Source organism: Cyclopterus lumpus, chromosome 4 (genome assembly GCF_009769545.1).
Source record: "Cyclopterus lumpus isolate fCycLum1 chromosome 4, fCycLum1.pri, whole genome shotgun sequence".
NCBI classification, from domain to species: domain Eukaryota; kingdom Metazoa; phylum Chordata; class Actinopteri; order Perciformes; family Cyclopteridae; genus Cyclopterus; species Cyclopterus lumpus.
In genome coordinates this window covers 10,096,689-10,239,331 of record NC_046969.1, presented here as the reverse complement: position 1 = coordinate 10,239,331, position 142,643 = coordinate 10,096,689, and the positions used below count along the sequence as shown (strand labels likewise).

Here is a 142,643-nt window from a genome sequence, read left to right as displayed (position 1 = left end):
TCTTACTTTAAGATCCATCCAAACGTAACTCATCTTTCACAGAGAGAGACCCTTTGTGTCCAGCTTGTGTATTTTTAGCCTTTCATAACTTCTCTTCATATGCTCAGACGCCTTGTTGGAAAGCTGCGTCCTCGAGTTTAATTACTGTAACAAGTGAGGTTCACCTTCCTAACTGGAGCAAAGGATCAAGGATTTGAGCTAACATCTGAACTCTGACCAGTGCTAACAGCTGGGGATGTAAACATTCCTGAAGAGATAGATACATGTTCTGATGTCCACCATCGACCGTGAGTCTTAAACAAATAGGATAATAAGTAAATAAATCAAGTAAAGACTCTTTAATACTTTAAAACTTGATAAAGATAGTAATCTTAAGGACTGTATTCTGGACTTTGCTTTCGAACATTTTTTTCAACTTTTTAAACATGGCAGACATGACACATCTGGCCTCAGGGAGAACACACATGTTGTTTTTGCAGGCCCATTTACAAGGGCCACACTTTTGTCTTTTTTTTGACTACAGAGGGACATCACAGATTAATATTTTTAATGAAACAACGGAAAGCTGTGGGATCAAACGTATTCTCGGTTCAAACATGCTCTGTGCCCGTTTGTTGTGGTTGGGTAGATCGATGGATGGTTTACATGCATATATTAAAGATCGGTAAACTGGAGATGGCTGGATTTGCCCCACAGTGGGCATATACACATTCATTATCAGACTGTACAACTATAATTAAGCTTTTTATCTAGATGTTGAAATTAGGGCTATCCTCAACCAAAGAAATACCCAGTTGGTTAACACTCAAATGAGTTTGTTGACTGAAGAGAGAGACAACAGCATGTAGAGGAGCGAATGGGCCTTTCTACCCCTGAGTACAGAGGTCAACCACCAAAGTGACGTCAGGATATCAAATTCAACAATATTTACAATGAGAAAATTGCTCTTTTTACAATGGAAAATATAGCTGAATGTTTCAGTGCATTCTTCCTTCATAACACACCCAGCCAGCAGCTTCACAGTCCCGCCCTCCCATCCCTTTCACAGCACAGGTTTCAGTTGGCTTGAGTCCCTGGAAACACAAAAGGAAAGAGTCTGTTATTATCCCCGGTGCTCTGTATAACAGTAGGGGTTATCAATAATGATACTGTGGTGCCTCTCAGTGGGGAATAGTTGCCCTTCACAGAGTGCAACATGACTCAGCCAATGAGGAGGCATTTCTTTCAGACAGACCGATCTGGAGGTCTTTTAGCAGCTTACATGACACCCCACTGTCGAAAGACTAACACGTGAGGGTGTTTAAGGTTTCTTGCCAGAGCTGCAAACTCACTAAAGAAGCCTTGAAGCAGACGTCACAAGGCCTCAAATGTTTGTCCACCATTGGCCGCTGCCTTATAGGCCCCGTTCACAGCAGCCATTTGACATGTCATAGCAGGGTACAACAGCTACTGTCGGGCTCCAAACACAAACAGTGAGGTCTGATGCACAAACTACCACGGTGACGAGGACAATGATCTGGCAACGACTGGGAGGAAAGCCAGGCTTGATTTACTGTGGAGCTGATGAGGACATTCGCTGACAGGTGTGTGCAGAGCAGGGAGAGGCGATGAGCTGATTGATGGCAGGTGTGTTGTCAGATGTCACGGTACAGTCACACACATATCTGTACGCATGTATGCCTTTTTCAGATTTATTTCCAGGAAAACAGATTTTAAACTATGACAGGTACAAATAATTTTGACATAAAAGGATATCAATCAAACCAAACCTTGATCCATTAATGCTCCAGTTTCCAAATCTGGTTTTATCCTGCTTTTAACATATGACTGCATATGGCTTATGGAGAATGTGTCACCTGACCTGACCCCATGCCATCATGGTGCACAGTGTAATGTGTAATCCAATCAAATTCTATTTATCTGTCAAAGGGATGTGAACATTTCTTGTGAATATTATTTTCAAAAAATAAAATGCTTTTTTGAGTTTCATTTTAAAGAAATTATCATCTCAATGGAGTGAGGCAGGACTTTGATGCTTAATGGATGAATGATAATGAGCTTGTCAGCTGGCCCGTCCCATTCCAGCTAATTTTAGCCTCTTGTTCTGAGGAGTTAATTCTGGTAACTCTTCAACCAAAAATCCAGACTTTTGTCCTTCTTCATTTGAAAACATTCAGACATGAAGCTCAATATTCATGTAAAGTCTGGACTGTCTCTATATTTATTAATTTGTATATATATATAACAAATATTTTGCAAATGTATTTGCATCTGCGTCCAAATACAATCATGAGATAAAGTGGTATACAATTTACACACCACTGTATAATCTGTAGAAACAAATGTACTTTTGACAGACAACATTCACATCAATAACTGATCTGTGGTTCAATTGAGCTGCACGTTAGTATCAAATAGATTTAAAATAACAAATTCACAGTATTAATACAGTAAGCATGGAAGCATGGAAACTTGCAAATAATTATAGACTACACGCTGGCTACATTTGTTTTAAAATGTTAAATTTGATAGATTGCTTCATACTGAATGTCAATGGTTATGTATTATACAGTTGTGAAGCTGATTCAACCCACTTTGAACAAAGACATTTTAACATGCAGAACACCACATCAGGCAACAATATATTTATTTAATTTATTGTATGTGAACCTAATTGAACACCTGGCCTATATATTTCTATTTATAATAACGCTTCAGAGGAGTCAGCAGCGAGACACAAGCTCAGCAGCTGTGTGACTTAAATGACTTGAGACATTTTCAGGAAGTTGCATCATAAGATGCTCAATATCTGTGACCTGTAACATTGTCTACTACAGAACAATATCTCCGCCACATAGAAATACAATGAAATATCAAGGTGTTCACATCACTTGTCCCTTTTCACCGCGCTTCAAAATTGCTCTTTTGTTTATGCAGGGCAGCTCAAGTTTCCTGGCATGCTCTTGGCCCGTATTCGCTTTCCTGTTGACTTCCTTTTTCCTAACACGTGACGAGGAGCTAGAGGTGACAGACCTTTATTCCCGTATGATAAAAGATTATTTTCAGCCCAGCATGTAGCCTCCATGATGCCAGCTTAGGGATTAGTCTATCGATGAGCAAATTAACTTCATTTTTCAGTGAAATCTAACACCTTCAAACCCTCTAAAGCTAACAGATTAAGTATTAACAGTTCCAAACATTACATGTTTTGTACGTACATCCCATTTAGACGGAGTCCCAATTCCCAACTTTGCATTCTTGACTACGGTTTCAATGGCATTTGTCTCCTTGGCGCAGGCGGCCCCTCCCAAGCTTTTATCTCTTTGCTTCAGCTCATTCACTGTGTCCTCATGTATTGTTACACGGATGAAAAAAACAAACAGTTGACACAGAAACATATGCGTGCCTTCAGATTAGGGATATTTACAATAAGTCGGATGCATGTGGGAGAAAGAAACATAATGTGGTCCTGTGACAAAAACAGAGAAAGACAAATGAGAAACGAGGACATAAATAATGTTCGTCAGGCACCTGAACAGCTGGAACTGCAGTTTAAAGTGGATCGGCTCATTATTTGTTTCCTTTGGGTCCTTTGTTGTTGTCTTCGGTGCTGTTACATTTATTGATCAATAAAACTCACGTTCAATACACAGTTTAGATCAAACTAAAGTCTGGTTTAATATGTCACATGAGTTTTTCCATTTTCTCTGTGAGGAATGTTCAATGTGTTATGGTTCATCGTGAATTGTAACCCGACCAGTAAATTATTGTAAATTCAATGCCAAAAATATTTACAGATCAGAATGATGAATGTTTATATCAGCAGACGTTAAACTGCAACCCTGCAAATGCGAGAATTGGATTCCAAAATGTGGACTCTATTTCCAGACTGTCCAGAGAGAGGTTTTATAACTGAAGATGGCTGAAAACTCGAGAAAACGTGTGTAAGTGGTAAGTAAACTTCAGTTGTGGAAGAACCCTCCCCTTGTGCTTTGTTGTCATTGGCTTTACTCATTATTTTAGCCGTATGTTTAAAGATAATAATAATTGCCAAATAACAATATACATTTTCTTTTGACCTTCTTAAATCCAATATATAGAAAAGTACATTTGATGAAGTTGACAAAACACAGAAATGAACAAAAAATACTGTTATTGCACCAAATAAGGAAATCATTCACCTAATGTTATTTGGGCTACACGTGAGTAAGAAGATATGCCATTAGTTTGCCAAAAATGTATTCGCAGACAAATAAATGTTATCATGTAAGGTGATGTTCTTATGTTTGGGTCAACTGGAGCCCAACAGGGAGTTACACGTCTTATAAATTGACTGTTAATAATAATAATAATAATTACACATTTTTGAAATAAATGCAACACGGAAACAGTGCAGACTAATCAGTTATGAGATAAATTGCTTTGATGGAGGTTATGCAAACTGATAGATGCGTGAGAAGCAGAGAGAGAGAGAGAAAAAGAGAGAGAGACACACACACATTCTTCTCATCCTTGACTTCAGGTAACTTCACCAAACCCTCATCCATCCCTCCATCCCTTCATCCCTCCCTCCTGACTGGCTGGGGCCGTTTGGGGCCAGCTGATTGGTTCCCACACACGCTGGGCTGAAGCTCAAAAGAATCCAGAACACCTTTTGTATTCGACTCCCTTGAATACTAAACTAATTGTTCTCCAGCACTCAATGTCAAAGATGGGATTGTTGGGAGCTGTAGGCTTTTCTTTAGCATTGGTATCTCTGACTCAGGTAAATATATTCAACAATATGGATATTATTTAGTGTTAAAATATATATACGGCACGCTATTATTCAATTATTATTATTTTTTCATTTACAGATACCTTATAGTGCAGAAGGTAAGTAAACCAAGACGTTTAGTGTAAATACTATTTTAGAGTTTGGAAGTATCATATTATCAATATTTATAACTCAGAACTCAAAAGATATCACATACAACATTCATGATGTTGTATATTTCTGGTATTGTTTATTGTTCAGTGACCTTCAATCATAACCTTTTTGTCTGTAGCCCAGCTCGTCTTCTCAGTGCCGTGTATTTCCATCTCTTACAGGGTGCACAATCTTGTCAGCGAAGTCTTCAGGCCCCTCATCGATTCTGGTAACATGGGACAAATATACTGGAGCAACAAACTATTTTTTGGACCTTCGGGTGAAAAACAATACTCAATTTGCACCGATTGTGTTGACCTTGCCAGCGACCTCGAGAGAAAGGGACGTGTTTGGTCTGAGACCAGGAACCGAGTATAGTGTGACTCTCAAAGTCTTTCAATTCTACTTTGTGGTGTGTATGACTACAGCTGTGGCGACCACAGGTAAAAGAAGAAGACAATGAATACCACATTTACATAGAATAGTTGTAACATCTTAAAATGAGATAGAGTTGTGAATACATGTTATTTTTGTTTGGGCAGCATATGCCATTCGCCCTCGGGGGTCAAATTGTGACATACAGTTATAAATACATATTAAGCAAATTGTACATATAGGAGTATACAAATGCATACCAAACAACCTCCAAAAGAAGAAAAGAATGATGTGCTGTATCAAATTAGTCAATTCAAACTGCGTCTTTACATGCAAAAATGGTACGCACGAAAATTACGCACGTGTGCAAAGCATGCAGCATCTAAACGACGGCGTCTCTTCCCCCTCAGTGCCCGCCACATCGCAGATAGTCGACGGCAGAGCACTGTCGAGTACTTCAGTGGTGGTGAAGTGGACTGAGGTGTCCTCGGCGGCGCACTACGACCTGCTGATGACCTCTCAGGCCACCGGACAGATGACCACGCTGACCTCCACCAACACCTCCGCTGTGGTGGAAAACCTGCAGCCCTCCACCAACTACGACTTCTACATCGTCACAGCTAACAAGGCCGGCCAGGGAAGCAGAAGCAAAGTGCGGACCATCACGACCTGTAAGCGTTCGCTGTCTTTTGGTTTAAAGGAACGATGCGTGTTAGAGTATCAGTTGATCTGAAGACATGCCTCTGCATGGACAAACGCAGAACCTCTAAACCGTGTTCACGTAATGTGCAAATAATGACCAAGAGACGACTTTATCAAGTATTTTCTTTATTTTTTATTAATACTGGAAAAGCCAGATGTAGTCTACTGTCAAACTAGTGTATATCAAGTTATCATGGTTTACTGACTCGACCAGGGCATCCCCAGATCAAACAGGTAATAAAAGTGACCAAAACATATACGTTGCTATTACTGTTACAACCTTCCTTAAAATGTGGGTCTACGTCTCCAGGATCAGCATAAGTATAGGGTCAATTCATGTCAACTTTATTCATATAGCCCAAAATCACAAATATGTGTTTACAGTCTGTACACGCCCCCCTGTTCATAGCTCAAAAAGCTGAGTGTCTGTTTGTTACTATAGGAAAGTTACATGATAATTCATCACGCAAATAACAAAAAACAAGTTTTTCTCTTACATTGAGTTGTACATTTTTTTAAGATATCTGGCTAAAGTTTTTGCGCTCACCTCAATTGTTTGTAGTTCCGAGTTCTGACATTAAGTATATCAAACAATTCCAACTTTTCCAAGAACTATTGTCCAATTGATAGTTCAAACACACATTTTATTAAAGAAGAGATAATTGGTGCAAAAACACCACACTGTGTGTAGTATTAGTAATTGGGAAAATGTTTATGTGAAGACCAGGTGCTGTTGAGTTTTTAAAATGTAATCATTCAATTCGTTGAGCTGCTTAAACAATAAATTTCATTCAACTAGGCAGACAAATAAATTGCTTTGACTAAATTAAGACTATATGTATTTTTTGTAATTGACGTGAACTGACCCTTTAACGGGGCTGAACTTGTCGTGGCTGTAATTGCAGAAAATAATTCCTAAATTGAAAAGGTGAAGCTTTTTAGTTTCAAATGAATGCATCAGAAATAACTCCTACATATACATTATCAGATTGATTAATATCCCCTCTAACTAAGTGCTTATGGTTCTAGTGGTTCAGCCTCCGGTGGACATCTCAGCGACACAGATTGGCCGGGACACGGCGAGGGTGACGTGGCAGCCGGTGGAGAGCGTCCTGCGATACAAAGTCTCCATCCAGGACATGGATGACCCCACCAGCCCGCCGTCTGTGTACGACATCTCTGACACCGAGCTGGAGGTTCAAGGCATCTCACCGTGTTCCACCTATCGGATATCAGTGTCCTCATACAGCAAGTTTCTGGTGGCTAGCGAGCCCACAGATTACAGCTACACCACCAACAGTGAGTCGGCACGGCCATACCGATATCAATAACTTGGTGATTTTGATCTAGGTCAGCTATTCTCTCTGGGGCGTTCCTTTCAAACATGCTGAATATGATCCTCAGGGGAAAAAGGGATTCAGATGCCCTGACAACCCACTTGTTGTTGAGGTTGTCACGTAAACATGAACCTAAGAAAAAAAACTGAAAATCAGGTGATTTTTACTTTTTCTTTTAAAACTGATTTTTACTTTTACTTTTAAAACTGAAAATCAGGTGATTTTTATTTTTACACATATTTAATATACTTACCAGAGCAGTTACTGATATACAACAATATATAATATAATATAATATATTGAATGTCAATCCACCACGTATAACTTCCTGTTTTCTCCCGTACAATAAAACAAAGACGCTGATCCTGTGTTACTTGCAGAGCTGAGACCAGTGTCATCAGTTTCGGTGGACTACACCTGCACCACTCACTCGGCCACGGTTGCCTGGTCCACCGTGTTCGGGGCCGACTCCTACGAGGCCACGGCGATGGGCGAAAATGGCACGCAGCTGACGTGCACCAGCCAGAGCGCCAGCTGTCAGATCATCGGACTGAGCTGCGGCCAGAGCTACGTGGTGCACGTGACGCCAATATCCGAGAACTGCAAGAACACGATGAACAGCACCTCGGCCTCTTTCCAGACCGGTGAGACGCAACAGTCACAAAGAAGGAAACAAGGATCCCTTAATCTGACATGCAGAGAAACACACATGCAACAACGAAGACACACTTACTGACATCTTCTCCAAAGTCCTTTTTGACATGACCACCCACCTGGGTCATTGTTGCAGCCCTTTGATTTCAGCCTGTATTGTTCAGCATTGTTGAAATAGAGCAGCAACCAGTTAGCGGACGGTGGGTGTTTGAAGGAGCTTCACCCGCACTTGGTGGAACACCAAAGGAGAATAGAGAAAGAACAAACAGTACATGACAACAAAACACAGTTACGAGTCTCATACGGAGCTGAAATACATGTAGGTGAATAAAAAGAAAGTCGGGGAAACATCATACATAACTGTTTTCACAGGCAAAACTCCTCATTACAAGTGTGGCCCTTTAAATATGAGGTTAGCGCACTGCAAGCCTGAACTCTGGTCCATATAGTGAGTAAATGTGGTCAAATAGCCGGCTACCTTTGACAAAGAGGCCAAGAAAACCAAACTTAAAACCCAAACTTTGGATTTGGTCATTATAGCCCATAATTAACTCACTGAATGGCTCTGTGTCCATAACGTTGTTGTCCGATGAACGTTCTTACTGCTCCACCCTTCTATCTATTTTGTTGGAGGCACTTAATCCTTTCATCTCACATATCACTCTCTTCTGTTTGAGAGATATTCTGTCCAACCCCACCCCTGGTGCCACATTGTGCACCGCTAAGCCGCCGTGACTTGGACAATGCTGAGTAATTGTTTCAATATTACTTTAATAACTTAATCTGGTGAATTAATACCCTTTTTTGAAAAAGCCTAAAAGACACAAGAAAAAGGGAACAGCATCCTCTTGAGATGATTTTGACTTGATGAGGACTTTTGGGAATAGCTGTTTATAACTCCCGCCTCCTAGTTTTGTTTGGTATCTACATTCACGCGTTTATTTGAGTGCATCACTGGGTGTCTCCCTTGAAAACCCGTTGTGTACTCATATTGTGTTGTGTTCAGACAATAAGAATGAGCCTGTGTTTGTGTTAAACCTGAAACCTCATCCAGTGAAAAGCAAAGTGTAATATCTATCAGGGCGTTTTGACCTGAAACGGGATCTGAGACGCTCGTCTTTGATTTTTTACCTAATTGGTCCTTTATAATGTTATCCATCCATCCTTCCATCACAAGATGGTTCATAATAAGGTGGATTAAATAATTATATAAATATCTATTTCCTTTTAGTTTCCTGTCCTCCCAAGTACCTGGAGTTGTTGCGAGATTGTTCCAGTGAGGTCATCGTCTTTTCCTGGGAACGCACAAACAGTACAGACCACTACTTGGCCCAGTCAGTGGACTCTCAGGTACCGCGTTCTGGGAAAAGAAGATATTTGCAGCAGGAATCGTCTTAGTAAAATGTATTTCTATGCAAGACTAAAAAACGAGTTGCCTTCTTATGTTACATATTAAGCTACAGCCAGCAGTCAGTTAGCTTAGCTTAGCACAAAGGCTGAAAATCAGCTCCCCCCAGCTTTGGTCTTTGTGCTAAGCTAACCAGCTGATCGCTGTAGCTTCATATTTAGCAAATAAGCATGTGATCCAACATGCTGAACTATATCTTTGAAGAGTAATTGAGTGTCCATGTTATGAAAGCACTTTGTGATTCCTCTGTAGGGAGTGGTCCAGGAGTGTTTGACTGAGAACAACTTCTGTTATTTCACACACACGGTGTGTGGACGACTCTATCAATTCACAGTCCACTCCATCGCAGGGCAGTGCAGAAGCCAGACAAGCTCTACTGTGGACATTCGGACAGGTATGACTACATCATGCACACATACAGATATCATTTGGCATAACAAAACTTAACTTTGTGTAAATAATTTTTCTAATAATGTAGAGAGTTAGTTAGTCACTGTATCACCGTCATTCAATTAAAACAAGCAGAGAGAGAGAAATCATTCTTTTTCTAAATAGTGCAACTAGTGATGAAGGGTGTCAATGTATACGGCAATTGAATGTCCATAAATTGAAGTTGCTGCACAACTCAATTAAAAACTATTTAGTGGGTCAATGAACTGTGATCTGGGACGTGTGTCCATTCTCATGTGATCGCCCTCTGGTGGATTATTTTAAAACATGATCTATAACTCCTGCCATAGTTCAGAATGGACATATTATTTTAACTCTTTTTAGCTCACAGTGTTTGGTTATAAACGTTTAGAAATTGAAAATATAAACTAAAACACAAGTAAAATAATATCACCTGTCTCCAGCACCGTGTATTCCCCAGAACCTGCAAACCTTAGCCGACTGCAACTCGGATGTTCTGCTGAGCAAGTGGGATCTCTCCGAGGGGGCCCTTGGTTACACCGTGGAGGCCTTCGGCAACAGGGAACACAGCCGCTATCACAACTGCAGCTCACAGTCCAACAGCTGCGCTATGCAGGGCATCCAGTGTGGAGAGTTATTCACCACCTACATCACAGCTTTTGACGAAGAGTGTGCCAGCCCAAGGGTGCTGGGGCCTGTGGCTGAGACAAGTGAGGAGGAGCTGTGCCTGTTTAGTAGATGGTGGAAGAAGTACTGAGATTATGTACTTGCATATAACAAATAATCCAAGTATACGTTTTGTATACAACTTCTTACAGTAAACGTACTTTTGCTATGAAAGGAGACACTGTAATATCAGCAACATGTACTCAGTTTACCTTGCAATGACTCCTGTCATATAGTATTATACATTTAATGTATTATTGCTAATACATTAATGTGTAAGCAGCATTTTGACAAGGTGGAGTTCATTTTAACTGTGTTTGATTATTGCTTTAGCTCCCCGTCCTTCTTAATAAACTGACCATATGTTTTGATGTACAATATTAGCCTGTACCTACCTGTACAGTACTTAATACCTATGCACTCAGCATTTTTATGGGATTTCTTTATAGCTGAATCAATTAGTCGATTCATCAAATAGTAAATAGACAGAAAATGAATCAGCAACTATTTTAATAATTTTGGCCTGTGATAAAACATCTACTTTGAAGACCTCACACTGGGGTCTGGAAAATGTGGTTATTGTTTTATGATTGTTTCACAGATAAAATCAGTATTTCAATAATTAAGAATATAATGAATCAATAATTAACATACATTTTTTGATTGGCAACCTCGACTCTGATCACCTGTAAAGGTGGAATTCATTCTTACGTAAATGTGTCCCCTTTCCTCCAGTGCCATGCGCTCCTCAGAACGTGTCCGCAGTGCGTGACTGTGGATCCGACTCCATCACAATGACCTGGTTAATGTCCGGCAGCACAATATTCTACGTCGCCGTGGCGATGGACAGTCATGGCGTCATTCACAGCTGCAACTCCATGGACTTGACGTGTAAGATCGAGGGCTTGAAGTGCAGCACCAACTACACAGCATACGTCATTGCAACCAACTTCATGTGCAACAGCTCCAACAGCGAGATGGTCACCATGGAGACAGGTACTGTGAGGCTGCTTGCTTCTCTTATTCTGGGTTGTTACACCGTGAAGCTGCTTGGGTGTGCTTTGAAATGAACAAAAGTGGGAAAGGATGGATCTGCATTTTCCAGTACAAGATTTAAATAATGTTGTCTGAAAGGACTACACAAACTTGTATCTACTATATATCTAATGACTTAGTCCCATCAGAAGGATATATTGATGTTCTTTACATACATCTTCTGAGTTATTTGCCAGTTAAACCAGACTGACAGACAGCACCAAGCTGTATTTTTAATATCTGCCTTTTCTAAAATCAGAATCTTAATCTGCTGATTTTTATAATACATACAAATCTTGTCTACTTAACTGTCCCTTTGCCTCATTTCAGGCGCTTGCCCACCGCATCGCGTCACTGCCTCACTGGACTGTGTCGCCAATGACGCTCTGATCACGTGGCGTGGCCAGCCAAAAATAAACTCCTACACCGCCACCATCGTGGATGAAGATCAAGGACTTCTCAGCTGCAGCTCCACTAACACCAGCTGCAGGGTGCCCAACCTGAAATGTGGCCAGCTCTACACCGTCACTGTCAGCCACCACGATGGCGTGTGCCCCAGCATGCCCTCCGAGGCCATCTACATGGAGTCTGGTAAAGGAACAACAATGTGTGACCCTTCATGTCACTATATCTCTAATCTCCTCAGTAAAGCTTTGACACATGTTAGCTGCACAAATAGGTTATTTTATGTTAACTTTATATTACCGTCTCTGAAGTTCCCCTCAGCTACAGAGGGCTTCAGCGTCTTTCTGCTCATTGACTTTTTTTTTTTTGTCTCTCATCAAACCTCTGATAAGCTACCTACTCGGCTCTTAACAGCAGACAGACACAGTTAGTGACCAGCTGGTGACACAGGGGAATGTTCGGCACCTAACGAGCCAGACATTTCCCTCAGCAGCCGGATCAGAACAAGTGGGTGGTCAAATTGGACTTAATTTGTCAGATGGACAGAAATATGAAATATGCCACATTGCTCCGTGCTGCTGGGTGTGAGACTTTTCCAACGTCAACTCCACTGTAAGGGGACACTGTATGAGATGTTGTGTGTACAGCGTGCATTGATGACCACAAGTGGCCAAGAAAAATCAATAAATGCATGTTTAAGTACAGTAGAGGCTTCTTATATTGCCTATATCTATATCAGTGATTTTCAAAGTAAGTCACGTGGAAGGTTTTCAGTTCTAAACATTTGTATCTCTCTTTTTTGTTTTTACGCTTTCAAAGTTCAACAACTATTATAATTATTAAAATCTCTAATAGTTCTTAGATTACTTTTTAAATCGAACAAATCTGTAGCTTTTATAATCTGCAAATATGTTTAATTCATGTATAATATCTTTCCAACAGATTTCTCGTGTCTTGTTCTTCCACATAATTAAGACTATATAAGTGTAAAAAAGAGACATACGTTAGGGGGTCCGCAGCAGTCTATATCCTCTCATTTGTAAAGAGTTCTTGGCTGAATAAAAATGTAGAACCTTTAGTCTATATAGTCTGTGAAGTCATAACATGGCCACTGTCTTGAGGATTTCAATTCAATTCAATTCAGTTTATTTTGTATAGCCCAATATCACAAGGATAAACCCTTTACAAACAGGGCTCTGGTGCCACCATCAAGCCAAACCTTGACAATTTGCCCAACTCGCAGAGAGGAGCTACAGTAAGAATCGTACAGCTGTCCTTTTTGTTTATCCACCCCACATTTGTTTTCTGGTGTGTTATGTGCATTACAGCCTGGCATGTAGTCTTGGTCTCAATGTAACCACCTGCATATTAGCATCTATACTTTAAAATCTCTTTTTCCCTTTTCCCTAAACACAGACTCTAGAATCCTCCTGCATGTAGAAGCTCTGAGAGGAACATACCTCACCTTTCTTTCTTCTCTCTGTCCAGTTCCTTGTGGGCCCCACGTGAAAGCCAACTTAGACTGCTGGTCACAAGTACTGACCCTCAGCTGGAACGCCACGAGTAACGCAGAAGGTTACACAACTGTGGTCTCCAATGGCAAAAAGGAAACGTCCCACATCACCACGACGCCCGTGCTGACGCTCCCCACACTGGAGTGTGGATTCGATTACACACTCACAGTGATGTCCTTCAACAGCACCTGTGTCAGCCGACCCTCAAAGTTATCGATAAGGGAAAGTAAGGGGAACCGGTGACAAATGTGATATGTCAAAATAAATGAAAATAAATAAATAATGCATTGGTACGTTTCACCTGATATGAATGGGCCTTTTTGTATTGAGAAAATATGTCTTCTGACACGTAAGCAACTTTCTAGTACTCTAATTTGAAGACAATTCCTTAAAATGCACAGAGCTGACGTGAGGCGTTTCTCCCTCAGCACCATGTGTGCCCACTAAGGTGATGGTGACAAGAAACTGTGGCCAGACGTTTGTGCACGTGTCTTGGAATGCGAGCCGCGGCGCCCTGCGCTACCAAGCGGCTGCCGTAGATGAAGACGGCAACCGCTTGATGTGCTCGTCCAATGAGACGTCGTGCATGTTGGAGGGCCTCGCGTGCAGCCAGGTTTACAGTGTCGGGGTGTCCGCCATGGACGACACCTGCTCCGGCAATGAGAGCTCTGCAAAGACACTCCGGGCAGGTAGAAACGAGCAAGATTCAGTCTCTCAAATGTGCGTATCCTTCTCACAGTCCAACCCATGTCATTCATATGTTCTGTGCCCTTCCTCTAAAGCGCCCTGCCCTCCCTCTCAGCTCGACGTCTCTGTCCACTGTGCCAATAGCTCCGTCATGTTAAACTGGAGCAGCAGCCCCAATGCAGTCTCCTACAATGGCAAAGCAGTGGGCGCAAACGGACACAATGTGACCTGTGACGCAGGAATGGAGCTCGCTTGCCAACTGGATGGGCTGCACTGTGGCATGAAGTACACCTTCACTGTGTCAGCCTCAGATGGCGACTGTCAAAGTCCTGACAGCGAGCCTGTCGTCCAAACAACTGGTGAGAGGGAGTCGCATCTCTGCTTTCTTCCTGTGTCGTCTTACTCCCTTCATAAACCCTTTCTTACAAAAATGGCTTTGTTGTGCAAAACTGACTATTTTCTAAGAATGTATTTTCTATCTGAACAAAAAAACACTCTATCTTCTGTGTTTTCTGTGCTGTTGGAAAGAGATAAAAGAAGACAAATATTTCATGGCAATTTAAGTGATAACTACATTATTTTCTTACATTTGTAATCAAACTACTACCAAGTCTCACTCGTTGCCTCCCATCAGCCCCATGTGCTGTGAAGAGTGTGCTCAACACCCTGAACTGTAGCACCAACACACTGACCGTCAGCTGGGCGCCTGGATCCATGCCGTTAAACTACAGCGTCACCGCCCTGGCCGGAGACGCCGCTGCACTTCGCTGCTTAACAGAGGATTCAAGTTGCACGCTGACTAAACTACAGTGTGGACGGAGCTACAACGTGACGATCAGCGCCATCAGCAGCACGTGTGAAGGACACAGCAGTGTCCCTGGAATAGTCAACTCTGGTACGTTTTGTCGGTTGAGCCAAAATATAGAGAAAGTGGAAAGTGCAGCAAACTAAAGGACATGATGCTTCTCTCCTTCCTCCTCACGAGCCTATTTGTCCACCAACATCCTTTCTCCCATAGTGCCTTGTGTTCCTGAGAGCCTCCAAGGCGTTGTGGAGTGCTCCACCAACACAGTGACGGCGTCCTGGGATGCCGCCGCCGGCGCAGCCTCCTACATCTCCACATTGGAGGGAGCGGGAGGGTTCTCATCTTCCTGCCCGACTGCAGACACAAGTTGCCTCTTTCCAGATCTGCAGTGCGCTCAGACGTTCATGCTCAGTGTGGTGGCCACGAACGACATGTGCAACAGCTCTGAGAGTGCCGAGATCTCAGCGAGAACCGGTAACTGCACATTCTTTGATTTAAAAGAAATCGGAGCCTTTTATTTCGGGCAAACAGCGTGAAAGCTATTACTGTATAACGTCTTTTTTTGTGTGGACTTCCTGTTGAGGATGTTTGAGTGTCTGGAGGCACTTGGACGAACATTTGATGAATGATTTGTTTTATGAGATGACAACTGTCAGGATTTGGCTCGAAGCTCAGCTATCATAGTGATGGTGAATCATTCAAGTGAAACACCTCTTTCTATCGGTCATACTATACACACAGTCATAATAGTCTTCTTCCCCTCCCTCCTCCAGCACCCTGTGATCCTACAAATGTGGCCTCTGCTCTGCACTGCCTGTCTGGTGTGGTGACGGTGACATGGGGGGCCGGCGCTGGAGCAATTTATTACTCAGTCCTCGCCGAGAGCAACGGACACATCGACTACTGTAATTCCAACAGCACTTCCTGTGAGCTGAGCCAGCTGCATTGTGGGAAGGACTACGCTGTGACTGTGCTTGCAGGGGACGGGAGCTGCAACAGCTCCATACTCGCCAAAGCCAACGTGACAACAGGTAAAGAAAGACACAATAGGGGTTAGGAACCGTTGTTGTTTAATTTTACCTGGAAACCATTGTTTTGACAGCTATCAGTGAATACAGACGAGCAAAGCTGGTGCTTATGAGCAGGGCCTTTGACAGGAAATTAGAAAAACTGATGTCACAAGTGTCTCCAAATAAAGCCCGTACGACTTTCAGAAACTAGAACTATGTAGAAGTCCACTCCCTTTAATGTCTTCAATGGGAGCCAAGACCCTCCTTATGTGATATAGTCCTGTCTTTGTCATGTTGAGAAACCACTCATATTCCGATGAAGGTCTTCGGCTTGATGAACTCATAACCAATTCTTGAATGCAAAATCTTCCCCATTTTAATTGTGAAGCCTCCTTAAAGATGGATAGAAATTAAGGGAAATGACAGAGATTTGATATGGGACCAGCAATTACCACTGAACTCTTAGAGAGCCAAAAGATTCCTCTGAAAGACAAAGTTGAAATGTATGACAATCTCTTGCCCAGCCCTCTGCGCTCCAGTGATCCAGGATCACTCCCTGGACTGTGTCTCCAACCACACCGCGGTCACCTGGGTTGAGGATGAGGATGCCATCAGCGTCACGGTCAACGCAACCTCCAGCCAGGGTCACTCTACGTCCTGCAGCTCCTCCGCCAACAGCAGCTGTGTGCTGGATGACCTGCAGTGCGGACACACCTACACCGTCCAGGCTGTTGCACAGGGAGCCCAGTGTTTGAGCAAACCCAGCTCTTCTTTTCAGATTGTCACAGGTAAGTTATCATTTAGACTTCTTCGTGTTGAGGCTATTGCATTCGGGGGGGCCACTTGATGTTGGCGGGGTCTGATGGCGTATTCAAGTATGAGGTGTTTGGGATGTGACTGTATACTCCACTCTCACCCAGCGCCCTGTACCCCTGCAAATGTGGAGTACACATACTCCTGTGAGACTGGCATCGCCTTTCTGAGCTGGGACGAGACTTTGGGAAGGAAGAGCTTCTACGCCGACGTCTATTCTGAAGGCGACATGGCCTCCTGCGGCACCAGCCAGACCGACTGCTCCCTCCCCTCTCTACTCTGTGGTCGCATGTATGATGTGGTCGTGATAGCGGTGGCTGACCACTGCAACAGCAGCGTGCCAGGTGTCACGCAAATACAGACAGGTAGGAGACAGGGTGTGTGTGTGTGTGTGTGTGTGTGTGTGTGGAGGGTTTAAAATGACAGGTTACCTGATTTTCTGTGGGTGTAATCTCCACTCAGGGTGCAACTATGAACTGAAAATCTGTTTAAAAATGAGACTGGATTTTCTGCATTTTTTCAAAAAGACTCACATTGGGACAGATAAAATATCTCCTGTCTTCCCAGGTGAAATCTAGAATAGTTTTACTCCCAAAATGAAGTAATTGATTAGTGCTTCCGCATAAAGACTCAACTGTGTTTTTTTCATCAGCCCCTTGTGCTCCCATAAACACGAGTGCCTCCCTGGTGTGTGACAACAACACAGCGGCGGTGAGCTGGCAACAGAGCCCCGGTGCCGTTTCCTACAAAGTGACGGCACAGGGCAGAGACGGCGACGCCAAACACTGCACGACAAACGACACAGGTTGTCTCCTACCCAACATGCACTGCGCCCAGACCTACGTGATCACGGTCACCCCCTTCTCTAAGCGCTGCAAGGGCTTCGACAGCTACCCTCACACTTATATTGCAGGTGAAGTGGGGAAAGAAAGAAAAAAGCACTTTGTCATACTTTGATGTGATATGGATATTTGTCTTCATTCAAACTTATTAAAAAAGTACTACACTAGATTAATACTACACAAATTGATCAACACAAACATTCTGATGTATCAGTTAAAATACAAATTTAGCAACATAGTATTATGTTAATTAACAAATAATTTGAATTTAATAATTACTCTAAAATGTTTTAAAGTCTTTTACTTCAGTTAAAAAATGTTTAATGCAGGACTTTTACTTAATGTTTTGGGGGATATATTGCTACTTTTACTTAAGCAGAATATCTGAGTACTTCTTTCTGGCTTCAAGACAACTATCGGCTACTGGATCTTAATTGTTAATTTCACTTCTTATTGTATAATGTGTGTCTTGGTGGTGATTGTGACAATCATATTGAATATAGTGTAATCACCTATATTATTTTAATTAATATATAACATATTAAGTATGTTTGCTACATGCCAAAGTTATCATAGTCCTTAAAATATGTTCTAAATATTAAACAAGTTTCTGCGCATGCTCACTCCACTTTAACTTCTCCTCTGTCTTCAGGCCCCTGCCCTCCCACCAACGTCGATGTGTCCCTGCAGTGTGTTGGTAATGTAGGTCACGTGACCTGGGCCGCTGCCCTACGAGCAGATCTCTATGTGGCCACAGCGGTGCCGTCTGCTGCGGACCAACAAAACCACAACTGCACCTCCAACGGAACAAGCTGCTCCCTCACAGACCTCAACTGTGGCGAGACGGCTGTCGTCACCGTGGTCACCGTCCAGAGGGGCTGCACGAGCGAGCCCAGCATGCCGTTTACTTTCCAGTCAGGTCAGAGACTGTGTGCACAGACATTAAAGGAACAGTTCGACATTCTTGTCCCAACTTGTTTTTTGCTTTCTTGCTGAGAGTTGAGAGAGTATGAGAAGATTTGTCAAAATGTCAATCTATTCTTTTAAGTCTGTATATAATGTTTTTCAAAGCAGTGTAAACATATTAATATCTTTTCTTTAAGGCTTTACATATAATTTGATATTTTTTTTGATCTAATAGTTAGACTTTAATCAGTGTATAAATATAATTAATTAAATTCATGATTATTATTCTACATATTTATATATATATTTTATATATTAAGTATTGAACAATTATAAATCTTATATTCTACAAGTGTCACAATCATATAAACTATTATATGATTGGTTTTAATTTGCAAAAATGTATATTTGAATCAGATAATTAATTAAGATTTTCTCTCTCTCTCTCTCTCTTGTTCTCAGTCCTTTGCCCACCGACCGGTGTGACTGGAGTGACAACTTGTAGCAGCAATGACATCGCGGTAAGCTGGAACCCGAGCTCGGAAAGTGGCGTTAACTACGACATCCACTCTCAAGAAGATGGCGGGGCCAGTGCCAACTTCTCCACGACCCAGACATCCCAGGTGCTCACCGGGCTGCAGTGTGGCGAGTTGTATTCACTGACGGTCGCTGCCAGGGACAACGAGTGCACCAGTGTCCTCAGCAGGCCTCTACTAACTGAAACAGGTCCATATGTTGATAACTTGGTGGCTACAATAATGCAGAGAATGATTTCTTCCTAAATCTTTCTTTCAATCATTTTATTTTAAGTTTATACAAGTTACACATTACCTCAAACTAGACACCATTTCTAAATCTATTTCCTGCCAGCTCCGTGTCCTCCGACCAACCTGACGGCCAGAGCCAGGTGTGGAACCAACTTGGGGACGCTGACCTGGGCGCCAAGTATCCACGCCATCTCCTACACAGCGACGGTGACTGGTGTCCACGGCCACGCAGCTTCCTGTTCATCAAACGCCACAACCTGCTCAGTGAGGTTGGATTGTGGACGCCAGTACTCAGCGGTTGTGGTCGCTTCCAGCGCGACATGCAACAGCAGCACGGGAGCACCCTTAACCTTTGACTCAGGTAAATGACACGTGCAGCTGTCTGGGTTGCACTTTCACTGTTTCCAAGCTTACAACCAACAATTGAATGATTAATAAAAATCGATCATCTTCACACAGCTCACTGTCTGCCTGACAATGTGGTAGCAGAGCTGGACTGCAATGTCAACTCCTTTGCGGTTCAGTGGAGTGCGAGCGTCAGCGACGCCGGCTCCTATACTGCGATCGCCATTGGCAGCGACGGCTCCCGTGCAACCTGTGACTCCCCGAACACAAACTGCACCCTCCAGAACCTAAAATGTGGCCTCAACTACAGTGTTGTGGTCACTACACCGTCAGTCGACTGTGGCACCATCGAGGGATCCGACTACAGAATGCAGTCAGGTAGCAAAGGATCCTCACTCTTAATCGCATCCCTTCTTATCGTGAATCACTGTGTTCTCACAGCTCTCGTATTCATCCACCTCTTCCCCCTTAGCCGCTTGTAAACCCGAAGGGGTGCTGGTGGATCTGCAGTGCAGCACTAACATGGCGTCGGTGACCTGGGGAAACTCGGGGCTGGACCAGACCCAGGTGGTGTCAGCTGTGGACAGCAGAGGAATGACCACCACCTGCAGCTCCAGCAGCTCCAACTGCACCCTCGACCAGCTGACCTGCGGGGAGAGCTACGCCCTCAGTGTGGTCGGCCACACAGACTCATGCAGCAGTGAACCAGCTGTTGCAGGAACGCTCAACGCAGGTACGAATAATTTAGCAAATAATAATGTACAGCGAGCATTACATGGTCGACACACCCTGAAGCAGGACTGAAACCAGAAGAACATGAAGAAATAATCACGAGCAGAGATTCTAGGTATGTATGAATTGCTTAGATTAGAAAAATGAATCATGGTAAGATGTAAACGTAACATTCTGCTGTGAATAATGTACTATGAAGGCACAAGGAAGGTGGACAATGTTTTTTTACTTTAATATGAACAGACATGACCTTAAAGATATTTAATGTTTTAGAACCATCAAGATCCAAAGGTTTGTAATCAAGGAATTATTATATTATTATATATATTATTATAATTTGTTTTAGCAAACTGACTTTGACTTGCCCGTCAAAACCAGGAAAGCAACAGCGGTTCAAAGTTTTGCCTAAGTATATTATTATTATTATTTTATGAATGTTAATGTGTGTGGGCTGCATGTTCATGTTGTAGTTAGTGGAGGTGTAGCAAATTAAACTGTCGCATAATTTAATCTGCAACAGAACATTTTATTTATAATAATCTGTTAAGTAACCATCTAAACATCCATCCTCTAAAACTTCATTTAAATATTCTATTTTATATTACATTATACTTTACTACAAGTGCCTCAAAATAGGCCCTTTTTGACACATCCCAATTTGAAAAGCAAAAGTGCAAATAATATGGTGGTTGAATTCATGCACCAAATGGCTGGCGGTCTTTGCGATAACAAAGCGCCGAGAAACTTGCAGGAATACTTGTAATTAAATGCTCCGGAGGACTAAACTAAAAGTGACCACATATCTACCTCTCTTTCTTCCCACCAGCTCCGTGTGTTCCCACCCACCTCACAGCACAAGTGGACTGCCAGACTGGGATCACCGGGGTTACATGGGACTCAGCACGCGGTGCCACGTCTTACACCGTCTATGCTCGAGGGGATCTCGGCTACGCTGAATGTAACAGCACTGACACCAACTGTAACTTCCTTAACCTGGCGTGTGGGCAGGACTATGGCATCACAGTGGTGGCCCGCCATGACTCCTGCATCAGTTCGGTCAGCCAGTCCATCAACGCCACCACAGGTAATAACACGAGAGCAGATCAGCTGATTAACAGTGAGGTACTGGAGCGCGTTGCATCCAGCCATGTCCTGCAAAATCAAAGTGCTCTACTGCATCTTAAAGAGTGCAATAATTAACATCTCACCTTGAACTTCTCATCAGAAGCTACAGAATGCACTTGACATCGGGTGCGTTTCAATACCCATACTACCACAGGAAAAGATTTGCTATAGTAAAATGTCAGAATACGCCATGCAACAATAATGACTTTGTAATGGCAACTGCAGCATGCACTAAAAGTACAAATACAAAGTATGTGGTTTGAAGCAGCCCTATTATCAAAACCTGAAGAAAATAAGTTGGCATCACATTTCTTGGACAGGGAAGTAGTCTCTGATCCACCATAGTTAACATCAACCACATGTATTCCTGCTACCCTACGAGTGGTTTGACACCACGTCTCCGTTTCCTTTTTATTGTTGTTTTACAATCAGTTACCTATAATAAGTTTCAACAACCTTAACACGTTGAGGCTTGTGCAAGAAGACACACTTCTCATTTCTGTTGTGTCCTATGGTCGCAACAATGTGTGAATAAAAGAGCAGTGTTTTATGGGAAGTGTCAGAGGCATGAACAATTCTCAAAACACCCATTTAGAATCAACAGAAGCAAATGGACTTGACAGAAATCACAGTTTTAGTTTACACAATACATACCCACACAACCCTGAGCCTCTACACACCTCTCTGTCCAGCTCCTTGTCCCCACAGCGGTCTGCAGAAGACCCTGGACTGTGACACCAACACGGCTCTGGTGTCCTGGACGCCCGGCAGAGGCATCCGCTCCTATAACGCCTCGGCAAAAGCCTTTATCCCCGTGCACCAGCAGACCTGCTCCACCAGCGGCTCCTCCTGCAACATCAGCTCTCTGCACTGCGGGACGAGCTACAGGGTGAGCGTCAGCGGACTGGGACAGAACTGCCCCAGTCCGGCACAGAACTGGCACCAAATCAACACAGGTGACTTTTTATACTTCATAGAGTTTAGCTGCCAACTACTTTGAGCTGACAGTTTCAACAGTTCATCCATTGCTTTCAACTGGCTCATCATTTCAACTCCATATCCACGTTGAGCTATTGAGCTACTTTTACTACTGTTTATTCTTCATTTTTCTACCAGAACATTTGTCGCTATTTATCAATTACTTTCAGCTTATCGTTTCAACAGTTTTTCAGTCACTTTTAGCTCATTATTTCAACTGTTGATAAATTACTTCTTATCTAATCATTTTAAAGTATTTATCCATTACATTTAGCCTTCACCCTCATATCCATGTTACACACTCTCTCACACACACACACACAGACACACACACACACACACACACACACACACACACACACACACACTTAGATGCATGTAGATGCATAATATAAATCAGGGGTCACCAACCTTTTTGAAACTGAGCTACTGTAAGGGTACAAAATAATACGAAGGGCTACTTGTTTGATATAAACTTCCTGAATAACACATTTGCACAGATCCCCTTTAACTAATAATAATAATAATATATGTGAAGTGGGATCACATATCAATATTAATTATTACTCACAATAGATGGTAGGAAATGCAGATATATTTAAACATGCAACATTTATTTCTGTTAATCTGCTTCAACATTTGAAAGTCAGAGGTATGAAAGGATTTGAAACGAATGAAACACGTGGCTCAAGTTGATCAAAGTCACAAAACCTGTTGTCAAACTCTGGCCCTAGTCTGTTTATGACTTCAGAGAACTTTTCCACAGCTTTGTCCCTTGGTCTGAGTGGCTTTGAAACAAGTTTAGCAGACTCTGTGTGTCAGTGGGCTTTCCTTCACTGTCTGTATGTCAGTGGGCTTTCCTTCACTGTCTGTATGTCAGTGGGCTTTCCTTCACTGTCTGTGTGTCAGTGGGCTTTCCCTCACTGTCTGTATGTCAGTGGGCTTTCCTTCACTGTCTGTGTCTCAGTGGGCTTTCCTTCACTCTGTGTGTCAGTGGGCTTTCCTTCACTGTCTGTATGTCAGTGGGCTTTCCTTCACTGTCTGTGTGTCAGTGGGCTTTCCTTCACTGTCTGTATGTCAGTGGGCTTTCCTTCACTGTCTGTGTGTCAGTGGGCTTTCCTTCACTGTCTGTATGTCAGTGGGCTTTCCTTCACTGTCTGTGTGTCAGTGGGCTTTCCTTCACTCTGTGTGTCAGTGGGCTTTCCTTCACTGTCTGTATGTCAGCGGGCTTTCCTTCACTGTCTGTATGTCAGTGGGCTTTCCTTCACTGTCTGTGTGTCAGTGGGCTTTCCTTCACTGTCTGTATGTCAGTGGGCTTTCCTGCACTGTCTGTGTGTCAGTGGGCTTTCCTTCACTGTCTGTATGTCAGTGGGCTTTCCTTCACTGTCTGTGTGTCAGTGGGCTTTCCTTCACTCTGTGTGTCAGTGGGCTTTCCTTCACTGTCTGTGTGTCAGTGGGCTTTCCTTCACTCTGTGTGTCAGTGGGCTTTCCTTCACTGTCTGTGTGTCAGTGGGCTTTCCTTCACTGTCTGTATGTCAGTGGGCTTTCCTTCACTGTCTGTGTGTCAGTGGGCTTTCCTTCACTGTCTGTATGTGAGTGGGCTTTCCTTCACTGTCTGTGTCAGTGGGCTTTCCTTCACTGTCTATATGTCAGTGGGCTTTCCTTCACTGTCTGTGTGTCAGTGGGCTTTCCTTCACTCTGTGTGTCAGTGGGCTTTCCTTCACTGTCTGTATGTCAGTGGGCTTTCCTTCACTGTCTGTGTGTCAGTGGGCTTTCCTTCACTCTGTGTGTCAGTGGGCTTTCCTTCACTGTCTGTATGTCAGTGGGCTTTCCTTCACTGTCTGTGTCAGTGGGCTTTCCTTCACTGTCTGTATGTCAGTGGGCTTTCCTTCACTGTCTGTGTGTCAGTGGGCTTTCCTTCACTCTGTGTGTCAGTGGGCTTTCCTTCACTGTCTGTGTGTCAGTGGGCTTTCCTTCACTCTGTGTGTCAGTGGGCTTTCCTTCACTGTCTGTATGTCAGTGGGCTTTCCTTCACTGTCTGTGTCAGTGGGCTTTCCTTCACTGTCTGTGTGTCAGTGGGCTTTCCTTCACTGTCTGTATGTCAGTGGGCTTTCCTTCACTGTCTGTATGTCAGTGGGCTTTCCTTCACTGTCTGTATGTCAGTGGGCTTTCCTTCACTGTCTGTATGTCAGTGGGCTTTCCTTCACTGTTTGTGTGTCAGTGGGCTTTCCTTCACTCTGTATGTCAGTGGGCTTTCCTTCACTGTCTGTATGTCAGTGGGCTTTCCTTCACTATCTGTATGTCAGTGGGCTTTCCTTCACTGTTTGTGTGTCAGTGGGCTTTCCTTCACTCTGTGTGTCAGTGGGCTTTCCTTCACTGTCTGTATGTCAGTGGGCTTTCGTTCACTGTCTGCAATGTAGACAAAGTACTTACACCTTTCACTTCTGGCATCTTTTTTTCCATAAAACTGAGGACGGTCGGCAAAAGCTCCGGCACATGATGCCATGTTGTCTCTCCAGCGATCACTCGCAGCCCCGCCCCCTTGCGTGCAGACAGCATGACAAGGAGCGGAGCAGTGAGTGCCTTCTGATCGCGCGCTATTTTAATGACGTATCGATACTAAAAATGTGCAAAATCGTATCGTTTGTTACATTACAACTGCATCTGCATCGTTGCAGATGGCTGACATTCAGTGTTAAGATGTCTACAGCATCTTAACACTGATGTCTAGAGCATCTTAACACTGATTGGCCAATACGCGAAACGTCAAATCAAAGATGTTTTATTGCGAAGATCACAACATCTCCGCTGACCGTATCGATATTGTTTTTTTGTTTTTTTGACGGAGCCCAATGTTGACTTGTTCTATTTTTGGAACATGCCTTGCGGGCGACTCACGTGGTCCCTGCGGGCGACCAGGAGCCCGCGGGCACCGTGTTGGCTACCTCTGATATAAATGATCTCTCATTCCCTCAGCTCCCTGTCCTCCCACCCAGCTGAGGGTCGACTCTTTATGTGAATCAAACAACATCTCGGTGTCATGGCAGGCCTCGCAGGGCTCCGCCTCCTACATGGCGGTGGTTAAGAATGCACAGGGCGGCCGGTGGTCCTGTGACACCAACAGCACCACCTGCCAGGTATCTGGTCTGCTCTGTGGACAGCAGTACCAGGTCTACGTTGCTGGTGTTGATAAGACGTGCGTTGGAGCCAAGAGTGATGTCAAAGTAATTCATACAGGTATTTAAACCCAAGTCATATTTGGTTTGTCTTTGGTCACCTGGAACTCCATTTACTGTGTGAATTGTGACTGATTTTAGCATTTTAATAAGAATGATTTTACATTTGCTGTGTATGGGTAACATACATTTAACAGGTTTTGTCTTCAGGTTTTAAATATCTAACTCCCCACAAAAAAAAAGAAAATGTGGTGTTTGAAATTGAAATCTTTTGCTGCTCCAAGTGGTGGTACTTAAAAAGAAAAAGAAACATGTAAAGGAGGGGAAGGAATTTGATTAACTTAAAAAAGTAAGACTAACTATACAGTCAGCACATACAGTAAATAACTAAAGTAATAATATTAACAAAAATGTAACGTTTTCAAGGTTTCAACATTTATTGCAGAGCCACTCAACTCATCATCTCTTAGGCATGGCCTGTTCAAAAAAGACTAGTATTATGTTTTTTCTGTTTACAGTTCCACCTCTATTCCTTCTCTGTGCTCTTTCTGTTCAGCCCCGTGTGTGCCTCAGAACATACAGAACAACCTCGACTGTTTGTCCGCTGGCCTTAACGTTACCTGGCAGTCGACGGGTGACGTTTCTCAGTTCCGCGCCTCCGTGGCGAGCAGCAAAGGTCACGTCAGCTTCTGCCAGACAAATAAGCTTCACTGCGTAGTGCACAACATGCAGTGCGGTCTGACTTACAACGTTACAGTGGTGGCCCAAGATGAGGCCTGCAACAGCTCCCATAGCCCCAAAAAGCAGGTCCTTACAGGTGGGTCAAGCTGCAGTTGATTGTTACAGCACATCTGAGTCCACAAATGTCTCTTTTTCTCCGTGCTATTTGAATGTTGCAAATAATTCATCTTTCCAAGTACAAAAAACTGTATGTTTCTCGACCACAGTGCATTTTTGTATTTATCCAATCAGATCTGTAAATGATTCAAGAGACTAAAGGACAAAGAGTTTGTCAATCTTAAAAGCAGCTAAACATGCAACATTGAGTCACGATGCTTTTCAAATGGCACTTCCATATCAAGAACATATTCAGTCCATGAGAACGATACATTTTTATGTCTTTGTTCATCCTCACCTCACCTTCTCCTCTTCCTCTCAGCTCCCTGTCCTCCCCCGACCTTCCTCCCTACTGTCAACTGTACCACCGGTGTTGTATCTGTAACCTGGAACAACAGTGTGGCGGGGGTCGTGCACACGGTGTCTGCGGTTGACGCCACAGGTCACCGACACAACTGCAGCAGCACAAACGCCGGCTGTAATCTTATGCTGGAGTGCGGGACAGAGTACACCGTCACCATCACGCCATCCAGAAACGGGTGTGTGGGCAGAGACAGCCCCACACAACTGATCAAGACAGGTAAGGATCAATATTTTAGTTTTGCTTGAATAAAGGAGGCAGCTGGACACTTTTATTTGAGCTTATAGTCTGCTATTTGATGTGACTCTTTTTAAAATCATATTTGTGTCTTTGTTTCTTGTATAGTCTCTATAGTCAATGTCAGGGTTTTAAGCATAATATGCGTCATAAAACAAGTCATGCTCTGACCTGTTCCTGGTTACCTCCAGTTCCCTGCGTACCTCGCCTGTCTGGTGTGGAGATCGACTGCCTGGTGAACTCAGCCTGGGTGATGCATGAGGAGTCTCCAGGGGCTGAGGAGTACATCGTCATGGCGACGGACAGCCAGGGTGACATCCAGACATTTGAGTGCAACTCCACGTCAGACGGGGTGTGTGCTGTGCCGCCGCTGACTTGCAGCCAAAACTTCACCTTCACCGTGGCGGCCCGAGACCAGCAGTGTCCCAGTGCACCAAGCAATGCTGTCTCGACTGAGACTGGTAGATTACACACTAAATTAATTAAACTATATACATAGATGAATATTAAAAACAGTAGTTATAATTTGAAAACAAGAAGTCACTTAAATTGTTTCATTACACAGAGCTATTGAGCTGTAACTGTTGGCTTAAATCTTAAATTAAAAGTTCTGCACTCAAACAACAGAAAGACAGGAAAGAAAAGAGGAAATACAGAACCTGATCTGTATTAAAATATAGCTCTATTCACTTATTTGCTTTATTTGTATTTCTTTAAAACATGATGTTTCAGATCTCCAGACCAAGTTTTTCAACTCCTTTTTTATCTCTTGAAATTATAAAATAATTTGAATGCCATTAGAATAGCTTGAAAGATACAACATTAAATAGAAATAGCTTTAATGTTAGAAATGAAGACATTAGCTACTCTAGTAATGACTGAATGATGAAGTGCCATTTCTTTTACATAGTAGTTAACACATCTAGCCTCTAATAGTAGCTTCATGCTGCTTTTGTACCTCTTTCTGAGTCATGTGCCTTGGCTGTAAGGTGACGTACTTAGAATCTTGTTTTTTGTAGTGGAAGTATAGATCCGCGGTTCATCAGGAGGTTGTTTTTTTTAAATTGTACCTCACAGTGCTTCTCCTTCCCCAGCTCCCTGTCCTCCTGAGAAGGTAGAAAAATCCGTGGGCTGCGACAATCGCACGATCAGCATCGCCTGGCCAGCCATTCCTGGTGCGGTAACGTACACGGCCTCGCTGGAGCAGATAACCGGAGGCCGATTCTGCTGCACCACGTCGGACATCGGCTGCGACATCGACGATCTGCCATGCGGAGAAATGTACATTCTGGTTGTCGTGGCCGAGGGACGGACGTGCAACAGCTCCCAGAGCGAAGGGGACATCACCAGGACAGGTGTGATATATACGCATTCACACATCATGGAAAGAATTAGGTTCAGTTATTAAAATACCTACAGCTACAGAGCCCAGGATTTGTGAATAGTCCATTAAAAAAAGTGAGCATAAATACATGCCTATGCTGAACTCTCCCCCCTCAGTGCCATGCGTTCCTCAGAACCTCGAAGCCAGTCTGAGCTGCAGCGACAACGTGGCCTCCATGTCGTGGAACCACAGCAGGGGAGGACAGCTTTACAGAGTGAGGGCTGTGGGCACCGATGGCCACATGGACGAGTGCAGCTCCAACACCAACCAGTGTGACCTGACGGGTCTGCGCTGTGGACAGTATTACACAGCTACTGTGATGGCAGAGGACCGAGACTGCCAGAGCAAACGGAGCGACGGCGTGACGATCAAGACCGGTGTGTTGAGCCGAAGTTCTCTCACCAACGTTATCCAGAGCCGCATACAACAAATTACATTTCTGCATGTAGTAATTGTTTCTTTTCATCTATAACCTATAACCATGTAGCCTCATACAGCTCATGCTATTTATCTTTTTGTTGTTGTTGTTTTCACAAATGTTGTGACGTGATTCTTTAGGTTTTTTCTTTTGGGAAATAAGCTTATACCACTTGCATGTTTGTATGGTAAATATACAGCTGTGTTTTGCCAACATTTGTGATTGACAGACTCCAGGAAGTCACTGTGCATGCCCACAAAACAGTCAGGTTTACAAGCCCCCTTAAAACCAATAATTGTGTTTTTTATATTCCATCGGAGAGAGCCAGGCTAGCCGTTTCCAGTCTATATGCTAAGCAAAGCTGCTGCTGCTTGTAGCTTCACAATTAGCACACAGACATGACAGGGACATCCAATATGTATGTATTATGTATAATACTTTCTTTAACTCTGGTGACCCACGGTTAAACGAAAACTTAAAGCCCCGCACCAAATCTTCTTTATCTCTTCTCACTAGTGCCGTGCACACCTGCAAACGTCTCCTCTGCGGTGGACTGTGAGGGCAACAGTCTGACGGCGTCCTGGTCTGAGAGCTCAGGAGCCGACTCCTACATCGCCACAGTGCAGGACAGTAACGGTCGGAGCACAACCTGCCAGGGCACAACCGAGGGCTCCTGCAACGTGACGGGACTCGGCTGCGGTCAGATGTACCTCGTCTCCGTGGTGTCCTCAGATGGATACTGCAACAGCCCGTCCACCCCAGTGGTTGAAACACCTTCAGGTACAGAGAGTCAAGAGACAGACACACATCTTACTCGTCCGTCCTCGTTCTTTTTAGACATCAGAGCGATGTCGTTATATAAATAAAGTTAAAGCAAACTAAAGGCATGACTGTCATAACTGTGTTACCTGTCCTCTCAGTTCCCTGTGAGTCGAGACGTATTGAGGCAGTGATGGACTGCGATATGCAGATGGCCATGGTGACGTGGTACCCAGGTGATGGGGCTTTGTCTTACATGGTAATGGCCACCACCGCGTCGGGCCTCAGCGTCTCCTGTGAGGCCAACAGCACCCACTGTGATCTGGATGGGCTGCTTTGCGGCCAGAGCTACTCCGTCTCGGTGGAAGCTGTGGGACAGACCTGCAGCAGCATCGCTCGCATGACAGGACAGCTGGTCACCGGTGAGCCGAGGGCACACGCGCTTAACAAAGCTGCACACATGCTGAGAGTCCCCGACCATTCAGTAATGTTTCAATTATTGTCCCCTCACCTGGATGTTGGGCCTTCACTGTGCAAAATGAGTCTCATTCGCTCATTAACACGTTTCCTCTGTGTTCCAGAGCCGTGCATCCCGGATCACATCGTCACTCAGTACAGCATGACGATCGGCCAGGTGCTGTGGGACGTGGCCGCCGGTGCTGATTACTATACAGTTCAAGGGGTAACCGAGCAGGGCCTGACAGTCTCCTGCATCACCAACGACACCAACTGTGCCATGTACAGCCTGGACTGCGGCCAGATGTACACCGTTAACGTCACTGCAAACAATCCTGTGTGTCAAGGCGTGTCCACCTCGACCGAATCCGTTGCAATTACGACGGGTGAGGAAACGCCCTGAGAACTGCACTCGCTAGGTTCTCAGGAGTCAGTGGACTTTCTTTGATGTCGTCAGCACGGCGGTAGTGTCAGTGTTGAGAGGAAGAGCGTTGGGATTTGAGAGCTTGATAACTTCTTATTAATTGATACATTTTTGACAGTCAATTGTCAAGTATAAATACAAAACTTTCCATTATTTCAACTTCTCAACTGTGAAGATGTGCTGGTTTTATTCTTGTCCTACAGAATATGACGGTAAACTAAATATCTATACGTTTTTTTATCTATACGAGTAATAAGTAAATAATAACGAGTAAATAATCAGCAGATTAATTGATAAGCGAAACAATAAATAGTTGTAGCCTTCGAAACGTGTGTAATTTAGGCTTAACATGACACTTGATATTTTCAGTATCTCTTGATGTGAATCGTACAATTAAACATACAAAGATTTGCAGATAAAGTAGCGTATTGGTGTTTTTTTAATATGCAGTATATATTAAACATAATATCTGCATGCTTCTTTTTCTTCCTTCAGAGCCTTGCCCGCCCAACAACGTGCAGACCAACGTGCAGTGTCACAACGACATGGGAATCGTGTCGTGGGGGGCCAGTTTTGGGGCAGTCGGCTATGAGGCCCGTCTCGCCGGGCGAGATGGCCACTTCCTGTCCTGTTACACAAACAACACCTTCTGTAACATAGAAGGCCTTCACTGTGGAATCGTCTACTACACAACTGTCATTGCTATCGGAGAAATACTCAACAGCAGCATCTCCAATACTGTCCTGCTGGTCTCAGGTATGGTGTATTCGTGGCTTCTGAGGTCAGTGTTTTCATGGGTTTCATGATATTCCACTGATGGACAGATGTCGGAAATGCTCCAAGAAATTTAGCGATGTGCTTGCAAAATGCAGCAAGCTAGCGAGCAAACAAGAATATATACAATGCAGGTTTCAAATATAATTTGTTTGTTGCCACACATGCAAATGTGTGGCTCCGGGGCAATACGTAATGAAACAAAACGTGGATTATTTAGAGGAAAATTCCTGAGGAGGAAGCATTCCTGAGGAGGAAGCACCTCTTTTTAAAAAGATATTACATTGTGTATGGATACGTATACACCCACCCAAGGAAGTCAACCTGAAGAGCAAAACACAGTATATTAAACAGCAGTGAGCAAAACAAGTCGCAGCAAGAAAAGCATTTAATGTTGCCAACAAAACAACTTTCTCGCTAGCTTTGGCCATTTTTCAAATTTTTCATGACCTCGAGAGCCTTTAGCGTGATTATTATAATTGCATTTTGCTTTCGTCTGAAGCTCCCTGTGCAGCTGGAAATGTGGCGGCGGATTCGGATTGCTACAACGACACGGCCGAAGTGTCGTGGAGCCTGGCCAATGGAGGGAACGCCTACAGGGCGACTGCAGCAGGAGAGGACGGCCACCGGGCTTCATGCGAGACTGATGAGCAGCAGTGTGATTTGACCGAGCTGCGGTGTGGTCAGACGTACAACGTCAGCCTCACGACCATCAGCGATCACTGCCAGACGGAAACACTCACTAATGTCACCTTCAGCACGCGTGAGTTGAGCAACATCTCAATCAGGAGTTGGGAATCACTGAAACGCATCTCAACTCGTCGTGTCGTTCAGGGCCCTGTAAACCTCTGCGTGTCGGAGTGGACCTGCAGTGTGGGACGAGAACGGCCGACGTGTTCTGGGAGCAAAGAGAGGGAGTGGAGCTCTACATGGCGACTGCCACCTGCAGCGTGGGAACGACTCTGCAGTGCAACTCCACCAAGTCCACCTGTCAGTTCTCCGACTTGTACTGCGGGGAAACCTACAACTTCTCTGTAACTGCATTCAGTGACATGTGCGACAGTGAAACCAGCAGCACTGTGGAGATCCAGACAGGTAGAGCATTACCTGGTTAGGTGACTGATTGAGAGATTGGGCTTTAAGCTGCATAACAATGGAGATTAAAATATCCTGATCACAGTTTAACAAAATATTGTCAGTGCGAGAGATGTTCTTATTAATATTATTTATTGATCGTTTCAAAAAAAAAAAACTATCATTTTGTATATTAAGTTGCTGTTTTTCACCCAACTTTATGCAGTAGGAAAATGTATTAAATTAATGTATTTCATTTTTTTGGTTTAATTAATTAATCGATATGTCAAATGATCGACAACTCAGCTACTATTTTAATAATTAATGAATTATTTTAAGTACAAATACAACAAATTCCCTTGATCCAGCTTTTTAAAATATAATTATTTGTTTGTTTAAGACGTTCGAATATGACAACCTGGGCTTTGGACATTATGATAGGCCCTTTTCACTATTTTATGAAATTGTAGCAAATAAATGACAAACTGATCAAAATAAATTGTTAGTTGGAGCAAGAACTGGAGCGATATTGAAACAAGCATGTCAGAAGTGGGGAAAGCAAAGATCACATCTGAACTAAAATACAATTTCACGAAGGACATTGTTTTCTTTTCCAGGGCCCTGCCAGCCAACTGGCCTCACGACCAGTGGGTCATGTGACAATGAGACGGTAGTGTTGGATTGGTCGGCAGCTGAAGGAGCATCAGTCTACGTGGTGTCAGCCACAGGAGACCTGGGATACGTCACATCTTTCCAAACTGAGGAGACAACAGTGGAGGCTGAGCTGCCCTGCGGACAGCTATTTACCTTCACTGTACAAGCTCAGGCTGATCAATGTGACAGCGCTGTGAGCATGCCTGAATCATTCAAGACAGGTGTGTGTTTCATTCACAGTTCGCTCTAATGGAGTGCACAGCATAATACGTTTATCACGTTGACACAATTCCCCCTCACCTCAGGTCCCTGCGTGCCCGAGCATGTACAGAGCTTCATACAGTGTGAGAACAACCTGGGAGTGATCAGCTGGGCGGAGAGCGACGGGGCGGAGTCCTACTTAGCCATCGCAGTGGGACAGGACAGCCACACCCACGTGTGCACCACAAACACCACCAGCTGCACCTGGGACGACCTGCACTGTGGCGAGCAGTACACCGTTCATGTCATTGCCAACGACTACCTCTGCAGCAGCAAGCCGAGCAACAGCGCGTCCATACGAATGGGTAAACGTGCTTACTTTATGTACTGTGCACAACGAGATATCTAAAAAGAAGGAATCACAACTAACTAACCTTCTTTTGTCTTTAGCACCCTGTATTCCTCAGAACTTCACATCATCTCTGAACTGCACTATGAAGGTGAATATTGGACTTTTACAAAAAGCTTCCTCCTCAGGAATTATTAAACTGTTGCATCTTTCTGCTCTGTGAAGCTCTTTTGTTTTGATAGAGGCTATACAAATCACATTTTATTAAACAAACTGAACATAAAACAATATATCGCAATCCATTTCTAAGGTGGGATCGCTGGCCTGGAATGCCAGTGACGGTGCTGAGTTTTACATCGTGACCGCAGAGACCAACAGCGGCCACAAAGAGCAGCTCAGCACCAACGAAACCTGGACCTTCATTTCTGAGTTCTTCTGTGGCCACAAGTACTTCCTGTCAATTCAGGCAGTTGACTCCGTGTGCACGAGCCTCCCCAGTCAGCCATTAATGCTCGAGTCAGGTAGTTTACTATTCCATCCACCCTTGTTTTCAAACAAAGACTATATCACAGTGTGCAGATGTATGTATGTATATATGTATATGTATATATGTATATATATATATATATGTGTGTGTGTGTGTGTGTGTGTGTGTGTGTGTGTGTGTGTATATATATATATATATATATATATATATATATATATATATATATATTTTACAGCTTTCACTAACCATTGGTCCTTCCTTCCCACAGAGCCCTGCCCGCCCACCGGCGTCTCCAGCTTCATGAACTGCCTCTCCAACATTGCGGTAGTCTCGTGGACCGGTTCGGTCGGGGCCGAGTTCTATACCGCTACGGTGACGCAAGAAGACGGCCAATCGCGAAGCTGCTGGTCTGACAGCACAGAGTGTGGCATGCCCGGCGTCCAATGTGGGCAGAACTACACGGTGACGGTCGTCGCCTCCAACGAGAAGTGTAACTCTGACCCCAGTGAGGCCGACACAATGCAGTCAGGTGAGACATTTCAAACCATTTCATCCCGAAACGTTGTTTTCTCTATCGTTCTTTCATGCATTTTTATTTCTGTAAACAGGTGGGTAAATACATTTGGTAAGTTAATTTGATGCTTTAAAAAAAATGAAGGCTTGTTAAGATGATCTCAAATTTGTTGTCACTCCACAATTAAATAATTAAACTTAATACAATCTCCTCCTGCCTTTCTCCAGAGCCTTGTGTTCCTACTGATGTGGCCGTGACGATAGACTGCTCTAAAAACCAGGCTCTCGTGTCCTGGAGTGCCAGCGAGGGGGCTTCGTCCTACAAAGTGACGGCTCGGAGTCCCCAGGGAGCCATGTCCACCTGCGAGAGTGCAAACCTAATGTGCACCCTGACCAACCTGACCTGTGGGCAGGCCTTCTCTGTCCAGGTGGTGGCGCAGGATGAGATTTGCTCAAGTTTACCAAGCCCAGCTACAAAGTTCAAATCAGGTAGAACAACTGGATCACCGTTGGATGTGAATGTGTGTCACTGACTTGTTGCTGTTAACGTGGCGTTACTCCAGTCCTCCCTTTCTTCCGTCCCTCTCTCAGTTCCCTGCACACCAAGCATTGGCTCGCTGGTTCTCGACTGCTTCACCAACTCCGTCCTCTTGGACTGGGTCTATGCCGAAGGCGCCCTGAACTACACGGCAACAGCTCGGTCCTCTAGCGGCCATGTTTCCACCTGCACCCACAACTTCACCAACTGCGAGCTGAAAGACCTGCAGTGTGGTCAGACCTATGATGTGGTCACTGTGGCCTCAAATGAGGAGTGCAGCAGCCCACCAAGCACCCAGTTGCAGATGGAGTCAGGTGAGCTCTAAAAGACAGAAGCATATTTAAAATTGTAGTTATGGGGTAAGTTTTAAATGCAGTTTTTGGGGAATTTATCACCAACTGAAATCTAGTTGATCTGATGTGTAAAGGCTCACATAACGACCTTGCAACAGTGACAGTGTGGGGTGTCAGTACTTGATATCCTTACCTTATATCTAAGATTGTTGTTGTTAGATGTGATTTAAGACCAGAATTATATAGTCTACAATAATAATGCATTTTATTTGTAATGCACTTTTCATTCAAAATAATCTCACTACAGAGCCAGTAGCCAACGAAAAAATAGCTGGCAGTGATTCAAGTCAAAAACACCTTGCTGAATAAAAGGTTTTTTTATACAGTTGAGGAGGTAAACATGGAGGAAGTAAAACCTACGGTGATCAGATTCGTCACTTTTATGACTCGTACTCATTTCATTCCTTAGTGAATTAAATAGTGAAAATAAACTACGACCTATTTTTCTGGGGACTCCCTGAAACTCCCCTAACTAGTGACTAACATTGATCAAAACCTCATTCGTGATTCACTTCCCTCTTCCAGTGCCTTGTCCTCCTGAGAGTGTTGTGGCTGCAGTGGACTGCTCTACGAACACGGCCCGTGTGGCGTGGCAGGCCGGCAGAGGGGCCGACTCCTACATTGTCCAAGCCGTCGGCGTGGAGGAAGATGAATCTCACTGCGAGACGGACTCACAGTCCTGCGTTCTCACAGACCTCATGTGTGGCTTCACCTACAACATCACTGCGATCGCTGTCAACAGCGCGTGCAACGTCTCACAGAGCGACATCACACAGCTGCATGCAGGTTAGAATCAACACACTGAGGCCTCGCCAGCGCGATAGATAGGCACATTGAATTGTGCCAACTGTGATTTTCTAGTAATATTTCAACACCTTTTGAATTGTTGTGAAGTTTCTGTTGCTGAGTCAGGGTACAAGAAAAGCATGCATGCATGTGTCACACAAAAGGGAGAACTAATGCTACTGTATTTCCTTAAGTCTTTGTGATTTGACATACTACTAATTACAATACAATATTTTTCCACAAAACTAATTTCGTCAAAATAGTGTTGGGTTTTCTCTGGTAGCGTTGATATTGCTAATACTGGATGGTTATTGGACCTCGTGTCTCTGTCTGTGCCTCTGCAGTGCCCTGTGTACCACAGCAGGTGGAGGCCCGGGTAGTTTGTGAGTCTGGTGCCGTGGCGGTCTCCTGGGAGCCCAGCAAAGGGGCGTCATCATACACCACAGTTGCCCAGGGCAACGCCGGCTACACGTCTACGCGCAACAGCAATGAGACAACCTGCCTGTTCAATGACTTGCTGTGCGGCCTCAACTACTCCATCACTGTTAGTGCTTCAGATGAGACGTGTAGCAGCGCTGGAAGCTCTGCCGTGGAGCTCAACACAGGTAGAATCACTTGTGAGGCATATTGAACGTCATACTGGAGCTGTATTTCTACCTATGTTCATTCATACCTGTCTGTCTGCCGGCTGGTCTTTAGTGCCGTGCATACCACAGAAAGGAACAGCGGAGATGGTGTGCAGTAATGACACGGGAGTTGTGTCGTGGGAAGAGGAGGAGGGTGTGTCCTCCTACATGGTGCGAGCTTTTGGGCCCGATGGTCACAAGATTCAGTGTAACAGCACCGCAACCAGTTGCCAGCTACCCAACATGCATTGCGGTCAGCTCTACAACCTGACATTGACAGCTGTGGATGGAGAATGTGACAACAGCAACGCCGACCTCAACCTGCAGTCAGGTACGTTTTTCTGTGTGTCGGGAGTCATTTTCCATGAGTTCAATCGTAAAACATAGAGCAAAACATAAATGCAATTTAAAATGCCATATAAAGGCACCACTGTCCACTGATGCAGTCGGAAAAAAGGCTGAAATGGAACTAAAAGCCAGAGACCTCAAGGGTTTGATTGCACTTCCATCAGTCCTGTATTGCATTTACTTAATGCCGTATCCCTGCAAAATCCCTTCTTGAACGACAAATTGTCAATAACAAATAAGCCAAAATATTCATATTTAAAGAGCTAAAAGATAAAATGCATATTACTTAATAAAAAAAGAAGAGATAATACAGCGGCACACTGCAAGTACGTTCTTAAAATCAATCCCATGTATACGAGTAGCTTTGTATTACATTAAGAAAATAAATGCCTGCATCCAACAAAATAACAAAGCAGGTCTCTCTTTCTGTAAGTGCTCTCTAGTCTTTGCCTGAGTTACCTGAACAAACTGTATTATGTTGGGTGTTTATTTTCGTCATCTGTACATCTTCCGGGCGGATAACATTAATAAAATCTAATAAAAATGTAAAGCTTTGGCTTTACAGTAAAAACACCCGTGTGACAGCTGACATACATGCTCAATACAGCCAAAACTGATCAGTTAAGAAAATGCCTCGATCTTCTTAAGCTTGATCGAGAAATTCCTACTTGCTGATATGTGAACTTTCTGATCTTAGCAACAGTAACTAGTGTGTGTCCTCTCTCTCTCTCTCTCTCTCCTAGTGCCTTGCAGGCCGACCAACGTCAAGGCTTCCCTACGGTGCCACTCAAACTCTGCTGCTGTGACATGGGAGCGAGCGAGCGGAGCGCTCTCCTATCTCGCGGTGGGTGTCACAGCAGATGGAAGCGACAAGACTGAATGTAACGGCACCATGACCCACTGTGATCTGAGCAACCTGCAGTGTGGACAGACCTACAGCGTGAGCGTGGTCGGCCGGGATGAGTCCTGTTCCAGTGTGGAGAGCCACCAGGCATACCTGCGAACAGGTACTGCAAACACGGGGGAGGGGGTGAACTCATTAAGGCTTCTTGTGATAAATATTCTTGTGATAAATATGTATTATTATTATGGTGGTGGGTCCAAAAGTATTTTTCTCCTCAGCATAATAGCAGTGAAACAAAATAATACCAAGCTGCCCTCTCTGCTCCGCCTCTCCCCCTCAGCCCCCTGTGCACCCCAGGATGTGGCTGTTGATGCACAGTGTGATGATGGCGCCATGGCCGTGTCCTGGTCCCCCAACCCAGATGCCCAGTACTTCCACGTGGCGGCAGTGAGCAACACCAGGGCGAGACTCTACTGTAACTCCAGCGCCACTGCATGCACCATCGGCGATCTCCCGTGTGGACGTCACTACAACGTCACCGTGCTGTCTGTGAGAGATGGCTGCGAGAGCATGCCGAGCGCTGCGGTCGAGACCTCCACAAGTATGCTTCAAGCACACATCCTCTTCCTCAAATGCTGCATGTACACACAGACGCGTATTGATGACATGATTTGCAGCTCCGAAATTCATTCACTTAAACACACGCTGAGCAGGTTCCAGATCCTCCACGAGGATCAGTCCCGTTCTAAACTGAAAAACCGGTGTGAGGAAAGAAAGGAAATAGCTGCTCCAAATTTAACACTCGCACCAACTGCAGGCAATGCGTGTTTTAATAGCAGTTTTTAAATATAGCTGTGTGTTTGTGCATGCTTCATATGTGTGTTTTATAGTTAAAGGGATTAATTCAATATTTTGGGACATATACACACACTTTCATGAAATGAGAAGTTAAATAACACAGTTTGTGTGTGTGACTAAGTACGGAGCTGGTGGCAGGACGCCAAGTATCCAGTAGTAAGTTGCGTGACTACGTGTTGCATGTACCTCGTTTGTTTAATTCACACATACATTGGGGGGAGTTACAGGCTGTAACTATCTCTGTTTTCTGATAAAGATGGTTAATATGTGCATTTCTTTTACTACCCGATTGAAAACAAATAATTGATAAACATGTAAATGGCTTGAAGATGGCGCACATTGGCATGTCTTCATAAACTAATGCTGTTGCTGATGCTCCCCCATGAAACAGGTTGTCTGCTAATGACATAATACATGCCATGTGTGTCTGACACCCCTCTGCTCCTGGAGAACGAGAAATAAGATATCCAATTCTGAATTCCCTCCATAGCTCCATGTGTGCCCAGAAATGCTCAGGGCCGCCTGGACTGCATCTCAAACTCTGCCTGGGTGACGTGGGACGTCTCAGAAGGAGCCCTCGGCTACGATGTGATGGCCCGAGAGGTCGGAGGTCACAACACCAGCTGCACAACCACCTCTTCTCCCTGTAATATCCCAGATCTGAAATGTGGGACCCATTACGACTTCCATGTCACTGCTGTCAACAAACACTGCCGCAGTAATCACAGCACCTTTGAGCTTGAGACAGGTACTCACCAAGACTCTCTACTCTCAGTGCACCCGTTTCTAAGTAAAGTGCTGAAATGTTGTCTATGAAATTATCTAGTAAACATTGTACAATATGATGCATTACCAAACACTAAATTAAACGCTATAACGATCTTGTCTGCCACAAAAGTGCTGACAACTACGGATCAGTGGCTACAAACACTTTTGGCTTGTGAGCCCTTAAAATGAACACTTGTTCATCAAACAGTGACTTTTCTTTCCATTTGATTGCTACTGGCAAAAAAAACTATTCGATGTTTCCCAAAAGAAGAAAATATTTGAGTAATAACAACTATCTATTTTTATCAATTGGGAAAGCAAAACAATATTTTTTTCTTCTTTTCCATCCCAGTAATCATCTTGTTACCCCCTTAAATTCATCGTACGACCCATCGGAGGGGTCCTAATGCCAAGGTTGGGAACAGAGTTAAAACTCTGCTCTTCGTCAGAAAACAGGATCTACTCTGTGCTTAATTTTACAACCACCCTTTAAAGAGTTTAATGCTATTCAGCTTCAATTAAGTCTTTTAATAAGAACAAATTAAGAAATGTTATAATATTATGTTTTCCTAAATTTACTTAACCATGACAGCTTTTTAATTTCATACGACGAGTGTTTTCTAAAGCTATTGTTTAATTCCCGTCCTGCTCTGTAGGTCCTTGTGCTCTCACATCCATTACTGCAGTGACACAATGCAACAGCGACACAATCCTGGCTGAATGGGAGATGAAGGAGAACACTCCGCTCTACCTGGTGACCGCCGAGGGCCACGACCAAACCCTCATTTCCTGTAACAGCTCCTCCAACTCCTGCGTTCTCCCGGATATCAGCTGTGGCATGCATTACAGCATCATAGTATCGACGTCTTCTGATAAGTGCAGCAGCCTCAGAAGCCCACCGAAGAAGATCAAAACTGGTATTTATAACAAACTCAATTCAACGTAAAGTCATCAGACATATCACAAATGAGAATCGTGTATCTAGTTTTAAAACTGTTATTGAAATTTGTGTTTTATGTCGTCTGTGAGGTTTACTGTATTTTTCTGGTATTTGTCATGGATTTTGTGTTATTGTGAGATCTTTAGACTGTGAAACTAATTATTGTGTAAACCCCAGGAAGAATTGCAGGTGCTAAATAGACAAACAAACAAATACACTTACGGGCTAGTTTGTTCTCTTTAGCTCCCTGTGTCCCAGACAATGTGACAGTGGAGGCAACATGCGAGGAGAATGGGGCCGCGGTGACGTGGGGCCGCTCCCCGGTGGCCACATCCTACCAACTGACAGCGACAGGGAAGGATGGACATGTAGCGAGCTGCAACTCCTCAGTAAACAACTGCACCCTGGGGGATCTGCACTGCGGGCAGACGTACAACTTAAGCATCACCGCCAGTGGAGACAACTGCACCAGCAAGCCCAATACTTCATCCTTCAGAACAGGTACACAAACGTATTGTATAGAAAACAATAAGTGAACTGACACATCTTTAAAATTGTTACTTGCAGCCCAAAATAGTCACATTTTTTTCAGAAGAGAATAGGAAGCTAGCGCATTTGGAGCTGAGAGCTCTAATGATACTGCAGTTTATTCAAAAATAAATGTCTGGTGTTGAAAAAGTAGTTTTTCCCAGTATGTACAATCTAGCTGCTACTTTTTAAATGTTGTTTCTACGTTAAGTTAATCTGACACACTGAACCGGATGTTCTCTCTGTCGTCGCAGTGCCCTGTGAGCCCTCTGGTCTCGCAGTGGATATTGATTGTGAGACCCACTCTGCCATGCTGTCTTGGGGTGCCAGTGAGGGCGCCGTGGAGTATTTTGGCTGCGCCCGATCTACGGATGGGGACGCGCTCTACTGCGACAGCACAGTCACCTCCTGCAAAATCGAAGGCCTGGGATGTGGTGACATTTACAATTTCTCTGTCGAAGCCTCAAACGGTGTCTGCAACAGCTCGTTTAGTGCACCACTGTGGGCGGGAGCAGGTACATATTAAAACATTTGCAGTTCACCATAATTAACAATGCTCCAATTAGTTAATTGAGCATGCATTCATTTTTTATATGGATAACAAAATACATGAAAAAACAAGTGTTTAAGTGTAATCTCTGGTCCTATGTATTTGTAAGAATTCTATTTATTTTACTGAAAAACATTCTTTGTTAAATATAGAACGTAGATGCTACAAATCTTTAGTCTTGCTCAGGTAACATACAGTAATGTAACAACCAATCAATAAACTTATGTTGCGTCCGTAGTACAGCTAGTGGTAAATATATTGTAAAAATCAGTATGTCCTTCCAAGAAGTCAAAAGCGGAAGTGTTTTTATTCTTTAAAATGAACTCAATTGGTAAACTACACCTGAAGAACAAGTGCTAAAAATGTATCTGGGCCACTTCCATTGGTAACATATGAATTTAACCTCTCATCTCTTTTGTCCTCAGCCCCATGCGCTCCGACTGTTCTTAATGTCCGAATGCAAAGGATAGGCCAAGCTCACTGGGCCATGATGTCATGGGACAATGTCAATTGTTCTGATGTTGAGTACCTAATGGAGACAACCGGTCGGATCCAAAACAACCCACAGACCCTGATGCAGGTCTCTTCTTACTGGTTGCCCAGGGCCTACTTTGAGTTCCCAATACCTTGCAGCACAGCTTATAACTTCACTGTACGCTCCAGAAACTCAGCCGGCGCCAGCGAGCCATCCGGTGCTTTTACTGGAGTCACAGGTGAGTTTGCACTGCATCCACCCGGAACTTTATACGGAAGGTTAGGAGGGATCTTAGTGGCCTTTAGAGCAATATCTCTACGAGGCAAATCACACCAAAACAATCTAAATTGCACTAAAAGTAAGAAGATTCAAACCGTAAAGTAGAGGCTGCTGTATAAACAGAAAATAAATGACGATATCATTATCATATCATAATTGTATAAACTTTCTTCATAGGATGTTAGAATTGTTGACAAATGATCAAAATCAATCAGCTTTCAACTACATGTGGTACATGTGTTGTAAACCATGTATTGTATGTTTATAAATATTAAATAGGCAGATTTAAGAATAGAGCTTAACTATATAATTTTCAATATTAGAGGGAATAACAAGTTTTACAGCATTATTCTTATTTTTGTAGTAAAACATTCAAATGATTATGGTGTAATTTGTGCAGGGGTCTGTAACAAACAAAGATGTTTCACAAGTGTATAGAATATTAGATGTATACCAGGGCATCTCTGCAGCACGACAATATTTAGGATAAAAATGCATTTTGACACACATTTTGCCGATAACAAATATTGTTCCATTTGAAAATTGCAGTAAGCCATATTGCGATTTTGATAACATTTCAATTAATTGTCCAACCCTACCTAAAAATGATGATGCATGATTTAAATACAACATCCCCGCAGTCCTTGTGTTCACTGCATTGCCACTGTTTCTTTCCCAGTGCCGTGTGCGCCACAGCATGTGAAATACACTGGTGACAGCGTGTCTGCTGTGCTTTCCTGGGATGCATCAGTGTTCGCTGTAAGGTACGCCGTCTACAACGTGTCCGGGGAAGCCCGTGTCGAGCTTTGCAACACCACCGGACTCTCCTGCCAGATGACCAGCTTTGACCCTAACGCCACTGAAGTGACAGCCAGCAATGCAGAGGGAGAAAGCATCCCTAACCGAGATATAACAGGTCATATATACGCACAACGCAGAAGCACCATCACAGTTTCTGACTGGCCTGACAGAACTGCTGACAAATCCTGCCAATGTATTTTATATTATGTCATCACTATTTCTTCTATATTACCATTTTTAAATTCAGTTTCTGACATTTGTCACCATTATTTCTCAACTTCCTCAGGTCCAGTAGGAGCTCGCAGAAGAAGAGATTTGCAGGCCAGTGGAATCTATGCCCACTCGGATAACAGTAAGTGTGGTGTTGTAACAAAACCAAGAGCTAGTGTGATACATCGTCATGACTCTGAAATCATCATAGGCCATAGGCCTGTACTATGAAAGAAGTGTTCATGTATCACCCATCTCTCCCTCAGATCTGGAAATCCCAAAAGTGCTGAATGTAACAGTAAGTGGAGTTTCCTTGTATGTGAAGTGGATGACGGTGAAGAATGCCACTGAGTACACGGTCGTAATTGTGGAGAAGCAGCAGACCAACCAGCCACCAAGAATGAGAACCGTGGAAGGTCATTTCTTCAATGAGACTGACCTCAAGCCGTGGACCACCTACTGCTTCAGGCTGGCAGCCCAAAATACCATCAGCCAAAGCACCTACTCCAGGCCAATGTGTAGAATCACTGGGGCCTCCCAATGAAACACCACCGACACACCGATTACACTTCACACTGGACTCAGCAGAAGCTCCATTGTAAGGGCTGCTGGTTTTCTTCACTCTGTAGCATCCACAACACAACTGTAACTGTCCAATACCTCAGAACTTTAGAAGGACACTTAAAAAGAAAGTAATTACAACTACAAAGCCACAACATTCTTCGGTTTGGGGTACTTCTTGCATGTCACAAATAAATGATGATCAAACCTGAGGAGAACCTTTAGATTTGAATGCTTATGAATCTTTGTTAGCAATAGCGTATATACATTTCATTAAATTGGGCTGGTATCATAGCAGCATTGTGGTATTAATGCTGTCTCTCAAAGTATTGCTGAAATTCTATTTATCAAAAATGGTTTTATTTTCAAGATGGTTATTATATTCTCTGGATGATTGTTTAAACTAAAAAGTAGTGTAAACTAAAACTGATATTTTTTCAAGCAATATTTTTTAAAACCACGCAGAATATTTTCTTTATGATGTACTATGTAACTTCTCATTTTGTGAACACTTTGACAATCGCAGAAATTAAAGAATAACAAATAATCTGTGAACCATTAAAAAACATCCCTCTGTATGAACACGAGTGTTGAAAACCTTCCTTGGAAAAAAACAAACAAACACGCTTTTATGTGTGTCTCTCTACCTGTGAATAATGATTTCAGCCCTAAATAGACACACAAGTACCTGTGCAACACATCAGTAACTTACAATGTTAACAACATTTAATGTTGGCATTCACTCCGTTTGGCCATTTATTGGATTCATACCTCATAATGTAGTAGTTTGTTTTTTCTATTAATTCTTTGCAATGCCAAGGCTTCACCTGAACCTCAATTTTATGGGTGACTGTTACGTTTTAAATAGCAATAATGTTAAACACACGGATAGGATACCTTGAGGAAATAACTAAATGGCTTTTCTAAACTAAGTGTTAAAACTCCATTGATGGTAAAAGGTAGTCTCAAAAACATAGTGGTTTACATCCTAAATGTGTCTTTTCGCGGTGAAAGAAAATACATCTGTATATCACAACATTGTTCTTTCACTGTGTTCAAATTTACTTCATCATCTAGATTAGACCGGCTTCAACTTCATAAACTAAATCTGCTTCATATACAGTATATTGTTATCTCTACGTGACCTTGGCCTCATGGGAAACTGGCTGTCGTATCTGAAAATGACCTGAAGAAAAAGGGATATACTGTATATATCGGAGGAATACAACTGGAGTTACACGAGCCAAAGTTGGGATGACAATCAGACCCTCATATTCAGTGCAAATGATCTTAGATCACAGCAAGATAATTTGAGAATACTGACAGAATATGTTAGAGTTTACTTTTAGAGACCCAGCAATAGGAACATGTTGAATAGAAGCTCTATAATATAAATGCGCTCCACATAATTTAAACATAGTTTGGCAATAGTTTAAGTAGATGTTGATCAGGATCCCAGACTACTATAATGACACATTTATACAGAAACACGTATTTCAGTTACAAGACAGTTTTTCTGTCTTGATTTTGCTGACAGTCCTTGTAAAAAAACAACAACAAAACGCGTCATCACTATAATAGCAGCGCCCTCTGGGGTCTCGTGGGGCCGTTGACGTTTAACAGTTAACGTAAGTTACCGTAACTAACGGAAGACAACGTCAAGATGGAGCCGATCTTCAGTCCGCCGCTTCACAGACAAAGACATCAATTTGTCATCGATTTTGTCAAGAGGATCAAACCCCAGAAGGTACCTTCTTCACGGGAAACACACTTTACACGTTAGCTTCAGAGAAAACGTCTGTTCGTGTAATGTTTGTTAACGATACGTCAAAAGCTAGCCGCTCTCGCTAACGCCGTGGAGCCAACGGCAGCTGACATAAATCCAGTTTTTGATTTAAATAAATAACATTGTAACTCCAGAAGATTATTATTATTATTATTATTATTATCACTCCAACGCTGTCTTTCATTTAGATTTGATGCCCAGTAGCTTTGAAGGGAGCTTTTTTAAATTACATTTCATAGGTCTCAATGTCTTTCTTTTTGGTGGAATGACGTTCCTCTTCGGCTAACCACTCAAAAAATATCAAAGTTCACATAAACATGTTTGGTAACTATGAAGCTTGAAATGACAACTAACGGCCGCGCAAAATCGACCTGTTATTTTGAGTGCGCACTGATATGGAACAGCTGCACCGGACTTTATGGCTGAATAAAGTACGCCCCGTGACTCACTCTCAACCAATCAGAATGCTTGATTTCATCTACCCGTATTATAACTGCAATTAACTGCTGTCGCTGGAACGTGCACTTGTTGATGTTTTGTGGTAACGTTAAATGGAACGAGGACGGATCGGCGAAGCAAGCGCGAGACAACTAGCGGTGTTTCCGGTTTTCAAAGTAAGGTATTAACACATGTAATACAAACTACATGTGGAAATATGATCAGTTGGATTAACCTATGTCACAGGAATTAGCACATTACCTGTGTCCCCTTTTTATATAAAAAATAAATCCTACTAAATTGTGATATAAATTACTTGATTTAACGTTATATCAAGGACAACTTTGGACAAGCATTTTGATATAGCTTAGATATAAAGAGTTCAAATTAAAATGTTGCATTATGTACTTTGATATGCCCTCCTTTCTGAAACTTGTGGTGCTGTAAAAACAGCTGGCAATTTGATACATTTGTGTTATTGCTAATCACAGAGACAGATGATAGATATTTACATTTGCAGTACAACGTTAAAATGTTGTTGTCAGAATTTAGAATAACACAAACTCCATCACAATTGTTTTTAAATACCTTTCAGCACGTTTAATTAAATGCATTAAAGAACATTTCAACATTGATCGTTCTAGGCTGACTTATTTGCATGTAAGGGAAGGAGCATTGCATTTTTTAGCAATATCTGCTGGTTCTTCAGTGTTGACAGGCTGTTCCTTCTGACACAGAACATCCTTACTCCCTGATCCTTTGAGCAGGCCCGGACATCGACAGATGTATATTTGTCCTCAGACCTGAGATTGGCTGTGGGCCTTTTCAAATCATAAGGATAAGGATGCATTGATAACAATATCAGCTATCGGGCTGCTATCGACTCAAATAGCTGAATCGAATATCTGTGACTATGAGTCGGATCAATTTAATTACATTTTTATTATATACTATATACACAAAATACCGGAATAACATTTTTTGTTTTACGCGTTGACCCATTTGCTGCTGCATTAAAAAGCTTTACACTTAAATTGTAATTCCTGTTCATTTTGTGGATTTCTTTCCCCGACTGGTCGGCTGGGTTGACCCCGTTTGCACCAATGTGACAGAGGTGAATCAAGTTATTAGCATAAGTTGTTCTTCATAATGGTTTGGGCTCTTTAGCGTGATAAGCTTCACATAAGATTGGACTTCTCCCTCTAGCCAAGAGTTACTTTGCGCACACAATTATTTCTCCCTTCTCCTCAGGTGCTGGACTTGGGGTGCGCTGAGTGCAGCCTTCTCAAACAACTGAAGTTTCACCATGAAATTGAACTGCTGGTTGGAATGGACATCGACGGTGCCAAACTGAAAAGAAAGATGTATGTATTTTTATAAAATCGAAGGTGTGAAATAAAATGTTCATCACACAAGGCTGGGCACGTGGTTGAGATCACAGAGAGTTTGATGGCAGTTGAATGCAGAATTGAAAAAAATTAATTGATTAATCAGTGAGTTCATCAACAGAAACATAATCAATATATCATGTCAGTTGTAAGGTCATAAGGTAAAAATTCAAAATATTTCTGCTCGTTGTAGATTTTTAAATGTGAATACTTAAAAAAAATATATATATATTTATATATTTATTTATTTGGCGTTTGGATAAATTATTAATGGATTAATAATAAAAAAATATTAATCAATAGTAGCCTGTGTAAACTCACCTAAAATAGTCAAATTAATGATCAATGACGTTAACCTTTCCGTCACAATGTATTTCACCATATCCATATCAAGCAACTCAAACTTAGCCAACTCAAACTTAGATTCATATTTTCTTTAAATACAGTTGGCTTGCAATCATTCATTTGGACAATCTCTAATTTTGTAAAGCAAGAACACAATATGGTCATATATTGAAGGTTTAGTGACTTATCGCCCAGCCCTTTTCGCATTAATAATTGAACGGCTAGTCTGGATCTGTGCACCACATGGGAAACCTCTCAAAAAACATTAATGGGTCACATCTCATAATAAATAGTGATTACTGTACTCAACATGTATGTCATTGTCAATCTTAAAAAGCGTATTCATTTCTACATGTGGTAGTAAAGGGGGGAAAAAGCCCGTTGCATTACAGCTTGACCTTTGACTCCTGGACCACCCTGTGCTTTTGGTTGCTGTACTACTGTGTGGATGGATAACGTGTGCGCTCTGCTTGTCTGTTCCTTCAGGTATGAATTAGCTCCGATGATAACTGACTATCTGCAACCAAGTAATGATCAGCTGCGCATCGAGCTGTACCAGGGCTCCGTCACACAGCGGGACGCCCGCCTCAGAGGATTTGACCTGGTGACCAGTATAGAGCTGTAAGAGACTGTATGGCTGTTGGGATGCAGTGTCTTCATGCTTTGGCGGCTACCAGTGTGAAATATACTGGTTATTATTGTCTCGTTCTTTTGTTTATCAGGTCAGGTCTCTCTATTGGTTTGGTTTTCATCTTTCTGCTTCTCCGGGCCCCTCTGTGCCATTATTTATCGCCATGTTTTCCTGGCTTTCTGCAGCATAGAGCACCTCACGCTTGCTGATGTGGACCGTTTCTCTGAGGTGGTCTTTGGCTACATGACTCCAGTGGATGTTATCGTCAGTACCCCAAACTTTGAGTTCAACCCCCTTTTCCCTGGAAATGCGGGTTTTAGGCACCATGACCACAAGTTCGAGTGGAGCAGAGCCGAGTTCAAGTCCTGGTATGTTCTTGTCACAGAGAATGTTAATAAATTAATCCACCCTAAAACACTTATGAATATCTCTCCATGAAGATTTAAACATACTTTTTCTACCATTGCATCCCTCCTCAGGGCTCTGAAGGTGTGTTTGGATTACGGCTATGAGGTGGAGTTCACTGGTGTTGGACAGGCACCTCCGGGCCAGCAGGAGAGCGTCGGCTTCTGCTCCCAGATTGGTGTGTTTCACCGGCTCGGGGGAAGAGAGGCCTACAACATGTTGTTTTGTGATGGTGCTGAGAATATGTTTTCATACACTCTGGTGAGGAACCTTGTTTATAGATCAGTGATTTCTGAGTCGGGCATCATGTTGGCCCAGTCTTCAAAGACTGTGAATATGAGGGGTTTTATTTCCCCGCTTTATTCAGCAAATGTTTTCAGGTGTCTGAAGTTGTTTAGTTTCCTTGTATTCTGTCAGTTTTTAGATCACCATAGATGCTGAATATATGTTCAGATATTTGAGTCATGCCACTGTTTTCTGTTTATTATATACCTAACAGAAAAATATTTATTGATAAACAAATGGACAAATCACCTACAAGTTCTGATTATTATGAGAGATTGAAGATGTGAACAGTTTAGTCATTAGTTAACCTAATTAATTCAGTATTCAGCTAGCAATATCAATTTGACAATAAAGATTTGGTTGGTAACACTAATTCATAAGCCCCAGAAAACAGGGAGGACAGTGGGGAGTTTTAAAAGTGACATCTTTGTCGGCCTCTGCTGGTGAGCATCAGCCACTACAACATTGGTGTCTTGGTAGTCTGCATGTCTACTGTAAGCCTGAGGCACAGCACTGCTATTACAAATAGAAACTTGTAACTAACAAAAAGTCAAAAACTACAAACTACTTTTTAATTATAGATGACTCTAGCTTGTCAGTCAAGATTTTAGAAAAGTATGTTTTTAAAGCCAGATATTTCTACAACTGGCTGAGTAATATTTGACTTACTGTTATGGATCAGCTATCAGTAGTAGTAAAGTTTTATATTAGGACTGGGCGATGTGGCCAAAATCTTCTGTCCCGATGTAGGTCATATAATATCACAATATAGCATGTTTTCTTGTAATTTTAATAAATAAATAGTCTATATAAAATAACCACATGGTTTTGTATACTTCTGTGTGAATTACATACTTGATAAATAAAAAAACAATATGATTACATTGAAAGACGCTAAATGTCTACCACTATGAAAGTCCAATATTGTGATCCGTCTTTTATTTTTATTCTTTAATCCCGTTTCTATATTAGCTGTATAGTAAGAACTACCCCAGCCTGCAGGACAACAACATCTTGAGTAGGGTCCTGGTGACGGAGGTGTTGTCCGGGGCCGAAGAGCTGAGGAGAAGATGGGAGGAGAAGACCGGCAAACGGGATGCTGAGGGGGATGGGGAGGAACACCACAGAGCGTCAGAGCAACACCTGGAGATGGAAGAGAAGCAGACAGGTGAACATCGCGTCAGGTGTTGGACCCAAAATCCAATGACCATAAAAATGTGATGTGATGAACATCACAGATTTCAAAAGTGTTCAAAGAAGGCTCTGTACTGAAACGCCTACGTGTGTGTGTTCTGTTTGATAAGATGGAAAGTATAAGTGAGAGTAATAGGGCCAGCAACATTGAATTTGTGTGTAGAGGTTTCTCCACGATATCAATGTATTTTATACTGCCAGGTATTTTTTTTTAATGTAAAGATGTAACAGTGAAAACCAACTTTTTTTTAAACATACCTCCCAGCTGCATGTGGAGAAGCAATAAGGATCCTGGTGCAGTATCAGGAAGTTGAGGATGGAGAGCTGTTTTTGACAGATGGCCAAGGACACCAGGAGTCTGGCAAAGTTCGCAGGTTTGTTTCCTTGAGGAAGATGAGGAGGAACAGTTCTGCCACTTTGCATACTGTACGTTTGACCGTCTGTTGTCTTCCAAACTGCTAAATTCCTAAATGGAGCTGCTGGTAAAAAGCAACTCTCACCAATCTCAATACGGACCTTTCCTCTGAAAAATATTTCCAAAAGTTTGGCATCTCATGGCTCCCATGAGGGTTTCATGTCATAACGTCATCTTTTGTGCGCGCTGCCAGGTGTGTGTGTGTACCTCTGGCTGCGCTGTGGTCCCGCTACCCCAAAGTCCGTGCCCTGGCCGGAAGTCTCAGTAACCTCCGGCAGCTCCTGAAGGATCACCCTGACGTCGCACTGAGCCAGGATGGCTCGGCTGTGCTCCTAAATGACCAGGAGCAGGGTACTTGTAACGTTCCATCAGATCTTTTGTGCAGAACGTCAATATGTGTATTGCATGCGTTTGTCAATCTGCCACAAGCAGCGCTGTAGACGGTTTAAAAGTGGTCCCTTTTACAATACAACACTTAGTGAGCAAAACGGCAGCAACACCACTTTCATCTGATGTCCAATTCAAATGCAATACCCAGGTTGGCCAGCAGGTCATTTCTTACTGTGTCCAGTGTGTCAAAGCCATGAACTATTTGCACCAATGGTTCACGAAGCTTAGTTTCCCCAACTGAGCCCATTGCACCTATACAAACAGTGCATCAACAGCAGACGTTGCAATATTTCCTGCTCTGCTTCTTCTTCTATGATTTTGATAACTGATGGTTTCTGTGGTTGTGACACTGCTGCTTCATTTGTGTTTTATACTCCTAGAAGAGAAGGAGGAGCCTGATGATTTGGAGGACAGTGGGTATGCCGAGGCCAGACAGTGCTCCCACAGTGTTGAGCCAGAGGAAGACTGGGATGCAAATGTTGGATCTGAAACATACGGCTTCATGTCGGGACAAGTCGGTGACGTGTTTGGTTAGCATGTGGGTTCCCTTGGTGACAGCCGGACGGCTCGGTTGCATTAACAATTCCCAAATGCACCGCTGAAACTTTGACTTTTGGATTCATTAGAGGGCTTTTTTGGACTGTCTGTGTTGTATGTAAATACCCATTGGCCTCTTAAATAGGAGTGTAAGACACCTGACATGTAAATGGTATAATACAACTCAATGAGAGAACATGTTAACATTGTGATTGCGGTGCTTTTTACGCAGGTTGAAGCGCATTCTCATACGTGCTCAAGGTTTTCAGATCGTTTTATTCAACAGTGCAAGGTACACATTTGAAGCATCCAGCACACTTGTTCAGAAAGAAAATGTTGGCCGAGAGGACAAGTCTGTAATGGGAAACACTGGACAGCGTCAGAACATCACTTTACAGAAGAATACATTTTACAGTTTAATATACAGATTTATAACGGCTTCACAGAAGAGAAGAGACCATGTTTGTAACAACATGTTAAGTACCAAGATAATCATACCTGTGTCACACAGGTAAAACGGATGATTTCTATCCACACAAAACTCCAATAGTTGATACATGTTGGCCATAAAATCATACACTTAACACTGTCTTAACTATGTAGTGACACTTTTCTCTTAACAATAAAATATTTAGCAAAAATATGGCACAATACCAGCAATGACAGATTCAAAAACAAAGACGACGATATCATTAAAGATGAGATTTTCAACAGACATTTAAACTATGCCAAAAATGAAAAAAAACAATGAGAACACAGTTACATTAAACACAAATATCTGCTTTTAACACGGAAGTGATGAGAACAGCATGTTTTCCTACATGCAAAAACGTTCCTTCGATGTGGTAATATTCAAATTAAAAGATGGCACAACATATCAAATGAGGAAAAAGAGGTGTCACGGTCTGCAAGCTAACAAAAGGACGTCTTCATCATGCTGAACACAGACATAAAACAGAACAGTGACGTATAGTTAAAACACCATACACGGATGACACTTGTGCAGATATTGATATAACACATACAGAGTGTATCTAGAAGAAGAGGTATCCTACCTCTACTATGGCTTATGACAGGAGACAGATTACAGATACTGTACAGTCTGTTTTCAATAGTTAGAATGCGTCTAATATTTTCTGGATATGCATAGGCCTGACGGCGTCCCAGGTAATAACAGTGTGTTGTGTACTTTGGCAAATGTGCTAATACACTGAATAAATGGTCCTCAATTTGACTGGAAAGGCAAATAGTCAACGTGCACGATACTATCAGGCTTTCAGAACTCTCATCACATCAATTTTGTTTCAGATTAGACTCAATAATCGTTGCTTGGATCGTGTTGGTTAATTTTAGTGGTTTTAAGACTAAATCTTAGTTAAGTCGTTATAGATACAAACACAAAACTATTACTCTGGGTCTTTCTTTCTTTCTTTTTTTTTTTTTTTAAAACAGGTGCTGTTGAGTATTTTCTTCATGGCAGTGGATTACTTAACTAGTCCTTCTCTGTACAATCATTAAGTGAAACAAATGACATTATGCAACATTAATACAACTGTTAGTCCGCCACAGGATGTCAGCTTCCTGGTCAACAGGCCAGCTCGGAAAGATGTAGTCGAGTTGCAAAGCATAGGTGAACATTAGATACATAGCTGAAACGCTGGGCATGAGATATATGCCCTTATGCAGTAAGATTTATCATAGAAGCCCCTTTTTATATTCTGTATTTACTGCTCTACTAAGGCAGACAGTAGTAAATTAATGTGTACATTTTAGGCTGAGTTGTTAACCCAAAAGAATAATAGAGGAAAGAAAAGCAGATACTGCACACTGCGTTTGGGTAATCTTTGGCGAATTTGATGGGAGAATATGTGTATTTACCCACAAAATTGTGTTCTCAGCTTTCTTGTCTTTTAAAACTAGTTGGTTTACGAAAATAAACTTTATTTTGATTATTTATTGTCGTGGGATTACAGGAACTAAATGTATTGGTTTTTCTGGGTGTCTTTACATCTAGTGGGTAATAGAACTATAGTAAAATGAATATGATAATTTACAATTTAATACATTTGGGATTTGAAGGTAGCTTAATCACACCAAAGCACATGTATGTCACTAGAGTCAAAAGAAAAGAGGGCGGTTACTGAGATCTGTGAAGATATCGAATAAACTGGATTACCAAGATGTCAGTTCATGTCAAAAAGTTAGATTTGAAAACTCAGTTTTGAACAAATGTGTTTCATTTTGCCTTTTGTAAGGCAGAATAGTACAGCAGGGTTTTATAAACTGCTCGGCAAACAAATGAGATCGAGGGCGTCACATTCTCCCACTTTAACTTTGCAAGTAGCAATAACGCATTCCTCACAAGAGAACAATCACATCCCTCCACTCATCCAGGATAACGGTTACTACTGCTTCAAGTGGTCTACGCGGGCGCACACACACACACACACACACACACACACACACACACACACACACACACACACACACACACACACACACACACACACACACACACACACACACACACACACACACACACACACACACACACACACACACACACACACACACACACACACAGCTCAGGTCTGAGGCCTCGTCTTTGTAGTAAAACACTCAACTTCAAAACGCCAACAGTTGTCACAGTGCCAACAACTACAATGTGTTTAGCAGCTTAGAGGCGAATATTAAAAAGAACATCCCTAATTGAAAAAGAAGTCCAAAACAAACACTGGGAGACTAAAGGAATGTATTGAAAGCGCGTTGCATACTCTTCTTCGGTGTAGATTTCAGTGCGTTCTGATGGCACACACACACACACACACACAGTGCCAGTGTCCTCCATTAGAGAGAAAGAGTCGTTGTTTTCTTTCATTTCCCAACAGTTGGCTTGGATGCTGGGTGATAACGTTGACCTCAAACAGATGAGGCTAATCTACACCCAGAAAATGAGGAGTGGACCGTTTCAGTTCCATACATGTTAATATTTTTGAACAATCTGTATGTTTCCCCAGAGATAATAACGGTTTGCCTCTCTATCAGGGTGCTACAGTGTCCTTGAGGACGTTTGAACACAGGAGGGCACTGTTGTCCGGTCAGACCGGGTGCTGATCAGGTAATGTGTGTGCTGTAGGAATGCAGATTGAAATCGACACAGCCTCGCCTCCAGTTCTTTGATGGAAGCAGTCAGTCCACCTCCGAGAGGCTGTCAGTCTAACGCTTTATCACCACCTGCTCGTACGCTCCAGCACCCACCCTGGGATAGCGAGAAAAGACAGTATTAGCAACCCAATGTAATATCTGGTACACAACTTACGATGCATCATCATTGAATCAATCGTTCCCTCTTTCAACTACAGTATCACAAGGCCCCGCAGTGGGTATCGGGCCGTGCCGTTTAATCTACTGGGCACCCTGACAGGCGACACATTCTCTTTAACCCAGCCTTTAACTTCCACCCAAACAAAGAGCAGATACGCGCCATCTAATATCTTATTGTGTCTGCAGACGCTAAACTTGTGTGTCTGGTTCGATAGGCGGCCTCTTCTTAACGGCAGTAGTGCAGCTGTTATCCCTACGTATCCTTGTCTAACAAATACTTTACTGGTTGTACATCAGTACACGTCTCACACTACTCTCCGACCTTGTGTACCTTTTTAAAGTGGCCTTGTATCCTTTTCTCCCCCGAGCAAACAGCAGATACTCTGCAGCATGACACAGCTTTATATCACATTGTGAGACGTTGAACACAAACCACCAACGTCAACCTCATGGTGGTGCTAGAGGGAAGGTTTATTATAAGAAATATCATGGCAATCCATCTCCTAGTTGTTGTGTTGGACCAACCCTGAGACATGTATTGACATCCCTATTCCCATTTGGAAATAGAAGCTGAAACGGCAAAGTAAAAAGTCTCAGAGACAGCAGTTTTTGTGCTGTTCTCTAGAGAAGGTTGAAAGCGCCGATAATAGTTGAATCTTTGACTAAAGATCTCCATCTTCTGTGAGAAACAAATCATTGAATATGAGCTAAGTGCAGTGAACATCCCATGCTCACCTGGTGGGAAGGTGATGGCTTCCAAGGGCCGTGCTTCCCCCGGGGCCAACGAACAGACGCAAGCCTTCCTCTGGAACAGACAGCGGTGTAGTAACATTTGGTCAGTACAGAGACTTCCCACATCCTCCTGTATAATTCTTGTCATGAGAAGCAGCCAGTTGCTAAGCAATCTAAAAATAATCATGTATTGACAGCAGCTTTCTTTTCCTAGATTTGCGCTGGATGAGACCTTGGAAAGAAAAACAAAGCCCTACTCCTCAAAGTACACAGACTGACAAGTTCATTTTTGTGTTCTGCAAAGTAGCTGTGAATTTAACGCACGCAATCGGAAAGATTTGTTTGTGCTTCATTATAGCAGAAACAAATCATTCTAGTATTTGATTAGGATAATTGATTTTGTGTTTGAGTACATTTTATGTGCTGAGCTTCCAAAATATAAACATTTTCTGTTGTTATTTATTTATTTGACATTTTATAGACAATTAATAGAACAAGGCAATAATTAGCAGACACAGAAATGATGTAAATGATTGTTAGATGCAGCCCTAGTTAATTTGTTTTAGAATTCATAGTATATATATATATTATACACACACACACACACACACAAAATGCAATTCTAAATGTTAATCCTAATTTACCAGAGCACAGGTAAACATCTTCAACAGTCCAAATTATTCACAATTAACACAAACGCGGAAAGTCTTTCAAATTGAAGGAGCTGGAACCAGCAAATGTGTGGCTTTTTTAAAAATAAATTACTTTCCTTGAAGAGTCAATGCAAGACGGAGAGACCCATCGGCATGGGATCACACTTAGTCACCCAAAATAATTCAAACATGCAGATATTGCGTTTCCGATAGACTATAAAAACACTATTATTTCTCTGGATGTGGAGCTTACCTTCAGCACTGGAGTCCAGTAGGCTGGGTGTGAAGTCTTGACTCTGGAGAATCTTTTCTACCACATCGTCCGCATCCACCCGCGTGTCGTCCATTCTCTTTAGCTGAGACTCGATGGAGTCCTGCTTCACAGGGTGTCTTAGGAGAGGATAAAGCAGTCACTTTGTGTCTATTTGATCAACAATGGCTTCCACTGCAAAATGAAAATTCTCTTTTATCATACTGAATCTACATTTCATTTAGTGCCAAGAAGGGATGTGGTCAACCAGTGAGCCGAGTTTCCATCTAAGCAGAAGGAAATGATGTCGGTTTTTAGTAGAATAGAGTTCTCTCACTGTGGGCGATGGGGGCTGCCAAATGACACATTTTATACAATTTGTTTGATCCAAACAAGAACACGGGTTTAACACCAACATGTGGTTTTACAAGGAGACATGAGGCGTGCTAGTTGACTATTATCTGACGCAGTAACTTCCTGGACTCTTTTTGTCTCTGAGGTGTGTAGTTTACTATTTACATGTACAAATATGAGAGTGGTATGCTTTTTCTCAGCAAAAAGGCAGATTTACCAAAAACAAATATAAATATCTGAATAAAGTAAAACATGCCACAATTTCTAAAGGTAATAATCACATAAGAAATACGTGACTAAATGCTGGTCTTCAAAGAAGTCGGCTAAATAGAAAGTGCACTTTAAACCAAGTACTTAAACCCATCCCTGGTCTTGAGTTCGAGAAGCTACTCTGAGTTGTGGTTTTGTGGACATTTTCAGATTCTACAAATGCATGACTAACATTTTAATGAATTCAAAGGGCCCCTGTTGACGCCACATAATGAAACCAGAGACTCTTCTGCTGCTCTGCATCGCTGCTTTCTACTGCATGCCAGCTGCTTCCTGAAATGTGTCTCAGGTGTGATTAAACTTCCTTTAAAGAAAACTGCTACTCTGTTTTGTGCTCATCGCCTACAATAAAGAGATTACCACAACGTGCTGCTTCCTCTATGACTATGACTGATTATTATCTGGATGTACTTTTCATGAAATACATTTCTCTACTTGACAAATAACTGAAAGAGACTCACCTGTTGAGTCGTTCACAGGACGAAGCGCTCCTTACTGGTGTACCAGTTGGGTTGCTAGTGGTGGTGTTGGGTACTGGGTGTTCAGGTAGAGCAGGACAGGGTCTGGACTCTCGGTCCCGGTCCTCGCTGGGTTCCGGGATGCTGCCGATGCCCGTTGAGGCGCTGCCAACTGAATGGTTTCTCCGGTGGCTGAACTCTGACATGCTGGAGGAGCGGGAGTGACCTGTGCTGTATCCTGAGATGGGTGACAAAGAATGTAAAAATCTTTGACCAGAATCTCTGTATATTGGATATAATGAGAAGCAAATTGTAAAGCACTTTGGATAAAAGCGCGTTATAAAAGAAGCCATTTCCCATTTCACTGGGTTAACGAACCGATTCGACAGTAATGTTACGTAACTGTATGCCCTGCAAACAATTATTATAGTATTCAAAATATTGCAAACACCAGCAAACAAGATATATTAAATTACGCATTCTGTATTCAAACATGACTTAAAGGGGATCATTTTGGTATATGCACATAAAAGTCCAATCATATCTTTACTTATTTACAACACGCGTAGAAGATGATACAAAACTAATCTCTTTAAAAATGCATTTTAGTGTAAAGCGTTTTTCTATAATATTGTTTGGGTATTTTAGTTTTTTATTATTTTAATTGTCCGATTTTATTTGCCTCAATGTTTTAATCCTGGTTAAACCATGTAAATCATTTAGTGTCTAAAAAATGCATTTTTTGCAGAAGATGTGTGTGAATGCTGGCAGCTTAAAATATTTACAAAAGCACAGCTAAAAATATAGAAATCTTGAAGCACAAATGCACTCCTGAAAAATGGAATTGTAAATGAGTTTAAAGCTGAACTGCATTATATAAAGCAGCTGAACTGTAATACGGTCAGGTGGAGTCACTGAAATACTTGTTTCTGTTTTAAAGTTTCATTCAACACAAAACTACTTTGTGTCTCACAACTTGAAGGTTTACTCAACTAAAATGCTTCTTTCTGGCCAAGTAATTAGTTTTAAAAAAGGTAATTCTACCCAAATATTGTTTTTTGTCTGATGACATACTTTTAAAGATTTGTTCCACCAAAATACTACTTCCTTCCCAACAAGATAATGCATGTAATCTTCCACAGTATTACAGTTCAGCTTCTATCTTTTCTAGCAATGCATATCAGCTCTTTGCTTCTTTATGTAAAGCTCAGCTTTTGAATCTGACAGTTTTTTCAGGAGTGCTTTTGTGCTTTAAGGTGTCTGTATTTACAGCAATGCTTTGCAATTCATTTTAGCTGTCAGCCTTTCTACATTTTATTATTATCATCATCATCATCATCATCATTATCTTGGCATCAGTTCATTACAGCCATTGAAGGGCATACTTCCCACACACAAATATGAGGCAGGAAATGCATCTTTAAATACAAAAGTTGGAGGGCCATTAGAGCTGCGCTCAGTGCATCTTTCTACTTCCTCTGATCTTTTATTATCATTATTATGTCATCTGATCTGCCTGTAATGGATACTCAAGCATTAGGTTTCAACTGCTCTGCTGGAGGGTCAAAGGAACATAATTGTACCACTTTAGTCAAAAGTGTTTCATGCATTATGTCGTTGAGGCTGGAAACAACACGTTTTAATTCTGTCACTCACCAATCCAGCTTTGACAGCCACAGACATTATATTACATATACATCCTAAAAAACGGTCTCAATGATTGTCTGCCATCAATAACAGGTCAACAACAGTAAATATATATGATATGATATATGATATTGTGCCCGTACCTGAGAGTTTGGACTGTTGGCTGGCGTAGCTGGATGTTCGGGAGTGGCCGCACCCCCCAAGTTCATCAGAAACAACCGGACACTTCCCTTCTCGACTCTCTGGTACATTAAAGAACAGAAGACAAGACAAACGGGATGACAAAGGGCAGGAAAGCATTAGAAGTGTGTGTTCTATTGAACTGCCATCATTTAAGTACGAAAGGGTTTACTTATGCCTCCTCACATAGCCCGAAAGAAACTGTGGCCAAAGAAGCCCGAAAAGGCCCACGCTTTGTACTTATTTAATACCATAGCTCATTATCGGCTCAACACACCAGATTTGTGGCTCTGTTTGTGAATGAAGGAAGTAAGAAAATAATTCAATGTGAACTTCTGAAATGAAAATGTGTGTTTATATGCGCACAACCAAAATTAAAACAGGAACACAGAAAAACGTCTCATAATGCAACACCACAGGTTCCTCTCGTAAATGCCCTCGATACTTTATAAAGAGACAACAGACATAAAGTCAGTTTCCGTCTTGTTACATGTAGACTCAGTTATTTATTTCTGTACAACCTGGATTGTGTTACTAGCTGTTGATTTGTTGCTTATTTCAACCAACAGGAAACCGTTACACCAACAGAAAAAGAAAATGTCCCTCTTCCTCCCACACCTGCCTTACGTTACTTTAGCATCTCTGAATTAATGAGCGACTGACCACAGTTGGTAAGTATCTGAACACAGCAGTAGGTCTGTCTGTAGCAAAAATAAACACATTTAAGGGGATTATTATTCAATACTCGGCAACACAACAGAAATAACGACACCATTTCAAGAGACATTAACCATGAGTTGCGTAGGTGGGTTTTCCCCCCAATATTTCACCATGTCGCACACGCACAGCCAAGATGATGCCGATACAAAGAGCATTGTCTTCAGCAGACATATTGTGCAAATGCAAACACACAAACCCCGAGACAGACTTGCACACAGTCCTATTTTTAACCATGCAAGAGCCTACAGGATGGAGCAGATTGTAGCTAATGTCAAAGAGAGCTAGTTTAAATTATACATGAAAGAGCTGCGCTACATTCTGAACACTGCAATGTGTTCACACATGGAGAAACACACACAGAACAAGAGCGATGCGCATGAAACACAGAAGAGAAATGTAGCAGATAGAGGCAGCTGGAAAATAAACATGTTCATAGTGCTGCATGGGAGATGAATAGCAGTTACATAAAGTATGAGTGCATCGTGCTGTAGACATGCAAAACTAAATCGCTGTGCATTTTTACTGCTGATGAAGTTGCTCAACTTTGTGACAAATAAGGCTTTCTCTCGTGTCGCTCCTTCACAATAAAAGCCATTCGTTTACCAGTGTGGAAACTTTTAATAATGTAAGCAACACGCAATGGTCGGTTTGCATTAGCAGCAACTGCTAGGTGTGATTTCAAAGTTGTTACTGTAGGGAGTGGGGGTTGGTAGAGCATGTCACGCAGGCATTGGAATCAAAGGTTATGCCACAGTTAAATCTGTTGGCAATATTATTCATTTCCTTAATTATTGTAAACTGCCAAGGATGATACTAAGCAATTACTTATTCAATAGAACAGGATTATATCAGATGGTACTGCTTACAATTAGTATTCCCTCCCCTAAATTGGATTTAGCCACTAAACTTGGATTACAACCTAATCCTAGAAGTGTAACCAAATAGTTGTTATCGTTGTTGGTTCAATCTGATAGCCACATATGATAGAAATTGACACAACAACAACAACAACAAGCGCTGAGGTGATGTTAAGCAACTCTCCTCATTCGCAGTGAGTTTACACAGCTAAACTGAAAATAAGTTTTGCCGTGGTCAAGATGTTAGGAGGAATATTTCAGCTTCCATGTCTTTCCAATGTACATCTACATACATTATTAGCAGCTTAATATAGCAAAGGAAAGCAGAGAGGTAACAATCTCTGTTAAATAATTAAAAAAATCATAAATGTGGTGGTGTTCGTTTGTGAAGATTATTTTGCTGAACAAAACTTGACAGTATCTTAAACCTGCAACGCCAACCTCCGGGTTGGCCTACAAAAAGACATCATCCCTGACTCACTCCACGTGTGCTCCATCAGGTAAATGTTTGGAAAGGCCAATGGGATGACGAAGCAGGGCCCTGTTCCTCGTACGTGGTTCAACTAAGTCGATCAAACATCCTATTATCCATCTTCAATTAACAAGATGATTGACATCAGGCTATCTCGGTTTCTCAAAGGCTGATCTGCGCTCAAACAATCTCGTTAATTTGAGCCAGACGTCAGTTCTATAGTTATGCTTCAAAAGGGGGAAGCGTCGATCACCAAAACCATGATTTTCTAACAGCACAATGGCAAATAAACTCAAAGGAGGAGACTCTTTTTTTTCTCCGCTGACGAGCAGGAGATGATCATGATGTGAGGAATTCCAGACCATAATCATGGAACAGCTAACACCGCCACCACTGTGAGGGCTAGACAAGTCAGACATGTCAGACAAGTTAAATGCGTAATGCTGCTTTCACATCAATATTCGCAACGCTTTACTCGCATAAGTTTACTCGACTATTTGTGGTTCATTCATTCACTTCACTCGTGCTGGAGAGGGGGCGTGGCTTATCTCGGTGGAAACAGTTATAATTTCCGCCATCCACCATGGAAGAAATAACCACTATATACTTGTTGTGGAAATTCCACAAACGTCGGAAAATCAAACGCCCTCGTGTTTGGGTTCATAACATTAATATCACATATATATATTTATACATAACATCAGCCGTAGGCTCACACAGCTCGGAAACTTTCACAGACTGCGTCTGAATAACTGGATGAAATTTATTCTAATCCATTCCCGTCTGTGCATTGACTTTCATGGAATCTACTCGCAACGCTTTTGGTGTGAACGCAGCATAAGTGTTGGGAAAATGTATTGGCTAATTTTAAGTGCCTCATCACCCCAATCCATCCGATTATATTTCTTTAAATGTGCCTGCTGGCAGTCGGCTTAATGTAATGCATCATCCAATGAGATCTAAAATAACTATCTCAACTCTTTCAGAACAAGTAGATAATATATATATGTGTATATACATATGTATGTGCAGATGACCATATAGAACTTTTATTGCATTTACACATGGCCAGCGAACGTAATGAACACATCCATGAGTTTCACCAAAACCATGGCATACAGTGGCTTTCCCGATGTTCTGCATCGCCGATAATGTACCACAATGTACCACAATGTACCACAACGCTCTGCATACAGTCCGTGAGACAGTCAATGCCCGGCTTTGGCGTGTGGTGTTCAATGTACGGCTCGAGAAGGTCTGTAAATAAATGATTCCTTGTGGGCAGAATTGATAGTGCTCGTATAGGAAGTCATCATCACGTGATAAGAACTCTCTCCCTATGAAACGCTAATCTAACTAATATCGCTCCTTCATAATTGGGATCTCTGAGGAAGGGAGCTGCCATTTTCTTCTGGGGGTGTGGCCAGCTTATCCAGCTAATTTAAGTTAGCCTGCGCTGGAGCAGGTTCAAATTGTTGATGTGTTGCTATGGTGATTTTGCCAAACTTGCTTTGAGGAACCGAAAAGCCTCACTTATGTAATCTTATCCTGAAAATTATCCAGCAAACTACGTTAGCCAGGTACGAGAAATAGGGCCCAGGCCAGGTAACCGATGTGGCGTGATTGGTCTTACCAGAACAGCCTTTCTGTGAGTCCCCTCCCCTCCTCTCCTCCAGCAGGCTCTCTCCATCCCCCTGGATCCCGATCACTGTGGCCGTGGAGGGCGGCCTGGTGACATAGGGAAGACAATCAGGCTTTTACTCCCGTCTTGTTTTTCAATGTGTTAATTGTTTATGAATACAAAGCAAGGTGAGAGGGAGGGAGGACTAACACATTAGGTTAGGTTACAAAGTGAATATACTGAAGACACTCAATATTTAAATGCATGCTGCAATAAAAGATGATGCAGCTTTTGGCATTTACATACAGGCTACAGAATAATTTCTAGGTCAAATTGTGCCTTTGGGTGAAGCAGCTTTTTCCTCTCTGTACTGACACACTTTTACTGAAATCATGTTTATAATAGTATAACAACTTACAGTTTATCCCATGCAGGATGAAAGGAATCAGGGCTTTTGACATGTGAAAGTCTGATTAGCCAACAGGTCTTTAGTCTTGCGTATATCTGTGTCATTTGATCCCCATGAAACGTTCCCAAGTACCACAGTAATTGCAGCATTCTTGGATCATTTTCAAAACAAATGCAATCAGCAGGAGGTTTGACATCATAACTTTGGCACATCATATAAATACTTTCTTGCTAAGGCTCTAGCAGTATTTTATAGTGGTAGTAGAGACACAGACAGGAAAGAGAGGGGGGTTCGGATAGAGAAAAGGAAAACTCTATTTTAAATTACAGTCCGGTCCAGGTCAGTTACATCTCAATCTTGGCACACTCATAGTCGAGCACAGGACGATTTAAAAATAGTTTAATTCTCCAGCTTTGTTAGACCAAAGCTTCTGCAATGAAATGGCGTTACAATTGAAATTGTATGGTTAAGAATCCTAAATGACTAAACTACAGTCAGCTGGCATCGTTCCTGACACACCTAGTGCAGACTATGAACTGCAGACCAAAGCAGATTTTCCACCATACTAAAGTGGAAAGTTATCACTTTCACTTACGTTTTAAAACAGGGATCCCCTGACATGAGCTGTGTACTGATGATGACCTAGGAAGAGAAAAAGAGACGTGTTAATTGATTCAGGTTTGCTTTGCACTCAAGGTTTCTATCAGCCCGGATTCCTGGTTTAAAGAAAGAAAAAGAAAGGTGCCTTTGGTCCATGCATAATTTACAATAACCGAGAAATAAACTCAAAAGGTCACTGGAGAACTTTAAATGAACCATCTCATCTTTCAAAAAACCACAACATGGGGTCAGGGGATAATGATCTTTGTTTGCCTTTATGTCCATTAGCTTTTTCACAAATTAGAAACCGTTATTCACGATATAGAGCAATAATATATACAATACAGTAATTTCTGGCTACAATCTAATGGACTAACAAACCAAAAGCCATTGTTGTTCCAAGCTATCCTTAAAGTTGATGCAAAAAACAGTTTTCTCACCGACCTCCTAGTTTTAAAACACTAAGAGTTCCTCCCGAAAAAGTCAAATGAGACTGGTGTGAATGCGTTGCCGTCGCTTCAACGTTACCTTGAGAATGGAGTTATCCTGGCGGGTATTTTTGGTATCGTAGCCTTCCAGCAGACATCTGCGAGTTGTATTCCCTGAGCCGGCAAACTCTGCTAAATTCAAGTCTGCAAAACCAAGCTGAAGGAGAAAAATGACACAGGGTGAACTTTGTTTTCTCTAAGGTGTTTTTGACCAGTCAGCATTATTACAATCTCTAGATGTGAAATGACAGCAGAGAGGAAATGAGAGCAACTCAACAAAAAACTCTTTTTTTTCCTTCGATGACAAGCAGGTAATATGAAGCGTGAAAATGGCTTCTTATCTCGTCTAGAAAGTCTACAAGAAGAAATGTAGCATGCTCAGTAAATAATTACTACTAAAACAGTGAAAGAGAGACCAAATGACGTGATGAGCCAACCTGCAGGCAGTGAAGGCCATCTGTGTGCTACGGGCTCACATAACTATCTGCATAAATATGGCCGATTAATGTAAATCTAGGTGACCTGGAGGTTGGGTTAAGAGATGGGGGTTGGATGACGCAATAATGTGAGGAATACCTTTGCATATGCCTTCCCACCTTTCAGCTCCTGGAAAAGAGAAGCATAAACTTCTAAATTAAACATCTGAATTCTTGCTTCATTCAAACATGATTAGGTTTTAAACAAAATAAGTGATCACCATCTATCTCCACTTCAAATGTGTTTGAAATGTATTTGAGTTCCAAAATACTGGGACGGGAAAAGGAAGTTTAATTGAATGTTTTAGCTCCGTACAAATGCAGAGATTGATTTACACGATCTAGTCCTAACATGTCCTGAGACGTGTTATTTACCTTTTAAGACTAAAAACATACAAATGCATTACTGGTCTGGTTAAACGCTAACAATATTGCAAATGTGCTACTTTGCATCAGAAGAGAAATCAAAGCATAACTACATTTTTGATAATGGGTTCAAATTGTAGCAATAGGTAACGGCTTGACATTTTAAAGTTCAAAACCAAAATACTGGGAAAGGGAGCCACTAGTGAAGGCCAAATGACATTTCTCTGGGTACTTGACACGCTCCGTGTTCTAAGACAAAGACGGCAGGGCTCACCACAAATAGCTTGCAGCTACGATGTGGAAACACAAGAGGCAGTTTCACCAGGAAGGCTTATTCAGGTTCATCCATTCCCTTGGTTTTACTGCTGTTTTTTTGTTGTTTTTTTTAACCTCATATCCTAAAAACTATGTGACATGACATGATTAAACAGAGGACAGAAAAGGACAAAGATTTCACTGTGATGAGTGTTTTCTTTGAAATGCTGTTCTTGCTGACTGCGTTTTAGAGTTCATATTTCACTCTCAAGTTACAATTTGCTGCATAAAAGTGAACGTAACCAATAGCAGAATTTAACCCGGGTACAGCAATTCTGTTAGAAAGGTTGAGACACTTCCTTGTCTTTACAACGACATGAACAATAGCCTTCTTTTTTTTGCATAAACTGACGTGTCTTTAACCTAAGCCGCGTCATCCACATGCAAAGCATCACATTATGGATCAACGACACTATGTAAGTGTATCGATATCTGAAACGTGGAACGCAGAGGCTTCATACTGTACCTTTCTGACAGACACGCGGCACACACAAGGGTCCAGAACCCCGGTCCCTGCATTGGCGCTCATCTTGCAGGGGAAAGAGAGCCGCTTCCTCCATCGGACACAGTTGGCCTGCACCGGCTCCCTGTGAGGGCAAATCACGCAAACTTAGTCCATCTTTCGGCCCTCTGTTGGGTCAGATATCATGAATTTCTTCTGCATAAGAACATATCGGGGTTCAAAAGGATAATTTACAATTTTGATGTTAGACATTTTGAGTCGAGGTTGGTGCAAAAACTGTCAGGGTTTGAGATGTCTCTGAACAACTTAAAAACGGGCTCATTTCCATTCACATTATAACCTCTCACGGTTTGGCTCTGTACCAGAATTATAATGCATCATATATTATACATGAAAAGCATGTTTATTAGAATAAAACCGAACAAAATGAAAAAGGCTGGCATTGATTAGCTGAACTGTTGCTGTAGTACTTATTCCACCAAGCTTTATTGTATTATTTTCAGGAGAGGTTTTTGCGTGGCGGCTCCAACATGTGAGAACGTTGGCTCTTTTTGTAAAATGACAGAATGGTTAAGAAAGTTCAGAATAAAAGTATTTTTAGCAAAGAAAATATTTTTATTATGAATACCAATCGTTCGCAGCCTTGTTGCTTGTTTTTGCAGCTCTGATAACATTTGTTTACTGGGAAAGCACAATTTAATTTCACGAAGTTTAATATCATTATTACATACCAATGAAAGCCACTTAGGTTGATTAACGAGTGGATTAACAATCCTCCTGTCTCTTCCCATCTTCAGGCTAAATTGCCAATGTAAGTTTTTGTGCTTGGCCTTTTTCTGGACACTGAATAAACAAGCAAATTAAATCACAGCCCTGTTTTCCCCTGTGGTTTATTTGACTGCTGAACCCAAAAGGTTGCGGCGGCAGGTGTAGCTCGTTTTGGCACAAGAGTACAAAAGAAACGCATGCACACACATCGCCTGCCAACAACTACGGTAACATAAAGAGAGTGAGGTCTAGGCTACTCTCAGTGAGAAGATGAGATGAAGTGAAACAGAAAAGAGCGCGTATGCGTGGGCAGCATCACGATACCCCAGATGGCCTCTCTTTCACTGGCATCCTCTCCTCTCCTCTCCTCTCCTCTCCTCTCCTCTCCTCTCCTCTCCTCTCCTCTCCTCTCCTATCCTCTCCTCTCCTCTCCTCTCCTCTCCTCTCCTCTCCTCTCCTCTCCTCTCCTCCCTTCTGTCAAGACAGCCCACATGCCATTCATTTAGATCAGCTTTGCTGGATTTAAATAGAAGCAGAGCTGCTGGTTTTCTTCTCAAATACAGTATCAATTACTACGATGCAACATGTCAAAACATTTGACAACAGTTTGCATCTGAAATAGTGACAAAAAGAGAGAGAGAGAGAAACCAGGGATACAAACAGAGATGTCAGTGCCAGGCGTGTCGACAACAAGACTAAAATGATTACCAGGGTGCGCTGATCCCCGTTAAGACAGTTAAGGCTGACTGAACATAGAGGCCCGCGTTGTGCACTGCATCCCTGCCTCACGATGCATAAAAAAGCACCAGATGCGTGACTAATGTTTTACAAATGCTGACTTCATCCTGGGGTTGATACATTTCACAGAGTGAACTCCCAGAGACGGAGAGGAAACCTCCAGCCAGCTGGACACAGCACGCTTTGAGTATTCCGGCTCGATTGCATGTAACTCACAGCCCTTCTCAGCACAGCACAATCCTATTAGCGAGTGTGAGTAAGTCGAGTTTTAGATGCAGAGGTTGTCTCTCTGATCTCTATATATGGGTCAGATGTCTTGCTAAACTACAGCTGCTCTCCTTTTAAAAAGGCAGATGTGGCCAGGCTTCAGGCATAACCTCTCTCACTATTAAACACACAGAAAATCAATCTTATTTGATATGACTTTGGTGCAGAGTCTTCCAATGTCGAGCTGCAATGAAATGCTAAAAGAAAACTGAATTTGTCCCAAACAATGTGATACTTGTGTAACAAGAAAAACTTGTTTTGGGCAGAAACAATGTTATAGCCACGCCAAAGGAAAAGAAAGACTCCTCATTTCCTTTCACACTCACAGTTGGGATGACTCAAACGAGACGCCAGAGGGACCATTGAAGTTCGCAGGTCAAACACAACTGCCAAAGAAACATTGTATTTAACGACACTCAAGACTCGTGACTACAAATCCTTCGAGCTAGAACATCTCAAGAGCCAGAACAGGATGTTTTAATTAGAATCTCAACCATATGAGATCCATTTTTGTCTGGGTTGAGAGATTAAAGAACCATTTCAGAGCGTTTCTTCCATTTCATTTAGCTGCTCACATATGACATTTAAAATGTACAAAGAAAATGGGAGCTACATTAAAATTACCTCAATGTCACAACCTTAGAAGTCTCCCGACTAACAAAGTGTGACACATTGGGTCTTTCTATCCAGCCCTTTTATGAGAGCTACTTACTGTAGAGCAAACAGGGCGTGTTATATAATCTGGGTGAAGCCATCTAATCCTTCACCTTCCATTAAAATGCTTTCCCCTTTGTCCAATGGCAGAGGCCAGTCAACTTATCAGTGTGAACCTAAAACAAGTTCCAGAAAGACGTGACCGTCTCTGCTTGCGTTATAGTTAATTCAAATATATATATTGGTTTTAGATTGTTTGTTGAAAAAAAAAGAAGCAATATAAGGACATCACTTTGGGGTTGTTTTAAAATGACAATCACTTATTTGAAAGGATAATTCAGCATTAACAAATGATGAAAATAATAATAATGAAAAAAGGCACACATTGATAAAAAGCCTCTTTAAGTGAACTAAAAAGCACAGAACAGGTTTTCTGGAGGGGATGAAGGTATTTGCGTGTCTCAACTTGACAGCAAAAATGTCTTTAGCATGACACGTCAGTGTGTCTCCAGGGTGAAGGAAGGGTCCGGGGTCCTTTTCTGTCAAGCCAAACGAGTTAGTAGTCACTAGGTCAACAATAATAACACTGATGCACGGTTTCAGTTGCCCGAGTGACACACATACACACGCACACGCACACGCACACACACACACACATATGGTGTCACACTCATTTACACAGGAAGATATGTCCAAGAATGAGAAAGAAACGATTTGGGACAGCAGTCTTGCAGAATATGCCTTTTGGATGTAAAACAATGCACTGTGCTAATCAATAAGGGCTTGATAAAGTAAGACTTCAGTGGCACGTCTGTGACCCATCACATTAATGACACTATTGATTCAACGTATTTAGCTGTGTGACAAGTCAGCTGACTCCTTATAGCACAGTAAGTTAGCCTCCTCGCCCGGTGAAACGGAACCCGGTGTCCCGTGGAGCACGACCGGGGGGGACGGACGGTAGTTTACGCGAGGGGATATTTAGGAGCACGAATTGTCACTCGTGCTTGAGTACGTTTCCCTTCAGGTCGGTTTTAAACGCGTCGGTTACAGTCCTGCCTCCGTCGGTAGCTTCGACTGGAAGGTTACGAGTCATTTGAACACCGTTACAGCCGCAGACAGCTGACCCGCGGTCAGCTAACTAGTTTCTCACGGCGCGCAGCTCGCCGCGTATCGTCGCGTGCTGTGAAGCTCCTCCGCTCGAAGGACACCCCACGATAAAGAGAGCCGTTACCGTGACACACGCGCTGTGTTTCACGAGCCCGTGAACACCCGGCAGCCTCACCGTGAAGACTCCTCGGAGAACCCGCCGTCCAGCAGCCGGACTTTACAGAAAAGGACACCGTTGACAAAGGGGACCGACGAGAGCTCGTCCAGCTCGAAATCCACCTTAAACTTGAATTTCTTCTTCTTCATCATCATTAAATCCATACACCGATTCAGTACTCTCGAGAAGGCGCTCTTATCCCGCTCGCCGCTGACATTACAGCCCCATTGTGTTGTTGTGCTGTGGGAGGATGGCGGAGGCGCTGGTGACAACAGTCAAATCAAAGACTAGCTGAGGCGACCTGGAAGAGCTGCTTCCGCTTGTGGAGTTTCAAAATAAAAGAGTATGCCGTGAAACGCTAATACTTCTTGAAAAATGAATACCAGTGGTGGAGGAAGTATTCAGGTATTTTAGTTAAGTAAAAGTAGCAATACTACAGTATATAAATAGTTTAAGTAAATGGACTTAAGTATTATCATTAACCCAACTATTACGGGTAAATAGTAAAAACTTTAATTATATGTCGTGCTAAAGCTATAAAATAAAAGTAGTGGAATGAAAAGTTCACCATTTAGCTCTTGAAATGCAGTGAAGTAGAGGTAGAAAGTAGCATAACATGGTAGTACCTCCACACAATACAATATGTAATATATCTTATTCCTATATATGATCTACGCCAGTTCAAAACCGTTAGTAAATAATTAATGTACAACTCTCCCAAATGTATAAAGTGCTAAAACTCAAATTTACGTTTTTAAAGTCTAAAATTTAAATTGATTGAAACTTAGTATTCCTCTGGGTGCTGAGAGCACCCAGAGGAATACTAAGTTTAAGGGGACATTTTCTGTATCATCTGAGAACACTGCAATACATTTAAGTTAATTTGAGTTTAGAAAAGAAAGCAAATAGTTTGTGGGTTAACTAAATCAGTCTTCCATTAGGTACAAATACCTCCAATTTGTATTTAAGTAAAGTACTTGAGAAAATGCACTAAGATACTTTCTAACAATGGAATCATGTCATTTTGACTGAAAGGCGTTCTTATCCCTCTCTTTTATTTTGAAATACATCAGGATTAAACGGATGTACAGTATTGACAAATGACTTGAAGTAAGTATATTAAAACCCGCCTCCTCCCCCCGTCGTCCCCTTGCGGTCAAGGAAAGCAACAGCAGCGCCGGATAAACAAATTACAACAACAAAGTGGAACCAGCTGCTGTTATGCAAAATTGTGTCGCCATCTTGTGGTAGAATCTGGGCAGAGCTGAACCTCGATGACTCACAAGAAAGACTACTGAGTGTTTCCAAACATTGGGGTCTCCATTAGGATTTCTAAAAAGTGAGTTGGTGCACAACATGAACATTTGTAACATCGATGCAAACCGAGAATTTAAGAGGCCGAGTTAACCTGCAGTACTGCAGATCAGGTATGCAAGTCTTTCTAAAGTAGCCGCGGAACAACCATCGTCTCCCCCCCCCCCTCTCAATATTCATCTCTGTGCCTCTTTCGTCTTTGAAGACTCAACCACAAAGTTTGGGGATATATGTTGGCTGGATTCCTGCTGCCAGATTCCTGTGGGTATGACTCACTAAACTGAATCAGACTGCAGGAGCGCACTCGGATTGGGACTATAGGCTATTCTGGTAGACCACTACACGCATATGCATATATGCATGTGCGGGTGCAAACTCATAAGAAAAAATAACTTTGGATAGGAAAAGCAGGAAGTAAAATCATGCCAATGAATAATCAAGGAAACTTTTTGAAAAAGATGTGTGTGTAGTTTCTCGTATGAAAATTCGCCAGGAAATAGTCGCAGTCTTGTTCCGGCTGAAGGGTGTGTGTGTGTGTGCGTGTGTGTGTGTGTGCGTGTCTGCCTGTGCGCAGGAAAAGAGGAGGTCTTCAGGCAAATTAAACCAAGTGGCCCCACCCTTCTGCTCAACGCTGTCAACCTCATCCTTCTTTAAAACAGCGTCGAACCCCAAAACACCGGATTCGTCCCCACGTCAACTAACGAGGACTAACTCCTGCGACTTCGTCTCCAAGCTGCACTGCGGACATTCCTTTGAAATCACACGAGGACGATCCCGTCGTTTCAAAACCAGAAGTGCCAGCCACAGGCATCGGGTCGTGTGTGTGTGTGTGTGTGTGTGTGTGTGTGTGTGTGTGTTTTTCCACAGCGGTGTAAGACTTCTTGTCTTGTTTTCATTCTCAGTCCAACATGTATCAAGTAGTCAGGAAGCTGTTTTTTACGGACTGCCGCTGCGCGGAAGACGCGTCCAACGTGTACGATGAACTGTTCGCCAAGCTGGACACCAACAAGGATGGAAAAGTGGATGTGGCCGAGCTGAAGGCAGGCCTGGCTGCGATGGGCATCGCGACCGGGAAAGGAGCCGCTCAGGTAGAGACCTGGATACAGTAAACAGCCGCGTAGGGAGGGACCGTGTATGTGCTACTGCATTCCTGAAGGAAGGAACTGGACTGGCGCACATTTTAATTACTCTGCATTGACTCGAGGTAACCCGAACCATCAAGTACAGGCCTGGAGGGGAGGAAGGGAGGGGGGAGGGGGGGGTCTAAGTCCTGTCTAAGTCCTGTCCCAGAGGACCGTTTTGAGATGGTACTTTTATTGTGTGTTTAACGTTGCGTCTGTGGATAAAAAAAACATGTTTATTATGGTTAATCTTTTGATTATGCTTTAGTTTTAAGTGATTCGTCCTATCGGCGATTATCTTTTGAAGTTGTTGTGATCTGATTCCAATACCTCTCACGAGAGACACCCCCCCCCCCCCCCCCCCCCCCACAACAAATGACAACAGTGTAAGGCTGGTAAAGAGCAAATGAAGAAAAGGTGCACCAGAATGAATGAAACGGTCTCAATTCAAACTTCAGATGCAGGTGAGCTTTTATTGTGGGCTGCAACTTAAAGAGGAAGTTCCCACCTTTCCTGATCCAATACTCTCACATTGCTCTCGCTTATCACAACGTGAGTGTGATAGCCTTTAAAGTATGAGTCAGGAAGGAAAAAACTCGAGGAGGGGTCACTGATTCCAGGTGTTGTAAGAAAAAAAAGGGTGCGTTCCATATCTGTGCATTTCTGTGATAATGATAGAGCTAATAAACATGCGCACTGGTGCACGTGGCACCACTGAGGTCCAGGTTTCCATCATACAGCATGCATACAGCGTAACAACAATAGTCTTTATTGACAAACTCAAATGTAACTGAATAAAATCAAAGCCGGCAACATGGCTGTATTATTCTACCTCAAACTGTCAGAATCAAGCAGCTGCTGTATGAAAACGAGAGGTTTACCCTCTCGCACCGCTCAGTGAGGGGGTCAGACCACCAACAGCCAATCGTACTCCATGACGTGAGGAGAGTGGATTCCTAATATTCTGTGTTTTTTCTTTAGAAAATAATTTCCTCTGGAGACAAGGACAAAGATGACGGGCTCGACTTCAACGAGTTCTCCAAGTATCTGAGGGAACATGAAAAGAAGTTACGACTTACCTTCAAGAGCTTGGACAAAAACAATGATGGTATGCTGTCATCATCGTATCGCAGAATGCCTAATCTACCTAAATAGTCAAACTAAATGCGGAGATTTCTACTCTTATTCAATATTTTCCAACAGGTCGAGTGGACTTTATGGAGATAAAGCAGTCGCTTGCCGATCTGGGACTGGACATCAGCCAAGAGGAGGCGAAGAAGATCCTTCAAAGGTACGTCTTCTTATTTCTGGAGCTGCTATCCATTGAGGAACACCGCTCTGCGGTACTTGAAGAAGAGTTGGCTGAGAAAAAGGCTCATAAAAAGATCCTGTTCCTGCAAGCAAAACCCTCATGAACCTTTAACTAAAAGTGAAAGAGATATGTTATGGGAGGGGGGACCAGTGTGAGGGACTGATAACCAGATCGGTCTGTAACTTGGCCCACGTGATAAATAGCTGAAGGCGTCTGACTGTGTTGGAGAATGCATCCCAACATGTAGGAATAAGACGATTACTCCCGGGTCTGAGCCTAACTCCGCCCACTGCATTATTTAGAAGAAGAAAAAATGTAGTTGGTGGAGTAAAAGGAATTAATACAATAAATATAAACGTCATGGCATCGATCAGTCCGGTCCCCCCTGAGTCAGCATTGCAAGTTGAGGGCTGATTTTAAAACGGCAGATGATGCATTTTCAACCCAACAAGAACCTTCAATAACCACCAGTGTTGTTGTGCGTCGTCACAGTACAGTCATATCATTTAGTTTACAGCTCGAAATACAGCAACCATGTTGTAAGTGTGCAGTGAGTTTTCTCCAAGGTTTAATTCAATCAAAGCTAAATGGTGTCTGTTAGCTTGGTGACTTGGGTTGACAATCATGTTAATTAAAAGTAATGTTGATACTCGCAGTTCATCTGGTTATCATTGCCTTTTTAAAAAATGTGTTTCTGATGCAATTGCGGTTGTTGTACTTCTAATATTTAATTCCCTACTGTTTGTACTTGACTAACATGTCAACAGCTGTCAAGACATGTTAGTACTTTAGTTGTGAAATAACTACCAACTTTGAATTATGCACATTAGGAAATCTTCATTTTAATTAGCACTTTTACCAAGATGCAGTGGGTCAGACATGTTCGACACAAATATTGATAGTTTAATTACCAAATAACAATAATAATGGGGAAAAAAATGTCATTCTTTCTTTGTATGCAGAGCTGTCAATATCAATATTTTTGTAATCACATATTGCTTTGTGTTAACCACTTGCACATAATGCTCTGGCCTACTTGTGTTAGTGATGAGCTTAAAGTCTTTCAGAGAAGTGATTAAAACTTGCAATGTTTTGGTTATTAAATACAGACCTCTAATAATTAATCATTTCAGTCAGTTCAATTTATAAAACGAGATTAAAAACGTTATATTCCCACAAACAATATCCGTTATCGGTACCACCAAAAGTGGAAGAAGTTCAGGGGCAGTCTCTTTTATTAAAGTGTACAAGACAGCACACGGCATTAACATTCAGGCTAATGTTCTTCCACGTCCTTGAAGAGAATATGTACAGTAAAGTATTTAAAGTGTACTCAAAGTTCTGTCATCACTTCAACCTAATAGAAACACGTAGTAATGTGGAGCAGCTCCGAACTGTTCCTGTCGGTGTATTACACATCTTTGGTTCCCTGCTTTTGCTCCGAGATCATAAATGCTGATTGAGCTACCTGACGCTAAATTAATAATATGAAGTGGAATAATTAATTTGTCATCATTCCACTTGGTACACTGCAACATGTGTCTTACAGGCTACATTAGTAAGTCAAAGCTCTGGGATCTACCGTGAAGGCCTCTGTGTTTTAATATCTGTCATCACATCATACCAAAACAGACTAATACATGTAATGGGGTGACTTTAAGTAAGCAAAGCCTGAAAATACGAGAGAAAATACTATTTTACCACTCCTGAAGAAACACATTTGACATTAATAATTCACAACACCTTGTGTTGTTGTTTGCTCTGCTAGTCCGACCAGAGCAGTGAACCTGGTCGGACTAGCAGAGCAAACAATAACGCAAGCTCCACGGCTTGTTGTGTATTTGCATAAACAAAGTTGGAAGCAGTGTACATAGTGAGACCTAGAAAGAGAACTAAAAGCAGGATGTGCAAGGCCGGGAATCAGGTTTGTTTGAGAACCACAGAGAGTAATTGATGAGTGTGTCGAGAAGGAAGGAAATGAGTGGAAGATGTACATTTAGAGCGACTGAGAGGAGACACGTGGTTTCCTCATTTTCATGAATTGGTTTCAGAGTATACAAAAAAATTGTGACTTATCTAATCTTCTCAAATATGAAACATCAAAATGTGTATTCTTGCCTGATATTTCATGTATTGTGTTCTTTGGTTGTGCCGATTTAATTACGACCCGTTACAGATTCTGGAAAGCAGATTAATCTGTTGCTTCAACTTCTGGTTACACGTCGCTGTCCATTATTATGTTGTTCATTGAAAATTGCGAGATTTGTCTTGATGCCTTGCAGTTGCAGTCACTGACCCCACATCTCTGTCTGTCTGTTTCTGTCTGTCTGTCTGTCTGTGTGTGTGTTCCTGTCAGCTCTCTCCTACACTTTATTTCATAAAATAGGCCAAACTCATTTTGGAATCAGTACATTTTGTCCCACCCTTGTTCTCCCTCCAAAACTGAAATAGAAAAATGGCAAGTCCTTTTTGCACATATGAGCCAATAAGTGGGCCCAGTTACATGAGTCTAAATTTGACCGTTTATTATTATTAATATTATTCATCCGCTGTCTTTCCTTGTACAGTATCGATGTGGACGGCACCATGACTTTAGACTGGAACGAATGGAGGCAGCATTTCCTGTTCAACACCGCCACCAACCTGCAGGAGATCGTCCGCTACTGGAAGCACTCCACGGTAAGGTGTGTGTGTGTGTGTGTGTGCGAGAACAGAGATGTTACTGGTGTCGAGACCAAAAATAACTACAAACTAAAAATAAAGCACTAGTTAGAGATTGTATTTTAATAAAAAAATGGAAGAGACGTCCTTTGGTTGTCCCAAACGTCACTTTTAAGAACCAGTGTGCTAAAAGGGAAAGGTTATCAATCTATCTATCTATCTATCTATAACAACTTTCCCTTTTAGCATAATTATATTCAGCATATATATATATGAATGAATGAATGAATAAATAAATTAAGAGCCGAATATTAATGGTTCAACTCTGTTGCATTGAGGTACTGATATGTTGCCAAAGTCTGGCTCATTAATTCCCAGAGTGAGTGAGGTGGAGACTTAACCTGATGATTACCTTTTGTCTGGAAGTGGCACAAAAACAATATATTAAGTGAGATCCTTCTGTTCCCGTTCTAGAAATTCTATTAAAAATTGTTGACGAACAATTAATATCAAACACAATATAATCTAACCTAACCTACACGGTTTACAACAAATAATATTAAAATCCCAGTGTGTAAACTGAAATGTCACATGTAGTCAGTTGGCTTTATAGAAATATACTTGTCTATGGTTGCATGACAGAGACACAGATAAACTCCAATCATGGCTAATCTCTGACTTCCTCCGTTCACTGGTGCAACCTCAGAGGTCAAATAGACCGGTGGCGGCTAAAGTGAGCTGGACGTAAGCTAATTTCAGGGGGATTAGTTTGTCAGTGGGACGTAGACGGGTCACTGACGAAGGAAGTGGCTCTAGAGGACAGGACAGGAGCGAGCTCTCTGCCTGAAGCAGTGCTTGGCAACTTCTATGGAAGTGATCGCTTCCCACCATCGCCAGTATTCACGTCGATGGTTACTGGCCACTCTGGATTCAGTGTTTCTCCACTCGCTCTGGATTGGATCCGCAGACCCTTGACATCTGACTGGCCTCTTATGTCAGGGATCCTGATCTGTCTGAGAAATAGAGTTTAGGAGGGAGCTCGTACAGCACTGGGACTGCATTGCACTGGATCGCCGGCTTAATCAAAGGCCTGAGATAGCCATGGCTCTGCTGCACCCTCAGCAGCAGCAGCAGCAGGGAAACTGGTTTTTCATCGACTTGGAAGATGATGGGGGGAGCTATGAGGTGGAGGTGGACATGGTGGGTTTGGGTTTTTATCCTCACAGTCCAGGTTGTTGTCTGGTCATAAATGAAAACTTGGTTTTATGCTTCTACTTTTTTTTGTCAGTAAATTGGCCCAGAAATAACAAGAAATTGCACGAGTTATATCTTTATGGTAATTAAGAAATATTCTGTCATTATCTACTTTGCCCACTAGAGAGCGCTTACACATTTGTTTTTCCATTCTAAAATGTCTCTTTCACTACATATCTGACAAAATATCTAAATAATGTAAGGGGTTTCTTTACCTATATTATCTCAAATTCTTCCTTGGCTTGTATGTATTTTTGTTATTCTGATGCACTGATGAAAACTGAACATTAGATGTTGTATTGAAATACAACATCTAATGTTCAGTTTTTGCTGAGACTGTAAGACAAAGATATTCAGGAGCAGTTGCATTGAATTAAAAAAATGTTTTCAGGTATATCCTAAATATTTTGTCCCTCCATTAAATCACCACATCTCTGACGGTCTCAGTTAAACAGAACTTACGTTTAACAAAGCTTGTATCCAAGCTGGAATATTGTGCACTTTTATTACATTGTACAAGTTTCTTTGTCCTGCGTTTATATAGTAGGACGGATTTCACTCCATTTCCAGTCGCACCCTTGAAATGTCAAATTTATGGTTTGACAGAAAATTGTCTCGTACCAGTACGAGACAATTTGTTACTCCTAAAGGAATCATCAATGAAAGCCTTCATATCACATTATGATTTGTCTGCCGCTTTCTTTTATCTAACTGAACTCTTTGTGTAAACTATATTGCAGTCGGAAGTGAGAAAGAACTACATTTGATTTGATACCGTCGTATTAAACAACCGGTTTCATAAAGTCCCGCGCAATTACACATTTGATCTCTCAGCTTGATCGTGTGGTTATGTAAGACTTTGGATACGGACACTCTGTTTTTCCAGTCCTGCCCGTTAATTAAGTTGAAGCTGCTAATCGTGCCGTTTCGAAGCTGTGTGATTAACTTAACGTCCCTTATTGCTTCTATTCTTTCTATTTTTTGGCCTTTTTTAAGTAGCTTTTTAAACAAAATTCAATGTATTATTATTATTATTATTAAGACAATTAATATAAAAAGCAGATTTCAATGGGCTTGAAATGACCTTTTAAGCGATTCAAAGCTCTAGTGAAATTGCGAGGTCTGTTCTGGCAGCCCACTCGTGTTCCTGCTCCGCAGTGAGTCAGCATGAATCAGAGTGAGAGTCTGCGGGGTCCCGAGACGATATCGAAGAATGTCAGCCCCCTGTTGATGTTCAAAAACTTGAGACAATTCTCCCAGTATTTAAAATCCGTCTCTGACTGTGATTCATACATCTATTGCGCTGTGTGTAGGTGCTGGACCTCGGGGACAGCCTCTCCATCCCAGATGAGTTCACGGAGGAAGAGAAGACATCCGGCATGTGGTGGAAGCAGCTGTCAGCGGGGGCCATGGCCGGCGCCGTGTCCCGTACAGGAACCGCCCCGCTGGACAGGATGAAGGTGTTCATGCAGGTGTGTACACATTTAGTATTAGTTGTCTGTCATACCGCTTCTGTCATATGTTCTTAACAAATAATGTTTTAAATAATATATATATATATATATATATATATATATCTTATTAAACGTTATATTTTTTTTATCTGTTGAATGTTTTTAATGAAATGTACAAGTTAAAGGCAATGTGACTTTTTAAACCAAACCAAAACACGGTTTAGTTAAAGCAGAGTACTCACATAACACGGGTAGTATGTGTATTGTAATATGCTGCATCAGAAGCTGTTACAATAGATAATGTGGCAAAAGAAAATAATTTAGGTGGTCAACCTGTTTGTATTTGTATTTAATGGCACTTAATTGCTGCCGTTAATATTATATAAGTGCACTTACTTTTTTAAGTAATGATTGACTCGGGTTTTCTATACACAGGTGCATTCCTCCAAGAGCAACAAAATCAGCCTGGTTGGTGGTTTTAAGCAGATGTTAAAAGAAGGAGGCGTGGCGTCTCTGTGGAGAGGAAACGGCATCAACGTACTGAAGATTGCTCCGGAGACGGCCATTAAATTTATGGCCTATGAGAAGGTAAATGATTGCTGCATACACTGTCATAATATTGGCATGGTAAAATGTATACTGACACCCCAGGATGCAATTTGAGCTGAGGTTTAATACTAATGACACTGCAATGCTCCCTAATCACTGTGTGCCATTAGTACAAGAAGATGCTGTCCAGTGAACCAGGGAAGGTCAAGACCCACGAGAGGTTCCTGGCTGGATCGCTGGCTGGAGCCACAGCACAAACTGCCATCTACCCCATGGAGGTGAGCAGAGGTGGAGGCCCTTCCAGGTCTATCTGTGTTATTGTTTTGTTTAATATTAAGACATTAATTGTCATGTGAACATAATGTTGGACCCTTTTTTAATGAATCAAAATCCTTCCTGTTTCAGTCTAACCTGAGAATAAAGAGCAAAGTAAAAATATGTGAGCGACTTTACGAAAGATAAAGCAGATTCCCTTTTCCCCTTGACAAATGAAAATTATTTTACAAAATTGTTAAGCTTCAACCCGACAGAAGGATCCCTCGTTATCGTGAAGCTGCTGACTGCTACAAAGAAGTGCTGTGAGGTGACGAACAGCTTTGCCCCTGCAGGTGATGAAGACCCGTCTGACCCTGAGGAAGACCGGACAGTACTCGGGAATGTTTGACTGCGCCAAGCAAATCCTGAAGAAGGAGGGAGTGAAGGCATTTTTCAAGGGATACGTTCCCAATCTTCTGGGCATCATCCCCTACGCTGGCATAGATCTGGCCGTGTACGAGGTACGTGGAACAATGGAAATGCAAAGCTCCACTTCCATAATATGCAACATCATCTGTCATTGAAAGCCATGAAGGATTTCCACTTTGTGTTCGACTGTAGATGTCACTTTTTGGATTCTGTGAAATATGACGAAACTACTACCTCTTTCACTCACACACACACACACACACACACACACACACACACACACACACACACACACACACACACACACACACACACACACACACACACACACACACACACACACACACACACACACACACACACACACACACACACACACACACACACACACACACACACACACACACACACACACACACACACACACACACACACACACACACACACTTCCTTATCCTCACCAGAGCTTGAAGAACTTCTGGTTGTCCCGCTACGCTAAAGACTCGGCCAACCCCGGCATTCTGGTGCTGCTCGGCTGTGGGACTCTCTCCAGCACGTGTGGCCAGCTGGCCAGCTACCCGCTGGCTCTGATCCGCACCAGGATGCAGGCCCAAGGTACCGAGAACCTTTTAATTTAGCGCGTTGCTCCCATGATGTTATCCAGAAGGATTTACACTAAATGTAGTAAATGATTAGACAAATAACCACTGAAAGGCACTGCACGACGGCAGCTAAAGTAGAGATTGAGTTGACATTGAGTGAAACAGTATGTCATTAAAAATAGCAGGTTATTGCAGCTTTTCGGGGGCTGCAGTGTGGGAAGGGTTTCATAATGGCTTCAATGATAAAATGGGGGGTTGGTGAGCTTTGGCATTACCTGGGTGGTCACTCAGGGTCTACTAAATCCATGTACATAAAATTAAAGCACTGACATCATCACCTGACACATGTCTCTTTGTTTCTCAGCTTCTCTCGAGGGCTCAGAGCAGCTGCCCATGAATCTGATGGTGAAGAAGATCTTGAAAAAGGAAGGCTTCTTCGGACTTTACCGCGGCATCCTGCCCAACTTCATGAAGGTCATACCGGCTGTCAGCATCAGCTACGTGGTGTACGAGAACATGAGGGATAGCTTGGGTATCCAAAAGTAGGCAGCGGGGGTCATCTGTGACTGTCTGTGTCCGTGAGCGCGATGAGCCGGATTTCTTTATTTCAAAACGTGTCACTTCTAACACATTAGGGAAGCTGTCATGTAAAGAGCTTGTTTACCTTTAGGTCACCAAAGACTCAAAGCACTGCAGATGGAGTCAATCCAGGACTGACTAAAACTGTTTTGAAAATGACACAGATTTAAGTGCACCGTCAGTCTTGGATCGACCGATTTTCAGTTTAATAGCTTTATACACTGTTTCCCAAAATATTGTGTAATATTGTGCGAGTGGGGAGCTTATTCACCAAGAAATGAGGAAACTTCGGAAATGCAATACTGTATTTACACTTTGTTGACTGACATTCTGGTATGTTTGTCCTTTTTATGGAATGGATTTGTTCAAGCCTGGTGAATGGGAGTAATGTGCCTTGTGTGCTTTTCATAGACATCTATGGACCTCACCCTTTATTTGCCTTTCTATCCAATATGTGGTTCATTAGATGCTGGTGTTTACAGGAATAAAAACATTTGAATACAAAAGTGAGAAGTTTTCAGTGCATTTGTTTTCATCTTACTGCGATTGAAATGTGATCTTTGAATACTTCTGATGTTGGTCATAAAAGTAATTAATCAGTTGTGGTCTCAAAACTTGCACGGCAAACCCAGATGTTTTGTAAACTGAGTATAAGCATTCATTCACGCCTGGAGTGTTGCGCAATGTGATGGTGTGCATGTGACCCGAGGCTTTAAGCACAGATTACTCCACTTTAGATCTGTTGTAATACCCATTTTCAGCAATGTCAATACTCCTGACTTCAGCCGTCTGATCCCGGCCATCTAAAAAGACAAAGTGGCTCCGCTAATTTGTAGCATTGAACTAAAGAAGGGACTGGAGGATAATACTTCACATGCTCAATTTAAAACCTACTTTTTGGATTTCTGAATATCCAGAATAATTAGTTAGGGCTTCTAAAGTTATTTTTTGACTTTCTCACATCACAAATCAAAGACCTCTGGGTTATAAATAAACAATCAGCTGGAGTCAAAAGTACGTATGTTGAATGACGAGAGCATTTATTTAATATTCATTGAGCAAGAACCCATTTTCAGTTTATTTTTTACTTTAGTTCTTCTGATGTGTGGCATTCATAATTCTGATTCTGGTAACTCAGTGTTTGTGTCAAATCACTGACTTAAAAGTATTTCATCAGAATTATTTGAAAGCTGGACCACTAACATACACAACACAGATTCAACGTGAGGCCCTGATGAGGAAGCATGCTGTCCTGAGAACAGGAGCCTACTGTCATTGCTTCCTGTTCCTTATTCTGTTGCTTTTACAGAAGCTAGCTGTTGCTAGGATCTATAACATATACAACTTCTACAAAACACACAGAACATGACCAGACAGACGTGTGATTAAGACGGAAGAGAACTCTAATACCAAAGGAAAAAAAAGAACATAAAAACAATGTGGCTTTATGATTGTATACAAACACTATTTAACCTGGCAATAGCTTCTTTTCTGGGTATATGCCATTAATTATGAGTGTACCAATGAAAGAAAAAAAGGCCACGGTGGTCAGGATGGCACGAATGGCTTTGAACCAGCTGGGGTAAGTGGGCAGCAGAGACAGATCATAATGCAGCGAGATTCCGAGTCCCATAATAACCATGATGGTTGCCGTGGCAATGCTGTCGCTCATCAGCATGGACACCCAGGCTAACAGGGAGGGAACCACACTGTTGGCCAGATTTATCCAGTCAGGTTTGGCTGGGCTGCTCTCGGGAAGAGCAAATCCCCAGCGGGCTCCACCCAGGAAGGAAACAATTGAGGCTCCGTAAGCTAACTGAGCATAGGCCAACTCTGGAAAGTAGCTCTCGGTCACAGCCATGAGCAGAGTGGGGGCGACGAAGGGGATTAGTCCTGCAAACGAAAGGTACAGGGCTGGTTTGGGACTTTTCCACAAGTCCTTCATGTCATAGCGCAACAGATCCAGCTCTCTGGGAGGTTCAATCATCGGTCGCTTCTTCGGCCTCACAGGGGAGGAGTGGAACTGTTGATTCCTTACTAAAAATGGAGGTGCACTAATCTGGTTCCTCTGGAGGAGCGCTGTCCTCACAAAGCTGAGGACCGCAGGAGGTCTTACTCGTCCGTCGTCCCTTTCGGAAAACGGCAGCTTTGGGCTCAGGGCTGATGTCCAGCATCTCTGTGAAGGACCTGCACAAAGCCACAACTACAGAGCAGACATTCAGATCAAAATTGTAAATACATTTCAGTTTTAAAATGACACATTAGAAGAAATATAAGCAAAAGAGCTTTTGAAGAAACAAAAATCACAACTAGTGTGTTTACCTTCTGGGCAGGAAGGGTGCTTTTTCTGAATACAACCGAGATCATCATCTGAATAAAATTAAACCACAATCAAGATGTCAGTCAAAAGAAGAACAAAGCAAATTACACTAAGACTACAAAAACAATAACATTGAACATGGTAAAAACTGATGGTTATTTTAATTACTGAAATCCTCTGATCATTTTTAATTAACTGCAACGATAGCTCAGACAGATACACACAGTGCAATACATAAACAATTAAAATGTAACAATTGTTGCTTTATGAAGCCTCGGCAAAGTCAACCGACACAACAACACCACGGACCAGCTAACCGAGTTAACGGCTGACGTCACACACTGGAGGCTTCTTGGCACGTGGCTTACAATATGAACGTGCAGCCCTGGATCACGGACACCATTATTACCTCTGTCTCAGGTTGACAACATCATATTTCAAACGTTATTTAGCAGCCTCAGGGTCACCCGGTATGTAGTGGGGAAACACGTCGGTACGCGGTTTATTTCCTCCGTGTTCGTCATGAGCCGTCCTCCTGAACCTCTAGTTCCACCAGAACACCGTGAAGTAAAACAATTCAATAAAAACGTGACTTGTTTCCATGGACGGTTTCGAAGAAGAAAATGGTGGCAAGCTGGACACACTAGTTCAAATCAAATAACATGTATAAATAGAGTCCAAATTGTTATGTATCAATTATTGTTTTACCTAAATAGGCAGCATAAATCACCAATAGGTCTGAATGATAATTCCCTCAATTAAATAAAAGCAAATAATGTGAATAAAATGAATTGCATAAATAGATAGAACATATATGCTAACATAAGAGATATATATGAAATCAATTAATTTCTGAGCTTGTGGTTTGAATACCTGAAGAAAAAGAATCAGTGGTCAAATGTAATACAAGGTATAATACATGAAACATCCTTAACAACACATCAGACACCGAAAATAAGTAGCACATTAAAGCACGTATTGTCATGAAACTGCTTAGGAAACTAAATGACAATGAAATTGCCTCTAAATATAAGTATTTTTCAGGCATAAAGAAAAACTCAAAACCAGCAACAGAACAGAGAGCAGACATTTCTAACTGTGGAGCTGTGCACTCCTTTTTAGGAATAGTAGATGTAAATGTATAACAAATTGTAATTTTAGGTTTTGCTAGAGATTATTTTTTATAATTATTTTGCCTAAAGACAAGGCTCTGGATTAACCAGTCAACCTCCATTCCAGCTGTAATGTAGCTTTCTGCAGCTCTTCACAGTGTGTCTGTTCTATGTCAAATGATGTAGAGGTCAAATTGGCTCCAGGTTATGCCCAGTGTGTGGATCTTCGTATTCCAATTAACAGACATACTTAGATGTGTCTGCTATATCATAAATACTCCTAAAACAGAATGGAATTAGATCAGTCATTCACAGATTTACAGAAAGATATACTTTAGTAAAACATCAGACAAGTTAGTGCCTCGGAAGAAAACCTTTCTATGTAAGTCTGTACAAAAGAGAAGTGAAAAAAGCCCAATGACATCCATTCCTACACTGACTATTCAATGTAAACTATTGTTTGCCCTTGGCAGGGACACCTACAAAAAAAACTTCCATAACACATTTGTTGTGATCATGGATAACAACTGTACTGAAGTTTGTTGAAGCAGCATTTTTGGGACAAAAGCATTCAAATAATTGTTTTGCCTCATATCAGGCAGAACTGCAGGTGGATTCAAAGAACTGGACACAGGCATATTTTTGTCAGTAAGATGTAAGATTTTATTGATGCTGTAGTGTAGATACTCATCTCTATGACCTTTTAACCCCTATCAGACTCGTGCTTACAACAACAAAATGCCCAGCAGGGGGCAGTCACGCAACATCTATTTTTCCAAAAGGTTGTTTTCTGACAGGTTGCTGCCTTTGTTTAAATTTGACTTGAAGAAAAACAACAACATTTAAAACAATTGTATCCTGTTTTATGCTTTACATACAACAATAGGAACTTTATTTACTGACTTAGCTAAATGGGCAAAAACTAATAAAAAAATATATAGCAGGAGGAAAATCATTAGGTACAGTAGTGTTGTAAATTAGTTAGCTCCATAAATGCCCATTCAGATTAAATAATGAAAAGAAACTGTCATCAATGTTTGCTAGAGAGTTAATTGTTAACCCTTTAAATTAGAGCTCTGTCATTTCACCAGTGTTGTTATACAATGTAATCAATGAACTCTTATGCAAAAACTTAGAGCTATGGCATGAAGCAAGAAACCACTGTCATCCAGAATAAATACAAGAGGCCGCTGACTGCTGACTCTCACAGCTGGAGGAAGTGCTCAGACGGCTCCATCGCTCTGAAAGACAAACATGATCGACATTTTCATTACTCTCTCACTTAACACCAATACTCAAGCTGTAACCAGCTAAGTAACCCATTGGATCCCAGTCAGCTAACTTCAAATTCAAATTGTATAACTATTTAGGGAAGTGTAGGTAAGGATGTTATTTTTATACTTCCTGTCAAATCCTCACACATCAACACGTCTATTGTTTTATGTTCTTCTTCTTATCCTTTATTTAACCAAGTTAAGGTATAATTTAAATAGGTGTCACAAAGAGAACATGATCTATTATGGTTTATGTGTTTCTTTTATGTCTGTGAGTTTAGAGCGTTTCAATGAGTGAATGGACTGTTGTTACACTTTTACAGAAATAAATAGATAGATAAATAGATCATTAGTAACCACAATAACACTAATAATCATCATAGTAATAACATAAATAATTGTCAATTTCCCTTAAAATGTATCCAATTCTTCTAACAAATTGACTCAACTGAGCCCATCTTATCTCAGACTAGATACTGACCCCCCCACAGCAGTTGCCACACAGACATCCCAGCAGGCCGTTTACCACCTGCACAGCACACAGTGCCATCTGGATCAAACCCATGACCAGCAGCACAGAGAACAGAGAGAGATGCCAGGACACCACGCGGGCCGGCTCCAGACAAGCCGTCGACCAGGCATCTTTGTCAGACAGGGAGAAGTCACTGGAGAGGGAAGGTAAAGAAGAGACGGCATCTTTTCATCTGCAGACGCTTTAAACTTCTGAAGAGCAGATTCATTAGTGATTGAGCTAAACTTTATTCTTTATCTTGAAAATAGTAGTTTGAAAAAGAATCAGTGAATGGATGTTAAAATGCTATTCTTCTTGTTTTCCCTTTTGTACCAACCCACAATCTGTCAAATGAACAGTTTACTTTCTTGCCTTGAGTGAGATGAGAGGATCAATACCACGAAATATCAGCAAAAAAATATTCTTCTAAAAAAAAATAGTCGTAATTATGAAAAGAAACATTTAGAATTTGACAAAAAATATGATTTCATTCTATGCAACTGAAAAATTGGGTTACATTCTTTAATGAAAGAAACCGCATGCAACTATTTTGTGATTATGCAGGTAATTTAAGTTAACAATTTCAATACTTAATTTGAATTGTGTGTCTCACCCATTTAAGAAGGGATAGCCCCATTGCTTGTCTGTGCCGTTAATGTTAACCACACACTCAGGTCCGTGGTTTATGGCCACAGCAGAAATGATCACTGAGTAACCAGCCCCCGCGACACCCACAGCTGCAAACAGTATGGAACTCAGCATCTAGAGAGAGAAAAATAGGTTATTGGGAATTAATACTTTAGAAATCTTGGGTTAAACTTCTGTGACTACATTGAAGTTGTTATCTCAATGTGCAGAGAGCAGGCTGAGGTTCACAAACAGAGCTACTGAGATGTGTCTGTGTGTGTGAGTGAGTGTGTGTGGGGTGATTGCTGATTCATTCCTGGACCCCACATATGCTCCCAGATTCCTGAAGTTTCGATCAATATGTGTGTGTGAACTGCAACAATAGCAGCTATGTCTGATAAAGTCATGTGAAACTCCCATCAGAGGAATTTCTTCAAAATCTAATCAATTTGGGTGTGAATGTGTGTTTTGGCATTTATTGCAATGTAAATCATGGAGGGTATGTACATAGTGTCATTGTGTTTATTTTTACAAATGATTAAACCGTACAGTTGACAGGTGACATACAGTAGATCCACTGGTAGTGGTTCAAAGTGGTTCAAATTAAATAAACACCCTGCAAGCCTTAATGCCCTTTTCTCTCTCTTTAATGTATACATTTTTTGCTGGGCCATTCATAAGGTTCATATGTTCCTTTGTACCTATTCCTACCAAAAGTAAAATAAAAAGGCACATAGAATCTATAAGTTGTGTTTGTGTTTGGCACAACTTACTGAGTCCTCTTGTGGCGAGCACAGCTCAGAATATAACTTGTGTAATTTATACGTCATTCTCTGGTTGACTGTATCGGATTGTGGCCACTACACTACAGGCCGGTTTAATAGACCTTTTCCACTGAGGACATTTTGACATGAGCCAGTAAAGCAGAAGTGTAAAATGATAAAGTTAACGACGCCTGAATTCCACTCAGCTGCTTCAGTTTCAGCGTTGTGGTGCACGGCAACAATTGCAGTTGTTAAGCTGTGAGGCTAACTTCTTTAAATTTATGTTTTATGGACCTCTATGTAAATATAAGTGTGTGTGTATGTGTGTGAATGTGTGTCTATGAATGTGTGTGTGTGTGTGTGTTTGAATTTGTGCCTGTGAATGTGTGTGTGTGTGTGTGTGTGTGTGTGTGTGTGTGTGTGTGTAGTTTGCAATCCATTTTATTCTTCTAGTCTAATTTGGATCCTCGCATAACTTTGACAAGCCTGAGCTGTGAATAATAATTTCATTATGGTGAGAAGTTTAACTGAAATATCTCCTCACTGCAAATCTTCGACCACAGCTTTCGTTGCCACAGCAACCGCAGCAGTCATTGTTCTTCAGACCCAGGAAAACCAGAGCCGGGAAGATCATCTGTTGTCCAAACACACGCACACACGCACGCACACACACACACGCGCACACACGCGCACACACACACACACACACACACACACACACACACACACACACACACACACACACACACACACACACACACACACACACAGAGATATAACACAGTCAAGACCATTGTCCACTATAATCATTAAGTTATGAAGTGTTTAATAACTAGTTCCTAAACTTGCCATTCATTAACTCTGCACCAATTTTCACCAGGATTGATGCCATCAGGATCATTTGAAAGGTTCTAAAATCACAGGTTGTGGTTTTAAACTGGTTCATAAAATCTTTACAAATATTTTTAATGATAATATTCTGTTGTTTTTCAAACATACACCTGTATGTGTGGGCCTACATTTTAGAGCTGAATGAGTCTGTTAATTAATTAGTTTTTCACAGGGACAAACATGGCAAATATTCTTCAATTCCATTCTTAAATGTTAGGATTTTCCTTTTTTCCTATCTTTATTTATTACATGAGCAATCTGAATATCTTTAAGTTCAGGACTGCTGATCAGGCAAAACAAGCAATCAAAATCACCTTTGGATCTAGAATATTAAACAATATTTAGTTCTGCTAATTTATTACATTTTATAGATAACAAAAATGAATTGATTACTGAATGGAAATAAATATATTTCTTTATAAATACAATTTTTGTTGTGTTATTTATAATCTACTGTGTTCATGAGTCGACACAGACACACAGATAACATCGGGATGACACAATGTATTACGTGCTAAAGTTGCAATTTATTTAAGCATTTAAAACATTTTCAAAGACATCAGGAGAATTCAGAAAAATTGTTTTCAGTTCGGACAAAATGCATGCTGGTATTTCACAGTGTGCGTTCTCAATCCTGTATTGTATTGGCTATTACTGTCAGTGTTTGAACGTACTCACCAACACTCCAGATCCCAGAATGCCTCCACAGTACCAGACTAGGTCTGTGATGTGTTCACTCTCCACAGATATCCCGCCGGGGAAGAAGAGCAGGATGTTACACAGCACACACAGAATCGACAGAGGCATCAGACTGATCCCCAGACACTTGGCAAAGCCGCCTGAACACATTTTGACACTGATGCTTCAACCTCTCCAAGTAACAACTCTGAAAGCGTCTCAAAACCCCACTAATGGTCTATATAATCTGACAAAGCACGGAAGTCTTGTTTATAAAATGAAAATAATAAAACCGCTGCTTTCCAACACCAAGTTCTCCTTACACCTCTAAAGCGTGGTTGTTTCTTCAAAAGGCTCTGTCCGCCTGACTGAATCTTCTGAGTGAACCTGTCTGCCTCGCCTGTCCTGTTGCTTATTAGGTTAAAGCTATATTTGAGCCTTTATAGCCCACATCCTCCTCACTGCTTCACCTTTATAGCAGTCGCCTGTAATATGGCAGGACCACACACACACACACACACACACACACACACACACACACACACACACACACACACACACACATGTACAAACACACATGCACACGCTTGTGACTGCATGCAAACACACACACATTAATGTGGGATGACCCCTGTGTGCACACGGACACACCGCTGAAGACACAGTGGTTAATGTTCTACTTTGTGTTTTGCGCTCATGGAGACAGAAGAGGAAGAGACAGTTGGTCGATACAGCAGAGGCCTCATGGCGGATCTGCACAACTGTTTAGTGAGTAACAGACTTCTTCATTTGGACTGTCTCATCTGTAAAGTTCTATAATGACACCATCATTTATCATAATGTTTCATCAAGTCTTACAGTGTGTTATAAATCTAAGGGTGAAACATTATAAAACTGGGATAATCAGGTAATAGTTTCACCTGTGCATCCAATAAACTTGAATTAACATTGATTACAAATAATGCCATCGTAAAATGATTGATTTTCAGAGTTTTATAAATGTAGTTGCTATTTGTGCAGTGAAAAGACAAACAACAAATGTTTTACAGGCAAATATACCAAATATAACCTCTAACGGTTCTAATTAGATGGTTATTCCATCGTGATCCCTCTTGAATTATTTATGGCCTCAAGATAAAATGTGAACATCAGTTAAGAACAGAATAAAACAGGCTGACGGCCTCAGCGACCGTCCACCGCTCAGCATCCATCGATGTCATCTGTCATCGTTTCTCTGCTACCGTCCTTTTGTCCCAGTTGAGTCAAACTCAATCGATACCCGAGTGACCGATTAGAAATCCTCCCGGTGTTTCGCCTGGTTTCTGCCGACAGTCGCCGGTAGTTAAAGCGGGATGGACACCAACTTGTCGTTCTCCTCTCGTCGGTCCCCCGTGGTGTGTTTACACGGCTGTGTGGCATCCAGCCAGCCGCTGGCTACCGGTGTAGGACTCGGTAAGTGGGAACAATGTGGACGAAGAAGTTAGCCATCAAAGTGACACTCTCCTCAATACGTTTCACATTTTTCTGTTTGTCCACATACGAATTAATAAAACCAGTAAGGAAACTAAGAACAAATAACATGTTGACTTACAATTAGAAAACAACAATAATTAGCTACAACACTGTTTGTACAACAAGTGCCTCGAATAGCTGGAGGACCAGAAACACTGAACATTAAAAGTAGATTATTCTGGGTTTAACCTCACTTTTCATTCAGACCCCAATCTGTATGTGACATAGCAACGTTAGTTCATATGTATTGAACCAAAGTCCAATACCAATTATGTTTATGATTAATTGAGTCAATGTTTTATCTGTAAAATATAAGAGAATATGGGAACTGAACCATCTCTGTGAGGACATTTTGCTGATTTTTGTCCAACCAATTGTCAAAAAAAATTGCCCAAATTGCCCAAACCTATTCAGTTGACCATCAAATAAGAGGAATTAAAGCAGCACGTTCTCATACTCGAGAGCCTAGAACTGAAGAACGTTTTGGCAATTTAGCTTCATGATCATTTCACCTCTTGACAATACTACACATCTCCTATTACTGTCAACCACTGGTCCATGTTTATGTTTATCTCTGAGATTTTAGATGCCAATGGAGAAGAAGGGAATTGTATTTGTACTTCTCACAAAGTTGACATGGTACGTGGGACATTTGAAGTCGAGGGTCTTAGAGTTGAATAACTCAACAACTTTTAAAATAAAAGGAGAAAACAGGAGAAATTGAGAAGATTGTAATAAGCTCTTTTGGTCCCCAAGGTGGTAGTACATTTACCTGAAACATACACCGATAAGGACCTTTCAGGGTCTCGGGTTATATTATTCACACATGGACGTGCGTTTGTGTCCAGATGTCTTGAAGCGTGGCGGTAATGCAGCAGATGCTGCGGTTGCCATAGCAGCAGCGCTGGCGGTAACCGAGCCGTGCAGCACCGGTCCTGGTGGAGACGCCTTCTGCTTGTTCTACAACGGAAACACTGGAGAGATCAGAGGAATCAACGGCAGGTGGAAACTCTTCTTTCGCTGATCCTGTTGTCTTCATAACACAACATTGTTAACTGAGCCTCTCTCTCTGTGTCCTTAGCGGTCGTTCGCCCATCGCTCAGACCCTGGACTTCCTGGAAGGACGTGGTTACACTGCGGAGGCACCTCCCTCACCTGCTGATGCCTTGAATGTCACAGTACCTGGGGCCCCTGCATGTTGGTGCGATACCGTACAGCTGTTTGGTAGTCACAAGGTTTGGTGTGTGTGTGTGTGTGTCCATCTGTGGAAAACTGTGTGTGCTGTGTTTTATGCAACAACCTGGTAGCCAAAAGCCCATCTAACATAATCATTCACATGACATAAACAACCTAAATCTAAACACTGTGACAGGAGACACATTGGCACACCACCAACACAAAAACACACTTGGAAGTATGACTTTTAACTCTTGTGTCAAGGAGTGGACCAACTGGCTGTATGGATATTTCCTTTTTTGGTCAAAAAAGGAGGCTTTTAAAGTGGGGCTTAAGGAGAAAACAAGATGAATGTTAGATAATATCAGTGCAGCTATAATTGTAATTTGATTTTATAATTTGAATTGGCAGTCTCAAAATTACACAGTTTCTTTTCTGAGTCACCAACATTTGACATTTATTGATGGGAAAATCAGCAAGAACAGTTTTGCCACAACAACTGGCATCTGCAATCTGAATACAGCTTTGAATTGGAGGTATCACTTTTAGATACTCTCACTTCTATCACAACAGCATCACATAGATAAAGGAACGAGATACACGCCACAAGTTCACAACTGTTTGTTTTATGCTGTCAGAATGTGTCTTAGGAAATTTCATAAATTATTAATGGGAGTGGAAGCGAGTATTGTTAATATTAAGGACATCTTGGGACATCAGAAAAATAAATCACACCTCATCACAAAGTAACCCTGAAGGATCTTCTCATTTGCACAGACTGAAAACCCTCAGAGGAAATTACGATCCAGTTTGTCTCCAAATATTTCTTCTCAAAACAATGACTCACACTTCCTGCTCAGCAAGGTTTCCTGTGAGGTAATAAGCGTGTGCTTCCTCTCCCTGTTTCCTTAGCTGTCCTTGCGGGAGGTTCTGAGTGGGGCAGTGGAGCTTGCAGAGGTGGGATTTCCTGTTGCAGAGGTAACGGCTCACCACTGGGCAAAATGGGTGGCTACTCTGAGAGATGATGGGAAGGAACTGGGCGGAGACCTGCTGATCGATGGTCATGCCCCCAAAAGTGGACAAGTATTCAGAAACCCTACCCTGGCCCAGACCCTGAAGGTAAATCATTGAAAATAAAACACACAAACACACAACACATGTTAATAGGTCATGTGACAAGGGCTGGGATCTTCTTTTTCTGAACTCTGGTTATTTAGAACAGAAGGAAACAGAACAACATAGAACCCCGGAGAACCCAGAGGCAGCCTGGATAATTAACTCTGAAACCATTCGCGTGTTGGACTCATTATGGATGGGAAACAAGGTTTATGGAGGGAGGAATACAAGGGTGGGCAAAATGGAGGATGGAGGGAGCTTGTACACCTGGCCATCAACGTAATCTATAACTCAATGCATTTTAATATTGTTTCAAGCACATCTTAGTTAAAGTTTACTAAAATGTTTTCATGGTGGAAAAAGTAGAAAGCAAGGCGTCTGTATGTACTTTGCACTGTTAGCTGCTTATATCTGTGACAAACAAATGACTGGAATGGCTTTTATGCTGGTTTAAAACGTTTCTATAGAAGCTTTGACACATTTTTTCCACTATTAAAAAACGTAGGCTCCGCTGTTAACATGAATTGAAATTGACCATAGCCAACATTTAAGAACTGAAATATCTCAATAACTGTTGGATGGATCGCTATAAACTATTTGCAGAGAAATCCATGGCCCCCAGAGAACGAGTCCCCTAACTTGTTCATCTAGTCAGTGACTGGTGGTGGTGTGTCAAGCATGCACTGGTCAATGCTCTTCTGTATTAAAACATGAAACAGTCAGTCAATCAGTCGGTCATTCAATAATGCAGGAACACTGCCAAATACGCCCATAATAACTCTCTACACACACACACACACGCACACACACACAGTCATGTTCCTGAGGCAGTCAAAACAATAGCAGTGACCTCAGCCTCATTGATGGATGGTTTCCATGGCATCATAACGGGGATTCCTCAGCGATGACGGTGTGCGTTACTTATTTTTCCGAGTGAAAAATCACTCATTTGCTAACATTGATTGGACCTGTAAATACTCACAATAGTGGACACGTCACCCACATCTCTCCCAAACTCAAGACTTGTGTTGCCTTTCATGATATTTGAATGGTTGGTTTTTGCACTGCGGTTTTAAAACATGTAGATGGTCCGGCAGAATATGCTGATTGATTGAACAGTTGATTGATTGGTGGACTGATGTATCGACAGGAGCTGGGTGAGCGTGGCAAACCGGCTTTCTACCAGGGCAGAGTGGCCCAAGCGATCGTCAATATCATCAACCACAATGGAGGAGTCATGACCCTGGATGATCTCCGTGGCCACGACAGTGAGGTCATCACCCCCATCAGCACAGAATACAAGGTGAGGTCAGCGAGCAGAGACGCCTATTCTGTCCCTGTTTTTGAAAACGTGGTCAGCGGAGGGAATGACTCCATTGTGTGTTCAGGGTGTGCGTCTGTGGGAGCCGCCTCCTAACAGTCAGGGGTTGACTGCTCTACTGCTGCTCAACATCCTGGAGAACTTCCCTCTCAAAGGTATTCACTGGCATCCTGATGCAACTTGCCAGCAGAGATGCATGAGGATACGAGAGAATTTCAGATATGGATATTAATCTGGCAATGCAGCTATATGTTTAGTGACAGTCCAAAAAACAGATTTGCACTAATCTGAGTGTGTGTGTGTGTGTTTGTTTGTGTGTAGCTACACGCCATAACAGCTCTGACTACATCCATGTACTGGCGGAGGCAGTGCGCTTGGCACTAACAGACGCTCTGCGTTACCTGGGTGACCCAGATCATGTGACCATCCCTCTGAAAACCTTACTGGACAAGAGCTACAGCCACCAGCGAGCGCAGTGCATCTGCATGGACAGGTGTGTGTTTCTGTGTGTGTCTGTTAGTACCAGTATGTACCTGTCGTCGTACTCTGTTGACTTTAGATTGGACTGTAGACTTTTACTTCTCCCCCCGACCTTAATGTCAATCCCTTCATGCCTCGGCCCTTCTTCTCCTTCGACACTGTTCTGTCTCCTGTTTGTGTGCATGTTTTGCAACAATATGTATTTACTGGTTAGTCCTGTAGACTTTGACCTTAAGCCTTTTATCAGTTCTAAAACAAACGTACTGGTAATATTCTCTTAACGTTCTCTTAACATGCGCACACTGACTTCTCATGTCATACCTGAGGTGTACCAACTTCTGTCCCTTATGGGCCTTTTCCATATACATGCGCTGACTGGGTTTGTCTCTGTGCTTTCCACTTAAAGGTGTGTCTCTAATTAATGAAGTGCTTGTCTTGAGTCGTGAGTCCATTTATGCTCATAGATGTACATATGAGTCGCCATATATGGTCGTAACACATAACGCATTAGACTGCATGCAGAGGCCTGCCTCCCGCACATAGAACCCTCACACTTTATTTATTTTCAACAAAACTCAACCTTCATGATTCAACCAACCCTAAATTTAACGTAAATCTGTCTCTAATTAATTCAAACACTCAGAAAAGCACTGTCTTCAAAGTCATTATGTTCACATAATAAACCAGGTAACTGGGAACAATCAAGTGAAAGCAGAAATTATAGATCATGTTTACATGCGCTGCAATAACCTGGTTACATGCACACAGCAATCAGACTTCTCAGCCGACACCCTACAATATATTTGAACCACGGCTTTCATATGTTTTTTTCTTTCTCTGATAACAACATTAGGACTGTGAGAGCACAGGCAGTGAGAAAGCACACAATTATAAAGATGTTCTACGTGATAGCCGGTGCAAGGTTGACACTTGGGGCCTTGTAATTCTACCTTTATTTCCCTATTAAATATATTTGATACAAATAACATAGTTATATTCATTGTGACAATAAAGTGGCATTAACTAGTTTTCACTTTGTCTTATTATTTATCTTTCAATGCATTTTTCTTTTGCTGTACAAATATGGTAAGCAATTGAAAACACTAAAAGAAAAATAGAGGAAAATCCATTTATTCCCACGAGAGTTGTGTGGATTATAAAATTGATATCACCCTCATGTATCTCATGCTAAAACATGTTGCTGGTGCCAGCAGATGAAAACAGTAACAACCACAATGGCTTCTGTGTGTTTATCTGTAGGGCCATGGAAGAAGTGGAGCCTGGCCTGACAGCAGGAAGTGACACAGTCTATTTCTGTGTGATTGACAGTCAGGGCAACGCCTGTTCATTTGTCAACAGCATCTATATGGGCTTTGGAAGTGGGCTGGTCCCTAAGGATTGTGGATTCTCACTGCAGGTCTGACGGGTCAGAAAGAGGCTATAACATTGTGTGTAACACTGAGTGGCAACATCAGTGGATTTGATGAACAGGAATGAAAAAAATCATGGGCCATGGGCCATGAAAACATATTGCTCTAGTAATATGGAATAAACTTAATTTCCATAGAACGTATCCACTGTGAAAATATAATTCCCAGTTTGCTTGCATGCTAAAACAGTAAAAGGTTTTAGCAAAAGTTGATTTCTGTGTTTTCATGAAATCCTTTTTTTCCTGCTTCTAGAATCGCGGCGCCAACTTTTGTCTGCGTCGTAACCACGTTAACTGTGTTGCTGGGGGGAAGCGTCCATTTCACACCATAATACCTGCACTTCTCACCGACTCTGCAACCGCATCCCAAAAACCACGACTCCTTGCTGCACTGGGGCTGATGGGGGCATTGATGCAACCACAAGGACACGTCCAGGTACGCTGTGACCCACAATAGACTGAGGTGGAGAATTAATTGCAGAACATTAGCTGTGAGATAAAGAATAAGTTATTATTCATTTGTCTCTCCATTCTTTGTGAACACTATCTTTTAATTTGTCTAAATGCAAATAAGTTTAATTTGGTTATTTAATAGTCAGACTAGATCAGGCATTGGAGAAATCAAAATTGGAAACACAAACCTTTGTGTGCACCAGGCTAGGGGGACTTCATTAGATTGGTTTTAAGTGACTTGAACACACCTCACTTTATCTATGGTCCAGTCTTCTGAAATGAATGTGTTAATGAGTTTATAACTGACGTTGCTCTTGTGTTTAGGTGTTGTTGAACATGTTGGAGTTTGGGATGAATCCTCAACAAGCTCTGGACGCACCACGAGTCTATGTACAGTATGACCACAAAGGTATGCCCTCTCAAAACACACTCAATCACACACGCAGACTCTGTATAGTCACATATAGAGGACAGTGTGTTAGTATAAACGTCATTTTATTATCAAGTACAGGACAACAGCTCTTTCTAACTACACATTCAGATGTCTGGCTTTCTAATCCTGGGATTAAATACCAATGTTCATGTTTTATAAGCCATGACGTGGGTGGTATTGTTTGTACTGATGGATGACATTGTAAACTGTAACTTAATTTGAGATGAGATTGATGGGAATTTTGTGAAAGAAAACAGTGTGTCCCATGCAAGTAAAGCACTTTTTTGAATGATGATCATATTTGGGTTAAACATTCTGTGTCCAGCTGCTCAGTGGTCGGTTCATTTGGAGGAAGGGGTCGGCCAAGAGGTAGCCGAGGAGCTGAGAAGGCGGGGCCACAAAGTCAGCTGGCCAATCACAGGTACCTTTTTTTTTTAATCTTACACAATTACTGTTGGTATTGGCTGCATGGTATTTTGTATTTATTTTTACATGCTAAGTATGTTATGCTTACAGAAAGTAGACCAGTTTCTCATTCATTCAGCATTAAACACAGAAAACAAAAACAAGGGGAAAAGGCCACTGTGCTGTGGTGCAAGATGCTAATGAAACTGTTATTTGTAAGAGTTTGCACTCAAGTCAAGTATTTCTTTTTCGTTTGCCTCATTGATGCATATTTTATGAGAAATAGGTGCTAGATGTAGCAAAAGTGAATGCGTTTCATTAATTGTCATATCGATTTAACGGCTAGAAACGAGACCGTGGCTGAAACAACTGGTTCTGGGTGAGTTAGCTGCTGCTGTCTGGCTCTCTGAGTGTGAACATGTTTTATGCGACACTACCATCAGCCCTTCAGTCCCTCATCATCCGCTTTGATTTGTGTTACCTTTGTTCGTTCTGGAAGACCAGCACCCACTTGATGGTTGGGTCATTTGTCTCATCATCTGTGATGCAGTAAAGCCCCACACGCCAATCCTCTTCGCCATTTAGTCGATTTAAATGCTGCAATAAGGTTTAGACTTTCCTTGTTGCACCTTTAATGACAGTAACTGTAGAATGCTTAATTATTTAAATTAATTTGAGTTTATTCATGTTATTTAAAGGTTTCAGTAATAGTTTGGGAGAACAGGTTAATTGTATTTATATTTTCAAACTAAACAGTGAAACCATTGTATTAATTTTTACAGATGTTTGACTTGTGTGTGGACTAAAGATGTATGTGTCATATTTTGTTTAGTTTAACTGCTCGTCATTTGAGATAAAAAAAAAAAAAAAAAATAGTTACAGCCTTAACTGCCTTAGCATGTGAATGAGAGATGGTATATTTTGGTTTGCAGTGCATAATAGTGATACAATATGAGACAGTTTGTCTTTTTGCTCAAACACACAGGCCACATGAGGTCTCAGTTTGGGCGGGGACAGATCATCACAGTGGGGGATTGGTGGAACCCATCTGTCAATCAAGCTGATAATTCATCCAGGGTGCTGTGGGCGGGATCAGACCCCAGAGCAGATGGATGTGCTCAGGGATACTAGACATACGTGACCTCCTCTCTTCTTGCCTGTCGATTTATATTCAAATAAATTGATCACAAACTAAATTCCTACACATGAACTGTAGAAAAGAGGTTGTCTTTTTGCTTTTTAATTAACCAATTGTATTACCACATAATAACAGTTGTAGCGCGTAACACATTAGCCCTTTATAGAGTGTATTTTTCATCATATGTCTCTCCACAAGAGACTTGAGTTCAAGCCACATTTATAAGCTCGTACACTGTTCTGTTTACTCTTAAATGAAGAACAACCAACCGTAAAATAAATCTTTGACATTACATAGAAAGATGCCTTTCCTCAACCCTGTCTTTTGCTTGACATAATTATCTGTTTCAATGTCATTACTTAGATGCTGCTGGTGTAGAAGCAATAATTACATGTAGAACGCTCCCAAATTCAGTTTAGATAATGTAATTATGTGATGTGAATCAAGTCAATCAATGTTTCTCCATTCAGATTTGTTTTGCATCGTTCCTTTTGTTCCTACACCTTAAAGTGAAATACATGTATCTGTATTTCAATTGATCTGTGAAATATGATGGATCTTTTCATTGTTGATCTCCTTACAGCTACCAACTGCACTTGGTACCCAACGTTTACTCATGTAAAGATCCGCGTGTTCTTCCACCCGAACACCCTCTGCTTCACATAATCTGTCTTAATTAACTTGAAGCAGCTCGTTAGAGCAGGTGGTTAGTGGCCAGCGACAGCTTTCAGCACACTTTATCTGGATGTTTTGCATTCCAGCTGGTTTATAAAGTAGCTCACAACATGGGCCCCTAAAACACTCAAAGTACACAACATGTTGGGCCTGTGACACACTCCTAGTGCACATACGCAGTGGCTTTCTGACACAGCGATATTAAGAGTCGTGCTGTGCCGTATCGCCCTACATAGACCTGCTGAACCGTTTTTTATCATTCTTACCTAGAAAAAGGCCGGCTTGCCTCTGGGCATTATCATGAATATGGGAACAGTGACACCTATAAGACATTTTGGATTGGACATGTAAAAGTCATCTATAATTTTGCTGTCATGGGAAAACCTCAACCTTCCCCCTTTTTAATGTGTCATCGTCTATAGTGCTTTAAAATAAATGTAGGGGATTGAGAACAAATATCTTGAATATTTTGTCCTATATCCTTTTATCTATATTTAATACATTTGAAAATAGGTTGTCATCAGGGTTTGTCTTTAGCTTTTAGTAACTAATACTTTTATGTACATTGTGCTGCTAATACTTGCTGTACTCTGTACTTCCAGTAACAATTTGAATTCAGGACTTTCAATTGTAATATAAGTAACACAATAAAGTTTAACAATCTTTTTTCATATCACGACTATCATTTGATCTTGGGACAGTTGGATGAAACAAGCACATTCACCTGTGGCTTTGAGAAGTTGTAATAGATTTTTTGAAAATAATGTTATGTCATCTTATGAACACAATTATCCATAATTTATAATGCAAGCCTTTGCAAAGATATCGTATGTACACTTTATAGGGTATATATACTGTACACATGTTTAAACCATGAACATGAGGGATTAGGAAAACACTCACTGCTGTAATGACTTAGTCATTCTTAAGGAAATGTATTCTTTAAAGTATTTTGTGAGGCTAAGAGGCTGTGGGAAACACACACGCACACAAACAAAACACACACACACACACACGCACACTTGAGGGATTTCTCATATTTGGCTGAGCTTTGTGCAACCATTGGTCAGCCCCCTTCCTGTGAGTGTGTTTCCTGGGGCACGTTGTTTCATGGCAGAACTCCCTCTGTAAGGAAGGAGAATCTGTTGAAGACACAAACACAGATACACACACATACAGCCGGCTCTCGTCACTTGTTTTTGTTTCCTTGCTCCCCAGCTGGTGCGACCCTTCCCTCCCCTCTTTCTCTCTTTCTGTGGCTCTTCTCGGTCCATTCCAGTTCTCTCCTCCCTGCGGTTGTGAGTGTGCTTTCTGGGTGAGCGATGTGTTGTTCGGTGGGTTTCGCCAGGTCTCTGGGTCTGGCCCTGCTGCCTCTGGCCCTCTGCTGCATCCTGGCCAACCTGCTGCTGCTGTTTCCCATGGGAGAGATCACCTACATCCAGCAGGACCGTCTGGCCAGCTACATCTGGTACTTTGGTGGACTTGGGGGAGGGGGAGCACTGGTGAGTAAAATACATGCATTTATGTTCTTATTGTGACGCCTTCTGGTTAGTCTCTCGTTATAGTTCTGGGATTACACTGAAGGTTTTAGTAGGTCAGAATATTCTGATCCTAATTTTGTCATATTGGGTCAACTTTAGTGGTCTGGTGAACTTACTCCAAACATTAGGAGCTGGCCATGCGGCAGTAACATATTTTGAAGAAAGGACAACCACACAATAATGTCTCATTATTTTATTTATTAACATTGGACAACTTTCCTTTAACTTAATCCAGTCCAAAGTTACTTTTATAGTTTTACTGTGTTTACCAGCTTAAGAAAAGCAGCTGAATTGCATACTTTTGTATGTATAGTTTGTATGCCTCTTCTTTCTGTGTAACCAGATGTTAGACCAATCCCTGATTTATCATTAGAAAATTAAATGAAACTTAATACCAGTTGCAGAAGTGTGAGCTTGGTGTACAGTCCAGGCCTTTGACAAAGATGTATATATTATTTTTACTTTAAGTTTAGAATCTGTATTTCTTGCAGGTTTCTCATGGCATGACTGTTGAAGCTGTTACTGAAAGCAGTGGAACTTCAGAGGTCACGTGACCGTTTAATCCGACTATGACTTCTGTATATATTTTCTGAACCGGTCAGAAAGTATATTATGTGTCAGATTGAATTATTTTGCCTGGCAAAACAAGGCTCAACCAGCTAAAGAATATGGATGTAGGTTTAGCCGAGGCCACTGGTACCACGTGGTGTAACTTATCACTCTTAGTTTCATCAGAGAGAGAAACTCATGATTATTTTTTTTTTTAGACCAGAATATGATTAAATGTCCGTTGTTTTCCCTTCAGAACCATTCACCCTGAGTGTGTTTGCAGTTTCTCATTGAGAACAATGGAGTTCTGTTTGGATTCACAGTTAATCTGTCTGCTACATGCTGCTGATCTGATGGGTTCATGCTCCAACTGAGCTGAAAGGAGCTGTTCTTTTAGTTTTTTAAAGAGAAACAGAGGACAGATTGTATTTACCCACACAAGATTAACCTTGTTGACCAGCAGAGCCCTTGTGTTGGGTACACAAAGCTGTACTCTTAAAAATATTTAGATTATTATTATTTTTTTTGTATAAAAAAATAAATGCTCAGAACATTTTATTATGTGACAGATATCGTAACACAATCTGCAATGAAAATGGTACAAGGAAAGTTAACACATGACCAAGCACATTTCCATTCCCACTTTACCAGCAGGTAAATTATGATTTCCCTGCTAATTTATGCAGAAGTTTCGTGCAAAGCTGTCAAAACAACAAGAGGTTTAAAAAATTGTTGCACATAAATTAAAGGACCAATCATTTCAAAACAGGAAGACGATGCGGAACAATGATCAATAAATGAAGTCCAGTCAAGTTATGGCAAAAGGTCTTAACCACACGCTGTTAATGCCACTTAATGCACATGTTTCACAATACAAGTGAGGAGACTGTGTCCCTTGGACTGCTCATTGGTTCTTACTGTGAACTATGGAGGAAGTTTGTATTAACATAAAACAGCAGAAAATGGGAATGGACTACAAAACAGAGTTCTGACTAAAACACAAGGATATATTTATATCAGGGGAATTTAGAAGGAAAGGTCCTATAGTAAGAAGCCCTACTCAAACTCAAGGTTTTAGGAAAAAGCTAGTCTGTTCATGTTCTCGTGGCATCTCTTTTTTAGAAGGTAGAATTTTATCTTCATTTATGTTTTTTTGTTTGTCTGAAATGACTTTTGACGCGCTGTCTTTGTTTTTTCCCCTATGAGCTTTTTTCTTTCTTTGTAGAAATGACAGAAACCTAAAGAGTCAAAGAGCAAATAGAACGCCTCTGATAGAAATCTATCTTTAGCTCCCTCCCTCCTTTCCTATCACTCCCTCTTCTTTTTCCTTCTTCCTCTCTCTCTTCCTTTCTCGCTGTGCACTTCCCTCTGTTTTGTCAGTATCACTCTGCCTCAGCTCAAGGGCAGGGCTTTAGGGGGACATTCAGGATGTGTGTGTGACGATGCCTATGAACTTTGTGTGTGTGTGTGCGCGTGCGCGTGTGTGTGTAGAACCTTGGGAACTTCCCTCCCTCTGTCAGGATGTGATTTAAAGTCCTTGACCGCTGAGAGAGCGACAGCAGGAAAGAGGAGGAGAGGAAAAAGGGAGGGAGGGACAGTAAAAGACTACCCTGAAACAAACAGATGTAGGATTGCAATTATTTCTCTTTCTCTCTCCTGCAGTTCTCTTGCAGTAAGGCCACCCACACTACATGTCTGCCGATGCTTTAGTTTGAACAATTGTATTGTCTCAACAATCAAATGCATTGTCGTTAAATTTGCTCCTAAGACGAAGAATCCTAATGATTTTCATGTAGCGCCAACAACAGTTCACTACTATAGCATGCTAGCAGTCTAAGTCTGTCCAAAACGACTCCCTGTTCCCTGTGTAGTGCACCATATCCTCCGTCATGTTATTTGGCATGCTACATAGCCTACTATAGAAACATGTGCTAGCATTCTGTAGCACAGAAATGCCTAAGAAGGGCTGATGCTGACAAAGCACTTCTTAGACCGTTGAAGTTGAGCCAAATCTGAAGTTGATTAGTGTGAAATGAGCAATACAGCCTCACGTTGCACATTTGTTTACGTCCGAGGTGATTTGTCTTTTAGGTGATGTCTATATGAAAGATACTGCTTTTAACAAGGATGGTGATTGACAGGTGGGACAAAAAATGGGGGTCACGGCTAAGGTGCTGTATGTGTACTGTATGTGCTGTATAGAAAAGAAAATCCTTGAATTGACTTGACTTGTAGGGTTGTAGTAATAGCGGTGGTAATTACACTGCTGGTCAAACATGTTCTCCATGTACAAAACACAACTTTTTTTTTTTTACAAACCCTTTCATACAAAATAACATATATTTGTGAAGAGGACTTTTTACAACCTAAATACAGGACAGATACAGGACAATTCAATTCAATTCAGTTTATTTTGTATAGCCCAAAATCAAATATTACAAATTTGCCTCAGAGGGCTTTACAATCTGTACACATACGACATCCCTGTCCCATGACCTCACATAAGATCAGGAAAAACTCCCCAAAAAATAGAAAAAACCCTTTCACAGGGAAAAAAGGGACAGACACAGAGCAGTCCTCTCTGCCATCCTTAGTGGACCAAGCCTTTGTGGCGGGTGACCCCAAACTTTTAACCGGCAGTGTATATACTTCCCGTAACTTCTAGCAAAGAAAAGCAGGATAAATATTTTCTTGTAGTAGAACGTGATTATCAGCCTAGCTCACGTAGCTTTAGCATCTATTTATATTGATATACTATACTACTTTTTTTATTTCTAACGTTTAAATGTGTATCACTTCCTCTGATTGTAAATGATGAAAAAGAAATGCTGCTGTTTAGAAATTGTATTCTGTGTTTCCAGATGCTGGTTCCAGCTGTGGTCTTCATCACTCTGGGGAAATGTAACTGTTGTTGGAATGAGAGCTTAATGGTAAGGGGCTTACCAAACCAACAATACCAGTCAACATCGACAGGAGGTTCTCTATGCTAAGCTAAGTCTGCATCTAAACCTCCAGGAGTAATGGCATTGATGCTAAGCTGATGCAATTGAGAAGCCACACACTGTGGTCATGCTGAGCACAATGCTTTTTGACATGTCTCTTCGGGTAATAAACAATTCCATGTAGTTGCTCTCTAAACATATAAAACAGACTTTCTGTTTGCTACACACAGATCATTATTTTCTATCCTATTAAATCAAAATATATGGTTGTTTGGTCTTCCACCCCTTGTAACTTTTAGTGTCCCCATTTAACTGACATTTTGTTGTTTCTTTCTCACCACTTGGAGAATAATATTCAACAGTTGTCATTAAGCCGACCAACACTGTGTCCTTATGAGGTGGAATGTTAATGCTAATCAGCTCAAATAATTCAACAAGGGTCCCATTGTTACTCAAAACTCAACAAAGTAAGCTTTGCTCACACCATTCAAGCCACATGCACAGCTGCAGTCATGTGTGTGTGTGTGTGTGTGTGTGTGTCTATAGCAGCTGTCTCTGTCTCTGATATATGAAACTGTGTACATTTATACAGACAGGCAGTCACACATACAGTCACAAAGGCGTCCCAACACGTTCCTGTTCTGTGTTAAAATCACTTTGTATGTCTGTGTTGCTCTCCAGATGTGCGGGTCAGTGTTGGCAGCTGTGGTCGGCCTGGTGGGGTCTGCTTACTGTTTCGTCATGTCAGGATTTGCCTTGGTGCAGGGTCCGCAGTGCTTCACTCCTTATGGATGGTCGTACCCCTTTGCAGACCAGGGGGGCAGGTAGAGAGATGCTGTGTGTGTGTGTGTGTGTGTGTGGGACCGTGTAAAATTGATTTATTAAAGCATTTAGTGGTCTCTGAAATAATTGTGAAAATAGTGAAAATCTCCATCACAATTTTCTGAAACCCATAGTGATTAAATTGACATGGATTGAAAATTGAAAAAAAAAGGAAATTTGTCCCAATAAAAAAGCTGGAACCAGTGCCATTTTTGCCATTGTTGCTTACATGTTTAAATTAATTGTTTCTTTAAAACAAAGTTGATTGATCAAGGAGTTAGAAATTTCAGCTCTCAAATGTCAAAATACAGGTTTGTAACAAATTTAATATCAGCTCAGCTTCAAATTTCACTGGTAAACAGATCTAACCATAAACTGACTGCAAACATTGTAAAAATGGCCAGTTTTCCCTTTTGCCTGAGGTACATGTGACAATGTACCCTAATATAGAAACCAATGGACTTTACCTCCACTTGATTTGGTGTTATTGCATCTTAGGACACCTTGTCATGTGGTATTTCTTACTCATGTCATCGATGTATACTCGAAGACCACTCTCCCCCTTTTTTTTGAAGTATTTGAAGAATGTGGTGCCGCTCTCAGAATGAGCTGTACCCAATACAAACATGTTGGTATAAACGTAGGTGCTGCCTGTGACTGATCTTTCTCTCTCTCTCTGTCCCAGGTATCTCTTACAACCAGAGACGTGGTCACGGTGTCTTCAGCCGGTTCACATCGTGGAGTGGAACGTGACCCTGCTGTGTGTGCTACTGGGCCTGGCTGTGCTTGAGTTCATCATCTGTCTCCTACAGCTGGGAAACGGTTTAGTCAACGCCGTCTGCCGGCCCTGTTGCTACAAGCAGGAGTATAGTCTTAATGCGTAGATCAACGAGCACATGCATGTAGTTGTACCTGCAGAGACACACATCAACAATGCACACACTCAACATGTATGCATGCACACACACACACACACACACACACAGGACATTAACGGACACACGCATAAGCGGAAGTCTGCACACACCTCATTGCTCAGCACCGTGAGTGTGTGTGCAAGGACACACTTAGACACACCCACAGTACACAAGCAGTACCATGGACATCTGACAGCCACGTCAGTGTTATCACTATCTTTTCTAGCTTTGAATTTGCCCTGTTAAAGCGGCAAAAAATCACTATGCATTGATTGATGATGATGATTATGATGATGATGATGATGATTATGATGATGATGATTATGATTATGATGATGAGCTTTTCTGGTGCAGCAAGTCTCAACATTTAAAAGGCAACAGGTTATTAGTCCATAATAATGTAGATATGTGTGTGAGTGTGTGTCCTGAATACTCCATGGAAACTATTATAAACTACAATAATAAAGACAAAGTAGAGCATCCTTGATAATGATAACGACAATAATATTATTATTAATAATAATAAGAGATATATGGCAGAGTTTTCCCTAAAGTAACTAGCAGTGTGTGAACATTTCATGTGCCCTATTTGCTTTTTTTAAAGAAGAAGATATAAAAAAAACTGTTTTTAGATGTGACAATTATTCGCTTGATGAAATCTATATTCTTAATTTCAAGGTTACTCACTTTCTTTCTTATCATTATTGGCGGTATACTTTCTGTATCTTCAGAAACCCAACAACTACACTACCGCTGTTATTGTTACAACAGATGATATTACACTTCAAACCAATGTTATTAAACTAGTATACTTAAGATGGCACCTGCATATTGTTTGATAATGTTGGAAAGGACACAAGCTCTTGTGTCCTTATTGATGGTGTCCTTGCAAGGAGAGATGCTCATTTTCCATTATTAAGTTGATTATCTCGATGCACCAGGAAGGAGTTGTTGTTGTTTCAACATGTATACACTGTTAGATCACTTAAGGATTACAAACAGATTTTTGTGTTTGTTTGTACATTTGTTTTCATTCTCAGAGCATTTTGTTGTAAATTGTTTTCTTTATGTCTATTGGAAGCCAGATCAGTGTAAACAGACTTTTTATATATATTTTAGTGACATATTTTTATATTGTTTGTATGTGCCGCCTTTAATAAAAAATGACTTTCCATTTTAAGTATCCAGTGAGTCATTAAGTTGAGGCTGATCTTTGTCCACAAAAACAGGTTCAGTTTTCATAATTGGCACATTCTCCTGTGTGTGTATGCGTGTTTGACTCATGACTTATGTGGGGTCTTTGACACAAATGCAATATTTGCTTACTTGTGAGAGGTCAACATCTAGCTTTGTGTACTTGTGTGTGTTTGTGTGTTTGAATCAATTCCTGGACTGAAGTGTCTGTCCTGGAGTTTCCAGAGTTATTGATCGATGTCAGGACTCTGAGTAGATGTGTCCTCGCACCCTGCAGTCAAGCCCATTACAAGTCATTTTTAATATTCTCTGACAAAGTGGGGAGAGTATTTTCTGGCACATTGTGACATTTTCTTTCGTTTTAAACCTTAAAACAATGACAAACCAGTTTTGGTAGCAGAATTCACCGGCCTTAATTGTCTTTAAAGTTAGATTAGTACTTCAAATGAGTCTTTATTAAACTACCTAGCTTGGTTGGACTGATGATGTGGATTCGGACCAAAAAAATGTTCAACCGCAGTTAATATTGGACAAAAGAAAAATCACTGGCCACACGATTTCTGGCTGCATTTCCACAAGCACGGAAAATAAAACATAATAATATATGTGACGAATATGAGATATTCTGCATGTCTGATGTAAATGTAACTTAAATCTGATCTCTTCGTGGTTGGACCGTCAAATGTAGATGTTTCAAAGAAGAAAATGTTCTGTTCTTACGCAACTCTAACCTTTGATCACAAATGGTGTCAGAGAGCTACCTCTCTTACCCCTGTACCTCTGTGATAGGTTGCCTCAAACCCTGTCTGTTGGTCAGTGACCCAACCTGCCCTGCTCGTCTGTTCCCAGCAGTCAGCTGAGGTTGTATAAAGACACACAGAGAGACTAAAGTCTCTCAGACAGACTGACTCACAGCTGTCAGCTGGCAGCACTGCTTGTCTTCGTCATTATCATCCTCTGGATCGCTGAACAGAATTAAAGACCCGTCTTCCTCCTCGGCAGGTTATCAGTGGTCTTGTCGGAGGTGTCAGCGCCTATATCTTCAAAATGCAGCGACCAGGGTTAAAGGGAGTGTTGCTGCTGTGTTGTGCAGCAGTATGTGCGTCTGGGATGACCAGAGAGTACTTCCTCAGGATAGAGGAGGTGTCTTGGAACTACGCCCCAAGTGGGATGAACATCATTCAAAACATCACACTGCAGGAGGATGAGTGAGTACATGCTGTGTACATTTTCTTGATTATGTTGGGCTCAGGCCAGTCAGCCTTCATAAAGTTGCTCCAAAATACAACAGCAAGACTCCTCATTCGTACCAAAGAAAGGGGCCGTATCTCTCCTCTAATGGCCTGCCTTTTTTGTGGTATACTTTTTAACCTCTATGGTCAGCATGCTTTAAAAAAAAACAAAAAACAAAAACTATAATCTTAAATAAATGTATATATTCCTTTATTCACACATATACAACACATACATGCAGAATTAAGCAAGTACATGACGACCTCACAAAGAAACACAAGACAGCACACACACACATCAGTGAAACACAACACAATATTGCGTTTTTGAGAAATACAAAATCATAATTCTAATTAACCGCAGTAATAAATTGTGGAACACAATTAATACATTTATCTAAGTAATCTAGGAAGACCGTTTATGGTTAAAATCCTGTCAAATCCATAAGCAGTGTGTGTGGGTAAAAAAGGCCTGTTGTACTCACTGCCATGTCATGACTTACTAACTGGATTAGATCAGAGTCATCCTTAATGTTATGAGTTACAGCAAGAGGCTAGATATATATGTTTAAGCATCTACATTATGAATATTGTGTTTGTTCAGTAGCTTTAGCCAATCACAGGATTTTTTAATACTTTAACTGCAGCCCATAATAATCCTTGTTCTCTCTCTCTGTAGGGAAGCCTCAGTCTTTTTAAAGAGGGGGCCCCAGCGTATTGGCTCCACCTACAAGAAGGCCGTGTATAAGCAGTACAGCGACGCCACCTACAGGACAGAGGTGATGAAGGCGGAATGGATGGGCATCCTGGGACCCCTGTTGATGGCCGAGGAGGGAGACACCGTGTTTGTCCACCTGAAGAACGCGGCGACCAGACCTTACAGCATCCACCCACACGGACTGAACTACAGCAAGGGCAATGAGGGTGAGGGACTAACGCATTGATGGGCAGGCTCAACATACGGATAGATGTGTGACCTCGTGTGCTTGTATCTGTCTCTCCAGGAGCCCTTTACCCAGACGGTACTGGTCCAGATCTGAAGCGTGACGACTCAGTGGCTCCGGGTACAGCAGTGACGTATGAGTGGACCCTCCCAGAGAGCCACAGCCCAACATCAGAGGACAGCAACTGCCTGACCAGATTCTACCACTCCCATGTTAGTGCACCAAAAGACATCAACTCAGGACTGATAGGACCCCTTATTGTCTGTAAGAGAGGTACTGAAACCTTTTTAAAGAGTAGTTTTAAACTACTCTTAAGTTATGGGGATGGAACTTAAGTACATTTATTTAGGTGCTGTAGTATTTTCAGGTACTTTTTGGCTGAATATAGTTTTACTACACTTTAAGTACATATCGCTGACAATACTTTCCTACTGTTAGGTTTTGAAGGGGAAACCTACTTCAAGGCCTTAAAAAACTTTTTTCAAAATTAATTTGTCGCTATCAACTCATTCAGTTTTAACTATTGGTCCAAATGAAACTATCAAAAATATTCCTGGATTCTTGTCAAATCTGTGAGATCCGCTGTGGCAAGAAGTTAGTTTTGTAGGGGCACTAACCCCCTTCAGTACATTAATGCACGTTAACCCAACTGGTCTCCTCTGCACTCCTCTGTAGGAACTCTGGACCTACATGGAGACAGCTCAGGAGACTATCTGTACGCTCTGCTCTTTATGGTGTTGGATGAGAACTTCAGCTGGTACCTGGACGACAACATCAGGACGTACATTACGAATCCTGCCAGTGGCCTGAAAGAGGACGAAGATTTCATTGAGAGTAACAAAATGCACGGTGAGCGGCACCATCCACATACATACATACATACATACTTACATACATAAATACATCATACTTACATACATAAATACATCATACATACATACATACATACATACATACATACATACTTACATACATAAATACATCATACATACATACATACATACATACATACATACATACATACTTACATACATAAATACATCATACATACATACATACATACTTACATACATAAATACATCATACATACATACATACATACATACATACATCATACTTACATACATAAATACATCATACATACATACATACATACATACATACATACATCATACACACATACACACATACATAAATACATCATACTTACATACATAAATACATCATACATACATACATACATACATACATACATACATACATACATACTTACATACATAAATACATCATACATACATACATACATACATACATACATACATACATACATACTTACATACATAAATACATCATACATACATACATACATACTTACATACATAAATACATCATACATACATACATACATACATACATACATCATACTTACATACATAAATACATCATACATACATACATCAATACATACATACATACATACATACATACATACATACATACATACATACATACATACATACATACATATATACATCAATACATACACATACACATACCTTTAACTCTGAGTGTGAATTGCAGGTATAAATGGTTTTCTGTATGGTAACCTGCCTGGACTGAGCATGTGCCAAGGCAACAAGATCCACTGGCATATGATTGGCTTAGGCAATGAGGTACATTTTGTATTTTTAATATCATTCTCATTATTATTATTGTTAAAAGTTTTATTAACGAATTTTAATTGAATTTACGTTTGCCTGCATACACTGCCGCTTGTTTTTGTGTTTGAATGAAGTGTGTTTTACAACGCGTTGTAACCTATTAGTGTCTAGGCAGAGGGTTAGCCGACTTTGGGTTGTATTCATTCAATCTCACACAATACAGCAGTGGTCATTGTACACCCACCTTACGGAGATCTGCTTCCTACTGAGTGAACATTTGTAGTTATTGTTTTGTCTTTTTAAGTTGAGAAGAAGCTAAGTGTATGTGTCAGCCTGAGAGGGCCTATGTATTGACAATATGTTAACATATACTGACACAATTCTTTTGCTAAACTGGAATTAAATTAGCTTTCATCATGTCTTGGTGTTAGCAACAAACACCTGGTCTTAACCCAGTTTAAATGTACTTCCTCTACAACAGGTGGACATGCATTCAGTTCATTTCCATGGCCAGATCCTGACCACTCAGAACCACCACACAGACACAGTCAGTCTTTTCCCGGCCTCCAGCACTACAGCTGAAATGGTAGCGGACAACCCTGGACACTGGCTGCTGACGTGCACTGTCAATGACCATTTGACGGGTGAGCCGACTCCCTTGAATCCTAATTTGATTCAAGCAAGACATTTTGTCACCCATTTGTATAATGAATGAATTTGCTTAGTATTTGTTTGTGAGTTTTTGTTTTGTGTTTTGTGTTTCTGTCCAGCTGGTATGCAGGCTATATTTGAGATCAAGAAGTGTTTCCCCAATGTCCACAAGCCCCAGCCACACGGCGGTGAGCTCAGACCGTTCTTCATTGCTGCTGAAGAGGAAGTCTGGGATTACGCTCCTACACTGCCTACTGATGAGTTGGTTACTGCACACACACACACACACACGCACACACACACACACACACACACACACACACACACACACACACACACACACACACACACACGCACGCATACACATTGGTCCAGGCTAGCCTTCATGATTCTGTAAGAGACCTGTTAATAACGTGTACTCTGTTTCTGTGTGTGTGTCAATGTGTGCATGTGTGTGTGCATGTGTGTGTGTGTGTGTGTGTGTGTGCGTGTGTGTGTGTGTGTGTGTGTGTGTGTGTGTGTAGGGAAGCAGAAATGTTTGTAACCAGAAGTCAAAACCGCATTGGAAGCCGGTATAAGAAGGTTCGCTACGTGGAATACACTGACATTACCTTCACAACAAAGATGCTACGCAGCCCAGAGGACCAACACCTTGGAATTCTGGGTAATCCAGGCTGGGCAGGGGTTGCTTGCACTTTCTTTTCAGAGTCAGAGATACTCCGGAGGTGCAAATAAACTCACCTTAGTACAGCCAAAAAACTATTACTAAATGAAAGATTCTAGATATCGATAGTACGGTAAGCATATTATTATATGTCTTGCTCCCCTTCCAAACTTGCCACACAAAACTGGACTGTAACTAACAAAAACATCTTAAAATCGCTCATCTAGTCCAATCAACTATCATAAACAAACAAAGATATTTGGGTTACAATGACAGAAAGCATAGCAAATGATTTAAAAACCTTCTAGCCTTATTTTAGTTGAAGGTATCAGAGGTCTTTGTTCTTATTTCAGACAGACTTCCTTCTTCGATTTAACAGTTTGCCACTAATTTCTGAAATATGTTGGCAGGATCTTGTTAACGTGATGAGATATATCCCAACATAGTGTCATCTAATGCTCCTTTGGTCTGAATGTGTGCTTGTGTCTCTATTCATGTCCGTCCTCGTCTCCAGGTCCTGTGCTGCGAGCTGAAGAGAAGGACACTATCAAGGTGGTGTTTAAGAACAAAGCCAGCCGGCCTTACAGTATACAGCCACACGGTGTTCAGTACAGCATAGAACAGGATGGGACGCTCTATCACAATGAACTGGAAGGTTAATACAAGCACATACACTCACACTGTTATCAACGTACTGGATTACACATCAAACACTTTCTTATCTTGTTTTATGTCTCCATCTTTCCTCCTCAGAGTCCTATACAGCAAAGAAACTGCGGGAGTTAAAGAGGGAACCAAGTAAGCTAAAACTTGAATTATTACAGTGCCAGTCTAAGTCAGCATGCACATTAACAATATCATCATTATAATATTTGTCTTTCTTTTTTAATAAATGTAGGAGTGGTGACCCCTTCTCCTGCTGCTCATGTCCTACCTGGGACATTGCACACCTATGAATGGATGGTGCCATTGGGTGCTGGTCCAGTCCAAGGGGAGGCTGACTGTCTGACCTATCTGTACTACTCTGGAGTGGACCCTGTTAAAGACACTCAGTCTGGACTGGTTGGACCGCTCCTTGTCTGTCGCCCTGGTTCACTGAAAAGAGGAATACAAGTAAGAAGAGAGCGTCAGAAACAAAACCTGTGTTTGATCAGGTCACATCCCCTTGAATCTGGTGTTTTTGCAGTATATGTGTACCTCAATCTGATACATATCTGGCTTGTGGCAAGAAAGATGGAGGATAGCATCAATGGAGGTCTCAATGGAATCACAATTAGACACCTTTTCTCCTCTTTCTTCTCTCCTCTTTTCATGTAGAAAAACTACAACAAAGAGTTCCACCTCATGGCCACAATGTTTGATGAGAACCTGAGCTGGTATCTGGACGACAACATTGAGTCCCTCACCACTGCTCCCCAGAAGTCTACTGTTAACAAGAACGACGAGGGCTTTATGGAAAGCAACAAGATGCACGGTTCGTAGGAGACACACACTCAAACCTGCAGTGATCAGCTAAAACATGATCAAATCATCAATGGAAAAAGCTGAGCTGAGCTGCGAGTGATCAGTGTGTGCGTGTGTCTCTGTGTCTTTCTCTTTTAGCAATCAACGGCTTTGTGTATAGGAACCTCCCAGGCCTGACCATGTGTAAGGGGGATAAAGTAACGTGGCACTTGTCAGGACTGGGTTCAGAGACGGACGTCATCAGCCTTTACTTCCAGGGAAACCGCTTCATCTACCGCCAGAACAGACGAGACACCATCGGCGTCTTCCCCCACATCTCACGCACTGTCGCTATGGAGCCAGACAGCATGGGTATTCATCTCTCTCTCTCTCTCTCTCTCTCTCTCTCTCTCTCACGCACACAATTGTACTTTTACTTGTGAGAACCTTCAGTGACGTTGTTACAGCCTAGTAAAGTTTTGTTTTAATCACACAATTCAAACAGAATGAGGATATAACATGTGTGTGTGTGAGACCCATTAATTTAAAACCTCAGGTGCTCGGGGTCATTATCGAGCATGACATGTACGTTTGTGTATTTGTGAACACTGGTGATTGTGTTTGTTTCAGGTCAGTTTGAAGTGGTGTCAGCCACAGTGAACCATTACCGTGGTGGGATGAGAGCCAACTACACGGTAATGAAGTGCAGCATGTTTCAGCGTCAGGGTGAGATTATGTTACACTCAAAAACCTACTACATCGCTGCCATGGAGATGGACTGGGACTACTCTGCAAACCGCACCTGGGAAGCTGAGATGTTCCGCGGTCAGCAGAGGTACAGTACTGCACACCAATTCTTTTACCCTAAAATGTCAAAGGCATGACCCGATTTGTTTAGGGTAATACTATTAGGGTAAGCCAATTAGAGGCAGAGTAGGGCAGTTCATGCTTTCGCCATTCTAGGAAACAAATATTGCCACCTGCACATGTACGGCATGAACATATTTGCTTAAAAAATATTGGAACTTCTGCGGACAGTTTGCGGCAAAATTGGCCTCCAAAGATAAATGACAGTGGAAACCATGCACTCTATATATACTGTACATACATGCAGTTTATTTTATTATATAACACTTGTAGGCTAAAATACATGTTGATTCTTCTACTATTTCTTATTGTCCACAAATCTCTCGAAAAGACCCAAAACATTTATCGGACTAACCGGTGTTGCCTGTTAAGCTTAATGTATCTTAGTACTATCTATTTTTGCTCTACAACTATTTAAAAAAAACCATCAATGTACCATATTGTCGCTCTGGGTGGGATGGTACTTCATTACAGGCACACACACGCACACACACCACGCACACACAAACACACACACACACACACACACACACACACACCATGGTACACACACAACATGACAAACACTGACAACTCTCATTTAATCCTCTGCAAAATAAGCCTGCCTCTCTCCCTCCGCAGCCCTGCTTCTGCCTACCTGGACCAGCAGGGTGGGTTTATCGGATCCCGTTACAAGAAGGTGGTCTACCGCCAGTTCACCAATAACAAGTTCACCAAGCAAAAGGAAAGAACAGCTGATATGGAACACCTCGGCATTATGGGTAGGCTCTCAGTCAGGGCAGCAGCAGAAATACACAAAATGTGATTGTGATATAAAAACCACAAATACTATGTATGACTTGTTATGGAATCAAGTTCCAGCCTGATCACGTGCCCTTCTTCCAGGTCCAATGATTCTCACTGATGTGGGAGACAAGGTGACGGTGGTTTTTAAAAACATGGCGTCCAGGCCTTATTCTATCCACGCACATGGAGTCAAGACCGACAACCCAGATGTTCACCTCACCCAACCAGGTAAAGACCGGCAGACTATCAAAACCCTATTGGTATTAATCCCAGAATGCTTCATTTTATTTGTAGCTTTATTTCATTATTATTGTGTAACAAAGTTAAAGCGCCTATTTTCTGATAATCAAAAGGACTCTGCATATGTCTGTTTCCCTCAGGACTCTAATAGTTACTGTGTAACTTTTCTTTACATAGTATGGGATTCAATGCCTAAAACATATCTTTCCCAGGTGAGACTCACTCCTACCACTGGTACGTTACAAAGAATACAGGACCGACCCCAGAGCAGGAGGCGTGCTCTGTGTCAGCATACTACTCCACTGCTGATGTTGCCAAGGTACGCCACATACACACACACACACACACACACACACACACACACACACACGCACACACACAGGCATTCACACACTCTTGTTGTCTCCCTGCCTCCCAGGACCTGTACAGCGGTCTGATTGGTCCGTTGGTGATCTGTCGCCGTAGCTGGGGCCGGTGAGTGTCTCTGCATCATATCATGCAGCATGTACAGTGTGCTTGTGTGATTTCAGGGTATGATGAGGCAGATATTAATTTTTGTTCTGCATCACACAACAATATTTGATAGAATATTATATAGAGTGCTAATTTACAGCTTTTTATAAACTGTGTTTCTTCCAGGAGTTTCGGTATGAAAAAGGAAGTGGAAGAGTTTGCGCTGCTTTTTATGATTTTTGATGAGAATGAAAGCTGGTAAGTGGATAACCTGAAAACTAAATATTAACTTTTTATATAACATTGCAAATGTTGGTTTGGTTTTATATTTCTAGGTTTTCAAAAATGTATTAATTAATAAGGCGATTTTACAGGGTCCCACCTCATATCCTCATCCTATTTTGACAATATGTTGTTCTCCTAGTCCTCGTTTATCTGGTTTGACTCCATGAAACACACTGTCCGAGTATATTGTACATCACTGTCTGTGGTGTCCAAATCTTTCTGTAGCAATGCCAAGCAGATAATATTCTGTATATTTATTTTACAATATTTGGCGAACTATTACTGTTATTATTTGTATTATTATTTCAGGTATCTGGATGAAAATATCAGGACCCACATCAGGAACCCTCGCACAAATTTGAAGGATGACGAAACCTTTATAGAGAGCAACAAGATGCATGGTGCGATAAACACACACACCAAATAAACGGCATCATTTTAACTGATGGGATGATATTTTTTGTTACTTTAGGCGTCAAACAAAATGTCTTTACTTTAATGTCTTTCCAATGTCTTTGTTTCTGTGCTTTTCTGTGTATGCAGCCATTAACGGTTATATGTATGGAAATCTGAATGGTCTAAACATGGTGGTGGGTAATAAGGTGTACTGGTACCTACTGGGAATGGGCAATGAAGTGGACATGCACACCGCACACTGGCACGGACACAGTGTGGAATATAAGGTATAAGACAAACACACAGGCCTGTCTACACAGTCACACATGCAAATTGATACACACACATTCCTAATATGTTTTGCTCTTTCTCTCCAGCTGGGTGGAGGTCCTCATCGTACTGATGTGTATGAGCTGTTTCCAGCAACCTTTCAGGTAAAACCTCAAAACATCCGGACTTTGCCTCAACTGATTTTATTTGTCTTATAGATTCACACGTATGGGAAACTTCTAGGGATCAGTGTTGTAAAAAGTTATTATTCATTATCCATTGGATTGTAAAATCTTAATCTGGACCAGTAATATCTTTAAAATATATTTTCTTAAAGCAAGTTACATAATGAATAAAGCCAAATGCCAAATAAGGAATACAGATTAACATTCAATACATGTTTTGATCACTTTAATTAAGACAGGAAATCAGGTGAAGGTATTGTTAGAACTGTGCTGCAAATAAATACGAAACACACATATACATATATATATAAACACTTTAAATGTTAAATGAGGACATTTTGCATCAGTTATTTACAGGAAAACGGGACTCTGTTGACTTGACAGTGCTGTCAAACATGAATAAAAATGAAACTTGTGACTCGCATGACGTTCCCATCCTCTCCCTGTTCAGACAGTGAAGATGCGTCCTGAACATCCTGGCACTTGGCTGCTCCACTGTCACGTCACTGACCACATTAAAGGTGGCATGGAGGCGACGTATACTGTTACTGAGAAAGGTAAGGAAACTAATTGGGCAGGGAGATGAATTCAGGCTAGAATAAAAAGTAATGCGTCACAATATGTATGTTCTTGCATAGAGTAATATGTTTGTTTCTCATCAACAGCAAAGAAGAAGGGAATCTTTGGCTGAACAGTTGAAACAAAAGAATAGAAGACAGCAGAGACAAGCTTACATTTTATTTCTGCACGTAATTCACTCAACGCTCTTCATAAAAGCATCTTTATGTGAACTGTTTCTTGTCCAAAACTTTTATAATTATAGTTCAAAATAAACATCACAATTCAGTTATTTTATAATGAAATGTGCATTTTTGTAATTGTCTAACTGCTATGATATTTTGTCTTATGACACTAAATAATACAGTACTTCAGTAAGAATACTGAAGAAAATTAAGAAAAATGTTAACCTTATAAATGAATTAACACTTTTATATGACTGTGATGTGTTGCCTGTAATGACGGCAGTCAGGCAGCAAGGGGCACTGTCGCCTTAGAGGACACTTCCATCACACTGCGGAAACAAGTCTTCATTGATGTAACTAACCTCACACATCAGCAGGGGAAACATGCATCCTTTGGAAGTCAACTTTCCATAATGAATTTAAGATGGGAGTAACTGACGTTTACTCTAACTATTCATTAGCTATTAGGGTGATTGGCCACCCAGACAATAAGGCTAGTTATGTTGTGGGCTGTTTTCTGTAATAATAGTAAAATAGTATTAAAATAGTTAAAATAGTATTCATAAAAAAAATGTCACTACATCATTTGGGGCTCCCCTATGGATGGATGATAACCCCTAGTTTTCACCTGTACTTCCCATGCCAAGGGCTGTTTCTAGCATGAAATAACAAATTTTTAACAAATGTTATGACATTAGTCATGTTTGGGTTTCATGTACATGAAAGCCACCAGAAACCTTTAATCAGGATATTAAGTTACTCATACTTTGACACACGCAAGGGTTCAGTCTGGGCCACCAGTCGATGGCAGTATTATGACTTTAATGCAAATTTAGCAGTCGTGGAGGGTGCATCTCTCCAGCTACAGACCAGTGTGATGCAGCTCTGGTGTCTGTCTGTAACTGTTAGACTATATCTGTTAAATGCAGTGTGATTGTCTGACTTTCTACAAACATTATACACAACAACACTTTAAGGAGTAGGCAAGGCAAGTTTATTTATAGAGCACAATTCGTACACAATTCAAAGTGCTTTACAGTTACATAAAATTACAAAAAGACAAATAAAATCATTCCATAAAAACATTAAAATAATCATTAATTAATTATATTAAAAGCGAAGAGTGCAGATAAAATACTTTCAGTTGTCAAATAGAACTGTCTTCAGCCTGGATTTAAACATTGTCAGAGTTAGGTCCTGTCTCACATATTCTGGAAGACTGTTCCAGATTTTAGCATAAAAGTGAAACGCAGCCTCACCGTGTTTAGTCCTGACTCCAGCAGGAGACCACTCCCTGAGCTTCTCAGAGCCTGAGATGGTTCATATGGCTCTAACATGTCACACATGTACTTTGGTGCTAGACCATGAAGAGATTTGTACACAAGCAGAGCTGTTTTAAAGTCTATTCTCTGAGCAACAGGAAGCCAGTGCAAACACCTGAGCACTGGACTAATATGGTCGTATTTCCTGGTTCTAGTCAGGACTCGAGCAGCAGCGTTCTGGATGTACTGCAGCTGTCTGACAGCTCGTTTAGAGAGCCCAGTGAGCAGACCGTTACAGTAGTCTAACCTGCTGGAGACAAACGCATGGATTAGTCTCTCCAAGTCTGGTTTAGACACTATTCCTTTGATTTTGGCAATGTGTTTTAGATGGTAAAAAGCTGTTGATGTTATTGATTTAATGTGGCTGTTGAAGTTAATTTCTGAGTCCAATATTACCCCTAGATTTCTAACCTGATTTTTAGGTTTTAGAGAGAGAGTCTCAAGGTGACTGATAACACTTTCTCTTTGTTTCTGTGGGCCACAGACAATGATTTCAGTTTTGTCTGAGTTTAGCTGGAGAAAATTGTTTTGCATCCACACACTGATCTGTTCGATGCAGTGACAAAGTAAATCTACAGGCCCATATTCACCTGCCGTCAGTGACACGTAGACACCAGTTTAGAGCAGTACCAGAGATTCCCACCCAGTTTTCTAACCTCTGTAATAAGATCCCATGGTCAACTATGTCAAAGGCAGCGCTCAGGTCCAGCAGAACTAAGACTGAGACTTTGCCTGCGTCTGTGTTCAGGCGGATATCATTTGTCACCTTGATCAGAGCTGTCTCAGTGTTGTGGTGGGGCCTAAAACCTGATTGGAAAGTATCAAAAGCATTGTTAGACAGGAGAAAGTCAGTAAGCTGTTGGTATACTGCTACTGTTTAGCTTATTGATTTATTCTTTTTTTTGATCAATTAGATTATGTATTGAATTTGCTCCAGTTAGGAAGGCGAACCTCACTTGTTACAGTAATTAAACTTGAGGACGCAGCTTTCCAACAAGGCGTCCGAGCATATGAAGAGAAGTTATGAAAGGCTAAAAATACACAAGCTGGACACAAAGGGTCTCTCTCTGTGAAAGATGAGTTACGTTTGGATGGATCTTAAAGTAAGAAATAAATAAAGTGGCATCAATATTGTCAAATGAGAATTCCTTTCATAAATGCTGTACTGTATAATTTAATAGCGTTAAATACCCATGTGAGAACACCAGCAGAAAACTAAAGACAAGATTTTGGTGACTCAGAATACTGAATAATTACTCAATTTAACCTTTTATCTTTCTACGCAGAAATCTATGTGCAAAACAAACCGCAAAACACAGAAATGATGCTGAGGAATTCTTTATTAACTGACATATGCATCGGGTTTCCACAACCACAGGGACACGTATCACAAACAGTTAAATACATCCTGAGAAAAGCAACAGCACATGATGTGTCACCTGGTGTATGATCTCTGCAGTGTGACACAGATCAGGGTCCGCTCGTCATCAGGAGGCTTCCTACTTGGGATCAGGCCTAATTTAATAAGAAACAGTGAGTTGGTCACTTCTCCAATTAACAAGTATTAGAAGTTAAGGGGTAAATTGTTTAAAGTGTTAATTGGGTCACTGCTACTGTTTAGTTTATTGATTTATTCTTTTTTTGATTAATTAGATTATTTATTGGAGTTTTTTAAGGTAATAGCTCAGGGGTATAATCCATATTTTGAGCAGCATACACAAAAGGCATTCTCATTGTTATTCTATTCAAGTGCTTGATGGTGAATGTTGAGGATACAGCGATGGTTTAGTTTGTCCGTGATACAGAAGCCAGGTTTACAACACTGTAAAATACCTCAAACATTTATTCATCTTTATTCGTCATGTTATCACATATTAATCATGGCCAACTGACAAGCATGTTGATAGTTGGTTAAACGCTTCTATTTAGCTGTGAGCATGGCTTTGTTCTAGTGGGGCGGGGATGATGCAGGAGGAAGAGAAGGATTCAAAAGATGGAAGTGTGCATCTGTTGAGAAGACATTCAGTTTACTATTTGACATCTTCAAGTTAGTGGAGACATTTTGATGCAATCAGTTTAAGTAATAAGCAGAGGAAGACATTAATAAACCTGGACTTTTGTAATATATATATATGTATTATGTCGTAATATTTAACGTCTTAAATTAATGCACATTGGAGTTTTAAGTGGACTTTTCTTTTCACATTTTATATCTTGCCTGTGTTGCTTTAATGTTTGAGCTTGCTCAATTGTCTCAAATATTGCATTGTAATTTTTCAGTATATTGTAAACTGTAAAAAGTGAATAAAAGGAGGTAAGTTTAGTCTCACTGGCTTCACAAAAGCAGCTAAATCCAGCTCACTATGGTCAGACGTAATACATTACTGTATAATTATGGTATATTTACTTACCATATTCTAGTCCACACTTCTCTTCCCTCTGTAAATCACTGCAGAAAAACAGGTTGGAGTGGCATTAGAAAAACCATACATTAAAGATATCTACACCAGTAAATACTGAAAATTGTTTTGGTTGTTTCAGTGATTTTGACTAATAATGGCCTTCTAAATATGAATGCAGATGAACATACACACCTGTACCAACGTTGCTCCCTGAACAAGTGACTGAGAACAGAGACAAAGAAGAGTGAAATTCAGTAAAAAAAAAAAAAGTCCTCATCCATATTCAGTGTTTTAGCTATATTTACTTTTTTCATCCCGTAGTTGCTAATCATCTCAAATGTCCGTGCTATGTTCCAATCCCAAATAACGCTAATCAAAGTCCTTTACAGAAGTATATAAAAAGAGCGAAACTGTTGTGAAACTACCAACCGTGCGTTAATAATGCACATTTGCATTATAGACATCTGTTTCAATAGAAACATCATTCACTTTAAAACTGTTGATAAGAAGCACATATTTGCTTCACCAGACATCCCTGTGAGAGGTCATACCTGAGTACTGTCTCTGAGGGCAGAACAGGACTCTGCCGCCCTCTGGAGTGAGCGGAGCCACCACCACGTGATAGACGTCCCCACACTGGATGTTGCCAACGTCACAGCTGCTCTCCCCAGAAGAGGCGGTGCAGGTGTAGTTGTTGCTGCTGCTGCCCACCATCTCTGTGATGGAGCTGTGGCTGCTGCCAGCGCTGCGCCAGTAAACCCGAAGAGAGTTGTTGGCCGTCCTGTAGAGCCTGACGCCTGACGGACAGCAGGCACCTGCCAGAGAGAGAGAGAGAGAGAGAAAGAGAGAGAGAGAGAGAGAGAAAGAGAGAGATGAAGTGATGTGGGAGTTGTGGACATATTATCAAAGGTTACCAGATGTTGGTGGATGTTTAATGTGTCAGAGGCTATTTCAAAGACAGTAACATGGTTTTCTGTATATTCTACAGTACACATGCTGAGTCTGAGATATGAATATTACCAGTATTTTGATTTTAGGAGATATGATGTCAATTTTTGAAGAATAACTCAAACATTCTCCCTCGCTATTGAATTCACAAGCAATGCACGGCTTTATTTGTTCAGTTTAATACACTCAGGGTATTTGTTGCTACAGCCTGACTTGCTCTGTTATGCCCGACCAGGAGCGAGTGGCTGCTGATCACTAACTATTATCCATGTGTGCTACTGTTACACTGCACTTTCATATTTAGCATTATCCAATTGTTACTTTTACTGTTCAGTGAGAGTTACATAAGCGATTTGAGCATATTTCAGTCTTGTGTTTTGTTGTTTTCAACCCAACATATTGACCAATATTCTTTTTTTCACATACATACATGCATTCTATACCTCTTAGATAAGTAAGTGATTAAATAATCAAGTTGAAATTTCTTTCTAATTGACCTCCAGCATATCTATAATTTATTTTTATTACCTATTGATCCAATAATATATCAGCATGGCGAATTTATCGGTCCGGTTCTAATACTTTTACGTTTAATAGATAAAAATGGCCATACTCTTGTTACAGTCTCACATATATGGGAACAAAAACTTTATACGTGGACGTAGTCACCGTGACGCCACCCATTGGCTTCTGTACAGCCATTTAGAAGCCTTGAGTGCAACATTTTAGCCGTCGCCATCTTGTTTTTTTACAATCAGAAGAGACACGAGTATAACCGAACACTGAACAATACATTTGTGTAGCCAACCAAAATGTAACAATTAACTTTCATGAATTGAAAACACAAAGCACCTCAAGCTGTGATAGCGACCCGTCAATCATAAAGTAGCCACGCTCTGAAGCATACAATTATCATATATTTCACTCTAAATGGGAACATAATTTACTCAATGAACATCATGCTGTATTGAAGAAGATGTGAAACTAGAGATTGAGACCATAAACTCACGTTTACAATGTTTACTGAGATTATAAATCAAGTGAGAAGTCGGGAAATTTTCTCATTGACTTCCTTACAACCAGATGTATTTTGCAACCACAGGAGTCGCCCCCTGGTGGCCAGAAGAGAGAAAGCAAGTTTGGCGTCACTTTTCAGACCCGGAGGTTGGCGCCTGTATGGGAAGCCTTATCTCACGTACATGTTCATGATTGTAAAAAGTATAAATGGACAAAAACGACATCAGTGTTGTAATATTAATGGCAGAGAACATATTCACTCACTGGACGAGAAGCCCTGATACGAGCAGTTGGAACTGCGCCCGCTGAGGCTGAAGGCCTCCATGGTGACGGTGTAGTTGGTCCCACAGGTGATGCACCCCATGAGGCAGTGGGGGTCCTGGGTGTGGCAGCGGGCGTGGCCACGCGTTGATGTCAGAGAAGTGATGAACAAATGTGCTCCTTTAGCATGAGACCATGAGACGTTGGTCACTGCCTGCGTTACCTGATCGACTGTTAGGTTGCCCGGGCAACAGGGTTCTGTGAAAGAAGATGATATATGAGGATGTTACGGGTGAAGCACATAGTTACCATCTGTATCTGTTTATGTCACCAAAATATCTGTATTCTCATCTGTATTGGGAAACATCTCTCTCTTTATAGCCTTAATAGTGCTTTTGGAGCTTGATTCATAGTTAGGGCTGAAAGTGAGGATATCCGTGTCTCTGCTTCTCTTTCCAAATCTGTCTCTCACAGGTCCTCCAATTTTATGGAAGTGCAATACTAAATCACAGAAGCGCTCTTTTAATTAATCGAAATCAAGATGTTGCAATTAACAAGTTAATTGATGTGCCAAAAATAAATCACAAACAATGTATAGAATTTAGGCTATAGCTTATTTAGGGCAATCATCATTCTTGAAATCAGTCTTCATGCTCAAGCTGATCATACAAATGTTTACTCTTACTTAATCTTGTATAAAAGTAAAACATTGTGAGTTTCTTTGTGTTGCTACTTTTGCCTCAGTAAAAGATCTGAATACTCCTCTGTGAATTGGAGATTTTGGACCAAAGACGCTTTTATAAGTAACAAACTTTTAACCTGATACCCGTGTGTACTTTTTCTATGAAGTGGATCAATCCATCCCTTTGACCACACTCACCTGTTTCCAGAGAGTCAGAGTAGCTGGGTAAACTCTGGCCAAAGGGGCCGGTTGCCGTGACGCTGACTTCATACATGGAGCCGCAGGGAAGGTCAGTGATGTCGCAGCTGTTCCCGTTGGTGGTGCAGTTGTGTCTGCCGTCATCTCCCGACGCGCTCACGGTGTAAGTAGCGGCTCTGTTGTTTGCTGTCCAGCTGACACCGACGCAGGAGGAGGTTTTCAGATTCAGCATCAGATTCATCGGCATGCAGGGAGCTGATGGGGACGAAAGAAAGACTTTATTGGGTTTGTTCAGACCTACATGTTTCACCAACAGAGGGGAACATAATGACAATCGCTGTGCCGCTCAATTACTTAGCTGAGAATATCATACAGCCATTAAAATAAACTTTAAATATCAGACACTCACTGCCCACTTTATTAAGAACACCTGTCTACAATTTATTGTAATGCACGACATCAGCACTGCAGTGAATTCTATTTCCCACTTTTTTTTTCCGACTGGACATTTATAATTAATTCATGGCACAGCTGTTGTATCGGATCGCGTTAGAATGTAGATTTGTGAAGCTAATAAAGTGGGCAGTGAGTCTACTTCTCTATCCACTGCGGGTTTTCATCCATAAAATGTGAACAAAACGCCGCTTTTTGCCTCATACTGGTAGAAAGTATTTTATTAATTGTTCAGTCAGGCTCAGTCTGGATATTTTCTGGATACATGTATATACGGAATATGAACAGAGGTTTTCTACCTGTGTTTTTAGTGTGAGCTTTACATGCACGGTTGCATCCACTGATTTCATTGCAGGGCGTCACCAGCACGCTGTAGCGACGGTCGCAGCTGAGGTCAGAGAGGGCGCACACCGGGGCCGTGTCGTTACACAGGATCACCTCTGAGCCGCCTGCCGCTCGAGTCTCGTACAGCTGGGCCCCCTGCGAGGCCGTCCACGTGATCTCCAGAGTGTCAGTGCTCACCAGGGAGACTGACACGGCCTCCGGACAACAGGGCACTGGAAGACACAGGTGATACACAAGTATCGTCGTAAGGACTCAAAATCCTAAAACCTGAGGTGACGTAGTACTTACAGGTGGTATAGTTGAGAATCTGCCCTCGAGGACTGCTGCCAGCGTGGTTGAACGCAAACACAGACATCAGGTATGTGTGGCCACACTTGCAGTGGTAGGTGCAGTTGTTGCTGGTGGTGTTGCAGGCCTCCTCGGTGCCGGCGCCGCTCTCGATGAAGGCCTGGTAGCTGTCGGCATGAGGCAGCGTGTCCCAAGTCAGCGTGCAGTTTCCTGCAGTTGACTCCATGAGAGCCAAAGACTGAGGTGGACAAGGGACTGGCACAACAGGTCAGCAGGTCGCACTCAAATACTGAAAGTGGTTTCAGACCAGTGGTCTTATAGTGCGCATTTCTCACCAGTAATCACAAACTGATGATATTTCAATATTGTTTTACTATATAATGAAGTGTGATAATAACTATTGCAGCCTATTATAGTGTATCTGCAAAGTATCTGTATCATTTCATTAGTTATTGTTAGGTTTGATCTATTAAATTGAACCAGCAACAGCCAGCAGATATAATCACCTGGAAAAATAGTGCAGCATTGTTTGCCTTTATATAATTTTATGTCTTTTATGTTTGACAACATCTTAATGATGCACTATGTGCTCCATCCCATGAAGTTGCTGACATTTATTTCTTCCTATTCTTTTTTGTCTTTGTACAGTTTTGATAAAATGTACTACCTTACAGTAATGACACAACCTAAGCATCTTGAGCTTAACCAAACCAGTTAACAGACTGGTCTGAACATTAATTGATTGTGCTACTAGTGGTCAAAAACCCCACAGGGTCATTTTAACTCTTATGGTTTGGATTAATCGTGGCATCCTCTAAAAGCTCTCAAACCCTCATATGTTTGCTTACACTATAACTGTTTTGATGTACCAATTACCTAACTAATTTGAGTTTTGGTATTAGGCATGGGTGATATGGCTAAAATCGTAGATGACGATACAATTTTATATATAATGAAATATCTGGTCATTCATGCGGAAAAATAACAGACTAATCCAGTAAATTCAATACCTGAAAAATCAAAGTATATCATCATTTTCATACAAAAATACAGTAAATCCTTATTAAATGTAATAACATTTCCATAAATAAGGCGAGCTCATTGATTGTCGATAATAACCTTTTATAACCAGATAGTTACCTTTTGATCCCACTTATGTCAGTGTCGGGGTAAAATCAAATCAAAGTCAAAATATATATCAAGAAAAACCCGATCACTACTCACAGGTGATGAACACCACGGGGCTGGATGGCTGGCTGGGCCCGGCCTCGTTGAAGGCCGTGACCTGGATGGTGTGTACCTCTCCACAGCTCACTGGCCTCAGGGTGCAGGAGCTGGATGTGGAGTTACAGGTGAGGTTCTGGTCACTCGTCGCATGGTATTGGATGGATCCGTAGACCCTCTGGTCGAGTTCCCAGGACACAGAGAGTCCGGACACACCGTTACTCATCACCACAGCAGACACATTGGCACAAAATGGTGATGGAGGCCCTGTTAAAACACACGCACTCGACCAGTCAAACACACACGCATACAGACATACACATTTGATACTTTGATACCAAGCTGGAAACAGTAGTAGAGTAATATTTACTCAAGTACTCTCAATTTGATGTTTGTTACTTCATACTTCAGTGTTAAGGTTTAGTCCACTGTGTTTATTTTTGAGGAAAATACTTAATTATACTATATTTATCAGATGGCTTTAGTTACAGGTTTAAAATCAAGATGGTATAGATAATAGGGAGATACAATATGATACACACAGACCCGCTGTATTAGCATTGAAATACTGTTTACAACATAATATTTGTTTTCTTTACCTTTCAGTCCTTATGTGTAGAATGTATCTTTATATATTATTAGAGCATGCAAAAGTCTTTGTGGAGAAATGAATTAGATCCGGCAAGAGTTGGAGCAACGTGTTGCACCAATTCATGCTTTATGTCCGGATCTATATGTTTGGATTCTCCCACTAGGGAGCGCCAGAGATGGACATTTTCAAATCTAATTCTGAGGATAAATAGGTGAAATAAATGAATGCTCCTTGGCAAATGGTTTAACTTTGATGCTTTAATGCAACTCAAGCAAAACAGGCCACCTAGACACACTCTACACTATTGAAAACCAAATATCAGGCAAATAAAATGTGTATTAAATGTATAATATATATCTCACGTATTATTATAAAGCCACATAAAGGACTACAGACAGGAACTAGCGTGTACAACAACACACAGAGACGTGTCTCAGTGCCTCCTTACTTGTTGTCTGGTTGACGTACAGACTGCCTTCTCCCGGTCGGCCCTCGAGGTCCCAGGCGAAACCCTCAATGACAAAGAGGGCGCCGGCATCCAGGCCAGAGAGGGTCAGATTGGTGTTGGAGGTGTTGTGCTTCATGCTGGTGTTTGAGCCAAACTGGTATGTAGACAGGGTGTAGTGGACAGCGTGAGCAACAGGAGCCCAGGATACGATGATGCTGTCATTGCTGGGGGATGAGGCCGAGAGCTGAGGAGGAGGCAAAACTGTGGAGGAGAAAAATTACATTCATGAGATGTTTTATTTAGGCATTAATGTTATATTATTTCTGTTTGTATGGACTTTTTTTTCTATTTTCTTACTTTCAAGTTATTTTCAAAAATCTATGGGTCCATCAATGCTATTTTTTTGCACCTAAAGTATGAAAGTCACAGTTCTCAAGTTGTTTTATGACTATAGGTGAGCAATTCACCTCAGATGTGGGAACTTAAATTGACATGTGATGAACTTTTTAGGCCATTATGCCATGATTGACAGGCTTAAAGGCCTGAATGGAGTCTGACATATTAAGTAGCCTACAGAAATACAAGACAATGAAATCAGAGATGCATGAAGACAAACAGTGGACACAAAATTGTGAAACTGCTTGTAGCATTTTGGTTTGGCTCATGTAAATCAGACCCCCCCCCCTTTCTCAGGATCAAGTCAACCCATTGTGTTTGGCACCTGACAGGGGTCAGGTATAGTTACCACTGATACAGGTAGGTAGTGGCTTTGCTAGGGGACAATGAGGCAGCTCAAGTGACTTCTGTGGGGTATGGGGATCAATGAGAACAGGACACGTTGTTTCTCCATGAACGTACGATTTGTTTCTACACATAAACCAGTCCTTTGTTATTTTGCCATGATATGTTCAGTATTTATGAGGTTTTGTTTCCCAGATGTGGAAGTAATGAATCTAACAATATGCACACATAAAGTATACCTGTCTTTGCAGTCAGAGGAAGAGACGGCTGGCTCCGGCCTCCCCCGTGGGCGGCCATGATGCTGAGCGTGTACTCAGTGTATGGTGCGAGGGACTCAATCTCAGCGGGGGTGGAGGACACTGTGTCTTCTCTGAAGAAGCCCTTGGTATTCTGGATTCGTAGGATGTAATGAGTCGCCCCGGTCTCCAAGTTGAACGACGTTATCAAGGTCTCGCTATCCTTCGACTTCATTGTCTGGATGGGATCCATCATCTCAGGGGCTGAAACAGTCACAGTCAGTTCACAGCCGAGATGGCCTCCAAGAAAAGGACGCATACTGTGGAAAAGAAACTTCAAGGAAAATGTTGGTAGTGAAATGAGATGGCTGTCCTCCACCTTCTCATCAATAATTGACTGTGGAATCTACCTTTTACCTACAAATTTCGGGATTAGTACTGAGATACATTTTATTTATTTATCTGATCTCCATGTGTATATTTAAGAAATCAACAAACAACACTATCAAACAAACTGAATGTATCAATAAAGAGATGTCCTCTTATGTTGTTATTGAACTAATAGTGACTCCTGGTCCTTCGCCCAGTGTACGTTGTCAACCGACCGCCATCAAAGTAACATTTAGGTGTATTTACATTGTAATATTAGTAAATATTTAGATAAGTAGGGTGTATGGCAGTAAAGAATGTACTGTGCAAATTCTTCAACCACATGCAACACCAGAAAATATATTAAAACAAACAGCTTGTTTTTTTTAAATGGAAAAGTACACAATGATAAAGCCCTGATTGAAACATTGGCTCAGTTTGTGCTGAAACATGACAGGTATTGACACAAGCGTATACTCTTACCTGTGGATGACTCAACAGCTGCAGAGCTCAGGGTTACTTGGGAACTATCCAGGGCTTCAACTGTGAATATATACATGATGTTCGGGAACAGAGAGTTTACAGAGCCCAGCACTGTGTTTGGACCAAACGCGGCAAAAGCCATGTGGTTGCTGGGTGAGCTTTTGGGGGCGACGGTGATCTTGTATGAGCTGGCTCCGGAGAACCTGGACCATCGGAGAATTGCGGCCTTGGTCGTTACTGAGAACACGGATACTTGGATATCTGATGAGAGAGATGACAGAAGTGGAGATCAATACCGTATATGTTTACACCCTGAGATGGATTTCTTTACTTATAGATGTGTGATATAATCAAGATTGAGCCCTTTCCTTCTCATATATGACAATTATATACAAATCTACAGTGGAGTTATGGTAAAAGAGAACATACCTTGGGCTGCAGCCTGCAAATATAGATGAGAAATATTGTTAACAATACTTAATTACATAAAAGTTCAAGTTACTTCCAACAAGTTAACCACTTGTAATGTTGCATTACATTGTGCTCACACAACGAAATGTCGGTGCCTAAATTCAAAGTAGGACATAAATTATTATAACAAATTGTATTCCATTACTGTACCTTTGAGCAGATGCCTAGCAAGACACAAATCACCAGCCACTTCATAGCGCCTGTTCTTCACGTATGTCTCTTAAAACAACTCTTTTACACACACTTTATAACTTCTGTTAGATTTCTAAAAATGCTTCACTCTTAGCTGTTTTACCGTTTCTCAAACACATCTGGTGTCTGTGTCCGGTTGAAATACCTCCATCTGGTCCCTCCCACTGGGGGCAAATATCCAGTAACAGCGAAGCACAGAGATGCACCTTGGGAAAGGTGCAGGTTCGGTAACTTGAAAACAAAACACAAAGGCAAGACATTCTATATTCAAGGATGTCGTCAAAACACAACACAATGTAACACGGTTTGGGGTCTGACAAAGGAATTGGACTCCCCGATAGCTTAATCCTTCCCTTTCACCCTGAGGTCTGAAATGACTAATACATTTTCTAAAAGAAACACCCAGATGAAATTCCTGGAATAAAGATACTGAACATTAGGAGGTAGGAAGTAAAAATGTTCAACATTTTTGACTCCCTATTATGTTTTTCCATATGGAAGACAAGCCCGACCAATCACATGTCCAGGCTTCTAGAAGACTCTCTCAACCATTTTAAACAGGTTTGTCTTCCAAGTATTTTAAACAGGCTTGTCTTCCATATGGAAAAACATAATAGGGAGTCAAAAATGTCAAAAAACTTCCTACATAATACCTGGGTGGTCCAACCATAAAGTAATGCTTGATTTGGAAAAACAATGGAGTCAATCTGTAAAGATATGGGTCAGAAAGTCAGAAAATGTTATCTCATACATATGGTATGGCCATCTGAATTATTGTAAATAAATCTATGTACAGGTTATTTTCAGAAACAGTGACAAGGAAAATATTATGGCCTTCCATGTTTATGCCAAACAAGTAGCAGGATACTGCAGGGAATCAAACCCCATCCCAGTAAACCAGGAGTACCATTACCAGTGCCTTTTGCTTTTTGAGGCTACATGGGAGGTAAAGCAAAACCTGCCAGTACCCGCGACGTGCGAGGATTATTCTATTTCTTCCGTACGTATTTTGGTCCTCTTCTATTCCTTCTATCTATTCATATTTCTAACTTTTCAAATGTTGTTATAATAAATCTTTTATGGTTATGTTTTTGAATGGGATCATAATGGAGAAAGTCTTAAAATTAAAAACCATATAAAATCTTCATACTTTCAGCTAAAGACCATTTAAATTTTAAAATGTTGACAGAACCTTTAACTATTACTGTATATTTTCAGATATTTTTTATCTTTTCACTTTTTCAAATGATTCATTTTTTTATGGAATATAAAATGAATGGGATGCTATGGAGGAAAACTTAAAATCCTAGCAAGACAACATAAGACAAAAAGATAGCTTTAATCCTGTACACATCCGATCTTTGAGCTTGTCCACCTTGGCTGCCATCGTCTCTGCCTCTGCCATTATCTCGACTGCCTCCCCCACCGCCCTGGTCAATTACTATAATGATGCACTCTCCTCCTGTCTTGATGTCGTCGCCCCCAGAAAATCCAAACTTGTCTCCTTCACCCACTCTGCCCCCTGGTTTACTGACCAACTTTGCCACCTCAAAGTGCAGGGCCGTCAACTGGAACGTCTTGCCAACAAAACTGGAATCACTGTTCACCTTGATGCCTTCAAACTCCACCAACAACATTATAAAGATGCCCTCAACACCGCTCGCTCCTTTCACTACTCCTCCATCATCCAATCTGGCTCCAGCAACCCCAAAACGCTTTTCTCCACCATCAACAAACTCCTCAAGCCCATGGACACCATCTCCACCTCCTTCACCACCAGCAAATGCAACTAATTTCTAGCATGGGCTACAAGCATATGGGACAGTCAGTCTCCCACTATTTCCTAATTTCTGTGCTTCTCTGAGATGCATAAGGTTTTTGATCACCCCGTTAGCAGAGGGGACATTGCCGCACGCCTACTCTCCCTACGGCAGGGGTCCCGCAGCGTAGCTGAGTTTTCCCTTGACATCAGAACTGTAGCGCAGGGGTCTGGGTGGTCTGATGTGTCTCTCCAGGGTTTTTTTCTCAAGGCACTAAATAACACGGTGAGGGAGGAATTAGTTGTGAGGGAGGACTCAGAAAGCCTCAATGCCTTAATCACCTTGGCTGTAAGGCTGGAGAGCCGTCTTGAGGAGTTTAGGAGAGAGAGACCTAGTCGCTTTTTTAACGACAAAATCATCGCAATACACTATCTAATATCATCCTTGACCCCACCCTCTCTTTCCTACCCACGCCAACCACATCACTAAAACTGCCTTCTTTCATCTCAGGAACATTGCACGCCTCCAGCCCTCCCTGTGCTCTGCCACCACTGAAATTCTTATCCATGCCCTCATAACCTCCAGACTTGACTACTGCAACAGCATCCTCTTTGGCTCTCCCAACAAAATTCTCAACAAACTTCAGTATGTTCAGAACTCTGCTGCACGACTGCTCACCTCTGTTACACCCAGACCTTCTGGGTAGCTCTGTGTTCACTGTCTGCTCCGTTGTGTTGTCTGTCACTCACCTTGTCTCTCGTTCCAGACGCCTCCCTCCTCGTGTGCCGCCCTCCTGTGTGATTGCAAGTCCCGCCCTCATTGTGTCCACCTGTGTCTCGTTCCCCTGTGTATTTAGTCTGTGTCAACTCCCTGTCCTGTGTCGGTTTGTCTTTTGATGTCGTTGAGCCAATTAGTCCACCATAATGGACCTGTACTTGTGTAGCGCTTTTCGAGCTCCAACCACTCAAAGCACTTTCACACTATTTATTATTTTATTTTTATTATTAGCCTTTAACCAGGTCTGTCCCGTTGAGATACAATGACCTCTTTTTCAAGGGAAGCCTGGCCAAGACAGCAGCATAGAAAAATTGCAACAGACACAACAGAAATCACATAACACAGATAAAATACATTAAAAAAGATAAGGCAACAGGACTAAAGCTCCGGATTCACACCAAAACAAGAACAATTCAATACAATGGCTTTTGTAGTAATCTTATCCTGAAAATTATCTGGCTAACTCAGTAAATATAGGAAAGGGACACAAAACACCAGATCCCATCAAGCTAAAGCCAGTACCACATGGACCTGTACTTGTGTAGCGCTTTTTGAGCTCCGACCACTCAAAGCACTTTCACACTATATTGAATTGAATTAAATCTAAAAAAAATTTGTATAGCCTAAAATCACACATTCGCCTCCAGGGCTTTACAATTTATACATATACGACGTCCCTGTCCCGGGACGTCACATCGGATCAGGAAAAACTCCAGAAAAGCCTGGCTTTTGTAGTAATCTTATCCTGAAAATTATGCGGCTAACTCAGGCCTGTACTGGCCTGAGCTGGATGGGATCTGGTGTTTTGTGTTTCTTTCCTATATTAACCTTAGGAGGGACGGAGGAGCGCGAGAGTCTGCTTGTGGCGAGGCTGAACGGTGCACTCAAAGCACTTTCGAACTATATTGAATTCAATTCAATAAAAAAATTAATTGTATAGCCTAAAATCACAAATTCGCCTCCTGGGCTTATCCGGCTAATTTAGTTTTCGAGCTCCGACCACTCAAAGCACTTTCAGACTATATTGAATTCAATTCAATAAAAAATGTTTTTTATTGAATTCAATTCAATAAAAAATGTTTTTTTTATAGCCTAAAATCACAAATTCGCCTCCTGGGCTTATCCGGCTAATTCAGTTTTCGAGCTCCGACCACTCAAAGCACTTTCAGACTATATTGAATTCAATTCAATAAAAAATGTTTTTTATTGAATTCAATTCAATAAAAAATGTTTTTTTATAGCCTAAAATCACAAATTCGCCTCCTGGGCTTATCCGGCTAATTCAGTTTTCGAGCTCCGACCACTCAAAGCACTTTCAGACTATATTGAATTCAATTCAATAAAAAATGTTTTTTATTGAATTCAATTCAATAAAAAATGTTTTTTTTATAGCCTAAAATCACAAATTCGCCTCCTGGGCTTATCCGGCTAATTCAGTTTTCGAGCTCCGACCACTCAAAGCACTTTCAGACTATATTGAATTCAATTCAATAAAAAATGTTTTTTATTGAATTCAATTCAATAAAAAATGTTTTTTTATAGCCTAAAATCACAAATTCGCCTCCTGGGCTTATCCGGCTAATTCAGTTTTCGAGCTCCGACCACTCAAAGCACTTTCAGACTATATTGAATTCAATTCAATAAAAAATGTTTTTTATTGAATTCAATTCAATAAAAAATGTTTTTTTTAATAGCCTAAAATCACAAATTCGCCTCCTGGGCTTATCCGGCTAATTCAGTTTTCGAGCTCCGACCACTCAAAGCACTTTCAGACTATATTGAATTCAATTCAATAAAAAATGTTTTTTATTGAATTCAATTCAATAAAAAATGTTTTTTTTATAGCCTAAAATCACAAATTCGCCTCCTGGGCTTATCCGGCTAATTCAGTTTTCGAGCTCCGACCACTCAAAGCACTTTCAGACTATATTGAATTCAATTCAATAAAAAATGTTTTTTATTGAATTCAATTCAATAAAAAATGTTTTTTTATAGCCTAAAATCACAAATTCGCCTCCTGGGCTTATCCGGCTAATTCAGTTTTCGAGCTCCGACCACTCAAAGCACTTTCAGACTATATTGAATTCAATTCAATAAAAAATGTTTTTTATTGAATTCAATTCAATAAAAAATGTTTTTTTTATAGCCTAAAATCACAAATTCGCCTCCTGGGCTTATCCGGCTAATTCAGTTTTCGAGCTCCGACCACTCAAAGCACTTTCAGACTATATTGAATTCAATTCAATAAAAAATGTTTTTTATTGAATTCAATTCAATAAAAAATGTTTTTTTATAGCCTAAAATCACAAATTCGCCTCCAGGGCTTTACAATTTGTACATATACGACGTCCCTGTCCCGGGACGTCACATCGGATCAGGAAAAACTCCAGCAAAGCCTGGCTTTTGTAGTAATCTTATCCTGAAAATTATCCAGCTAACTCAGTTAGACGAGAAATGGGGGCACTGTACCTAAAATCACAAATTCGCCTCCTGGGCTTATCTGGCTAATTCAGTTTTCGAGCTCTGACCAATCAAAGCACTTTCACACTATATTTAATTAAATTCAGTGGGAAGGTGTGATGTTGCTGATGTCCTCTTCTATGTAATCCTCTAACAACAGAGCAATGGCAGTAGACACATCTTTTGGGATTCGCTCGATGGAGTGGGAAGGTGTGGTGATTACGATGTCCTCTTCTATGTAATCCTCTAACACCGGAGAGACAACGTTACACATACTCAATGTGGGTGGGGCTGGTGGAGATGAGAAGACGTTGGGTTCAGATGACTGTTCATTCAACGACAAATTGTTGTCTGCTATTGGACAGACCTTTCTCCACGGCCATTTCCAAAACCAGCTCTTCGCAGACTTCTTTTTCTGGATTTTGGAAGTATTTCCATTCCTTGACTTGAGGAGGCATTTCATTGCCTCGGTAACAAATGTCTTGCAAGCTGTGCAATTTAAGAACTTGCAGCAATTGACAGAACTAACATGAGGGAGTCCTCCATTCAGTGACACTTGTATGGCCTCTGAGACAATCAATTGGATCTCGTCACCAATTATTTTGTTTGCAGTGGGTGTCATGCTAATGTCTGCAGCAGCCACATCATAGAAAGCCTTGCTGACGGAGGTTTTCAAAGGCTGCAGGAGGACTGTTTGTGTGCGATTCATCTTTTCTAAATCACTGAGTAACTCCACAAAGTCGTTTACCACATCTAAACATAGTTTAACTAGCTTTGCTTTCATCTCATCATCATAGGAACCTTCACACATTTCCTTTGATTTAAAGTCCTTAACCTTTAAATCCTCCGATTCCAGAGGATGGGTTCCGATTGAGGTTGTGGGAAACATATCTTCAGGGTACACACATCTGGATGAATGTGTGTTTTTTACAGGGTCCTCTGATGGTTTGTCCATTTTTAAGGATTCCTCTCCAGGAAATGGAGATCCTGGTTTTGCTCTCAAATCCCCATCCTCTAAATCCAACTGTTCCACATGGACAGAGCTTATTTTAGAGTTTGAGGTTGAGGTAGATGGTTCTTGAGAAGATGGAGTTTCCGCCTCGATATCATAAACCAAATCTGGATCAGAAGCCAGTGGGACCTTTTGATTTGGTTTTGATTTGAAGAACCACTTCATCCTCTGAAAGCCGGTTTTACATGTTCTCACAAATGTGCTCTGTTGGCTGGAGCCGGCTGGTGAGAGAGGGAGTTGAGGGACAGACTTCAGGGCGTTCTCATCAGTCCTGATGTCCACACTGGAGCCGATTGAGATCGTGGGAAACATCTCTTCAGGGGACCCACATCTGGATGAATCTGTTGTTTTTACAGGGTCCTCTGATCCTGCGTCCATTTTTAAGGACTCCTCTCCAGGAAATGAAGATCCTGGTTTTGCTCCCAAATCCTCCTGTTCCAGAGGGACAGAACTTATCTCAGCACTCTCACCAGTCTTGATGTTGTCACTGCAGCCGATTGAGGTTGTGGGAGATGATTCTTGTGGACATGGAGTGAAAGATGTTAAATCACTGCTTTCCCCCTCGAGATCATCAACCAAATCTGGATCAGAAGCCAGCGGGACCTTTTGATTTGGTTTTGATTTGAAGAACCACTTCCTTACAGACTTCATCCTCTGAAAGACAGTTTTACGTTTTCTCACAAATATGCTCCGTTGGCTGGAGCCGGCTGGTGAGAGAGGGAGTTGAGGGACAGACTTCAGGGCGTTCTCATCAGTCCTGATGTCCTCACTGGAGCCGATTGAGATCGTGGGAAACATCTCTTCAGGGGACCCACATCTGGATGAATCTGTTGTTTTTACAGGGTCCTCTGATCCTGCGTCCATTTTTAAGGACTCCTCTCCAGGAAATGAAGATCCTGGTTTTGCTCCCAAATCCTCCTGTTCCAGAGGGACAGAACTTATCTCGGCACTCTCGCCAGTCCTGATGTCGTCACTGCACCCGATTGAGGTTATGGGAGATGATTCTTGAGGAGATGGAGATGATTCTTGTGGACATGGAGTGAAAGATGTTAAATCACTGCTTTCCCCCTCGAGATCATCAACCAAATCTGGATCAGAAGCCAGCGGGACCTTTTGATTTGGTTTTGATTTGAAGAACCACTTCCTTACAGACTTCATCCTCTGAAAGACGGTTTTACGTTTTCTCACAAATATGCTCAGTTGGCTGGAGCCGGCTGGTGAGAGAGGGAGTTGAGGGACAGACTTCAGGGCGTTCTCATCAGTCCTGATGTCCTCACTGGAGCCGATTGAGATCGTGGGAAACATCTCTTCAGGGGACCCACATCTGGATGAATCTGTTGTTTTTACAGGGTCCTCTGATCCTGCGTCCATTTTTAAGGACTCCTCTCCAGGAAATGAAGATCCTGGTTTTGCTCCCAAATCCTCCTGTTCCAGAGGGACAGAACTTATCTCGGCACTCTCGCCAGTCCTGATGTCGTCACTGCACCCGATTGAGGTTATGGGAGATGATTCTTGAAGAGATGGAGATGATTCTTGAGAAGATGAAGTGAAAGATGTTAAATCACTGCTTTCCGCCTCGAGATCATCAACCAAATCTGGATCAGAAGCCAGCGGGACCTTTTGATTTGGTTTTGATTTGAAGAACCACTTCCTTACAGACTTCATCCTCTGAAAGACAGTTTTATGTTTTCTCACAAATTTGCTCCGTTGGCTGGAGCCGGCTGGTGAGAGAGGGAGTTGAGGGACAGACTTCAGGGCGTTCTCATCAGTCCTGATGTCCTCACTGGAGCCGATTGAGATCGTGGGAAACATCTCTTCAGGGGACCCACATCTGGATGAATCTGTTGTTTTTACAGGGTCCTCTGATCCTGCGTCCATTTTTAAGGACTCCTCTCCAGGAAATGAAGATCCTGGTTTTGCTCCCAAAGCCTCCTGTTCCAGAGGGACAGAACTTATCTCGGCACTCTCACCAGTCCTGATGTCGTCACTGCACCCGATTGAGGTTATGGGAGATGATTCTTGAGGAGATGGAGATGATTCTTGAGAAGATGAAGTGAAAGATGTTAAATCACTGCTTTCCGCCTCGAGATCATCAACCAAATCTGGATCAGAAGCCAGCGGGACCTTTTGATTTGGTTTTGATTTGAAGAACCACTTCCTTACAGACTTCATCCTCTGAAAGACAGTTTTATGTTTTCTCACAAATTTGCTCCGTTGGCTGGAGCCGGCTGGTGAGAGAGGGAGTTGAGGGACAGACTTCAGGGCGTTCTCATCAGTCCTGATGTCCTCACTGGAGCCGATTGAGATCGTGGGAAACATCTCTTCAGGGGACCCACATCTGGATGAATCTGTTGTTTTTACAGGGTCCTCTGATCCTGCGTCCATTTTTAAGGACTCCTCTCCAGGAAATGAAGATCCTGGTTTTGCTCCCAAAGCCTCCTGTTCCAGAGGGACAGAACTTATCTCGGCACTCTCACCAGTCTTGATGTTGTCACTGCAGCCGATTGAGGTTATGGGAGATGATTCTTGAGGAGATGGAGATGATTCTTGAGAAGATGAAGTGAAAGATGTTAAATCACTGCTTTCCGCCTCGAGATCATCAACCAAATCTGGATCAGAAGCCAGCGGGACCTTTTGATTTGGTTTTGATTTGAAGAACCACTTCCTTACAGACTTCATCCTCTGAAAGACAGTTTTATGTTTTCTCACAAATTTGCTCCGTTGGCTGGAGCCGGCTGGTGAGAGAGGGAGTTGAGGGACAGACTTCAGGGCGTTCTCATCAGTCCTGATGTCCTCACTGGAGCCGATTGAGATCGTGGGAAACATCTCTTCAGGGGACCCACATCTGGATGAATCTGTTGTTTTTACAGGGTCCTCTGATCCTGCGTCCATTTTTAAGGACTCCTCTCCAGGAAATGAAGATCCTGGTTTTGCTCCCAAAGCCTCCTGTTCCAGAGGGACAGAACTTATCTCGGCACTCTCACCAGTCTTGATGTTGTCACTGCAGCCGATTGAGGTTGTGGGAAACATCTCTTCAGGGGACCCACATATGGATGAATCTGTTGTTTTTACATTGTCCTCTGATCCTGCGTCCATTTTTAAGGACTCCTCTCCAGGAAATGAAGATCCTGGTTTTGCTCCCAAATCCTCCTTTTCCAGAGGGACAGAACTTATCTCGGCACTCTCACCAGTCTTGATATTGTCACTGCAGCCGATTGAGGTTCCGGGAGATGATTCTTGAGAAGATGAAGTGAAAGATGTTAAATCACTGCTTTCCGCCTCGAGATCATCAACCAAATCTGGATCAGAAGCCAGCGGGACCTTTTGATTTGGTTTTGATTTGAAGAACCACTTCCTTACAGACATTATCCTCTTGCAAATGCTTTTATGGTGTCTTGACAAACTTCGTTGTCTGGAATGGGCTGGTGAGAGACGGTGTTGAGGGACGAACTCACCAGTCCTGATGTCCTCACTGGAGCCGATTGATTTTGTGGAAATTTGGACATCTTGCCCTAATGGTACTACTGTCGAATCAATCTCAGTGTCTTCTTGATGTTCTGCAAACATTTTCCGGAGGTGAAAATAACTCGACAACTTCTGCTCCACCTTTTGGTTAACGTAACAAGCTTTTTCTTGTTCATTACGTTCCTCGCTTTTCCACCTGGAGATGTCCTGCATCAACTCCTCAATATTGCTAGCAACTTTACCCAGTGTATCTGAGACAAACATGCTGGCCATTTCAGACGACGTCTGTGAGGTGAATGACGACATTGAGGATATATCCTCACTTTTCCTGCTGGAGATAAAATGTGCGTTTCCCTCTGTCTCCATTTAATCTGTTTCAAGGTTATACCTATGAGTAACTATTTGTACAAATTGATACAGTGCAGTAAAAAGTACAATATGTGTATATATATATCTAATCTAAAATTTCAGAAATGTTGTTTACTTCCTCCTACTGTTCTAAGGTACTGTTATAAGGTGCACTGCAGTTTGCCTTTGATTGCCCTCATGACATCACACATTCATGACATCACACATTCATGACATCACACATTCATGACATCACACATTGAACCAGTTCCTTTTGCTGGTATAAGGTCTTGCACTAGAGTTGTCCGTTGATATGTTCTTGATGACATCACACATTCCATACACACACATTCTTTTTTATATATCCTTCCGGGACTGAGGGAAAGGGGGGTTTCCCAACTTATTGTTTTGTGATTTCCTATCTATTTACAAAAAACATCTTACACACACATTCTTTTTTATATATCCTCCTGGGGACCGAGTGAAAAGAGTTAACTTTAAAAAATATATATTTTACAGCATGTCCACTATAGTGGACTACAGGACCATTTTAGTGCAATATAGAATATAAAAATCATTACAAATTATGGCTGGAGAGTGATATTAAACAAATAATAAATTCAACTTTTATTTGTTTTGCTTGTTGGTTGCAAGGATGGTAGTACATTTTCTATTAAAACTGAACGCATTGTCGTCTTAACCAAACTAGAACATTTAAACAACAAAAAAATTGCGATGGTGTGGCGACTACTGGCATAAGACGTCGCAAAAAAAACATTTACATCAATATTACCAGTAGTGTGATGTGTTGTTGAGGTTATTGAGGTGTCATTTCTGTATTTGTTATTGACTTGAGAGCATCTATTGCTTCATAGACACAGGCCACTAGTTACCATGGTGATTGGGGCACCTGGGTGAAGGTTTGACGACATCTTTTTGAGTACATTTTAACAAATACATTTTTTTAAATTATTATTATTATTATGCGTTGAAAACTACAGCAGTCGCACATTGGTGACGCACGTGACGTCAGAACACGAAGCCACAGGACCGGAAGAGGCGCAGAGGAATAAAAGAAAAAAGAAAACAAGATGGCAACGAGTTCAGACCACGGGCTGAAAAGAATAGTGTGGAAAAGTAAGTTCGCCCCGACGGAAGAGTGTTTGTTGTCCGTGTGAAGAAGGGTAACTCTTAGGGTCCGTAACGTGAAGGGCGACGCGGTGTTTTACCGACAGTTTGTGACTTTGTTTGTGACTTCGCGTCGCGGCTTGACAGTCAAGTGTCATTCTGCCGTTGGACGGAAGTGTACTAACTTGAAGAGGCTGGAGAGTCGTTACTGGTTTGAAGGACAGTTCGCGTTG

The 142,643-nt window shown here is 41.6% G+C and overlaps 11 protein-coding genes across 15 annotated transcripts in view; 7 read left to right on the top strand and 4 right to left on the bottom strand.

Moving 5' to 3' along the window:
* The first annotated feature begins 38,595 nt into the window (after positions 1–38,595).
* Positions 38,596–43,978, top strand: LOC117729366 (fibronectin type III domain-containing protein 7-like). The gene is made up of 9 exons (XM_034530371.1): positions 38,596–38,786; positions 39,390–39,631; positions 40,308–40,568; positions 40,835–41,092; positions 41,374–41,634; positions 42,095–42,382; positions 43,103–43,339; positions 43,511–43,576; positions 43,701–43,978. Exons 1-9 carry the CDS (start codon positions 38,596–38,598, stop codon positions 43,976–43,978), a joined length of 2,082 nt encoding a protein of 693 aa, XP_034386262.1.
* A 1,676-nt stretch (positions 43,979–45,654) lies between these two features.
* Positions 45,655–51,807, top strand: henmt1 (HEN methyltransferase 1). The gene is made up of 9 exons (XM_034530369.1): positions 45,655–45,742; positions 47,471–47,583; positions 48,439–48,573; positions 48,769–48,951; positions 49,063–49,249; positions 50,246–50,441; positions 50,733–50,841; positions 51,076–51,233; positions 51,653–51,807. Exons 1-9 carry the CDS (start codon positions 45,659–45,661, stop codon positions 51,805–51,807), a joined length of 1,320 nt encoding a protein of 439 aa, XP_034386260.1. The 5' UTR covers positions 45,655–45,658.
* A 258-nt stretch (positions 51,808–52,065) lies between these two features.
* On the bottom strand, positions 52,066–70,448 carry fam102bb (family with sequence similarity 102 member Bb). 2 transcript variants are annotated; one of them, XM_034530304.1, is made up of 11 exons: positions 70,177–70,448; positions 66,468–66,588; positions 65,421–65,450; positions 64,885–65,001; positions 64,352–64,398; positions 63,360–63,454; positions 59,641–59,739; positions 57,854–58,088; positions 56,772–56,908; positions 55,869–55,938; positions 52,066–55,068 (listed from the first exon to the last, which is right to left on the bottom strand). In XM_034530304.1, exons 1-11 carry the CDS (start codon positions 70,320–70,322, stop codon positions 55,026–55,028), a joined length of 1,140 nt encoding a protein of 379 aa, XP_034386195.1. In that variant the 5' UTR covers positions 70,323–70,448; the 3' UTR covers positions 52,066–55,025. The 2 variants fall into 2 exon arrangements, with proteins under 2 accessions (XP_034386195.1, XP_034386196.1); XM_034530305.1 differs by having other exon boundaries at positions 70,126–70,222.
* Positions 70,449–71,419: 971 nt separating this feature from the next.
* On the top strand, positions 71,420–82,198 carry slc25a24 (solute carrier family 25 member 24). 2 transcript variants are annotated; one of them, XM_034531061.1, is made up of 11 exons: positions 71,420–71,497; positions 72,047–72,560; positions 73,575–73,701; positions 73,797–73,884; positions 76,473–76,584; positions 79,134–79,292; positions 79,710–79,862; positions 79,994–80,101; positions 80,432–80,599; positions 80,972–81,122; positions 81,474–82,198. In XM_034531061.1, the coding sequence occupies exons 2-11, from the start codon at positions 72,381–72,383 to the stop codon at positions 81,653–81,655; spliced, it is 1,428 nt and encodes a 475-aa protein (XP_034386952.1). In that variant the 5' UTR covers positions 71,420–71,497; positions 72,047–72,380; the 3' UTR covers positions 81,656–82,198. The 2 variants fall into 2 exon arrangements, with proteins under 2 accessions (XP_034386952.1, XP_034386951.1); XM_034531060.1 differs by lacking the exon at positions 71,420–71,497 and having other exon boundaries at positions 71,978–72,560.
* A 505-nt stretch (positions 82,199–82,703) lies between these two features.
* Positions 82,704–84,577, bottom strand: LOC117729662 (transmembrane protein 69-like). Of its 2 annotated transcripts, none has more exons than XM_034530940.1 (3): positions 84,418–84,577; positions 84,011–84,058; positions 82,704–83,891 (listed from the first exon to the last, which is right to left on the bottom strand). In XM_034530940.1, exons 2-3 carry the CDS (start codon positions 84,056–84,058, stop codon positions 83,157–83,159), a joined length of 783 nt encoding a protein of 260 aa, XP_034386831.1. In that variant the 5' UTR covers positions 84,418–84,577; the 3' UTR covers positions 82,704–83,156. The 2 variants fall into 2 exon arrangements, with proteins under 2 accessions (XP_034386831.1, XP_034386832.1); XM_034530941.1 differs by having other exon boundaries at positions 84,326–84,434.
* A 1,187-nt stretch (positions 84,578–85,764) lies between these two features.
* Positions 85,765–90,348, bottom strand: tm4sf4 (transmembrane 4 L six family member 4). Its single transcript, XM_034531218.1, has 5 exons — positions 89,866–90,348; positions 88,841–88,930; positions 87,519–87,667; positions 86,876–87,059; positions 85,765–86,361 (listed from the first exon to the last, which is right to left on the bottom strand). The coding sequence occupies exons 1-5, from the start codon at positions 90,034–90,036 to the stop codon at positions 86,344–86,346; spliced, it is 612 nt and encodes a 203-aa protein (XP_034387109.1). The 5' UTR covers positions 90,037–90,348; the 3' UTR covers positions 85,765–86,343.
* Positions 90,349–91,129: 781 nt separating this feature from the next.
* Positions 91,130–100,674, top strand: LOC117729585 (glutathione hydrolase-like YwrD proenzyme). 2 transcript variants are annotated; one of them, XM_034530808.1, is made up of 13 exons: positions 91,130–91,317; positions 92,226–92,379; positions 92,459–92,612; positions 93,466–93,672; positions 94,820–94,972; positions 95,058–95,145; positions 95,312–95,483; positions 96,731–96,887; positions 97,153–97,335; positions 97,677–97,761; positions 98,111–98,206; positions 98,537–98,569; positions 99,176–100,674. In XM_034530808.1, the coding sequence occupies exons 1-13, from the start codon at positions 91,218–91,220 to the stop codon at positions 99,319–99,321; spliced, it is 1,728 nt and encodes a 575-aa protein (XP_034386699.1). In that variant the 5' UTR covers positions 91,130–91,217; the 3' UTR covers positions 99,322–100,674. The 2 variants fall into 2 exon arrangements, with proteins under 2 accessions (XP_034386699.1, XP_034386700.1); XM_034530809.1 differs by lacking the exon at positions 98,537–98,569.
* Positions 100,675–100,785: 111 nt separating this feature from the next.
* Positions 100,786–107,948, top strand: tm4sf18 (transmembrane 4 L six family member 18). The gene is made up of 4 exons (XM_034530810.1): positions 100,786–101,505; positions 104,955–105,023; positions 105,717–105,859; positions 106,543–107,948. Exons 1-4 carry the CDS (start codon positions 101,326–101,328, stop codon positions 106,739–106,741), a joined length of 591 nt encoding a protein of 196 aa, XP_034386701.1. The 5' UTR covers positions 100,786–101,325; the 3' UTR covers positions 106,742–107,948.
* A 1,067-nt stretch (positions 107,949–109,015) lies between these two features.
* LOC117729272 (ceruloplasmin-like) lies at positions 109,016–118,774 on the top strand. Its single transcript, XM_034530196.1, has 24 exons — positions 109,016–109,176; positions 109,880–110,124; positions 110,205–110,417; positions 110,820–110,993; positions 111,726–111,817; positions 112,287–112,449; positions 112,576–112,717; positions 112,981–113,120; positions 113,635–113,775; positions 113,874–113,918; positions 114,019–114,233; positions 114,438–114,594; positions 114,723–114,935; positions 115,194–115,398; positions 116,052–116,191; positions 116,316–116,444; positions 116,669–116,775; positions 116,875–116,930; positions 117,096–117,167; positions 117,504–117,595; positions 117,738–117,877; positions 117,968–118,024; positions 118,497–118,602; positions 118,711–118,774. The coding sequence occupies exons 1-24, from the start codon at positions 109,016–109,018 to the stop codon at positions 118,734–118,736; spliced, it is 3,231 nt and encodes a 1,076-aa protein (XP_034386087.1). The 3' UTR covers positions 118,737–118,774.
* Positions 118,775–122,527: 3,753 nt separating this feature from the next.
* Positions 122,528–133,097, bottom strand: LOC117729364 (fibronectin type III domain-containing protein 7-like). Its single transcript, XM_034530368.1, has 14 exons — positions 132,836–133,097; positions 131,606–131,691; positions 131,227–131,239; positions 130,798–131,058; positions 129,949–130,209; positions 128,969–129,229; positions 127,929–128,195; positions 126,705–126,959; positions 126,371–126,628; positions 125,619–125,873; positions 124,742–124,996; positions 123,064–123,327; positions 122,705–122,734; positions 122,528–122,559 (listed from the first exon to the last, which is right to left on the bottom strand). Exons 1-14 carry the CDS (start codon positions 133,095–133,097, stop codon positions 122,528–122,530), a joined length of 2,760 nt encoding a protein of 919 aa, XP_034386259.1.
* A 9,079-nt stretch (positions 133,098–142,176) lies between these two features.
* Positions 142,177–142,643, top strand: part of stxbp3 (syntaxin binding protein 3) — a 9,071-nt gene continuing 8,604 nt past the window's right edge. The window contains exon 1 of the mRNA XM_034530912.1: positions 142,177–142,419. Coding sequence (XP_034386803.1) covers positions 142,374–142,419 — 46 coding nt within the window. The 5' untranslated portion in view covers positions 142,177–142,373. The remainder of the gene's footprint in view (positions 142,420–142,643) is intronic.

Excerpts from the sequence above, each read along its gene's own strand:
- LOC117729366 (XM_034530371.1), top strand. The coding sequence starts at position 38,596 with ATGCCGAGCGCTGCGGTCGAGACCTCCACAAGTATGCTTCAAGCACAC. Across the intron at positions 38,787-39,389 it reads CGTTCTAAACTGAAAAACCG|AAATGCTCAGGGCCGCCTGG; the intron begins GTGTGAGGAAAG and ends ATGTGTGCCCAG. Across the intron at positions 42,383-43,102 it reads TGCTTTTACTGGAGTCACAG|TGCCGTGTGCGCCACAGCAT; the intron begins GTGAGTTTGCAC and ends TTTCTTTCCCAG.
- henmt1 (XM_034530369.1), top strand. The coding sequence starts at position 45,659 with ATGGAGCCGATCTTCAGTCCGCCGCTTCACAGACAAAGACATCAATTT. Across the intron at positions 48,952-49,062 it reads AGAGCCGAGTTCAAGTCCTG|GGCTCTGAAGGTGTGTTTGG; the intron begins GTATGTTCTTGT and ends ATCCCTCCTCAG. Across the intron at positions 50,442-50,732 it reads GATGGAAGAGAAGCAGACAG|CTGCATGTGGAGAAGCAATA; the intron begins GTGAACATCGCG and ends CATACCTCCCAG.
- fam102bb (XM_034530304.1), bottom strand. The coding sequence starts at position 70,322 with ATGGATTTAATGATGATGAAGAAGAAGAAATTCAAGTTTAAGGTGGAT. Across the intron at positions 56,909-57,853 it reads TCCTGTGAACGACTCAACAG|ACACCCTGTGAAGCAGGACT; the intron begins GTGAGTCTCTTT and ends TCCTCTCCTAAG. Across the intron at positions 55,939-56,771 it reads ACTGGACTCCAGTGCTGAAG|AGGAAGGCTTGCGTCTGTTC; the intron begins GTAAGCTCCACA and ends TGTCTGTTCCAG.
- slc25a24 (XM_034531061.1), top strand. The coding sequence starts at position 72,381 with ATGTATCAAGTAGTCAGGAAGCTGTTTTTTACGGACTGCCGCTGCGCG. Across the intron at positions 80,600-80,971 it reads TAGATCTGGCCGTGTACGAG|AGCTTGAAGAACTTCTGGTT; the intron begins GTACGTGGAACA and ends TATCCTCACCAG. Across the intron at positions 81,123-81,473 it reads CACCAGGATGCAGGCCCAAG|CTTCTCTCGAGGGCTCAGAG; the intron begins GTACCGAGAACC and ends TTTGTTTCTCAG.
- LOC117729662 (XM_034530940.1), bottom strand. The coding sequence starts at position 84,058 with ATGATGATCTCGGTTGTATTCAGAAAAAGCACCCTTCCTGCCCAGAAG. Across the intron at positions 83,892-84,010 it reads GCACCCTTCCTGCCCAGAAG|TTGTGGCTTTGTGCAGGTCC; the intron begins GTAAACACACTA and ends TCTGCTCTGTAG.
- tm4sf4 (XM_034531218.1), bottom strand. The coding sequence starts at position 90,036 with ATGTGTTCAGGCGGCTTTGCCAAGTGTCTGGGGATCAGTCTGATGCCT. Across the intron at positions 88,931-89,865 it reads TTCTGGGATCTGGAGTGTTG|ATGATCTTCCCGGCTCTGGT; the intron begins GTGAGTACGTTC and ends TTTGGACAACAG. Across the intron at positions 87,668-88,840 it reads GCTGTGGTCGAAGATTTGCA|ATGCTGAGTTCCATACTGTT; the intron begins GTGAGGAGATAT and ends TTCTCTCTCTAG.
- LOC117729585 (XM_034530808.1), top strand. The coding sequence starts at position 91,218 with ATGGACACCAACTTGTCGTTCTCCTCTCGTCGGTCCCCCGTGGTGTGT. Across the intron at positions 95,146-95,311 it reads GGAGAACTTCCCTCTCAAAG|CTACACGCCATAACAGCTCT; the intron begins GTATTCACTGGC and ends GTTTGTGTGTAG. Across the intron at positions 96,888-97,152 it reads ATTGTGGATTCTCACTGCAG|AATCGCGGCGCCAACTTTTG; the intron begins GTCTGACGGGTC and ends TCCTGCTTCTAG.
- tm4sf18 (XM_034530810.1), top strand. The coding sequence starts at position 101,326 with ATGTGTTGTTCGGTGGGTTTCGCCAGGTCTCTGGGTCTGGCCCTGCTG. Across the intron at positions 101,506-104,954 it reads TTGGGGGAGGGGGAGCACTG|ATGCTGGTTCCAGCTGTGGT; the intron begins GTGAGTAAAATA and ends CTGTGTTTCCAG. Across the intron at positions 105,024-105,716 it reads GTTGGAATGAGAGCTTAATG|ATGTGCGGGTCAGTGTTGGC; the intron begins GTAAGGGGCTTA and ends GTTGCTCTCCAG.
- LOC117729272 (XM_034530196.1), top strand. The coding sequence starts at position 109,016 with ATGCAGCGACCAGGGTTAAAGGGAGTGTTGCTGCTGTGTTGTGCAGCA. Across the intron at positions 110,125-110,204 it reads CTACAGCAAGGGCAATGAGG|GAGCCCTTTACCCAGACGGT; the intron begins GTGAGGGACTAA and ends CTGTCTCTCCAG. Across the intron at positions 118,603-118,710 it reads GTATACTGTTACTGAGAAAG|CAAAGAAGAAGGGAATCTTT; the intron begins GTAAGGAAACTA and ends TCTCATCAACAG.
- LOC117729364 (XM_034530368.1), bottom strand. The coding sequence starts at position 133,097 with ATGTTGTTGGTGGAGTTTGAAGGCATCAAGGTGAACAGTGATTCCAGT. Across the intron at positions 129,230-129,948 it reads TCCTCTGACTGCAAAGACAG|TTTTGCCTCCTCCTCAGCTC; the intron begins GTATACTTTATG and ends TCTCCTCCACAG. Across the intron at positions 124,997-125,618 it reads CTCTGACTCTCTGGAAACAG|AACCCTGTTGCCCGGGCAAC; the intron begins GTGAGTGTGGTC and ends CTTCTTTCACAG.